Here is a 144,179-nt window from a genome sequence, read left to right on the forward strand (position 1 = left end):
GGCGGAAAAGGGGCTGGAACCTCGTCTCTGATCCTCTCATCCAGGAGCGATGCGGAGACAATAGGACTGGAGCTAGAGAAGCTTGCGAAAGTGCTAGCGGTCCGCTGAGAAATGCGAATTTACCGCTAGACCAGGTGTCAATAGCACGATAAGGTACATTTGAATGCAGACGGGGAAGATAAATTGTTATATTAAACTGCTCGGCTATGTGCTATCATCCTCACGATTTGTTATTTATCTGGCGTGACTGGGCAGACTTCAGAGCCCTCGTATGTTGGATGGATTGAATGGTGAGTAGCCTATTGCAGAATGAGAAGTAACTGATATTGAATTATCTAAACATTGTAGAATCCTCCACTGTAGCTGCGGAATGGGTGGTGCGCATTTGCCTGGCACCAAAGGAGACTTCTGCTTGCAAGGCTACTGCTGCAAGGTGTCAGTTGAAACAATGCGGTTGCATTTGTATTTCTGTGCTGATTATTTATTGCCGTCCTCCGTACTGGATGCGATGTCTTCTGATGTTTTATGGGTTTGCGTAAAAGTGTACCTGGATCATGCCAGATATGTGTAGTGCATAACATAGTCCATTATATCCGACAATTGATATGTGTTGCCTCTTCGCAATGTGGTTATCTTCATTTGTTCTAGGCTAGGCAAACACGTATGTAAATTAATTCCTTCTCTCAAGTGCTCTCTCTCGCGCGCAATGACAGTCACTTTACATCATATTGACTGTTTTCCAGTTTCTATCTCGTCGTCAGCTCTCTCCCTATTTCTCTCTCTCTCTCTCTGACGGTCACTTGTTCTCATCACTTGCAGTTGTCGAGGACAGGACAGACATAGTCATAGATATAGCATAGGCCTATGGCTGGGCCTACAGGGGACACCAGCATAGCCGCTTCTGGCCGGGTTGGTGCAGCAGGCGGCCAGGGTGCTCAGGGTCCGTCAAGCTAACTTAAGGTTAAGGGAAAGGCCTTCTTTAAAAAAAAATGTTTTTAACTTCATATTCATCATCTACAACACCACCCCAACATCAACATATGTGAAAATAGCGCATTTCTATGTTTTGTAGTAAAAAAGGAAGAAGATAAAGCGGGTGCTTAGCTTAAGCACAGTCTCTAAGCCTTTATCTGGTCCTGGGAAATGTCTATTGTGCTTCAAGGGATACTTATGGATTGTGGCAATGAGGCCCTTTATCTACTTACACAGATTCAGATGAACTCGTCGATAACATTTTTATGTCTCTGCTTGCAGTTTGAAAGAAGTTGCTAGCTAGTGCAATTGCTAATGCCAGTTAGGATTGGCACCTGAAACTATCTAACTTCCTTCATACTGGACACAAAAGGAGCACGACCATATCTACATCAACGAGACCGCAGTGGAGAAAGTGAAAAGCTTCAAGTTCCTCTGCGTACACATCACTCACAATCTGAAATGGTCCACCCACACAGACAGTGTGGTAAAGAAGGCACAACAGCGCCTCTTCAACCTCAGGAGGTTGAAGAAATTCGTCTTGGCCCCTAAGACCCTCACAAATGTTACAGATGCACAATTGAGAGCATCCTGTCGGGCTGTATCATCGCCTGGTACGGCAACTGCTCCGCCCGCAACCGCAGGGTTCTCCAGAGGGTGGTGCAGTCTGCCCAACGCATCCCCGGGGCAAACTACCTGCCCTCCAGGACACCTACACCACCCGATGTCACAGGAAGGCCAAAAAGATCATTAACGACAACAACCACCCGAGCCACTGCCTGTTCACCTCGCTATCATCCAGAAGGCGAGGTCAGTACAGATGCATCAAAACTGGGACCGAGAGAGCTTCTATCTCAAGGCCATCAGACTGTTAAATAGCCATCACTAGCCGGCTACCACCCGGTTACTCAACCCTGCACCTTAGAGGCTGCTGCCCTATATACATAGACATGGAATCACTGGTCACTTTAATAATGGAACAGTAGGCACTTTAATAATGTTTACATAATGCTTTACTCATTTCATATGTACAGTTGAAGTCAGAAGTTTACATACACCTTAGCCAAATACATTTATTTATACACAATTCCTGACATTTAATCCTAATAGAAATTCCCTGTCTTAGGTCAGTTAGCGTCACCACTTTATTTTCAGAATGTGAAATGCCAGAATAATAGTAGAGAGAATGATTTATTTCAGCTTTTATTTCTTTCATCACATTCTCAGTGGGTCAGAAGTGTACATACACTCAATTAGTATTTGGTAGCATTGCCTTTAAATTGTTTAACTTGGGTCAAACGTTTCGGGTAGCCTTCCTCAAGTTTCCCACAATAAGTTGGGTGAATTTTGGCCCATTCCTCCTGACAGAGCTGGTGTAACTGAGTCAGGTTTGTTCAAACACGCTTTTTCAGTTCATTTTGCTACAATCGCAATAACTTCTGCTAAATATGTGTATGTAGGATGGAACAGTCTGTTTAGTCATACCATTTCTCCAAGAAAAAACTGCAATAACTCTAAAACAGAGACTTTGCCTAAGGGGCTGGCACTCTTTACATTTTAATATATTTTTTCTCACCAGCTATGCCCCGAGGTCTAAAGCATCCGGGTGAGGATGGAGAATTGTTTCGTTCACATGGGTATAAAGCCTGCATGACGATAGCTGCCAGGACTGGTTGTAAGCAGGGTTGTAATGGCTGACCAGAAGCAGCTCCACTGCTCTCTGGGCCACCAGGCCTGCGGAACTAAAAGGTCGGGAGAACGGGGTCGTCAGCCCCCACCTCTTGAGTTTTCTTGAGGATTTCCGTGAGATTAATCCCATCGTCATTCTCGTCATCCCCTAACTCACCTTCGCCTGACAGTATGTCGTCAGACAGTGAGGGGAGGGAGTCGAGGCTCCATGGCCTCACCCTCAACTAGGCACGGTTGTAGGGAGCTGAGCCTCAGCTGTCGCTGTTGGCTCAGTGGCGAGGGTACTACCCAGATAGAAGCACGTTTAAGCCTCCTTTTCAGACCTGCCCTTGTCAACATTTAGCAGTTCTTACAGGATTCACGGTCCTCAAGTGCCTCTTGGACATGTTCCTTACCCAAGCAATTGATGCATTGAGGGTGGGAATCTTTCCCTGCAATGATGAAACCGCAAGTACAAGAACATGGGGGTCTGAGTGCTTGGCTAGGCTCATCCTGGGATGGGATAGCATTGGCCATTGTGAGGAACAAGGCTTGATGGGGGGACAGAGCAACGCCTGCTGTAAGAAGGAGCGCGAGAGAGTAATACTCTTTGTGCAGAAGCGATCCGAGAGTAGGTGATCCTAGCGAAACCCCACATGAGATATCAAAAAGAATAATTGAAAGAGAACTGATCAGATCTGACCTCCAAGTCAGGGCCAGAAGGGAAGGGCAGTGTGAGGACAGTGTGAGGACAGAGTCGTAGGCCTAGGCTACAGCTGCACCATGCAGAGCTCAACATGATGCAGCTCCTGAGAATGCTGTCCCAATAGAAATGATTATGCCTGACATAGAATGGGTGTCCTTTACGCAGACCTACAGTGGAGTCCAAAATGATTGGGTTATTGAGCTAAAAAGACTGTATAAAATAAATCATACAAATACTGAGCTGAGCTATTTGATAAAGATTTTAATTTACCGGCCATTGGAAAAATGTACTGGACCCATATGCATTGGGTGCATAAACCAATTAGAGCGTCAACCCACGGTGCTCAGAATAATCACATTTAAATCAAACTGGATAGATATCAGAAATATAGGAAGGCCAGGACTAAAAACAAACAAAATATAACTATTGTAAAATAGATTGTGTCCGTAAAATGTATATAGTGTGTATACGGCGTCACTACAGACCCTGGTTCGATTCCAGACTGTATCACAGAATCATCCGTCTCATGCTACCACTAGAGTGAAAGCACCGCCAGCATTCAAAAGTGACCAAAACATCAGCCAGGAAGCATAGGAACTGAGAAGTGGTCTGTGGTCACCACCTGCAGAACCATTCCTTTATTGGGGGTGTCTTGCTAATTGCCTATAATTTCTTCCTTTTGTCTATTCCATTTGCACAACAGCATGTGAAATTTATTGTCAATCAGTGTTGCTTCCTAAGTGGACAGTTTGATTTCACAGAAGTGTGATTGACTTGGAGTTACATTGTGTTGTTTAAGTGTTCTCTTTATTTTTTTGAGCAGTGTATATATATATATATGTGCATATGTATATATGTGTGTATATATATATATACTACCGTTCAAAAGTTTGGGGTCACTTAGAAATGGCCTTGTTTTTGAAAGAAAAGCACATTTTTTGTCCATTAACATCAAATTGATCAGAAATACAGTACAGACATTGTTAATGTTGTAAATGACTATTGTAGCTGGAAACTGCTGATTTTTAATGGAATGTCTACATAGGCGTAGAGGCCCATTATCAGCAACCATCACTCCTGTGTTCCAATGGCACGTTGTTAGCTAATCCAAGTTTGTCATTTTAAAAGGCTAATTGATCATTAGAAAACCCCTTTGCAATTATGTTAGCACAGCTGAAAACTGTTGTTCTGATTACAGGCTCAAAATGGCCAGAAACAAATAACTTTCTTCTGAAACTCGTCAGTCTATTCTTGTTCTGAGAAAAGAAGGCTATTCCATGCAAGAAATTGCCAAGAAACTAAAGATCTCGTACAACGCTGTGTACTACACCCTTCACAGAACAGCGCAAACTGGATCTAACCAGAATAGAAAGAGGAGTGGGAGGCCCCGGTGCACAACTGAGCAAGAGGACAAGTACATTAGTGTCTAGTTTGAGAAACAGACGCCTCACAAGTTCTCAACTGGTAGCTTCATTCAATAGTACCCGCAAAACACCAGTCTCAACGCCAACAATGAAGAGGGTACTCCAGGATGCTGGCCTTCTAGGCAGAGTTGCAAAGAAAAAGCCATATCTCAGACTGACCAATGAAAAGAAAAGATTAAGATGGGAAAAGAACACAGACATTGGACAGAGGAACTCTGCCTAGAAGGCCAGCATCCCGGAGTCGCCTCTTCACTGTTGATGTGAGACTGGTGTTTTGTGGGTGTAGACTTATTTTAATGGACAAAAAATTTGCTTTTCTTTCAAATACAAGGACATTTGTAAGTGACCCCAAACTTTTAAACGGTAGTATACATTTACCCCAAAAATGTATGGGGGATTGGAAATTATGGAGACAATTACATTGATGGAAGCTATAATCTATCCGCAATATATATTAAAAAATCACATTTAGATTATGGTAATTCATTTTAACAGAACAAGCAACTGTAATGAAGCAGACAATAAATCGTCATTTTCAAACATTTGGCAAAATGCAATTAGTAGGAAAAAAAACATTCTAAACATCACACCTGTGACAGATTAAAATATCCATTAGGAATTTAGAAAGGGGGGGAATCTAATGATGCAACAACTAGGATGGGTTGCTAATATGACTAGGATTGTGCCTTTGGCTTCTGGGCAACTGAAGAAAGTTGATATGAAAACCGATAGAACAGGAGAGAAATTGCGTAGTGGTGGGTCCTATAGGGAAGTAAATTGAAATAAATGTTCCAAAATTATATAATTAAACCATTATTAAATCATTCAAAATACCTCACCAGAAAGCATGACTTAGCCGCAGAGGAATCGAGGATCATTTGCTTCTTTTACAAAATAGCTGTGGATTGTTTCAAATCATAAGTCCACAGGCCAGTGCCTACTTACAGTACATAGGAAGCCCGCAATTTGGTCAGTGGGAGTGGCAATAGGCCTAGCTGACTATTAAGTTGCAGGTAGGTGCCCGTGAAAAGCATCTAAAATATGTGTAAAGATAATGTTTTTTTAGTGTAATTTAAAATGTTGAGACAAGAAGAAGGGGAGGGGTGAGTTGTGAAGATATAGGCGAGTCTCCCTCCGGAATGGCTCAGCTGTCTCCCGCCAATTCTTGCGCATTCAATGTTCAATTGTGTGAATTGTTTGCCTTATGATAGTTTATTTAGATCAATTCCCCATTACAGCAGACAGGCTGAATAGAGAAATGAATGCGATTGAATTAAACTGCATTTTAATCATATTTCCTGTTTTAATTTGATCGGCTTTACGTAGGCAATTTTTACTTAGTTGACAATGGCCTACTGCTGCATTGACTTCATATATTAAGTCACCAATGGATCACAGTGGATCAATGTGATTATGTGTTGGTATGGCAGTGGTTGGTCCTCTAGCGTTAATTTAATTTAAACTTTTAGATTTGATCATTTTACAAGTGACTATGATTTTGAGAAACTGAAATGTTATTATTGAAATTAAACTCTTCCACGAAAATGTGCATCTGAAAATGCTAACTGGCACGCAGATCGGTAGAAATGGTAGGGAGGATACATTGTCAGCTTCCCCAAACTTGAACCTCACCTGCCGCCTATAAAGTCTATCAAATAATTGCCTCCGTGTTTCCATGGTCGGATTTTGACTGTACGCTACTTTGAAGCAAGGTAACACAATTGAATTCCACTAAATTATGCAAATTAATTTATAGACGGTAAGCATGACGGTCGAATGTATTTCCATTGACTGGTATTTCCATCAATGAATAAAAAGTATTATTTTGCAATGGGATTTTTTTTCTCCCGGTCATTTTGGCCAGCAACAGTTTTATTTATCAACTTTGTTTTTTTTTTGGGGGGGGGGGGCGGCACGGAAACCCTGATCTCTGTGTAACCTTTATTTAACTAGGCATCTGCCTGTGTGTGCATGCGATTGTCTGTGCACGTGTGTCCGTTGTGTGTGGCCCGCATGCAGAGCTAGGCCTAGCCCAGCTGATCAAAAGGGGTTTATGATGACACACACACACACAGATCCATGATGAGTCACAGTATCAGTCAGACAGAAGCCCCGTTGACATGAGCACAGCTCACCTTTACTTTACAATTCAACACCAGCAGTAGCTCAACATAGTCCAGTGAAAGTGTTCCTCTGTCTGTATCTAACTAGAGCTAGTTGAAACAATCACTGCTTGGCTGCTGTTGCTAAGGAGTTATTGGACTTGTTGGACAGGGAAGTATGTGTGTTCTATAGAAGGCATTTCTACCTAAATGTTGGGTAGCATTATGTCCTCCTGAATGAGACCCTGCTTTAGGACTGGGGTGAATTTGCCCTGTCAGACTAGACTAGGGTTTGACATAGAGCTATGTGTGTGTGTGTGTGTGTGTGTGTGTGTGTGTGTGTGTGTGTGTGTGCGTGTGCGTGTGCGTGTGCGTGTGCGTGTGTGTGTGTGTGTGTGTGTGTGAGTGAGAGAGAAATGAGCTAGCGTGGTACAGTACCTGTTGTACCTGAAGCTCTTCACACCCCTGTGGTCAAAGCAGGGGGTGGAAACCATTATCTGCGTTCTCTCTCTCGCTCTTTCTCTCGGTTCCAGCTGTGTGTTGCTGAAAAGCTGCCAGCCTCGTAAGGCAAGGAAAGGATCAGGTGATTAGAGAGCGAGAGAGATGCAAATAATGCTAATATATTTTGTTGTTAGATTACATGCTGTAGAAAATAATCAGTGTGGTTCCACCAAACAATCCAGAAGGGTTGTACACTACAGACTATGTGTGTTTATCTCCAGTGCTCTCTTTTGAATACAGGAAGGTCATCTTTCATCTTCAATTCTGATTGATTTCCTTTATTCGAGTGGACCGGCAAAAAGGTTGCCTCTTAACAATACAGTAAAAAAACATCTTTAATGTATTTTGTAACAGCTGCTTCCATAATGGTCCAGCATTAGGCAAATTACAATCTATTGAAAGGCTTAAGAAGAGAGCTATTGGCTTAACAGCAGCAGAGCAGAGCAGTACTTTTGTTGAGGTTGTCATAACGTTGGAGGAATAACATTGTGATTCTGGTGTGTTTGCCTCAGCTAACTTAGGCCTGTCAGCTTTGGCTTGACTGTTGCATAACAGCAATCTGGAAATTGGCAGAGTGCTGTCGGCTTCTAACTAACCTCTGAAAGAGAGATGGTTAGAAAAAAAGAGGGAGAGTGACAGAAGGGGGGAGGGGAGGGTAAAGTCAATTTCCGCCACCTTGGTGCAGTGGATATACAAAAAATGAATAACATGCCATTGCCATAGAAACAAAAACCGCCAGTAATCATTTTACTGATGGCACAGACAGACAGATGGCTATTGCAGACTTCCTCTCATCCAAAACTTCCTGGGTGCTCAGCCATTCACAGCCAGAGCTGCCAAGTGCCACCCAATCCAGTGCCAGAGTTGCTGTCCAACTGAATGTTGAGCTTGCTGGTCTCTGTGCTAATGTAACACTGTTGGTGCACCGAGACATTTAGAAATATATATATTTTTAAATCACCTTTATTTAACCAGGTAGGACAGTTAAGAACAAGTTGTCATTTACAACTGCGACTTGGCCAAGATAAAGCAAAGCAGTGCGACACAAACAACAACACAGAGTTACACATTGAATAAACAAACGTACAGTCAATAACACAATAGAAAAGTCTATATACAGTGTGTGCAAATGAAGTAAGATTAGGGAGGTAAGGCAATCAATAGGCCGTAGTGGCAAAATAATTAAAATTGAGCAAATAAACACTGGAGTGATAGATGTTCACAAGATGAAAGTAGAGATACTGGGGTGCAAAGGAGCAAAAAATATATATAAATAACAATATGGGGATGAGGTAGTTGGGTGGGCTATTTACAGATGGGCTATGTACAGGTTCAATGATCTGTAAGCTGCTCTGATAGCTGATGCTTAAAGTTAGTGAGGGAGACATGAGTCTCCAGCTTCAGTGATTTTTGCAATTTGTTCCAGTCATTGGCAGCAGAGAATTAGAAGGAAATGCGGCCAAAGAGGAATTGGCTTTGGGGATGACCAGTGAAATATACCTGCTGGAGCGCGTGCTACGGGTAGGTGCTGCTATGGTGACCAGTGAGATGAGATAAGGCGGGGCTTTACCTAGCAAAGACTTGATTGGGTTTGGCAACGAATATGAAGCGAGGGCCAGCCAACGAGAGCATACAGGTCGCAGTGGTGGGTAGTGTATGGGGCTTTGGTGACAAAACAGATGGCACTGTGATAGACTACATCCAATTTGCTGGGGTTGCAACAATTCCGGCGGATAGTTTTAGAAAGAGAGGGTCCAGATTGTCTAGCCCAGCTGATTTTAGGGGTCCAGATTTTGCAGCTCTTTCAGAACATCAGCTATCTGGATTTGAAGGAGAAATGGGGAAGGCTTGGGCAAGTTGCTGTGGGGGGTGCAGAGCTGTTGACTGGGGTAGCCAGGTGGAAAGCATGGCCAGCCGTAGAAAAATGCTTATTGAAATTCTCGATTATCGTAGATTTATCGGTGGTGACAGTGTTTCCTAGCCTCAGTGCAGTGGGCAGCTGGGAGGAGGTGCTCTTATTCTCCATGGACTTTACAGTGTCCAAAAACTTTTTGGAGCATCCTTTCCTCTTTGTCCAATCCAGTACAGGTGGCATCACATCTGCCCACTAGGTGGTTTTAGTAGTGTAATTGTCCCAGAATATTTAAATTGGTGGATCCTGGCATCCTTGTCGTGCTTTTAGTGTGGGCATCAAATAGCTGACATTGTCTCTAAGCTGATGACTCATCCAGCTATGAGGCTGACACTTGTGCTGCTGCTTCTATAAAAATACATCAGGGCAGAGATAGACACACACATACATGCACACGTGTACCTGTAAACATTTGTCCTAGCCGCCAATGCAGTGCTAGGACAAGTTGAGTGGAGAGTACTGTTCCATAAACCCTCCTCCAGGCTTAAAGAGATGGTGTGTGTTTTTATTTTATTTGTTTTTTAATTTCACCTTTATTTAACCAGGTAGGCTAGTTGAGAACAGGTTCTCATTCGCAACTGCGACCTGGCCAAGATAAAGCAAAGCAGTGTGACACAGACAACAACACAGAGTTACACATGGAGTAAACAATAAACAAGCCAATAACACAATAAACAAATCAATGACACAGTAGAAAACGAAAGTCTATATACAGTGTGTGCAAAAGGCATGAGGAGGTAGGCAATAAATAGGCCATAGGAGCGAATAATTACAATTTAGCAGATTAACACTGGAGTGATAAATGAGCAGATGATGATGTGCAAGTAGAGATACTGGTGTGCAAAAGAGCAGAAAGGTAAATAAAATAAAAACAGTATGGGGATGAGGTAGGTAGATTGGGTGGGCTATTTACAGATGGACTATGTACAGCTGCAGCGATCGGTTAGCTGCTCAGATAGTTGATGTTTAAAGTTGGTGAGGGAAATAAAAGTCTCCAACTTAAGCGATTTTTGCAATTCGTTCCAGTCACTGGCAGCAGAGAACTGGAAGGAAAGGCGGCCAAATGAGGTGTTGGCTTTGGGGATGATCAGTGAGATATACCTGCTGGAGCGCGTGCTACGGGTGGGTGTTGTTATCGTGACCAGTGAGCTGAGATAAGGCGGAGCTTTACCTAGCATGGACTTATAGATGACCTGGAGCCAGTGGGTCTGGCGACGAATATGTAGCGAGGGCCAGCCGACTAGTGCAAACCGGTCGCAGTGGTGGGTGGTATAAGGTGATTTGGTAACAAAACGGATGGCACTGTGATAGACTGCATCCAGTTTGCTGAGTAGAGTGTTGGAAGCTATTTTGTAGATGACATCGCCGAAGTCGACGATCGGTAGGATAGTCAGTTTTTTGGTAAGTTTGGCGGCGTGAGTGAAGGAGGCTTTGTTGCGAAATAAAAAGCCGATTCTAGATTTGATTTTGGATTGGAGATGTTTAATATGAGTCTGGAAGGAGAGTTTACAGTCTAGCCAGACACCTGTGTGAGAGCGACGTAGTGATTCTGATTCAACACTGACAGTAATTGAGCTTATGTCCGAGAGATGACAGTATTGTGATAGTCCAAATACTTATGGCACCTTCATATTGGAGTATAGCGCCGAATGAAACATTTTAGCTTCACTGTCCAAATAAAGGGAGGGTATGTTCCATAGTGTTTTATGTTAACCAGAGGAATTAAACATAAAGCCTGAAGTTTCCATAAACAGAGCCAACTTGTTTCATGTCATTCAGAGTGTGTGTGTGTGTGTGTGTGTGTGTGTGTGCGTGCGTGTTCTGCGTCTGGATGGTGAACACTGTTCAGAAAATAGGTTATTCTGAGAGAATAATCACACTGCAGTAGGATGGAGTTAGGCTGCTGTGTGCTTGTGTGCATCAGCACGTTTTCTATATCTTGTTCGATATTTGCTTATTGGACATACAAAAGAAACAAAAACAAAATGTCATTTTTTTTTGTATAAGCTGTTAATGTCTTTGCATGTTTGATGTATTTTCCACTAACAAAATGTTTTCCTGTTTCTATATCTCTCTCCTCTTCAGTGATACAAGCCGTTAGCCACCTCTCCAGTCCTGCCCGTGTGTCAGTCCCCTAAACCTGTCACCTGTTCCTGTCCGTCCCTTAATATCCCCCTGACCTGGTCCCCAGTATGAGTTCTTCTCCGCTGGGTTCCCGTGGCAACATGGACATTCTGGAGGAACTGCAGCTGATCGCAGCCCAGAACCTGGAGATGCTAGAGACCAACAAGTACTATGATGTCATCAGGGAGCTGGGCAAGGGCACCTACGGCAAGGTAGACCTGGTCATACACAAGATCAGAGGTGAGGAGGACACACACACACCACACACCACACACACACCACACACACACACACACACACACACACACACACACACACACACACACACACACACACACACACACACACACACACACACACACACACACATACACCACACACACACACACACACACACACACACACACACACTAGATTTGATCTTGAGGATACACACATTTAACAGGATCATTCACTTGTCCATTAATCTACAGTTCATAAATATCCAGGATTACATGTAGCATGATCAACTATTACAATCATTCATCTCTCACATGTTGTTATCCCCTCAGGCACCAAGATGGCCCTGAAGTTCCTGAGGAAGAAGACGACCAAGCTGAAGTCGTTCCTGAGGGAGTACAGCATCTCTCTCTACCTCTCCCCCTGTCCCTTCATCATTAACATGTTTGGGATCGCCTTCGAGACTGACGACTACTACGTGTTTGCCCAGGAGTATGCCCTGTCCGGGGATCTCTTCGACATCATCCCTCCACAGGTACACAGAGACAGAAATACAGGGATGCATATTTGGGATGTTCTGTTATAATGGCTATGTAGGGTTTGTTGTAAACATGAATTGGCTCTTAATAATGTTCAATGACAGTTTATAATAGCTTTTGTCACATTGCCCGTAAGGTTCCAGGTTCCAGTGCTTCATAACATGTTTATAGCGGTTGTCATTACAAACATCTTTGCGGTTTATATTGTTTTCTAACCTCCTCCCCTCTCCATCCAGGTTGGTCTCCCGGAGACAGTTGCTAAGCGCTGTGTGCACCAGGTTGCCATCGCCCTGGACTATCTTCACTGTAAGAAGTTGGTGCACCGAGACATCAAGCCTGAGAACATCCTCATCTTCGACCGCGAGTGCCGCAAGGTCAAATTGTCCGACTTCGGCATGACACGCCGCGCTGGGTCGCCGGTCAAACGTGTGAGTGGGTCAAATCACATGAACTTTATTTAAAAAGACAAAAGTAGCAAACTGTATAGGTAATAGGGTGTCGTTTGAGATGCAGAAACCACCAAGTATATCATAAAAGAGACCAGACCTCATGGGAGCCAAATTAAATGAAGAATGAAATCTTCCTCATCAATAAACAAATACTATTTCTTCCTCTCCTCCTAGGTGAGCGGTACCATCCCGTACACGGCTCCGGAGCTGTGCGACGCGTCTCGCCACGAGGGTTTCTGCGTGGACTACAGCACTGATGTGTGGGCCTTTGGCGTCCTCCTCTTCTGCATGCTGACCGGTAACTTCCCCTGGGAGAAGGCCCTGCCCTCCGACTCCTTCTACCAGGAGTTCACACGCTGGCAGAGGCGCCGCACGGGCGCCGTACCCTCGCAGTGGCGCCGCTTCACAGAGCAGGCCCTCCGCATGTTCCGCAGGCTCCTCTCTGTGGAGCAGGACCGACGCTGCTCTGTTAAAGAGGTGTTTGGCTACTTTAGCCACAGCTGGATGCTGGATGGAGACAGCAACGGGAATGGAGGAAGGGGTGGAGAGAGAGAGAGGGAGAGAGGAGGAGGGGTGAGGGTGGAGGGGGAAGGGAGCAGTACGTCGTCCTCGTCTGGGGAGGACGATGAAGACATGCTGGTGGAGAGGATGAAACAGCAGACTCTGTCTCCTCTCTCTCCTCTGTCTCCTGTGTCTGTGGAGAGGGGGATTGGGGGGACGAAGGCAGGGATGATGGAATCAGGTGGAGGACACCATTTTGTGTCTGTTTCCACCACCAGCTCCGTATCCTCTACTAACAGCTATGAACGCATGCCCAGAGACAGCATCAGCAACAACAACCAGCCCCCAGGACGCATGCTGGTGGCTACACCTATAGAGATCTGTGTCTGAGAGATGTATGTGCGAGACGGGCCTGAGAAGGACTGAAATACTGCGTACAGTACACACACACGTACAGACACCTACACTCATATACACACACATATCCATACATACATACATTCGGAAAGTATTCAGACCCCTTTACTTTTTCCACATTTTGTTACGTTACAGCCTAATTCTAAAATTGATTCAATTGTTTTCCCCCTCATCAATCTACGCACAATACCCCATAATGACATCACAATACCCCATAATGACATCACAATACCCCATAATGACATCACAATACCCCATAATGACATCACAATACCCCATAATGACAAAGCAAAAAAATGGTTTTGGAAATTTTGGGGAAATGTATTAAAAATGAAAAGCTGAAATATCACATTTACATAATTAGTTAGACCCTTTACTCAGTACTTTGTTCCAGCCTCGAGTCTTCTTGGGTATGATGCTACAAGCTTGGCACACCTGTATTTGGAGAGTTTCTCCCATTCTTCTCTGCAGATCCTCTCAAGCTCTGTCAGGTTGGATGGGGAGCATCGCTGCACAGCTATTTTCAGGTCTCTCCAGAGATGTTCGATCGGGTTCAAGTCCTGCATTGTCTTAGCTGTGTGCATAGGGTCGTTGTCCTTTTGGAAGGTGAACCGTCACCCCAGTCTGAGGTTCTAAGGGCACTGGAGCAGGTTTTCATCAAGGATCTTTGTACTTTGCTTCGTTCATCTTTCCCTTGATCCTGACTAGTCTCTCAGTCCCTGCCGCTGAAAAACATCCCCACAGCATGATGCTGCCACCATGATGCTTCACAGTAGGGATGGTGTCAGGTTTCCTCCAGACGTGACGCTTGGCATTCAGGCCAAAGAGTTCAATCTTGCTTTCATCAGATCAGAGAATCTTGTTTTTCATGGTCAGAGTCCTTTAGGTGCCTCTTGGCAAACTGGCTGTCATGTGCCTTTTACTGAGGAGTGGTTTCCGTCTGGCCACTCTACCATAAAGGCCTGACTGTGCTGCAGAGATGGTTGTCCTTCTGGAAGATTCTCCCATCTCCACAGAGGAACTCTGGAGCTCTGTCAGAGTGACCATCGGGTTTTTGGTCACCTCCCTGATCAAGGCCCTTCTCCCCCGATTGCTCAGTTTGGCCGGGCGGCCAGCTCTAGGAAGAGTCTTGGTGATTCCAAACTTCTTCCATTTAAGAATGATGGAGGCCACTGTGTTCTTGGGAAACTTTCCCAGATCTGTGCCTCGACACAATCCTGTCGCGGAGCTCTACGGACAATTCCTTCGACCTCATGGCTTTGTTTTTGCTCTGACATGCACTGTCATCTGTGGGACCTTATATAGACAGGTGTGTGTCATTCCAAATCATGTCCAATCAATTGAATTTACCATAGGTGGACTCCAATCAGGTTGTAGAAACATCTCAAGGATGATCAATGGAAACAGGATGCATCTGAGCTCAATTTCGAGTCTCATAGCAAAGGTCTGAATACTTATGTAAACAGGTAAAAACCTGTTTTCGCTTTGTCGTTAACGGGTACCGTGTGTAGATTGGTGAGGGGAATTTAAAAAAAAATCCATTTTAGAATAAGGTTGTAACGTAACAAAATGTTGAAAAAGTCAAGGGGTCTGAATCTTTTCTGAATGCACTACATACAAATATTCACACACTTTCATACATACTATGTATACTCATACACAGACACATACTATACTATAACTATACGTTATTATCGTCACACACAAAAAAATTGAGAACAGGGTCAAATGCAAGGACATTTAATGAATGAATGAATGAACATTTTGCCAAATAAAAAGGGATCAACTCAAGACATTCCTGATGATTCCGGTTGGGGTCTTAGGGTAAAATGATCCAGTCAGAGATCCAGTGATAAGTCATTTTACAGAGATGGCAAATCTTTATAGAGACTGCAAAGACTCAATGAACAACATACTGAACGATCAACCAACCAACCAAGACTGACAGACAAGACACGGAGAGGTTGAAAAACACATTGTGATCTGAAATGCTGGTATTCAGACAGTATCATTAGAAAACCAAAATGTATTTCTTAAAGCAATATATTTCCCCCAAAAAGACTGAAGTCGAAGGTGAATTGAGAAAAAAGAGCTTCAGAACTGGCATGGCGGAACCATTTATGAAAAAGCCAAAAGATGAAGAGATGTTCTTTTGATTAGAGTTTTTAGCTGATAGAAATACTTTGTAAAATGTTCCTCAATGAAAGAATATCATCAAAATGAACAGCAGTTTTGATGTTTACTGTAATGCAATGTGAACTCTGGTACAAAGTATGTATGTGTGTGTGTACAGTATGTATGTATGAATGTATGTATCACTGTATGTTCCATGTGTATGGATTGGAAATATGATTAGGTGGATTTTTATTTTGCCTTAAGATTTACTTTATTTATTTAAATTCTAAATAACCAGATTAGCTTTAGGTGTTTTGTGTTTGACTCATTTTAGTAAAGGTTTTTGGACGCTCTAGTGCCAAATCTCTACATGGTCTTCTGCAACACATTTTGAACAGGAAAATGAATACTGTTGCGACAACTGGATCTTGAAAATTACTGTGTTTAATAGTACTTGTTGCATGGCGTATTCTCTCTCCAGTTTATGATTTAGATTTAGTCCGATGATGTCCTACACATTAATATTGGATCATTCAAAGCCACCAGATGGAGAAGTGTAAGGCATTAAGTTAGTAACACTTTATATGGATAGTCCCAAGTAGGTGGTTTGTAGATGTAGACAATACATTTCAACTAACTATCCATCAGGGTTGGGGTCAATTCCATTTCAATTCCAATCAATTCAGGAAGTACACTGAAATTCCAATTCCAATTCTCTTCACTGCTTTTCATTTGGAATTGTAATTTGGTTTACTTTCTGAATTGCCTGGAATTCAAATAGATTGACCCCAACCTTGCTATCCACTAACCCTAGCCTTAACCTTAACCCTTATCCTAACCCTTATTCTAAACCTAACCCTAAGCGCAAACTTAGCAAGCAGTTGATTATCAACATAGAGTTTGTTGATAGTATGACCATCTGTAGATAATCTATATGGGACTATCCAAATAGTGTGACCATTTAGATTAATGTATTTTACAGATAACTTTATTCTGCCGCAGCAAGCCAAGATGACAGATAACTCTAAATGATTTCCAACACTTTATCCCTGCACCTTAACACACACATATCTACTTCATTTTTACACATTTTAATCAATTTATTTGATTCTTTTTTTATGTCTTAATGCTGATGAATAGAGTATTGTTTGGATTTTGATCATTATTTAGCATTTTAAATTCAAGCTGAAAATATAGTGAAGTACACAATCACATCTTAAAACAATTGCATGATGAGTAACTAAAACATATCTTTATGAATCATTTTAACTGGCTTTACAAAAAGTTATGTCAAGATTGTTGTAATGTGGAATTTAGCTGTAGCACAATTTCTTGCATTATGCCCTGAAGCAAATATTGGTTTTATGACCTCTTGAGACATCTTAGGGCTCAATACCAGACAAAACAATAATAGTTCATTTTTATTCAATGTGTTGTGTTTGTATGCTGTTGATGTTGTGTTTCCATCTCACCAATAAGAACTAGGATCTAGAGCTAAGTTACTGAGCCTGGGAATCCTAGATTTTCTAGAATAGTTTAGATACTGTAGTTCTCAAAATAATGCATTTTTGATGAAGTGTGTAGCTTCTAAATGGCCAAGTCTTGAGAAGTTGCAAGGGACATCTGGAGAGGATTTCTCACTTCCTTGCCAAGCAAAACATCACAAGAGTGATGAATTAGTCATTTTAAAGTCAGAAATAAGATAAAAAATTAAATGTGTGTTGTGATTTCCAGACATATTTGCATAAATCTGTATGTGCTGGAAAACAATTGTATAAAAAAAAAATGTTTTGCTGTCACAAGCTGTAGTATTCTGTTCTTCATAATTGGGTGTATGAATGTCGTGTAACAGTCAGTAAAGTTATTTTCCCTCTGAGGTTTGAGATCTTCCAACAATGAACTGTTCAATAAAGGTTGTAGCTAGTTGAAGTATTGTTCAATCACCCTCCTGGTAGAAGTTGGCTTCAGGCAGAGATTTAGGATCAGCTTACCCTCCCCAAATCCTCACCTTATCCATAAGGGTGAAAAACTCCACTGACCTTTCGTCAGTGTCTTGGGTAGTGAGATTACTACACCTTGTGACAACCTATGACCTTATTGTGTTCTGACAAAACAACTTCCAGTCCCGATGCACAGGGCTGGGGACTCGCTAGGTGTGCAGGCTTTTATTCTATCCCAACACACCTGATTCAACTAATCATTAAGGCTAAATCCTGGGTTGCAGACCATCGTTGTAGCCAATAGATGAGTTGGACAAATAGGTTTCTGCAAAGCTATCATGATGTAATGTGTTGCAACTTGTGTATTGGAGTTCCTGTCTGTCTGTACAGTGACATATTGATGCGGCATCATGACTTGTGGTGTTTTAGTGAGTAGGGCAACACAGCGCAAGAACTCGTGTCTGAGTATGTCTTTGCAATACAACCGTCTTCCCTGTAAGCTCTGATTTAGTCGACAATAAAATTAAAACTGTGGTTGGAATGAATGCCGGTGTGAGTTTGTTCCCTGGACTCAGATGTCCCAGTATTCTGCAGGAGATACGGACATGCTCTTCTTACATTTCTAGCTATTTCATCACAACACAGGCCATTTAGCAACTGCAACAGCACACAGTACCGTGTTGCACCAGCAGTGTGTTTGCAATAATATGAAGATTCATGTTCTATGGTAAGTATAAGAAAATGTAAAGTTTGAACAGTTGGTTGTCTATACTCTATAACTCTTAAAATCATGAGGCCATCACACACACAAAAAAAAGGGTGCAACAAAATATTTATTTTACAGTTACATCTAGCTCTGTTAGCCAGGGGTAAACCCACACGGTACAAAATAACACCTGTAAAGTCACCTTAAAATAAAGATGGAAAGAAGTGACATTGGCAGCCTTGTCAAACGTTACCCATAACACAACTGACTGACAACTGTATCAAGAACAGGTTTAACCAGTAGACTGTAAAGAAAAGGTTATAGTAGCCAACACATAGCCTCTGCTGTGATGATCAATATCCTGCTACTGTTAGCATTGCTCCAGTCAATGTGTGATAACATTTCATAGGTCAGAACAAAAACACAAATCATTTGAATAATTGAGACCCAGCCCTGAGATTTAGACATGAAAACAATATTACAAACCAAACCCATTTTACAACCATGAAAATAACAATCCAAATGCCCCATCTGGTACAATGCATCAGTTTGATTAAATAAAGCAGCTATGACAATAAGGAACAGCAGAGCGTTTGGCGCTCATTTTGCTAAGTATTTGACTAAATCTGTTTCACTGCAGTACATACATAAACGACAGATGGCACAATATAACCAGATATGGAGGTAAGAAGAGGTTTTTATGTGTAGCTAGCTACATTCCAATAGTCATACCACTTAGAATTCATGCCCAATACATTGCTTCATTCTAGGTGCTATACTAATGTGGATATTGGTAGACACACACGTGTATCTCCTGCTGTGTGAGGAATCCTCTCCCGGGGAGCGGCCTACTGTAACATTCACCGTCACTGCTGTTCGGTCTCCCTGTAGACTTCACTGGTCTCAGATAGAACAGCACTGCCCCTGCTTTCACTATGGAAAAGTACACATAGAAACTAACCGCCAGGCAGCGCAACCTACATTAACCAACCACAGTGACATCTCTAAATGTACAGTCTATCAGACCTGCTTGGTTTACATCTGCAGCAGCAGGAGCATTCGAGCTGCCCTGGTTAGCTGTGTGGATGTCCAACAGAAGGCAATGTACTGGACACCCACTGATTTGTCTTTGCAACAAAGCTGGTGAAGATGAGTAGGACAATCTAGAGGTCTAGTAGCAGTGCTAAGGCTTTAGGAGAGTTCAGCCGAGGGTTCGACTTCAGACAGGTTAATGGAGAAGGTTGAAGATGACCATGCTGACCAAATCAACAGCTACCTGGTAAAGGTTGATGTAAAGCCCAAAATGTGGTCGATGGTTAGAAACTAGACTGACTGTAGCGCTTCGGCCTATACTTGTTGGAATTCTACAGACAACAGAGGTCATCTAAAATCAAGTCAGTTTACATCATGTGATGGTTGAATGGTCCTAGCATGTGCCCCTGTTCAAACAAATAATGCATGTGTAAGCTATTGGCAGTATTGGCTTGCATTATCGTTGTAAATGTAATTCTAGAAGAAAAATAATTTCTTCAGTAAAAAAACAGAAGAGGAAAGCCAAGAGCAGATGACCGGTAATGAAGGTGTGGACCAATCACTTCAGTCTCAGACAGCTGTGTCAGTGAGATAAATACAGGAATGGTGTCAATGGAATGAAAACAGATGAACAAGTTCTCTCTACTGAAGATACCAACAACTATGTGGGGCAGTGCCTGAATTAGATGCTACAGGCCAAGGTGAGTCCGCTTTGGAGATAATACTGCAGCCACGGCAAGTGCCTCTCCAAAGTGCTTTCAGCAACTTCCATCCTCTTTAGAGGAAGTAGTCACAGGATGAATGAACAATACACACAAGCTACAGTTCCCTCAATTCTTCATATCCACTATACAAATGTGCTTACAAAACATAGTGCAAGTAAAATCAGTTGAAATGCACACCTTGCCTACTGTAAATCAGAACTAAAATCAGATGAATCCGGTATTATTTTCATCACAAGAATAAACCTGTCAACTGAGTCTTGTAGCAAAGTATGGTCTTTATGAATAGATATTATCAAGTACCTGTATTGTAATCAGAAATGGTTCTGTAGAGAAACTTGGGGTTGATCTAAAAACTAGACCATTCAGTACTGTCTCCACACCACCCCTATCCGACCATCACTTCCTCTACCAAGTCGAATATTTAGCATTGGTTCTTACTAATAACTTAAGACACACACAAACTATGGAAGTCTGCTCGGGTCGTTGCGTGTCAAAAACATACAGGTTAAATAACCCTATTTGACCCGTCAAATAACACGACCCAACCGGCCTTCAATAACAAACACACCTCCAGGTCAATTGCAAAGCAAAAACAAAAGCAACAAAATTCCCCAAAAATAAATAAGCAATATATAAATCACATATTTACAAATCTTTATAAAATTAAATATCTCCAATTGTATTGTCAACATTTCAAAAAAAAAGAAAAAAAAAGGGAGAATCCTTTTTCCTAATAATAAATAATTACAAAACAATAGCACATGCTTAGCATGCCACTGTAAGCGACGTGAACACATCTCTTTTCTAATGGTGACCTTGGCTTTGGGCCCCGCACCCAACTCCTCTGTTCTGTTCAGTCATTGGCCCATCTAGCAGCCTCCGTAACCTGTCCAGTCCCATGAGAAGGACAGAGGTAACAGGACATTAGGACAGCCGTGGTCTTCTGCATAGTTTGTGCAGCGCAGTGTATCACTTGTTGAAGGCAACAGGACAAGTAGCAGGAGGAGTAGAAAGCCAGCTTTCAAATCAGAGGACAGTGTTCCAGTGTCGCCATGGTTACCGGGCTCCTAGGAGAAACCCTGCGGAACACCCTGGAACGGAATAAATAAATAAATAAATGAAAGAAACACATTCATGTTTCCAAACAAAGATATTTAAACATTTAGCCCTTCATGATTTGGATATACACAGAAATGCCCCACTACCATCATTGTTATTAAAGAATGTTACAATAATGTATGATGTGTGACTCGCACACACAGGTCAGTAATGCTGTATTTTGTGGGGACAAAGACCAGAAGAGAGGTGGTGCTGTTGTGTATAACGTAACAGAACCACTGACCATGTGTAGTCTGTGTCCTGGTTGTGTCACCTGTCATCTCTTCTGTTCCCAGGAGGGCCTTTGAATGACTTGTTCTGGGGACACACAAAATCCCAGTGAAAGTAAAAATGTAACATTGAAAGTAGATCAGTGTACTGTACAATACTCGCAGTGGCTAAGGGCTGGAGAAATCCAATCCCAATGTTCATTCCCTTCTGGTTTTTCTAGGACTGTGTACAGTGTTCATTCCCTTCTGGTTTTTCTAGGACTGTGTACAGTGTTCATTCCCTTCTAGTTTTTCTAGGACTGTGTACAGTGTTCATCCCTTCTAGTTTTTCTAGGACTGTGTACAGTGTTCATTCCCTTCTAGTTTTTCTAGGACTGTGTACAGTGTTCATTCCTTCTGGTTTTTCTAGGACTGTGTACAGTGTTCATTCCCTTCTAGTTTTTCTAGGACTGTGTACAGTGTTCATTCCTTCTGGTTTTTCTAGGACTGTGTACAGTGTTCATTCCTTCTGGTTTTTCTAGGACTGTGTACAGTGTTCATTCCTTCTGGTTTTTCTAGGACTGTGTACAGTGTTCATTCTCTTCTGGTTTTTCTAGGACTGTGTACAGTGTTCATTCCTTCTGGTTTTTCTAGGACTGTGTACAGTGTTCATTCCTTCTGGTTTTTCTAGGACTGTGTACAGTGTTCATCCCTTCTGGTTTTTCTAGGACTGTGTACAGTGTTCATCCCTTCTGGTTTTTCTAGGACTGTGTACAGTGTTCATTCCCTTCTGGTTTTTCTAGGACTGTGTACAGTGTTCATTCCCTTCTAGTTTTTCTAGGACTGTGTACAGTGTTCATCCCTTCTGGTTTTTCTAGGACTGTGTACAGTGTTCATTCTCTTCTGGTTTTTCTAGGACTGTGTACAGTGTTCATTCCTTCTGGTTTTTCTAGGACTGTGTACAGTGTTCATTCCTTCTGGTTTTTCTAGGACTGTGTACAGTGTTCATTCCTTCTGGTTTTTCTAGGACTGTGTACAGTGTTCATCCCTTCTGGTTTTTCTAGGACTGTGTACAGTGTTCATCCCTTCTGGTTTTTCTAGGACTGTGTACAGTGTTCATTCCCTTCTGGTTTTTCTAGGACTGTGTACAGTGTTCATTCCCTTCTAGTTTTTCTAGGACTGTGTACAGTGTTCATCCCTTCTAGTTTTTCTAGGACTGTGTACAGTGTTCATCCCTTCTAGTTTTTCTAGGACTGTGTACAGTGTTCATTCCCTTCTAGTTTTTCTAGGACTGTGTACAGTGTTCATTCCTTCTGGTTTTTCTAGGACTGTGTACAGTGTTCATTCCTTCTGGTTTTTCTAGGACTGTGTACAGTGTTCATTCTCTTCTGGTTTTTCTAGGACTGTGTACAGTGTTCATTCCTTCTGGTTTTTCTAGGACTGTGTACAGTGTTCATTCCTTCTGGTTTTTCTAGGACTGTGTACAGTGTTCATCCCTTCTGGTTTTTCTAGGACTGTGTACAGTGTTCATCCCTTCTGGTTTTTCTAGGACTGTGTACAGTGTTCATTCTCTTCTGGTTTTTCTAGGACTGTGTACAGTGTTCATCCCTTCTGGTTTTTCTAGGACTGTGTACAGTGTTCATTCTCTTCTGGTTTTTCTAGGACTGTGTACAGTGTTCATCCCTTCTGGTTTTTCTAGGACTGTGTACAGTGTTCATTCTCTTCTGGTTTTTCTAGGACTGTGTACAGTGTTCATCCCTTCTGGTTTTTCTAGGACTGTGTACAGTGTTCATCCCTTCTGGTTTTTCTAGGACTGTGTACAGTGTTCATCCCTTCTAGTTTTTCTAGGACTGTGTACAGTGTTCATTCCTTCTGGTTTTTCTAGGACTGTGTACAGTGTTCATTCCTTCTGGTTTTTCTAGGACTGTGTACAGTGTTCATTCCTTCTGGTTTTTCTAGGACTGTGTACAGTGTTCATTCCTTCTGGTTTTTCTAGGACTGTGTACAGTGTTCATTCCTTCTGGTTTTTCTAGGACTGTGTACAGTGTTCATTCTCTTCTGGTTTTTCTAGGACTGTGTACATTGTTCATTACTTCTGGTTTTTCTAGGACTGTGTACAGTGTTCATTCCTTCTGGTTTTTCTAGGACTGTGTACAGTGTTCATCCCTTCTGGTTTTTCTAGGACTGTGTACAGTGTTCATCCCTTCTGGTTTTTCTAGGACTGTGTACAGTGTTCATTCTCTTCTGGTTTTTCTAGGACTGTGTACAGTGTTCATCCCTTCTGGTTTTTCTAGGACTGTGTACAGTGTTCATTCTCTTCTGGTTTTTCTAGGACTGTGTACAGTGTTCATCCCTTCTGGTTTTTCTAGGACTGTGTACAGTGTTCATTCTCTTCTGGTTTTTCTAGGACTGTGTACAGTGTTCATTCCTTCTGGTTTTTCTAGGACTGTGTACAGTGTTCATCCCTTCTGGTTTTTCTAGGACTGTGTACAGTGTTCATCCCTTCTAGTTTTTCTAGGACTGTGTACAGTGTTCATTCCTTCTGGTTTTTCTAGGACTGTGTACAGTGTTCATTCCTTCTGGTTTTTCTAGGACTGTGTACAGTGTTCATTCCTTCTGGTTTTTCTAGGACTGTGTACAGTGTTCATTCCTTCTGGTTTTTCTAGGACTGTGTACAGTGTTCATTCCTTCTAGTTTTTCTAGGACTGTGTACAGTGTTCATTCCTTCTGGTTTTTCTAGGACTGTGTACAGTGTTCATTCCTTCTGGTTTTTCTAGGACTGTGTACAGTGTTCATCCCTTCTGGTTTTTCTAGGACTGTGTACAGTGTTCATTCTCTTCTGGTTTTTCTAGGACTGTGTACAGTGTTCATCCCTTCTGGTTTTTCTAGGACTGTGTAGTGTTCATTCTCTTCTGGTTTTTCTAGGACTGTGTACAGTGTTCATTCTCTTCTGGTTTTTCTAGGACTGTGTACAGTGTTCATTCTCTTCTGGTTTTTCTAGGACTGTGTACAGTGTTCATCCCTTCTGGTTTTTCTAGGACTGTGTACAGTGTTCATTCCTTCTGGTTTTTCTAGGACTGTGTAGTGTTCATTCCTTCTGGTTTTTCTAGGACTGTGTACAGTGTTCATTCCTTCTGGTTTTTCTAGGACTGTGTACAGTGTTCATCCCTTCTGGTTTTTCTAGAACTGTGTAGTGTTCATTCCTTCTGGTTTTTCTAGAACTGTGTACAGTGCCCCCAGAAAGTATTCACCCCTCTACTTTTTCACATCTTGTGTTAGACTGAATTTGAAATGGATTGAGATTTTATTTCACAGGTCCCATAATGTCAATGTGTATTTTTTTTTACCAATTAATTAAAAACAAATAGCTGAAATGTCTTTAATCAAAGTATTCAACCCCTTTGTTACAGCAAGCCTAAATAAGTTCAGGAGTACAAATCTGCTAAACAAGTCACATAAGTTACAATGACTACCTCATCTCTGTACCCCACACATTGGGTGACCTTATAGATAATTCTATCAAGCTGTGAATATCAAACGTAGACTCAACCACAAAGAACAGGTAGGTTTTCCAATGGCTTGAAAAGGTTACCTATTGATAGATGGGTAAAAAAATTACCTGACATTGAATATATTTTTGAGCATGGTGAAGTTTTTAATTACACTATTAATGGTGTTTCACTACACCACAAAAGATACAAGCGTCCTTCTTACTCAGTCGCCGGAGAGGAAGGAAACTGCTCAGGGATTTCACCATGAGGCCAATGGTGACTTTATAACAGTTACATAGTTTAATGGCTGTGATAGGAGAAAACTGAGGATGGATCAACAACATTGTAGTTACTCCACAATACTAACCTAAATGACAGACTGAAAAGGAGGAAGCCTGTACAGTATACACATTTATATTCCAAAACATACATCCTGTATGCAACAAGGCATTAAAAAGTTACGCTGCACAACAAATAGGCCTGAATACAGAAGTGTTATGTTTTGGCCAAATACATGAACACATTACTGAGTGCCACTCTGCATATTGATCAAGCATAGTGGTGGCTGCGTCATGTTATGGGTATGCTTGTATTCGTTAAACACTGGAAGGTTTTTCATAAAAAGAAACGTAAAATGGAGCTAAGCTCAGAAGAAGAAAAAAATAGTAGAGGAAAAGCTGGTTCAGTCTGCTTTCCACGAAACACGGAGATTAATTCACCATTCAGCAGGACAATACTTTATTTAACCAGGTAAGATGAACATTTACAGCAACGGCCTAGGGAATAGTTACAGGGGAGAGGAGGGGGGATGAATGAGCCAATTGGAAGCTGGAGATGATTAGGTGGCCATGATGGTATGAGGGCCAGACTGGGAATAACCTAAAACAAGAAGTTGCTTACCAAGAAGACAGTTAACTTTCCTGAGTGGCCGACTTACAGTTTTGACTTAAAAATCGACATAAATCTATGGCAAGAACTGACAATGATTGTCTAGTAATTATCAACAAGCAATTTGAAAGAGCTTGAAGAATTTTGAAAATAATAAATGGTCAAATGATGCACAATCCAGGTGGGGAAAGCTCTTGCAGATTTACCCAGAAAGACTCACAGCTGTAATCACTGCCAGAGGTGCTTCTACAAAGTATTTACTCATGGGTGTGAATAAATAAACATATTTCTGCATTTCATTTTCAATAAATGTGCACAATCTTCTAAAAACATGTTTTCACTATGGGTTACTGTGTATATAAGGGTGAGAAAACAAATCTATTTAATCCATTTACAATTCAGGCTGTAACAACAAAATGTGGAAGAAGTCAATGCTGAACTGAAGCCATACTTCATTCTAGCGAGTAAATCGTAAAATGGAGGATTGCGAAATTGTTGGCTTCTTGCCAGCTTCAACTCTTCCACAAAGACAATATTTGTACAATACAGTGAGACTGAAATCACTGACAACCACACACACACACACGAGCGAGAGATCGGTTTAGTAAGGATCAAACCTAGCAGTCGCTTCAATTAATCAACCATTCATACCTTGTGCTTGGTGCATTTCATGGAGAAGTTCTCTTCATTGAGGACACAGTCTGTGGGGAGAAGAATGCTTGGATCAATAAAGACAGCGATTCATCAGATGGCTCAATAGCAAACAGTAGCCGAACCACACACCAACAGGCTACAGATAGGGATAGGTTGTAACAGAGAGAGCTTGCAACAAACACCTCCGCTTAAAACAGCCATTTACAGAACATACAGGGCATGTCCGTGGAGCTGGGGTGCCCTTGCTGTTATTGAACCACAGTATTAGGCCTAACCTTCAACTGAAACACTACTCTACCAGACTGTGGCACAACATGGCATTCGGCACATAAAATAGACAATCAGGGAACAAGGCTGGATGTCTGAATAAGATACAGATATAAAGCAACATTATGATGAATCACGTCTCAGAAAGTGACTGATAATATTCGTAGTCTTGAGGTGGCTCAAACTTTTGGGCTGACTGCAACCACGTCCCATTTGAAAGCCTTGGCACGCAACAGACTGCGGGTCCTCTGTAGTCTAACGCCCTTTGGGGTTTATTTGCTACGGTGCAATCCGTAGCAAAACGTTTTGCAACGGAAAGACGAAAACAAGTGTTTCTTATTGGAGAAATTCAGGTTCCTCCTCATTTCAGCCCGTTTGCTTCCCGATGAATATACCCTTGTCTCGGCTGCTAGACTAGGCTGGGTAATGTTTACTAGAAGTACTCTGCGCCATCAGTCAGATGTTGTAGCAGCTAGTGTCTGGCTGGAGAACTAATAGGTGTCAACACAGCAGGAAGTGACTATACACACAATCCTGCATTAGAATCATGGCAGACTTATGTGAAGACCCAGTATACTCCCTAGTCCTGGATGCCTGGTTGAGATGCTTCCAAATGCCATCCTTCCCTCCTCCCTTCTTTGGCACAAGTATTGGAACTGGGCCCATTACTAAGCAGACGTAGTAGGGTCCCAAGCTAGGAATGGGGACAAGGCAGAGGGGGAGACTCACCTGACTGTAGAGAACACCTGTAGTGATACTTGTTGAGGCATCCTTTGAAGAAGCAGCCCAACGTGGCACCCGGGCTATGGCAGCGAGAACATGTCTGAAAACACAAAATATAATTAGTTGGTTGTGTTGTGTTACAGGCCAAGACCAAAATACAAGCTGCTATAATATTTTACATTGCTAAACAGAAGTCTGATACTTCTACAAAAACATGATAAAAGTCAAATTGTAAAAATATGGCTAAAACAGACATATTCCCTATGGGAGATAAAGAACACTACATACAGTGCAGTCAAAGTATTCAGACCCTTCGACTTTTTCTACATTTTGTTACGTTACAGCCTTATTCTAAAATGGATGAAATATATTTCCCCCATCAATCTACACACAATACACCATAATGACAAAAATTGAGATCAGGGGCATCCTATTTCAATTGATCATCCTTGAGATGTTTCTACAACCTGATTGTCCACCTGTGGTGAATTCAATTGATTGGACATGATTTGGGAAAGGCACACCTGTCTATATAAAAGGTCCCACAGTTTACAGTGCATGTCAGAGCAAAAACCAAGCCATGAGGTCGAAGGAATTGTCCATAGATCTAAGAGACAGAATTGTGTTGAGGCACAGATCTGGGGAAGGGTAACAAAAACATGTCTGCAGCATTGAAGGTCCCAAGAACACAATGGCCTTCATCATTCTTAAACGGAAGAAGTTTGGATCCACCAAGACTCTTCCTAGAGGTGGCCGCCCGGCCAAACTAAGCAATCAGAGAAGGGCCTTGGTCAGGGAGGTAACCAAGAACCCGATGGTCACTGTGACAGAGCTCCAGAGTTCATCTGTGGAGATGGGAGAACCTTCCAGAAAGACAACCATCTCTGCAGCACGCCACCAATCTGGGGCAGCAGGTAGCCTAGCGGTTAGAGCGTTGGGCCAGTAACCGAAAAGTTGCTGGATCAAATCCCCAAGCTGACAAGGTAAAAATCTGTCGTTCTGCCCCCGAACAAGGCAGTTAAACCACTGTTCCCCGGTAGGCCGTCATTGTAAATAAGAATTTGTTTTTAACTGACTTGCTTAGTTAAATAAAAGGTTAAGAACATTTTCTTCTTTTTAAATGGTAGAGTAGTCAGACGGAAGCCACTCTTCAGTAAAATGCACGACAGCCTGCTTGGAAATTGCCATAAGGCACCTAAAGGACTCTGACCATGAGAAACCAGACTCTCTGGTCTGATGAAACCAAGATTGAACTCTTTGGCCTGAATACCAAGCGTCATATCTGGAAGAAACCTGGCACCATCCCTACAGTTAAGCATGGTGGTGGCAGCATCATGCAGTGGGGATGATTTTCAGCAGCAGGGACAGGGAGACTAGTCAGGGAAAGATTAATGGAGCAAAGTACAGAGAGATCCTTGATGAAAACCTGCCAAGACAACGCAGGAGTGGCTTCGGAACAAGTCTCAATGTCCTTGAGTGGCCCAGCCAAAGCCTGGACATGAACCTGATCAAACATCTCTAGAGACCTGAAAATAGCTGTGCAGCGACACGCCCCATCCAACCTGACAGAGCTTGAAATGATCTGCAGAGTAGAATGTGTGAAAAGCCACAAATACAGGTGTGCCAAGCTTGTAGCGTCATACCCAAGATGACTCGAGGCTGTAATCGCTGCCAAAGGTGCTTCAACAAAGTACTGAGTAAAAGGTCTGAATACGTATGTATAGTGATATTTCCATTTTTAATAAATGTCTAAAAAACTGTTTTTGCTTTGTCATTATTTGGTATTGCGTGTAGATTGAGGGAAAAAACTATGTAATCCATTTTAGAATAAGGCTGTAATGTAACAAAATGTGGAAAAAGTCTAGGGGTCTGAATACTTTCCGAACACAACGTAAACACCCCAATCATAAATCAATAGAGACTCAATTAAACAGACACATCTATTCCTGGGCTGCAGGATTTAAACTTACCGTCTCCTGACCCACCTTGACCGCCTCTTCCAGACCGTAGACCCTCCCCTTCACCAGGAACACACCTGCAGACCAGATGCTACAGTCCTCGTGGAGCCAGTACTCAAACTGGTCTAGAGGCACCACAGGGGGGCTGTACCAGTCCTCTACTGCAGCCTCAGATGTAACCCCAGCCCCGTTCTCAATCCTGGCCCTCTTTGCTGCAGGGCTGCCTGAAGGGTCGCTGTCGCTAGTCCACCTCCCCAGCAGGCCATCCTGGTTCAGCCGTGGACCTGGTTTGTGGGGCCAGGGTACCCCCGGGGGCCGAGCACACTTTCTGCCCCGGCCTCTTATGCTGCAGGACGAGTCAGAGTCACTGAAATCCTCCTCTTCTTTGAGGCCTGGGGTCCTAGCAGGGGGTTTAGCGCTGGGTCTGTATCCCTCAGGGTAGTAGGGTCCGTGGAGGTCCCCCAGGTCCATGGCGTTAGCCGAGCCTCTACAGAGGCAGCAGACCAGGGAGCTGTGGTATTGGCTATGGGTGGAGATGCGGCCCAGCTGGAGGCAGGAGGTGGAGGGTACAGCCCCAGGGATGAAACCCCCAGACCCTGAGCCTCCAGCCTGCTGCTGCCCCTGACCCTTTTTCTGCCTGGGCTTCTCCTCCTCAGGGTAGTTAATGACAGTACAGTTGGCAGGGGAGGTGGAGGAGGGTTTAAGGCCCATGTGGATGAAAGGAGAGAATGTGTCCCTCCTCATATCCCTCTTCTCCTCCTTGTAGTTGACATATTTCAGTTTTATCTCAGGCTCCTGAGGGGAGAAAATAGAGGAAAACTTGCCCAGTCTGGGTTTCTTCCGTTTCTTCTTGGGAGCGGGGGTCGCCTTCGCTGTTTTGGCTGTGGGAGAAGATGCTTCCCTGCATGCAGTCTTCGCTTTATGCTTCCCAGGGCTTTTTGGAGATGTTTTAAGTGGCGGTGATACAGTCACTACATCCACCTCAGAGCGCTCGGGATCTGACTCTCTGTGTGCCGACTCCTTCTCCGAATCTTTGACTGGAGCAAAGGGTGGGCTGGAGGTTTTTGGAGATGTGCTGTGGTTGTGTGGATATTTGGAAAAACAGGTGTGTTCAGAATCTGATGTAGACTCTTTACAACTGTCTGTGTTCCTGTTAATGCTATCCATCCGGCCTTTCGTTGCGGCTGCCTTTACTTTAGTCTCTCCCTCTGAGCTAGATGCTGCTTTATTCTGGACTTTCTTCTTCCCTACAGATGAGGTCTGTTTGTTAGGACTAACATCGGCTTTAGATGGACTGCTCTGAGTCTGGGGATTTGTCGGAGGCTGGGTTTGGGTCTTTGAGGCCTTGGGCTTCTTAGTGGATACTTTATACCAGTTAGGGTTTATGTTCATCACTATGGCCTCTAACCTAGTTCCCCTGCCAGAGCGAGGGGGGAGTTGTTTCCTCTCAAAAGTCCTCTGCTCTGCCTTTGCATTACCATTCAAGTGAGAAGCAGTCGTCTCCTTTGGTTTATTTTCTAAAACCTCTGGCAGAGTGCTCTTGTCTTCTGTCAAGTCAACAATAGGCTCTGAATCTGCCTTGGGTTTATGTCCTGGCTGCTGGTAGTCCTTGCTGGTATCTAACATTGATGCATTATCACCATCATTTTCAAAGCTGGGTGAGCAGGAGGCCTGCGGCAGAATGAACACATTCTCTACGTCATCCAGTGAGGTAGCAGAGGGAGAGACCGTGTCCTCCAGAGGACTGATATACTCCCTACTATGAGAACACAGGTCCCTGGGACTCATGCTGTCCTGGATGAGGACAGGCTCCTCCGTTCTAGATGAGATGAGAAAGAGAACCTCTGAGTCAGCCCTCTGTCCTTCCTCCTCCATGTCTGTAATGAGAGGCTCTGGAGAGGAATCAATACATATTGCAGAATGAGACCAGCTGCTGCTGCTACTACTCCTCCCATTCTGCAGTCCTGCATTGTTGTCTGCGTCCTGAGAAAGACTGTGTTCCATTGAACTCGCTCTCTGATGAGGATTGTATTTCTCCACTCTTCCATTACTGGCAACTCGACTGCTGTTGATTTCATGACACTGCTGCATCAGACACACCCCTGCCACATTCTCAGCCATCACCTGGGCTGGAGGCATAGAGTCAAACATTTCAGACTGAGGCGCTAAGCTTAGAGGCCTGTCCATCTGCTGCAGGTAGCCATCCATTGTTGAGAACTTGCTGATTGATGGTACGCCGTAGAGAGAGGAATGGTGAGAGAGAGAGTCATGAGTGGAAAAGATATGAGACCTGCTTACATAGGAGAGCGTGACTGTAGTGTTGGAGAAGGCATCATTCGGCTGGATCTGGTCTCCTGGTTGAAGCCTGTGGTTGGGGTCAGTTTCTGGGAAGGAGAGTCCCTTGCTGCTCCCAGAGCCTGGGTACCAGCTTGGAGGCTTGACCACCTGTAGGCCCTTCATGGAGTTGACTTTCACGAGGCAATCCTCACCTTTTCTGGTCAGGTCTATAGCAGCAGGGAGGCTACGGGTGGAAGAGAGGTCTTGGGGCTGTAAATCTGAGTCCCCATGTGGTTGCTCCATAGCAACTGAAATTGAGCAGAAATACAGAAAAGTTGACAATGAAATCATTTTTGCTGACATCAGTGGGAACATGACTGGATATAGGTCAAGATTGGGTTCCATCTAGCCTGGAAACCTGACAATGAATTTCTTTGAATTCTACGTCAGGCATAAATGAGCGTTTGGATCAAAAGTTTCCTCTTACGGGTGGAAGACAAGCCAGAATGTTAAATACAATTATATTTTAACTTACTTTACTGGTTGTGCATGCGGTTGGTCCTTTTGCAGGTAGGAATAGGAGACAAAATATCCACAGTAAAGTGTCAACTTTTCAAAGCACATGCATACTTGCTGAGCTCATGCACATGTTTATATGGTTCAGGTGATAAATCTGAATGAACTACCAGCACTTGAAAAGTTGATGTAATTACACTTTCTTGTGGATATATTGATTCACATTCCTACCCCCAAAAGGACCAATCGCACAGACAACCGGTAAAGTAAGTTAACATATCATGTTAATCAAGGTTCTGGCTTGTAGAGGTAACGTTAATGAGAGGAAACTTTCCTGATCCAAACCCTCATTTATGCCCGACGTTGAATACTATGCAATTCAACGTCAGGTCTCCAGGATAGGTTCCATCATCCAGAAACACATTCGCCAGCAGTGGATTTTAACTTTCTATGGCTTTATCTTTCTAGCTAGCTAACGTTACGTTAGATACATAGTAATTTATCAACTAGCTATATCAAAAAGATTAGATAATTTGCTAACTAGAAAGTTAAATGTGCCCATCTTCAGTAAAATCTCCGAAGTGCAAACTTTCAGTGTTCAAAATTACAAGTCAGACCTAAAACCTAAAAGGTTCGCTAACGTTTCCGTTGGCTGTCAAAGTTCACTCAGTTTTCCGTACTGTTGAAGATTAGTGTAAATTAGTGTCGCGCGAGTTATGCAAATGAGTCAATACTGAACAACCAAATTGCACTAGCGTGTAGTGACCAAGCTGAGTTGGGAAAAGTGGTCAAATCAGAAAAGTGTTTGCTGGAAATACACCAAAATAGTGTTAAGAGAAAATAACAAGTTGACAGATGGCTTCGAAACCCTCTGCCTTCTTACAAACGAATAGAACGTACATTTATGTTTAGCTAGTTAACGTAAATGAGCTAAACTCACCGGAGCTGGAATGACAGCTGACAGGCGCGACCCATTAGTCCTGTATTACCTACATTTGTGTGTCTTCACTCAGTCAAATGTGAAGGATGATCCGTGCCACTACAAGAACAGCTAGCTAGCTACTTCGCTAGTTATTACATTAACCATACATGATACCTTCACATAGTAAACAGGATAAGTGCTGTTCTGGTTATCAAATGTAGCCAGTTCGCGATGTGCTACGCCAAAGTTAGGTAGTTAGCCGCGTACCACAAACTGCACTTATCCAGCTAGCTAATGCTCTGCGCTGGATCTGACATGACAAGTTCATTTGTAGCTGATATGGCAACGTTAGCTTATTGTGAAACAATGGGTGGATGGCTGGTGTCTATCATAATACAATACAATACTTGACAATTTGCTGGATATAGTGCCACTCAGCTTTGGGGATCGATCTCCCCGCACATAACGGCGGAGTGATGCATCTAGCGAATATAGCTAGCTAACTACCCTCGTTGACTTATTCGTGGTTAGCTAACTTGCTAAGCTAACTTGCTAGGCCCTTCATATGAAACAAAAGAGCGAGCATACAGCGCTGCCGGAGACTGAAACTTACCCAAACGGGAAGGAGTGGGGGGGCTTTAGAAACGTCCAATTCAACAGTGAGTCCCACCCAACATCTCGTTCAAGACCCCATCTGCTAGTACCATAAAACGCCAAACTATATCTTTAAAAAATGTCACATTTGTAAACGGGATAAAAAATAAAAATAAAAAAAATCCCTGGCTGAAGCTACTTTGCTACTCTCCGCGCGTGAGCTGCACTTCAAGAACAGCATTTGTCAGCTGGCGAACACAGTGAAGCATTGTGGGAAGGTAGGAAAGCGGGCAGCGTTCAAGACATGAATGTTGTGTGGAGTTTGACTGGAGTGATTACTGAGCACTTCAGTAAGGCCAGTCTACTACCAATGTGTGACTATGGAGATTGCATGCCTGTGTGCTCGATTGTATACACCTGTCGGCGACGGGTGTGGCTGAAATAGCCGAATACACTAATTTGAAGGGGTGTCCACATATATACAGTGCTTTCGGAAAATATTCAGACCCCTTGACTTTTTCCACATTTTGTTACAGCCTTATTCTAAAATGGATTAACATGTTTCCCCCCCCCCATCAATATACACACAATACTCCATAAAGACAAAGCTAAAACATGTTTAGAAATGTATTACAAATAAAAACTGAAATATCATATTACATGTATTCAGACCCTTTACTCAGTACTTTGTTGAAGCACCTTTGGCAGCGATTACAGCCTTGAGTCTGCTTGGGTATGACGCTAGAAGCTCGGCACACCTGTATTTGGTGAGTTTCTCCCATTCTTCTCTTCAGGCTCTGTCAGGTTCGATCGTGACCGTCGCTGAACAGCTATTTTCAGGTCTCTCCAGAGATGTTCGATCGTGTTCAAGTCCGGGCTCTGGCTGGGCCATTCAAGGACATTCAAGACTTGTCCCGAAGCCACTCCTGTGTTGTCTTCGCTTTGTGCTTATGTAACAGTATAGCTTCCGTCCCTCTCCTCGCCCCTACCTGGGCTCGAACCAGGAACACATCGACAACAGCCACCCTCGAAGCATCGTTACCCATCGCTCCACAAAAGCTGCGGCCCTTGCAGAGCAAGGGGAACAACTACTCAAGGTCTCAGAGCGAGTGACGTCACCGATTGAAACGCTATTAGTGCGCACCTCACTAACTAGCTAGCCATTTCACATCGGTTACACTTAGGGTCGTTGTCCTGTTAGAAGGTGAACCTTCGCCCAAGTCAGGGGTCCTGAGCGCTCTGGAGCAGGTTTTTAATCAAGGATCTCTGTACTTTGCTCCGTTCATCTTTCCCTCGATCCTAACTAGTCTCCCAGTCTCTGCCTCTGAAAAACATCCCCACAGCATGATGCTGCCACTACCACCATGCTTCACCATAGGGATGGTGCCAAGTTTCCTCCAGACGTGACGTTTGGCATTTAGCCCAGAGTTCAATCTTGGTTTCATCAGACCAGAGAATCTTGTTTCTTGGGTCAGAGTCTTTAGGTGCCTTTTGGCAAACTCCAAGCGGGCTGTCATGTGCCTTTTACTGAGGAATGGCTTCCGTCTGGCCACTCTACCATAAAGGCCTGATTTGTGGAGTGCTGCAGAGATGGTTGTCCCTCTGGAAGGTTCTCCCATCTTCACAGAGGAACTCTGGAGCTCTGTCAGAGTGACCATTGGGTTCTTAGTCACCTCCCTGACCAAGGCCTTTCTCCTCAAATTGCTCAGTTTGGTTGGGCAGCCAGCCCTAGGAAGAGTCTTGGTGATTCCAAACGTCTTCCATTTAAGAATGATGGAGGCCACTGTGTTCTTGGGGACCTTCAATGCTGCAGAACATTTTTGGTACACTTCCCCAGATCTGTGCCTCGACACAATCCTGTCCCAGAGCTCTACTGACATTTCCTTCGACCTCATGGCTTGGTTTTTGCTCTGACATACACTGTCACCTATGGGACCTTATATAGACAGGTGTGTGCCTTTCCAAATCATGTCCAATCAATTGAATTTACCCCAGGTGGACTCCAATCAAGTTGTAGAAACATCAAGGATGATCAATGGAAACAGGATGCACCTCAGCTCAATATCGAGTCTCCTAGCAAAGGGTCTGAATTCTTATGTAACTAAGGTATTTGTTTTACATCTTTTTATAATTTTGCGAATATTTCAAAAAACCTGTTTTCGCTTTGTCATTATGAGGTATTGTGCATAGAATGTTAAGGTAAAAAATACATGTAATCCATTTTAGAATAAGGCTGTAACATAACAAAATGTGGAAAAAGTCAATGTCTGAATACTTTCCGAATGCACTGTATAGCGTAAGTTATTGATAGGAAACCTACAGTATATGACTGCAGTCCTCTCACATCTGAACTTTGCAAAGAAGTCTAGATGATCAATGTAATTTAACTACATAATAATGCTGGTTAGTTTAATCAGTTTGGAAAATGATTAATACAGTATAGTAGATGAAAACAACGAAAGACAGGGTGCAAAAATATTTATTGCTAATAAACCTGTTGTCAGTTGGTGTACATTGGCTGTATATTTACAATAGTAGAGTACAGAGGGAATGGCATGTGAGACAATAATCCAAAAACACTTAAATAAATACAAAGAGATTGCCACTGAACAAGACTACATACAAACCGACTCCAACAACTCATCCTCCCATACAGCTGGACCAATAAGATTACAGAGAAGGAAAACAATTATATAAATGTATATATTTATAGTATAATCAGCAAATCCCATCCATAATGTATTTATTCAGCAGTCACCTTCCAGGGGTAATTTAAAAATGGTCCTATGTTTCAGAAAACATTCTATGATGTTAATATTAATCATATACAAGCCAACAACTCAGACAATGGAGGAGCAACATCCAATGTAGCAGATAGTTTACTTGTACAATGATGCAGGCAAACATTTTCTTTCCATAGCTTGTTTACTGAGCCAGACAGTAATCTATGCTGAAATGATAAGGGGGTGGAAAGAAGAATTAACATGTGCATACTGACCTCACCTAGCATAATACGCAGGCCTGAAGGCAAGATTGTTCCTACGGTTTGCTTATGTAAGTAGTTATTCCATCAATATGTAAGTAATTATTCTCTCATTATGTAGTTGTGTTTAGCCATTACAACATTACACTTATTCCTTCGGCTATTTACACAGACTAAGGAGTTAAAACAGTAGCTTACACAGCCATCTTTTTTTAGTGTTTGCATGATAGATGCTTCATTAAAAACAGTACAGAGTATTTACAGTAAGACATGGCGCTGAAAACAAAAAACAAACAATGTCACAGTAACTGAAGTGCATGGAATGTTGAGTCTAGACATAAAATTCAATCTTCATACCATGTTTTTTTAATATACGATGTGTGTGGTGATCAGTGTGTTTCTAAATAAGTAACTCCCTAGCTAAAATATAGTGGGCTTTCTAAACATGCAGCAATGTGGGTGGAGCGGTTCGACGCAGGCGACGATGTCAGAACTCCTTAGTGTCTTTATCAAACAGATGGAGTCGCTGCTCGGCAGTCAGCCCTTCCTTAAGACTCTGGAGACAGAGAGAGAAACAGAGACAAAAAAACAACTGTTAATGACCATGGCCAGGTTTAATTGTGACTAATGTGGACAGGACTGAATCATTGAGGAAGCAGATTGATGCAAACAGAGAGGAATATCATCAATGATCCACACAGAGACGTGCACTCATTTCTCTCTCTGGTTAAAGTGATATTTCTCTGTAAGGTCCCAATGGCAGCAAATTTTAAAAAAGGTGCTCCCATTCAAACCCACTAACGATGTGTGATTTTGGCATCCTGTTCGTTGTAGTCTGGTTGGGTAAATTACCTAAAGGAGAAGGGTAGGCCTATAGGTCCTCAGGCAGCCCTAGCTGTCCCAGGGCATGTCACGAGCCACAGACTGAGGACAGAAGGGGGAAACACACCGGCATGTGAGAGTAAGAGGTGAAACACACCTCACCACACTTACCAGGTTTCCTGACTTGCTACACTTTTTTTCTACATCTGATAGAACCATTCTAACCCACACTGAAATAGATGCACAAAGGGATTGTTTCAAGGTTTTAAGAGTAATACACTGCTCAAAAAAATAAAGGGAACACTTAAACAACACAATGTAACTCCAAGTCAATCACACTTCTGTGAAATCAAACTGTCCACTTAGGAAGCAACACTGATTGACAATAAATTTCACATGCTGTTGTGCAAATGGAATAGCCAAAAGGTGGAAATTATAGGCAATTAGTAAGACACCCCCAATAAAGGAATGGTTCTGCAGGTGGTGACCACAGACCACTTCTCAGTTCCTATGCTTCCTGGCTGATGTTTTGTTCACTTTTGAATGCTGGCGGTGCTTTCACTCTAGTGGTAGCATGAGACGGAGTCTACAACACACACAAGTGGCTCAGGTAGTGCAGTTCATCCAGGATGGCACATCAATGTGAGCTGTGGCAAAAAGGTTTGCTGTGTCTGTCAGCGTAGTGTCCAGAGCATGGAGGCGCTACCAGGAGACAGGCCAGTACATCAGGAGACGTGGAGGAGGCCGTAGGAGGGCAACAACCCAGCAGCAGGACCGCTACCTCCGCCTTTGTGCAAGGAGGTGCACTGCCAGAGCCCTGCAAAATGACCTCCAGCGGGCCACAAATGTGCATGTGTCAGCATATGGTCTCACAAGGGGTCTGAGGATCTCATCTCGGTACCTAATGGCAGTCAGGCTACCTCTGGCGAGCACATGGAGGGCTGTGCTGCCCCACAAAGAAATGCCACCCCACACCATGACTGACCCACCGCCAAACCGGTCATGCTGGAGGATGTTGCAGGCAGCAGAACGTTCTCCACGGCGTCTCCAGACTCTGTCACGTCTGTCACATGTGCTCATGTGCTCAGTGTGAACCTGCTTTCATCTGTGAAGAGCACAGGGCGCCAGTGGCGAATTTGCCAATCTTGGTGTTCTCTGGCAAAAGCCAAACGTCCTGCACGGTGTTGGGCTGTAAGCACAACCCCCACCTGTGGAAGTCGGGCCCTCATACCACCCTCATGGAGTCTGTTTCTGACCGTTTGAGCAGACACATGCACATTTGTGGCCTGCTGGAGGTCATTTTGCAGGGCTCTGGCAGTGCACCTCCTTGCACAAAGGCGGAGGTAGCGGTCCTGCTGCTGGGTTGTTGCCCTCCTACGGCCTCCTCCACGTCTCCTGATGTACTGGTCTGTCTCCTGGTAGCGCCTCCATGCTCTGGACACTACGCTGACAGACACAGCAAACCTTTTTGCCACAGCTCGCATTGATGTGCCATCCTGGATGAACTGCACTACCTGAGCCACTTGTGTGGGTTGTAGACTCCGTCTCATGCTACCACTAGAGTGAAAGCACCGCCAGCATTCAAAAGTGAACAAAACATCAGCCAGGAAGCATAGGAACTGAGAAGTGGTCTGTGGTCACCACCTGCAGAACCATTCCTTTATTAGGGGTGTCTTGCTAATTGCCTATAATTTCCACCTTTTGTCTATTCCATTTGCACAACAGCATGTGAAATTTATTGTCAATCAGTGTTGCTTCCTAAGTGGACAGTTTGATTTCACAGAAGTGTGATTGACTTGGAGTTACATTGTGTTGTTTAAGTGTTCCCTTTATTTTTTTGAGCAGTGTATAACAAAACTGATGCATCCTTATAGGCCCAATAACCCACCCAATAAAGTACATTCACATGCTGGGGAAGTAAAAAGTTGCAGTGCAATTCAGTAGTTAACCAGAAGGTGGCAGTGTGTCACAGGTCAATGGCACTTGGTTCCTATTGAACAGTTTCCATACACAACCTTCAGCTGCGGGGAAACTTCTCCTCTACTGTGTAAATCACTTTCAGATGTCTTACTCAGGTGTTTAGAAGACGTACCTTTGACCTCATGGTGCGCTCTGAGCGTTTTGCGGCAGCAGCCGCCATCTTGAGAATGTCAGGGTTGCTTTTGGACTTCATGATATCTGATGAGATAACAGACAGCTTCTTCAACAACAAGTCATTTGGAAAAAGGGGCTAGTTGCAGCTTCTGAACTTGTACCCTATTCCCTATATAGTGCACTACTTTTAACCAGGACCCATAGGGCTCAGGTCAAAAGTAGCACACTATGTAGGGAATAGGGTGCCATTTGTAGCACACTATGTAGGGAATAGGGTGCCATTTGTAGCACACTATGTAGGGAATAGGGTGTCATTTGTAGCACACAATGTAGGGAATAGGGTGCCATTTGTAGCATACTATGTAGGGAATAGGGTGCCATTTGTAGCACACAATGTAGGGAATAGGGTGCCATTTGTAGCACAGTATGTAGGGAATAGGGTGTCATTTATAGCACACATATGGAGTAGAAGGATAGAAAGTCTTCTATATTCCTACCGTATCCTCCTGCCCTCTCCACCTCCTCCAGTGAGGGTTCCCCCAGTGCCTCGTGGGCCAGCTGCAGCTGTTCTCTGAGCCTCCCCAGGTCTCTCTCTGCTTTGGCCTTCACGATGCTCAGCTCTGTGTAGATGTCCTTGTACTTGTCCGTTGCATACTTCTTATCCTGGCGGGACGAAGGATACATAGTTTAGGATGGTTGGGTGAGGAATACAACCTCAGCATTGAACATTTTTGAAAATAGTATAAAATACATTGAAAAACTATAAAAAGCAGTTGCAGGTAACTTGCGTCTTGGGACTTACTCTTTGGGCGACCTGGAGTTCATCCTTCAGAGAGTTGATCTCCTGTTTCAGATACTGGACCTCCGACTCCTTCACCCTCAACATCACCTGGCAAGGAAGAGGAAAACTAAGATTCAGTGGCAAATTTCAGCTGTGCATAAAGAAATGTACCCTTTTGACAAACAGGAAGAGTTCAGCTAATTTCAAATCAAATCCAATCTTGGGTTCACCTCGAGAAGAGCTTACCTCTAGCTCATACAGTTCCTTCCCATGTGTGACGTTGCAGGTGTCTCCACCCCCGTCTTCAGTCGCCATAGAGCGCATCTTAGTGATCTCTGCAGCTAGACGGTTGTTCAGCTCCTACAGACACAAGGCACATTAGGTGTCATGGTAAGTGTGAGGACTATTATCAGTGTGTGTGTGTGCCTGGGTGTGTGTGTGTGTGTGCACCTGGTTGTGTGCGTTGAGCTCCTGGTTCTCCCTCTGACACTGTCTGAGGGCCTGTCTCTCAGCCTCCAAGGCTTGGGCCAGGTGGGCGTTCTCCAGGCACTTCTGAGAATACTGTTCCGACAGCACCTCGATCTCCCTTTGGAATGAACACAGTTCCTCTCTGTAACACAGAGAGGGGGGCGGAGAGAGAGAGAGAGAAATAGAAAGTGAGAGGGAAAGCGAGTGAGTGGGAACACAGGAAAACACTCGGTAAGTCAGACCATACAAGGCAAAACACTCACCCAATCAATACCATACCTTTATATTTTTAACACTCAGGAAACTCAACCAAAGACCATGCTAAGCTCTCTTTTCCCTCATAATAGCTGACCAAAGGAAATAGTAGCACAGAGCATAGAAAACTCCTTCATTTTGTAGGGTGAGTAGGAAAACGCCTTGTAAGGAGCCAGACTCCGATACGGAAGGAGGAAATTACAAAAACTCCTTCCTTCATATTTTAGTTCTGGCCAGACACTGGAGTGGTGCTTCAATGTATCTAGAGTCTAGACAGACCGAGCCAGACTGCTGCTAATCAGTTCCTTAATAAACACCAGACAGACTGATGAAACGCCCTTGGCCTGACAGAACTGGAACTGTGTCTGTCTGTAATTCCAGCCTTGGCAAGATCACTAGCTGCCACCGCAGTTCCAGGTTGCCCTAGTTACAGCTGGCAAGGCACAGCCATTCACATTCACATACTGGCTTTGCCCAACCTTTCATTCCCATGGCTCTGGGTTGGGTTTGAACTTGAATGAAAAAGACAGCATTGCAAAATTAAGTTATTTATCTTGAATATCCCCATTTTGACAGATGGACAACTTTCCCCCAACGCTGTTTTGCTGCTCAAACTGACAGGTAATAAAAAATGTTCATAATATGCAATGACAGGACATCTGCAGTTACACCTGTGACTGAGGTGAACTATGTGTCATATGATATCATGCACTTTGCAGATTGGGCAGGTGAGGAGAAATACCTTCACACGTCATCGCAACTAATTATCAGCCCACCCCGTATAAACTCAGAGACCTCTTCATAATGAACAGAGCCTATTTTCATTGACGAAAATTGGAAATTGTCGAAAGGTATCGAAAGAAATCCAAAGAATATACTTATTACTGTAATGTAAAGCTGCCAATTTCTCATGTCTCGACCGCTACGTCTGGAAGTAGCGCCAGACAGTTTCCCTCCCTCCAAGCAGGGCAGTATAAACAGAATTGTCTTGTTGAGCCCAACACTCCTACAGTAACAATCATAACAGCAGATCAATGTTTATGAAACAGCTGAAATGTATAGACTGTTTCCTTATATTTGAGACATGTTTTATTGAGTTATCTGAAATTGCAGTAGCAAAAAACAAAACGGTCAATGGTGCTTGGCTGGCTGCACTGAGCCATGTAAAACTTCTGATCTAAACTCCACAGTGAATTACCCACGTTTTCAGTCAGAATTTGCTTTTAACCACACGTAAGGATTTGCATGATATTAATAAAAATTAAGCCTGGTTTGTTCTAATGGGTGTAAGATTTGTTCTACTGTACTTTTACATCCATGTTAGAGGGGTAACCACTCATTTTTGATGGGCTAACGTTACTTGATGAAGCATGTTGTTAGCTTTACCTAGCTAGCTAGCTAGCAGTAACTGTGCTTTTGTCTTGAAACTAAAATGTTATGAGGGTATGGACTAGAAAATAAACCCTTTAATTGTCTGCACATGCTTGTGAATTGATGCATTATTCAAGAGTATAATGTGGTGTGATTGCATTATTCAAGGGTGTAATATGATTAAGATGGAAACTTGCTTGCATAGTTGAATAGTTTGTTAAAAGCATGCGTACTGGCTAGAGGCTATAGTGGGATATTTACAGTACATTTTAACTGCAGCCCCCGAACCCTCTCTCGGCACATGACATTCCTTTGCTAATGTAAATTGAAAGTTAATGTACATTATATGTAAATTGTAATCTTGTTGCGTTGCCTATGCTACAACTCTCGTCAATCTGTATACGCTCAGAGACTCAGGCCAACTGAAATTATTGATCAGCTGATTTAACTTGAGGAGATCAGCAGTAATTTTTGCAGTCCCATTTATACCACTTTCTTGCCAGTATACCCCATATATATATATAAAATATAATATATATAAAATATAATATATATATATAAATATATATATATATATATATATATATATATATACACACACACACACACTCACTGAACAAAAATATAAATGCTTCATGCAACAATTTCAAAGATTTTCCTGAGTTACAGTTCATATAGGTAAATCAGCCAATTGAAATCAATTAATTAGGCCCTAATCTATGGATTTCACATGACTGGGAATAAAGATATGCATCTGTTGGTCACAGACACCTTAAAAAAGGTAGGAGCATGGATCAGAAAACCAGTCAGTATCTGGTGTGACCACCATTTGCATCATGCAGCCCGACATCTCCTTCGCATAGAGTTGCCATCGATAAAATGCAATTGTGTTCATTGTCAGTAGCTTATGCCTTCCCATACCATAACCCCACCACGGGGCACTCTGTTCACAATATTGACATCAGCAAACTGCTCGACCCCACACAACGCCATACACATGGTCTGCGGTAGTGAGGCCGGTTGGACGTACTGCCAAATTATCTAAAACGACGTTGGAGGTGGCTTATGGTAGAGAAATTAACATTGAATTATCTGGAAACAGCTCTGGTGGACATTCCTAGTCAGCCAATTGCACACTCCCTCAAAAGACATCTGTGGCATTGTGTTGTGACAAAACTGCACATTTTAGAGTGGCCTTTTATTGTCCCCAGCACAAAGTGCACCTGTGTAATGATCATGTTGTTTAATCAGCTTCTTGATATGCCACACCTGTCAGGTGGATGGATAATCTTGGCAAAGGAGAAATGCTCACTAACAGAGATGTAAATACATTTGTGCACAAAATTTGAGAGAAAGAAGATTTTTGTGCGTATGGAACATTTATGGGATCTTTAATTAAAGCTCATGAAACATGGGACCAACACTTAACATGTTTAGTATATTTTTGTTCAGTCTACATCTCTTGCGTAGCCGGCACTGGGGAGGGGTCGGAACAAGAGACATAAAAAGAAAATGATATTTCGACCCCGTCCTTGTCATGGTAACCTGAGTGACGTCATTGATCAAAGTTCTAATTCCTCTGACAGAACGCACCCGTTTTATTTCTTCACATCAACAACCGTATGTTAACTATTTTTAGCTTGCCATACTTGTAAATCATTTGTAAATAATTACCTTGTAATGTGTTAATTGTATGCTTATGCATCCTTATTTCTACACCAAATCCACCACTGGTGTGCGTGGCCAAAGAGCGTCATTCTCATGTCATCCAATAAATGTAAACGCCAGGAGTTTGCTAAACAGCATTGGCACTTGGATTAGAACTGGTGCTATGGTCAAATGACATGAAAATAGAGCTCTTTGGTCATGCACACCAGTGGTGGGTTTGATGCCGAAATAAGGATGCATAAGCAGAAAAGAACCCATACCTACTGTAAAATATGGCGGTGGATATTTGATGGATTTTTTAAAATTACTTTTACACATTTTCGTGATATCTAAATTGGTAGTTACAGTCTTGTCCCGTCGCTGCAACTCCTCTATGGACTCGGGAGAGGCAAAGGTTGAGAGCCATGCGTCCTCCGAAACACGACCCTGCCAAGCCGCACTGCTTCTTGACACACTGCTCCCTTAACCCGGAAGGAAGCCGCACCAATGTGTCAGCGGAAACACCGTCCAGCTGGTGACCGAAGTCAGTTTGCAGGCGCACGGCCTGCCGCAAGGAGTCGCTAAAGCGCGATGGGACAAGGAAATCCCGGCCAGCCAAACCCTGCCCTAACCTGGACGACGCTGGGCCAATTGTGTGCCACCTCATGGGTCTCCCCGTCACGGGATCGATCCCGGGTCTGTAGTGACGCCTCAAGCACTGTGATGCAGTGCCTTAGACCGCTGCGCCACTTGGGAGGCAGAGCTTTGATATTGTTGGACTAGGGCTCCCGAGTGGCGCAGCAGTCTAAGGCACTGCATCTCAGTGCAAGAGGCGTCGCTACAGTCCCTGGTTCGAATCCAGGCTGCATCACATCCGGACACATGGATTGAATTGAAAAGGGCAGTCCATAAGTGCAGAGGAAGGATATGGTCTAAAATCCCTCCCGATGTGTTCTCGAAACTCATAAAACACTTTAGAAAAAGGCTCATGCCGTTATCCTCACAAAGAGAGGTATTGAAACGGGTGCCAATAACTTTGACCAATATCTTTGAGAAAATAAATTATTACTGGTTAATAATAAAAAAATCTGAGAAATTGTATTAGTTTAAAATAATATCATTTGCCAATTTTTTGTTGTTGCATACAATAATAGCTCAGTACTTGTATTATTTATTTTATACAGTCATTTTTACCAAGGGTGGCAATCATTTTGGACCTGGCTGTATGCTAAAGGAAAATGCAGTTATTCGGGAGCGATGGGGACTTGAGACAGTAGTTTTGACCTTAGAAAAACAGTAAACATTGTAAACATTGACTCAAGTCTGGACTGGAAATTTGAGTCTTGACTCTAAATGAAGACCTGAGACCTGACCTGCTTATTGCGAGTTCAAGATTGTATGACAGAGTAAAAAGAAGGAAACCTGTACAGAGTGTATTTGCATCGTGTACTGTATATAATATGCTTGTGGTACTTAGGGGATATGATAACTTGAAGATAATATGGTCTTGGCGATGGTAATGTGCTTGTGGTACTTAGGGGATATGATAGTACCAATGAGGGGAAGAAGAAAAAAATCGATAGTTACATATCAGGATATTATTTTTGACAATATATTGTATCATTTTGACAATATTGCAATATTATTTTAGCGCTAGTTGGCTGTACCTGCACCAAAACTCCAGTATTTTTTCTTCATAGCTTGTTCTCCATCTTCTTTTAAAATAGGGCGAAAAATACGTTTTCAGCACTTTTACATCGAATCGCAATTAAATCACATAATCGAATCACAATACATAAAGAATTGTGAGAGTCGCAATACATATCGTATCGGCACCAAAGTATCGTGATAACATAGTATTGTGAGGTCCCTGTCAATTTCCAGCCCTACATGATATCTTTACTTACTCGTGCTGCCTGCATATCTCCTCTATGTCTGCGTTCTCCGTGTTGCAGTTGGACTTGCGGGCCTTGTCCAGCTCCTTCTCCAGCTCCGACCGGTGTGCGTTCTTCATCGCCTCGATCGCTGGGGCAACCAAAACAAAGAACGTTGTTATTGGGGCAGAGCTCTGGCATAGCCGGCCCATCTGCTAACTAAAAAAATGAAATGAAATCAAATTGTATTTGTCACATGCACCCAACACAACAGGTGTAGACCTTACCTCAAGAAATAGAGTTAAGAAAATATTTACTAAATAAACTAAAGTACATTTTTTAAATTAAAAGTAACAATAAATAACAATAACAAGGCTACAGCGCCTTGCAATAGTATTCATCCCCCATGGCGTTTTTCCTATTTTGTTACATTACAACCTGTAATTTAAATGGATATTTATTTGGATTTCATGTAATGGACATACACAAGAGTCCAAATTGGTGAAAAAATTAAAAAAAATCATTTTTCGAAAAAATAAAAAAACAGAAAAGTGGTGCGTGCATATGTACACTGGGGAGAACAAGTATTTGATACTGCCGATTTTGCAGGTTTTCCTACTTACAAAGCATGTAGAGGTCTGTAATTTTTTATCATAGGTACACTTCAACTGTGAGACGGAATCTAAAACAAAAATCCAGAAAATCACATTGCATGATTTTTAAGTAATTCATAATTTTTTTAATTCCGTCTCTCACAGTTGAAGTGTACCTATGATAAAAATTACAGACCTCTACATGCTTTGTAAGTAGGAAAATATAAAAAATATTTTGCATCTTCAAAGTGGTAGGCATGTTGTGTAAATCAAATGATCCAACCCCCCCCCCCAAAAAAAATCTATTTTAATTCTAGGTTGTAAGGCAATAAAATAGGAAAAATGCCAAGGGGGGGTGAATGCTTTCGCAAGCCACTGTATATACAGGGGGTACCGGTACCGAGTCAATGTGTGGGGGTACAGGTTAGTCGAGCTAATTTGTACATGTAGGTAGGGGTAAAATGACTATGCATAGATAATAAACAGCGAGTAGCAATAGTGTAAAAACAAAAAGGGGGGGGGGGGGTCAATGTAAATAGTCCGGGTGGCCAGCTGGAGCATTTTGGACCTAGACTTGGCGCTCCGGTACTGCTTGCCGTGCGGTAGCAGAGAGAACAGTCTATGCCCCCAAAAAAGTGGTAACTGTGGTTGAAAGAAAAATCCGCTATTTTAAAGCAGAGCCCAAAGACCATGGTAACTCACAATTATGGGTTTGCGAACACAATTGAACAAAATACTTAATGTTAGCCTGATGCTACTGCTAGCAAGGGACACTCGGCCTATATGATTACTAAGGTGCTAATGCTGATAGCTATCATAATTACTACTGACCGGCTATGGTAGCGGCAGTCTCCTCGGCTAGCAGCCTCTCCTTTTCCTCGTGTAGGTTTTCCAGCTCTCTCTGGTGTTTCCTCTGCAGCTCGTCGATCACCTTCTGGTGGGAATCCTCCATGGCAGTAAAGCCCCTCTCACAGGTGGCCTATTAATGGAAGGTAATGTGGGAAAAGTGAGTCCACATGCAACCATAAGCTAGGGCCAAGAGTTTTTCCTGTCAGACCATGTGCCATGACTACGAAAAACTCTATACACTATAACAAGGGTCAAGAGGGCCATAAAATGTTTTCCTGGACAAGTCAAACTCTGGATCTAATTAAAGCCAATCAACTCTGATCCAGATCTTGTCCAGTTCAGGAAAAACTCCTGGCCCTAGCATCAACCACTGCTGACCATCCATTCATTGACACTGATCACTGATGACAAACACCGAGCTAGCTACTGCACATTTAGCCATGAGCAACATAAGCATATGGTACAAAGTATTAAGAAAACAACAGAATACACAATATGTTAAAGGAATGCGTAGGCAGCGAGAACGTAATGTGATTGAGAAGGCTGTGTTCTATAGCCTAATTATCCCTGCAACAGTAAAGGTATTCAACCACTGCCAGGTTTTTAGCTAAGTAAACTCTGGGCCGCTTGCAAATAAAACACCTATTACAACTTTAGTTCATGTCTAGTGTGATATTGTTTGCTGTCTAGGGCGGCAGGTAACCTTGCGGTTAAGACCGTTGGGCCAGTAACCGAAAGGTTGCGGTTTTGAAACCCCGAGCTGACAAAGTGAAAAATCTGCTGCTGTGCCCTTAACAAGGCACTTAACCCGAATTGCTCCTGTATGTCACTCTGCTAAATTACTAAAATGTAAAAGTCTATAATTTGAAAAACCTAGAATCTGTTACCATTGAACTAATCTTTGGTATAATGTAGGAGGTTAAGATGAGACCAAACAAAACACTGGATAATAGGCTGATTCTGTGGGGACAGACAGTGGAATCTGATGTGTCATCATCGTGAGGTGGCAGGGCCAGCCTGTCTGTGGACTGCCTTTCAGTAGTATAGACCAGAGTTTCCCCAAACTTGGTCCCGGGGCCCCACCGGGTGTACGGCTGGACGATATATCGAAGTAATTTGATTAATTCTAATGTATGCTTTTGCGCGATATTCCAAATGCCTGTATCGCAGAATCAAGTTTTTTTGTATTTCTCGGGGTTTTTTGCGTTTACGTCCGCTTGTTCTCATGTTGTCGTTTTGGTCTCGTTCGCTCCTTCTGTGCTGTGCACCTTCCCATTTACACCAGAGATCTGTACATAACTATAAAATACTCATGTCTCCGCCCAAAACAATGGGAGTCGTTGTCACAAAGGCGGGAAGGCAGGCGACAAGCTTAGGTTCAAATAAGCGCATAGGTTTTTTTTTGACAGATTTTGTCGAGAGTGAAACATCCCGGTTTGCTTCTTTGTCCCAAGCCCCTCCCCTTACCACTCACAACAACAAAGATGAGAGATCACTTCTTCCTCTCTGACAAACGGTTTCAACTTGTTACACGGAGACATTATTTTACTGTAATAGAGGAGAAGATAACCTTTCAAACCATACATTGTTTGTTTCAACTCCTCAAATTTCGAGAAGACCAATGAACATTAATTCTGGAAATGTAATGCTCAGTGCCACATATCGCTAGCAGCCTTGAAATCAAATAAAGATTGTTATACTAGCTGTTTAGTCTGTGTTTTATAAATGTGCAATAAGCATAAAACAAATATATAAAGGAACTGGCAACTCGTTCTCATTCTGAGAAATAAGGTAGGCCACTTGATTTCAGCATCTGACAATATGGACAGGCTAGCATGCTGTTCAAACAGTTGGAAGGTTGTGTTAATAACAATTCAACTTTTTGGCCTTGAATTCAGAGCTTGTGAAATTATAGTTCGATCCAAGTGCTTGGGCTTGTGCTTGAGAGCTTGTTTTTGAGGTGTTCATTTTCTATAATGCCTGCTACATTATTAGTGAATGTGCATTATGCATGGTTCTGGTTAAATTTAAAGTTACAAAAAACAGGTACACCTATTTTTTATAAAATAATTTAATTATAAGTGTATCTTATGGTTGTGGAAGGCATTTATTCAGCCTAGGTTCTGGATAATATGGAGCGGGTCTTTTTCCAAATAGGGCTATCTTCTGTACACCACCCCTACAGTACCTTGTCAAAACACAACCGACTGGCTCAAACGCATTAAGAAGGAAAGAAATTCCACAAATTAACTTTTAACAAGGCACACCTGTTAATTGAAATGACAATAGTGTGCAAAGCTGTCATCAAGGCAAAGGGTGGCTATTTTGAAGAATCTCAAATATAAAATATATTTAGATTTGTTAAACACTTTTTTGGTTACGACATGATTCCATGTGTTATTTCATAGTTTCGATGTGTTCACTTCTATTCTACAAAGTAGAAAATAGTAAAAAATTAATAAAAAACTCTGAAATGAGTAGGTGTCCAAACTTTTGACTGGTACTGTATATCGTGAATCGGCCATAAATTTGAGAAAATTGAGATGAGTTTTAGACCATATCGCTCAGCCCTACCTGGGTGCATATATATAATTTTCCCCCCCCTAGCACTACACAGCGGATTCAAATAATCAAAGCTTGATGATGAGTTGAGTATTGGAATCAGTTGTGTAGTGCTAGGGTAAAAGCCAAAACGTGCACCCAGGGGAGGTCCCAGGACTGAGTTTGGGAAACCTTGATATAGAGAAAGGAGGCTGGGGAGAGAAGGAGGGGGGTAATCCTGATCAACACGGCTTTAGAAAGAGCCATTCACAATTCTATTATAATTACAGTGCATGTTTCCACAAGAGGGGATTTCAATAGCCTTCCGACCAGCTCGACCCAAAACCTACTTCCGTCCTCTATTCAGCGCTGCTAATCCGAGTACTCAGTCAACGGTGCTGTCCTATGCTCCCTCTCTAGCCAAAGTCTGTTTTCACAGGGATAAGTCCCCAGTGCTCGGGAAACTGGCCCAGATGGGAACGAACTGAGAGACTGAGAGTGAGCCAACTTCCTGGCTGGATATACAGTTGAAGTCAGAAGTTTACATACACTTAGGTTGGAGTCAATAAAACTCATTTTTCAACCACTCCAAAAATGTCTTGTTAACAAACCACAGTTTTGGCAAGTCGGCTAGAACATCTACTTTGTGCATGACATAAGTAATTTTTCCAACAATCGTTTACAGTCAGATTATTTCACTTATAATTCACTGTTTCACAATTCAAGTGGGTCAAAAGTTTACATACACTAAGTTGACTGTGCCTTTAAACAGCTTGGAAAATTCCCGAAAATTATGTCATGGCTTTAGAAGCTTCTGATAGGCTAATTGACATCATTTGAGTCAATTGGAGGTGTACCTGTGGATGTATTTCAAGGCCTACCTTCAAACTCAGTGCCTCTTTGCTTGACATCATGGGAAAATCTAAATAAAATCAGCCAGACCTCAGAAAAAAAACAAGTCTGGTGCATCCTTGGGAGCAATTTCCAAACGCCTGAAGGTACCACGTTCATCTGTACAAACAATAGTACGCAAGTATAAACACCATGGGACCACGCAGCCGTCATACCGCTCAGGAAGGAGACGCATTCTGTCTCCTCGAGATGAGATGAACGTACTTTGGTGCGAAAAGTGCAAATCAATCCCAGAACAGCAAAGGACCTTGTGAAGATGCTGGAGGAAACAGGTACAAAAGTATCTATATCCACAGTAAAACGGGTCCTATATCGACATAACCTGAAAGGCCCGCTCAGCAAGGAAGAAACTACTGCTCTAAAACCGCCATTAAAACGCCAGACTACGGTTTGCAACTGCACACGGGGACAAAGATCGTACTTTTTGTAGAAATGTCCTCTGGTCTGATGAAACAAAAATAGAACTGTTTGGCCATAATGACCATCGTTATGTTTGGAGGGAAAAGGGGGAGGCTTGCAAGCCAAAGAACACCATCCCAACCGTGAAGCACGGGGGTGGCAGCATCATGTTGTGGGGGTGCTTTGCTGCAGGAGGGACTGGTGCACTTCATAAAATTGATGGCATCATTAGGCAGGAAAATGATGTGGATATATTGAAGCAACATCTTAAGACATCAGTCAGGAAGCTGAAGCTTGGTCGCAAATGGGTCTTACAAATGGACAATGACCTCGAGCATACTTCCAAAGTTGTGGCAAAATGGCTTAAGGACAACAAAGTCAAGGTATTGGAGTGGCCGTCACAAAGCCCTGACCTCAATCCTATAGAAAATTTGTGGGCAGAACTGAAAAAGCGTGTACGAGCAAGGAGGCCTACAAACCTGATTCTGTTACATCAGCTCTGTCAGGAGGAATGGGCCAAAATTCACCCAACTTATTGTGGGAAGCTTGTGGAAGGCTACTCAAAACGTTTGACCCACGTTAAACAATTTAAAGGCAATGCTACCAAATACTAATTGAGTGTGTGTAAACTTCTGATCCACTGGGAATGTGATGGCTGAAATAAATCACTCTACTATTATTCTGCCATTTCACATTTTTTAAATAAAGTGGTGATCCTAACTAACCTAAGACAGGGAATTTTTACTTGGATTAAATGTCAGGAATTGTGAAAAACTAAGTTTAAATGTATTTGGCTAAGGTGTATGTAAACTTCCAACTTCAACTGTATGGGGACACTTCCTGTTGTGACTTCACAAGCAACACGTGCCCTTTGTTTAGTGTGTGTGTGGCCCATTTCCTGTTTAATGGGGTGGCTGGTGTATAGTATACAACTACACTATTGAGAAATTTGCAAACAAAGTGTGGGTCTAACTGAGGGAATGTGCTGTTCAAGAGATGAAACCTGTCCTGCACACACAGCAGCCATCTACGACCAGGAAGAGCACTGCTACTGCACAAATACCTGGCTACCACCTGTCCATCCCTATACACAACAACAATACAAAGATTATATCACCAGCAGCAACAAAAGACATGGAATAGCATATGTCTTGCATTTCATGTCAGCTGTGCATCCAACTGTGTCGTAAACCTGACTAGAAGATCTACAGGTAACTGCCAAAATAAAGGAAACACCAACATAGTCTCAACAAGTGTCTTAATAGGGCGTTGGGCCACCACAAGCTTACAGAACAGCTTCAGTGCGCATTGACATAGATTCTACAAGTATCTGGAACTCTATTGGAGGAATGCGATACCATTCTTTCATGAGAAATTCCATCATTTGTAGTTTTGTTGATGGTGGTGAAAAAAGCTGTCTTAGACGCCACTCCAGACTCTCCCTTAAGATTAAATTTGGTTGAGATTTGGTTACTGAGAAGCCTCTTTCAAAGTCACAGAGATCTCTTCTTACAGTCATGTTAGCCAAAATAATGGGCAACTGGGCATTTTAAACATGACCGCGAAGCATGATCGGATGTTAAATGCTTAATTAACTTAAGAACCACACCTGTGTGGAAGCACCTGCTTTCAAAATACATTGTATCTCTAATTTACTTAAGTGTTTCCTTTATTTTGGAAGTCACATGCATGTTTCTTTCCTGAGGTTTATAACCCATGCCATCTGCTTAGAAACAGTCTCCATTCAAGACTAATAAACACATGCAGAAAACAACAGCTCTTAAAACTATTCATATACAGTCGTGGCCTAAAGTTTTGAGAATGACACAAATATTAATTTTCACAAAGTCTGCTGCCTCAGTTTGTATGATGGCAATTTGCATATACTCCAGAATGTTATGAAGAGTGATCAGATGAATTGCAATTAATTACAAAGTCCCTGTTTGCCATGCAAATGAACTGAATCCCCAAAAAACATTTCCACTGCATTTCAGCCCTGCCACAAAAGGACCAGCTGACATCATGTCAGTGATTCTCTCGTTAACACAGGTGTGTGTGTTGACGAGGACAAGGCTGGAGATCACTCTGCCATGCTGATTGAGTTCGAAAAACAGACTGGAAGCTTGAAATGGAGGGTGGTGCTTGGAATCATTGTTCTTCCTCTGTCAACCATGGTTCTCTGCAAGGAACCCCGTGCCGTCATCATTGCTTTGCACAAAAAGGGCTTCACAGGCAAGGATATTGCTGCCAGTAAGATTGCACCTAAATCAACCATTTATCGGATCCTCAAGAACTTCAAGGAGAGCGGTTCAATTGTTGTGAAGGCTTCAGGGCGCCCAAGAAAGTCCAGCAAGCGCCAGGACTGTCTCCTAAAGTTGATTCAGCTGCGGGATCAGGACACCACCAGTACAGAGCTTGCTCAGGAATGGCAGCAGGCAGGTGTGAGTGCATCTGCATGCACAGTGAGGCGAAGACTTTTTGGAGGATGGCCTGGTGTCAAGAAGGGCAGCAAAGAAGCCACTTCTCTCCATGAAAAACATCAGGGACAGACTGATATTCTGCAAAAGGTACAGGGATTGGACTGCTGAGGACTGGGGTAAAGTCATTTTCTCTGATGAATCCCCTTTCCGATTGTTTGGGGCATCTGGAAAAAAGCTTGTCCGTAGAAGACAAGGTGAGCCCTACCATCAGTCCTGTGTCATGCCAACAGTAAAGCATCCTGAGACCATTCATGTGTGGGGTTGCTTCTCACCCAAGGGAGTGGGCTCACTCACAACTTTGCCTAAGAACACAGCCATTAATAAAGAATGGTACCAACACATCCTCCGAGAGCAACTTCTACCAACCATCCAGGAACAGTTTGGTGACGAACAATGCCTTTTCCAGCATGATGGAGCACCTTGCCATAAGGCAAAAGTGATAACTAAGTGGCTCGGGGAACAAAACATCGATATTTTGGGTCCATGGCCAGGAAACTCCCCAGACCTTAATACTATTGAGAACTTGTGGTCAATCCTCAAGAGGCGGGTGGACAAACAAAACCCACAAATTCTGATAAACTCCAAGCATTGATTATGCAAGAATGGGCTGCCATCAGTCAGGATGTGGCCCAGAAGTTAATTAATAGCATGCCAGGGCGGATTGCAGAGGTCTTGAAAAAGAAGGGTCAACACTGCAAATATTGACTCTTTGCATCAACTTCATGTAATTGTCAATAAAAGCCTTTGACACTTATGAAATGCTTGTAATTATACTTCAGTATTCCATAGTAACATCTGACAAAAACATCTAAAGACACTGAAGCAGCAGACTTTGTGGAAATTAATATTTGTATCATTCTCAAAACTTTTAGCTACGACTGTACAGCTGGAGCCTGATCATAAATTACGTGTGTAATTCTAATACACATCTACAACATAATGTAATGTAGAGAGACCATGACAATGGAGGAAAACATTTTTACCTGGAAATACTCTGTAGTCAAAATATATACAAACATAGGATCTACGACATATAGAAACATCTGGGTAACTCTACGTTTACATACAGTACCCAAGATTCTGGGTAGACGATCATCAGGGAATGACTTGTGGTTAGTAAACTTTTCAGTTGCGATTAGATCTTGCTTTACATTTCTTCCTTTTAAGCATTACTTTTCCAAAAAAGTAATTACGTCTAAGCTTCAAGTATTCTGCAATGTTTTGAATGCCTGTCAATTATCATGAACTGTTAATCAGCAAGTCAGGGGGGGAAAAGTTGAACGTTTAGCCAGTTAAAGCAACATCACAACATCAAAGACAAAAAGGTAAGCCCCATGCATCTTCAAATGCAGCTGATTTCATTCTCAAGAAAAAAAGCAATATATCCACCTCATTACCTAAATAATGTGTCTGTTGAGGATAACTCAATAGTTAGACAGCTTTAAAAGGGGTTCAACCATTTGTCTTCGACACTTCTAATATACAACGCCTATTGAAGAAAGGAATCTGTCATCAAGCACATCAAACTGTGCCTTCTGAGGAACTCATTTCATCAGCAACTATACTTTATGGTATGATAAGGGGCAATTTACCATTGGATGTGAAAATATGCTGATAGACACTATATAACATGACTTAAAAATAAATTCTGTCAGCCTGACTTTCATGTGACATTAGGACAGGTTCTGGTAAGTCTCTCTAGGCAGATGGGTTGCCTCCCACATTAACAATGTTCCAGTTGCCCTAGGTCTGGGAGTTCTAGTTAACTAACCTTTTCCTGTGAAACAAAATGGGTTCCTCAGCACACAACTAGTGTCAACAACCACATGCACTGAACAGTGAATTAGTCAACCATGCAACATTGGAGGATACTGTTTTACAAAGAAAAGGAAAGCAGAGTGAGCAGAGCAGGGTTAGAGGGGAAAGGGGGGTAAGGGCAGGTAGGAAGGGGTCGGGGGAGGGTGGGGGGTGCCACAAGGAGACAGAAGGCATCACGGACGGAGGAACAGCAAGTACAAGGAATGGCTTCCACCTTCAGGTTCTCCAGGTCTTTGTCGTATTTCAGCCGGAGGGTAGCTGCGTCACCCTGGTGCTCCCTCCGCTTAATCTCTTCCGTCATGGTTGAGACCTGGGCCACCAGATCCTGGATTTGCTCCTTGAGGGCAGAGGTTGTGGAGGTCTCAGGGGACATCCTCCCATCCTCTGCCCCAGTGAGATAGCTTCCTCCTGGGGTGACATCCATCTGGTGGTGGAACTTCTCCAGCAGAACACTCCTCTCCATCTCGTGTTTCTTCTTCAGGTTCTCCATACAGACAGTCAGAGAGTCGATCTCCTTCACGTTCTCTTCACGTTCTAAACGCATTATCTCGGCCACCTTTGCCACCTCCTGTCTCAGCTTTTCTGTTTCCTGTGCGTAGACGTCCTTGATCTCCCGCAGCTCCAGCTTGTGCTTGGCCACCATGTCCTGTAGCTGAATGGCCTTGTCCAGGGAGTCAATGGGCTCTCCTTCGATCTGAATGTGTGTTATTGGTCTAGTATCTTCACTCATAGGGCTTTCAAGGCTCGACAGATAATTCTGTATATCCGCCATTTTGGAATGTAGATCTTGGTTCAGTTCTCTCAGTAGAGAGCAGTTTGCACAGTCGGAGTTGCCAATCGGACGTTTTTCAAGCATTGTTTCTTTCAGCTCTTTCTCGTGTTGGAACTTCAGCCTGCTGATGAGATAGGACATGTTGGCTTCTGTGGCTGCGTCTTCAAGGTGCTCAGACCATTGTTTCTTTAGTTTGCTGGAATCAAAGCTAGCTATGACCAAGGACAGGAGCCTGTCATTAGTGGATGTCTCAATGGTGGAGGCAATTAGGTTCAATAAAAACACTTTATCTTGCAATGTCTCTGTTAAATCTTTCAAAATGAGAGTGTTGGTGTCATTATCAAGCCAGCTGGACCAATTCAAAAGGTCTGCTTCCATGGTCTGTGCAGTCACAGCCATCTCATTATCAACTTCCATCTTTGGTCGAGGACAAATCCTGTTCATCAACAGCAACATGCTCTTCTCAGCTACCATACGCTCTGCCACACGCCTTTCAAAACTACATGAACTTCCACCTTCCGTCTCGCCTGGGTTAACCTCTACAGCACTTAATAGACGACTACAGAACTCTGCCTCGAATACCAACCTTTTCATTACTCTCTGACTTACTTCATCCGACTCCTCTTCAAAGGACCCAAGGCAGTCTGTGATATGTAAAGTGCTTTTCATATCAATTAGCGTTTTGTCCACACTAATATCTACCTTCGCTAACACCTCTAGCACCTTACTAAGGGCCTCAGACTTCATCTTTACCCCACCTACTAATTGCTTTATAACACTTTCGTCTACTACCTGCTTCTCACTTGTCTGCATCAACTCTTCATTAACATTCATTTCTTGTTCCCCCCGAGCTGACTTTGCCTCTAATTTTGCTCGCATCATCCTAATCTCATTCTCTGCCTCTATAAGTTTTTGACTCTGGAGTCTCTCAGATTCCTGGTTTCTAGTTTTAAGTTCAACCGTCTGAGCTTGAAGTTCTCTACAGAGATGCTGTGTGGACTGAAGGAGCGCTTCCTTTTCTAAGAGCTTGGCCTCTGTGCCCTCCAGCTGCTCTTTGAGTTTCTCCTTAGGGGGCGTATCGTCACCTTCCTTGGCCATTTGGAATCCCAGACCTTTGAGAGTGGCCTCTTTCAGCTGCAGTCTTCTCTCTGTGTCATTCAGGCTGTTTCCTAGCACCTCCAAGGTGACCAGCGCCTCATGAAGCTTCACAGATTTCTCATTCAGCTCACGCTCATAGACCTCCCTGTCGATAGCATGGGCTTCGCTCTCCGCAAGTCTGGCCCTAACTCCGTTCAGCTCCTCTAGGATCAGTAGGTGCTGTTTCCCACCTTGCAAGTTGATTAGCTCAGCTTTAAGCCTATCTATCTCCCTATCTGCCTCAGTCAGTTGGTTCACTATCTCCTGATAGCGCTGGTGCAGCGCTCCATTTTCGCTCGTTAGAAGTTCGACCCTCTGGGACAAAGTCCTGATTGTGATCTCGTGGCTTTCAGAGTGCTCTTCATTTTGACACATAGGTCCATAAGAGCTCTTCAGGCTCTCCACCTTCTGCTCCTGAACCCTTCCCAGCATGTCTTCCATGGTCAGGAGTCGTGATTCGTAATTGCGGATGCTTTCGCCCGCCCTGGCCAAGCTCTTCCTCATAGTCTCATTCTCTACCTCCTGCTGATACTTCCAGCTCTGCAAGAGCCTCTCGCAGCTACCCTTTTCTCCTATATCCAGACTACCCTCCAGACTGAATTCACTGTGAGATCGTAGCAATCTATCCAGTCCCTTTAGAGTCAGGAGCTTTCCTGAGATCAAGTCCTCTAACTCTTGAATAATGTCTGCACTATCTTTGATCAAAAAGCTGACGGTCTTTTCGACGGGTGGCTCTGACGGAGGCAGGCTGTGCAGAGGGGCTGTTGTTTGGGGGTCGGAAAGGTAAGGTTCCTTGATGGAGAGGTGAGAAAGCGAGAGTCCAAGCTGTGCCTGCATATTGCGCTTTTTCAGTTCTTGTAGCTGCAGGAGCTCTTTGGTCTCCTGGTACTTCCTTGCTAAGCTCTGAGCTTGAGAATGAACCAGTTCTGGGCTCTTCGTCTGGGGCTCGATATCAGCCTCCAGAACCAAAGGGAGCTCCAGCTTGGAAAAGGGGACCAGACAGTTGGTTAACACACACAGCGGGGTGAAAAAGGCTAGCTAAATTGTTTTAGGTAATCCATCAATTATTTCCCTCTGGATTCATAGAAATGAAACATTATGAAATCATAATAATTATAATTTTGACTACAAAATTATGTAACTAAACATAACGATTTAAAACATTAGAGGTAGAATCCAGCTTCCATCAGTAGGCTAAATTATTAGAATTAGAGCAATGGAAAGAGATTTAATGGCCACGGTTAGTAAATCACAAAAGAGCATGCACATTAAATGGTTAAGAGTTATTTCATGGGGTAAGTAATGCAAAATGAATGCTAGCTAGGTGGTTTACTTAGAGATGAGTGGCATACCAGGTCCTAGGGATAAACAACCTTCTTGAAATCTCCTTTTTCTCAACTCTTCGTGTCTTTCACAAAAACAGAAACATTTCTCAAAGGGCACTCATCACATTGCATCACATTGCGTAATTGCAAATGTAACAATGCAGGTAAAAATGTATGGTTCCAGTAAAAACCACAACATGAACAGGAAATGTATTATTTTCCTTTCTTATGAGGATGTCAATGCCCTGTTTTGAAGGCTTTAGAAAAAAACGCAAAGGTCAGCATAAACTGCTTACATTCCCTCTCTCCCTCTCTGAACATCCTAGCCATCAACTCAAACATTTCTCCAGAGTCCCCTTTTAACTGAATCTCTTTTTGATTGTTACACAAACTATCCAAAAAAAACAAATGTCTTTGATAACCTCAACAGATTTGCACAATATGTGGTGAGGAATTCAAAAAGCATCAATTCACCCACCATACGGACAGATAATCACCTCTCTCGCTCTCTCTTTTTCCCCTCACACACACACACACACAAAATCCAATAGACAACTAATACCTGCATAATGGTATGGCTCACACATCAGTTAAAAGAAAAATGGATGGTCAGAACAGTGGTTAATAAAATATGAAAAAATATGAAATGCATGCAAACAAAATCATAATGAAACAAGCCAAAAATGTTTTTATACAGTTCTGAGCCAAACGTCATCATTTCAACAACTATGGCTCTACTGTTGAAGTCAAGTGGCCTAATGCATTCATGCCATCTACAGCATTACAGGAACGTTGATAAGGAAACGTATCCATCTAATGTTAATCATTAATTGAATGCATCATGTTCAATACACTAGCATGAGTTCATGACATCTGTCCTACATCTAAAAAACAACAGCAAGAGGGGATGAACCAGAAGAAGCTGTAAAAAGGAGTCATAAAAACAAGATCTTCATGTGTCTCCTCACATGCAATGAACGGACTCATGCAAAGGCACATTCTGGAGCTGGTTTGTAGCTTTGATGTCAGTCAGTTTGATGTTTTCTCACAATAAAAATACAACATGCAAAGGAGGTTACGAAATGGAAGAAGAACACAAAGCTCAATCTGTACTTTGAGTTGATGAAATCTTAGCTCAGGTATGAACTCAACACGACTGCCTCTAGAGAATAAAACAGCTCTGAGGATGAGGAGAAGAAGAAACAGCTAGAGCTGTGGTGCTTACCGGGGAGATGTATCCGGTGCGGACGTGCTGCTCTCTCTCCAGAGCCGTCTTCAGCTGGACCTCCAGATTGTGTTTGTGCTGGTTGGAGTCCACCAGTTGCTGGTGACAGCTCTCCAACTGCACCTTTAGCTCTTCTACCTGGGAGAGGCACCACAGAACGGACAAGGTGAAAATGAGGAAACACAGGAGAGCACTGATCTATCAAGAACCCAACCTTTTACAGTGCATTGATCTCGGTTCAAGTGAACCACATGCGCACTCACGTACACATGCACACAAAACCCATACTCACCCCTTTCTTGTAGCTCTCCAGCAGTTTCTCCAGCTCGGCCGTCTCCCTGGTCTGCAGTGTCGAGGGCAGAGGTACCCTCCTCTCATCCCTGATGGGAGTCTGCTCCACCTGCTGCCAGTGCTGCTCGATCTCCTCCTCCACCTTCTGCTGCCTCTCCAGGGAGGGGGGACCCCCACACTCACCCCCAGGGCTGCCTTCACTCCCTCCCCCACTCTCATAGTCCATTCTCCCAACCTCAGGGCCTGCTGGTTGGTCCACGGAGGAACTAGTCACAGACTCAATTCTCCTCCTTCGTTCTTCCCGCCTCTGGCTCCGATCGGGGTCGACTAGGTCAGTCTGCAGGGGCTCGGACTCCTGGGCCCGCTGCTGGGCCAGAGCCTGGGCGATGGGTCGGAACTCGGCCCAGTCGAAGGTCTTGGAACGGCCCTCTCGCCGGCGCTCGCGGGCCCGACTTTTCTTGGGGCCTGGGCCTGGGCCTGGGCCTGGCCCTGGCTCTCGCTCCATGGACGAGGCTTCGGAGGAAAGTGAGTCCTGGGTCACGTCCGGCCGAAGTAGTCCCTCCAGTGGGGAGAAGGAGCCATGGTTGCTTGCCACATCCGGAGCAGTGGAGGGTCTCACGTTTTTCATGACAGCCTGGATCCAGTTCCTCCTTATGCCTGCAGTCATGGCCGACAGGGTGTGCATGCCCTCCTGGGTCTGAGGAAGACAGTTAGGGCGTTAGATTCAAACTGTACATTAACTGCTGCACTATTGGGTGATAGTAAAGGGGTGCGTTACATCCATACATTGAAGAGCTTTTTAATAAAAAATGTAAAAAGGGAATACATAAATGTAAATCATTGTTATTACATAAAGATAATCTGAGATTGTACGCGAGTGATTGGGGCTTACATGTATCTGGAAGCCGTAGTTGCGTTGAGCCTGGTATTCAGTGACATTATAACACGTAGACAGGTCTATTTCCCCATCCAGATCTGAAGCCTGTAATACAGCAACATTACAGATGATGAAAACAAAATCAGGAAGACAGAATAGACTATTATCAGCACTGCAGGAGTTGGAGATTTTAAATGTTTTAACTGGGCACTTACGAAGATATCAATAGGAAAAACAAAACTGTATTGGCAAACATGTATTCCATTTCTTTAAAGATAACTACTGCCATTGCTACTGTTGGTCACAGTTAAACTAGGACGAATGACCAGTCTAGATGGATTGAAAAATAAGTCACCTCTTCAGCAATGGAGTCCTTGTAGTATCCGAGGCTGTGGTCTGTCAGTACGAACCAATACTTCTTCCACTGTTCAGAAAAGGAGAGAGGGAACACAGGTCACAGAGTTCACTGGGAATACAGAAACTGTTCTGTTACTGCTGTAGCCGGAGAATAAAACATCCATTTAGTGCCCGTGAGAGTTATGAGAAACTAAGAAACAATGGAGTAATGACATTCTGTGTGAAATACACACAGCAAAGAGAAAGACAAGAACAAACCCCTATGACAGCAGAGACCGAAGTGATGTTGGTAGCCCTCTGAAAAGTAATGATTTCTATGAAAGCTTAATGTTAATTTAGACTGTGTAATATAGCGTTGGACCATCAGTCTACACAATCAACACAGCTGTAAAAGAGCATAGACCTGCTGTAAAAAGAGAAGCACCACAGTACCCTTTCAACTGTCCCCCATTGAAGCTGTGCCATCAAAGACTGGCTGACGCGTGGCACTAAAAGGCCATAGAATGCTACAGACGTTCTAGAATGTTTTAGGTGAACGTTCAGATAACGTTTGAACTTCAACCGACTGCCTACTTTGATAAACTCACCAAAAAGAAAAGTACCATTTTCAAATCTCATGGCATCAATAAAATGTTATTTTTTCAAGTGATTCAATTTCCCTGAAACATTAGAAAAGCAACATCGGTTGTTCTGGTGAAGTTCCTAGGTTTTATTTATTGCTTACATGTCCTTGCTCATCCAGCTTCACCATCCAACCTTTCTTGAAGTTCAGCAAGTCGGGCTGGAATGAGAAACAAATATGCTCAGCATTATTACACAACATCCCTACAAGCATAACACAAAATGTACTCTTTAAAAATGCCAATTAAATCAACCTGTGGTCTAGTGGCAGTCTAGTGAACCCACACAGTAAGATCATGCAAGATGAACCAAGAGATGCTGAAACACACAGATACTAATCTTGCAGCCTTTTAAAAACCACATAGCCTATCTTGGTTCCACTTAGGACTCCATCATTTTAACAGGTCATACTTACAGGCACTCACAGCTGAAAGAAAAGTATGAATTAACCCGACTAAGCGACTAGAGTACATAGCTGACAGAAGCATTTTAAATCCAACATGCTACATTTTCTGCACTTTGTTACTTAGATGGTAACGTATTTAGACAATTTAGAATATTTGTAACGACTATATCGAACATTTATAAGGTCAAAAAGACCCTTCATCAGTTAACTTTGGTCAACCTTCAAAACAAAACTTGATGTCTGAGAAAGAGCAGGAAAACACCATCCACATGCTGGCTCTGCGTGAGGTAGAAGTTTCCCCTGATCACATATCTAGGATCAGATTACCTTACCACCAATCCTACCATAAACATTAGGAGGATACAATAGTAACTGACCCTGGAGCAGTGGTTAGGGGAAATATGTACGTACTCCATTCAGCATCACAGAGCCTTCTGTACAAGTCCAATAAAACATTGAATGTCTGTTGTGGTTTCACACAGTGGAAGAAAACACACAAAGTGCCCTGGGGAAGCAGTGCTGGTTTGTGGCACACACACACACACACACACACTCTTTCTCTCACAAACACACACTCCTCAAACATACACGAGACACACACACACACACAGCAGAATGGGTGGCGACACACAGAGGCCTGAGGGCCATGGCCGAACACATGAGTAGCAAGAAGATAACCTGGACAGGAGAGGAGACTGTGCTGCCCCCTGTAGCATGGAGGACTGCATTAGGACATCCAGGACACCAACCAACCAGCTCTGAAACAGTATGTCCTAACCACATCACCGATCACAGTGCCCTTGACTGTCCGTTAGTTTACAGTATCATCATCTAACATCCCAGTCATAAAAACCCTGGTCGCAAATACAGCCCAAAAGAGTAGGAACCAAAAGACCCCCCAAAATACCTAATGAATTTGTCAAAGTTCACGAGGTGCAGACTAATAGATAATCAACTTTATGAAACTATAACAATCCCTTGACGGCCTATTTTATTGAACCAACAAAGGCACTCTGTGTACCAATATGGGTTCATTCATTCATTACTACAGCCAAGCCAGGAGTATCATTTCCCAACCAAAGCTGCTGTAACGACATGATGTTCTAGCCAGAAACTCCAGTCCCCTGTGGTTAAAAGGTTTAGTGCTTTAATAGGACACAGTGGCTCATTATCATAACATTTACACTAGCTAAGGCCTGCTGGGCCCTTTCTCAACCCAAATACTCTTAACCCTGTTACCCAACCCGTATACTCCACCAACCCCACAACTCAGCCGGGCTAAAGTCCTGGTGTTGCTGATGACCTCTAACCCCGCAGCTTTAGGAGAACAGCAGAACTATTGTGGTGTTGTCTGGCCCTGGAGAGAAAGCTCCTTCAGCTTAGCCCACACATACAAGAACACGCACACACGCCTTAGGTAAACAACGCTCACTGATTACAATGTTCTCAGTTTCAAACTCTCCCTGGTGTGTGTTTGAGTAGGCACACCCTGAGAGGTAACGTAGTAAGACGGAACGACAGAAGAGAGGAGAGTAAAATGGTACTAACGGTCATGACAGACTCGGTGGTCCTGCGGTCCAGGGACTTGGCTCGTCTCAGAGGGGGCAGAGTGGAGGGGAAGTCCAGGCTCTGGCCCAGGTCATGTCTCTGCTCCTGAAACACACAACATGACGTCAATACTACAGCAGCTATGTGTGTCAAAATGGCTCATATCTGAGTGTCTACATCTGAAAGGAGTCATATCAATGTGTCATGGGCCCAATTCCGTTTCTCCCAGTTTTCCCTCACACTTTTACAGAACAGTCTACCTACCAAACATATTAAAGCCTTCATTTCTGTGGTATGCGATTTATGTTTTTATGAGAAGAACAACCCTCCCATGTGAACAGTTTAACATGTGCTAACATCTCTCTGCACTGTCACAAGAACAAGTTATTTTTAAAACCGAATCACACATATTCTAACATGGAACTGAACCCAACAGCCTTTCACTGAACCAGAGGATGGAAACAAAGACAATGCTCTGATGCAGAAGAAAACAAGCCTCATCCAGGAGCGGTGTGTCTCAGAAAGAACGAGAGAGAGAACAGTAGAGATAGGAGAGGAGAGGAGACAAACACACCCCACAGAGCCCCAGGACAGCAACACAATTAGACCCAACCAAATCATGAGAAAACAAACAAATAATTACTTAACACATTGGAAAGAATTAACAAAAAAACAGTAAACTAGAATGCTACTTGGCCCTAAACAGAGTACACGGTGGCAGAATACCTGACCACTGTGACTGACCCAAACTTAAGGAAAGCTTTGACAATGTACAGACTCAGTAGGCATAGCCTTGCTATTGAGAAAGGCCACAGTAGGCAGACCTGGCTCTCAAGAGAAGACAGGCTATGTGCACACTGCCCAAAAAATGAGGTGGAAACTGAGTTACACTTCTTAACCTCCTGCCAAATGTATGACAATATTAGAGACACATATTTCCCTCAGATTACACAGATCCACAAAGAATTCGAAAACAAACCCAATTTTGATAAACTGCCATATCTACTAGGTGAAATACCAATGTGCCATCACAGCAGCAAGATTTGTGACCGGTTGCCACAAAAGGGCAACCAGTGAAGAACAAACACCATTGTAAATACAACCCATATTTATGCTTATTAATTTTCCCTTTTGTACTTTCACTATTTGCACATCGTTACAATACTGTATATATACATGACATTTGAAATGTCTTTATTCTTTTGTCTTTATTCTTTTGTATTGTTTATTTTACTTTTGTTTATTATCTACTTCACTTGCTTTGGCAATGTTAACATACACGTTTCCCATGCCAGTAAAGCCCTTGAATTGAGAGTGTGTAAGTGCAGGTGGAATGATGTTTACTACAAGTGCCCTTATGCTTGACAAAACAGACAGGACAAACTGGTCAGAAAAACAGCTCTCTTCTGGGGGCACTTTGGCCTGGGACACTTTATTGGAGGAACATTTTGGGTACAGTCTCTCTCTTTGAGGTCTTTCTGTTGTTGGTCCTACAACAGAGGCGTTTTGTCCCGGCAAGGGCAGAGTGGGAAAGGGAAGTTAGTATCATCATGGGAATCCAGCCACATAATGGAAACTGGAAATGAATACAGCACACTCTCCAGATCCTTTGACCTCTAACCGAAACAAGGACACACACAGACACAGAGAGAATATATAAACACACACACACACACGAGACAGAAAAAGTCTGCTTCATGTGCAGCAGCTCACAGAATCTAAAGCCCTATTTTAGAGATCCAGTGCGGTGTCATTTCAAATCAAAGTTTATTTGTCACGTACACCGATTAGCATATGTTAAAGCAGCAGCAGCGAAAAGCATGTTTCTAGCCCTAGCAGTGCAATAAATGTCTAACAGTACAACACTAATACACAAATAATTAAAAAAATAACAAAAAAGAAGAAACAAGAGATTAAGAAATATCCAACAAATCACATAATAAGTTGCATGGACTCATTCAGTGTTCAATAATAGGTGTTTTGAATAACCCCACACATACAATTACGTGTAAGGTCCGTCACTCGAGAAGTGAATTTCAAGCACAGGTTCAACTACAAAGACCAGGGAGGTTTCACTGGGCGGAAAGGGTCCATATCAGTGGATATCTTTACATTACACGTTTTTTTTAAAATATTCTAGAGAATACAGACCATTCCCAATGCATATTTTGAGTTTTGTGGATTTGCACCATATCCCGACAAATTCTGAATCAAGATGTGTCATTTAGACGTACTGTATGATAATGGAATAACTCAGAATATCACACATGGACATATCCTATGGCCGGATATGGACTCGTTCAATATCCTGAGATATGTGACATCCTATTTTCTCTCTTCATGTTGACAAATACTGACTGTATACAACGCCTATCTGTGTTTTCTCAGCACATTCAAGATAATAAGCTACATTGACTCCAAATATGCTTCTTTCTGTTGGCTGAGGTCCATATCCGGATCTTGATATGCTGAAAATAAGGACGATTTCTGATGCATTTCTAAGTTTTCAGCACATGCTCAATAATTTGTCAAATATGAAATCCATATTTTTCTATATATCATACATGGTATGGCCGGATATTGACTAATTAGATATCCTGAGATAGACCTATGTGGACATCTTATTTATACTGACGGTATCAAATCAATTTTATTGGTCACATAAACGTGTTTAGCGAAATGCTTGTGCTTCTAGCTCTGACAGTGCAGTAATATCTAACAGTTTCACAACATATACCCAAAATACACGTACATCTAAGTAAGGAATGGATTAAGAATATATATATATATATATATATATATATATATATATATATACACACACGTCAGAGCGGCATTGGACTAAGATACAGTGGCGTTGAATAGAATATAATATATACACATATGAGATGAGTAATGAAAGATACGGAGACATTATTAAAGTGGCTAGAGTTTCATTTCCTTAAAGTGGCCAGTGATTCCTAATCTATCTATAGGCAGCAGCCTCTGATGTGCTGGGTGGCTGTTTAACAGTCATTGGTGTAGTATAGAATACAATACAGTACATAAACTCAGCAAAAAAAGAAACGTCCTCTCACTGTCAACTGCGTTTATCTTAACGTGTAAATATTTGTATGAACATAACAAGATTCAACAACTGAGAAATAAACTGAACAAGTTCCACAGACATGTGACGAACAGAAATGGAATAATGTGTCCCTGAACAAAGGGGGGGGGGGGGGGGGGGGGGGTCAAAATCAAAAGTAACAGTCAGTATCTGGTGCATCTCCTCCTCATGTACTGTACCAGATTTGCCAGTTCTTGCTGTGAGATGTTACCCCACACTTCCACCAAGGCACCTGCAATTTCCTGGACATTTCTGTCGGGAATGGCCCTAGCCCTCACCCTCCGATCCAACAGGTCCTAGATATGCTCAATGGGTTCGCTGGCCATGGCAGAACACTGACATTCCTGTCTTGCAGGAATCACGCACAGAACGAGCAGTATGGCTGGTGGCCTTGTCATGCTGGAGGATGAGGATGACCCTGTCAGGATGAGCCTGCAGGAAGGGTACCACATGAGGAAGGAGGATGTCTTCCCTGTAACACACAGCGTTGAGATTACCTGCAATGACAACAAGCTCAGTCCGATGATGCTGTGACACACCGCCCCAGACCATGACGGACCCTCCACCTCCAAATTGATCCCGCTCCAGAGTACAGGCCTCGGTGTAACGCTCATTCCTTCGATGATAAACGTGAATCCGAACATCACCCTTGGTGAGAAAAAAACGCGACTCGTCAGTGAAGAGCACTTTTTCCCAGTCTTGTCTGGTCCAGCGACGGTGGGTTTGTGCCCATAGGCGACGTTGTTGCCGGTGATGTCTGGTGAGGACCTGCCTTACAACAGGCTTACAAGCCCTCAGTCCAGCCTCTCAGCCTATTGCGGACAGTCTGAGCACTGATAGAGGGATTGTGCGTTCCTGGTGTAACCTTGGCAGTTTCCATCCTGTACCTGTCACGCAGGCGTGATGTTCGGATGTACCGATCCTGTGCAGGTGTTGTTAAACGTGGTCTGCCACTGCGAGGACGATCAGCTGTCCTTCCCGTCTCCCTGTAGCACTGTCTTAGGTGTCTCACAGTACGGACATTGCAATTTATTGCCCTGGCCACATCTGCAGTCCTCATGCCTCCTTGCAGCATGCCTAAGGCACGTTCACGCAGATGAGCAGGACCCTGGGCATCTTTCTTTTGGTGTTTTTCAGAGTCAGTAGAAAGGCCTCTTTAGTGTCCTAAGTTTTCATAACTGTGACCTTAATTGCCTACTGTCTGTAAGCTGTTAGTGTCTTAACGACCGTTCCACAGGTGCATGTTCATTAATTGTTTATGGTTCATTGAACAAGCATGGGAAACAGTGTTGAAACCCGTTACAATGAAGATCTGTGAAGTTATTTGGATTTTTACTAATTATCTTTGAAAGACAGTGTCCTGAAAAAGGGACATTTCTTTTTTTGCTGAGTTTACATATGAAATGGGTGATGCAATATGTAAACAATTTAAAAGTGCCTAAGATACCATAGAATAGTGTTGAGGGCAGTTTATACATATGAGATGAGTAATGGTAGATATAGAAACATTATTAAAGTGGCTAGTGATCCATTTCTAAAAGTGGCCAGTGATTCCTAATCTATGTCTATAGGCAGCCGCCTCTGATGTGCTAGTGATGGTTCTTTAGTCTCTCGGTCCCAGCTTTGATGCACCTGTACTGACCTCGCCTTCTGGATGATAGCAGGGTGAACAGGCAGTGGCTCGGGTGGTTGATATCTTTGATGATCTTTTTGGCCTTCCTATGGTATCGGGTGCTGTAGGTGTCCAGGAGGGCGGGAAGTTTGCCCCCGGTAATGCGTTGAGCAGATTGCACCACCCTCTGGAGAGCTTGTGGGCGGTGCAGTTGCCGTACCAGGCGGTGATACAGCCCGACAGGATACTCTCAATTGTGCATCTGTAAAAGTTTGTTTTAGGTGTTAAGCCAAATTTCTTTAGCCTCCTGAGGTTGAGGAGGTGCTGTTGCGCTGTTGCGCCTTCTTCACCACACTGTCTGTGTGGGTGGACCATTTCAGTTTGTCAGTGATGTGTACGCCGAGGAACTTGAAGCTTTCCACCTTCTCCACTGCGGTCCCATAGATCTGGATGGGGGGTGCTCCCTCTGCTGTTTCCTGAAGTCCACGATCATCTTCTTAGTTTTGTTGACGTTGAGTGAGAGGTTATTTTCCTGTCACCACACTCCCAGAGCCCTCACCTCCTCCCTGTAGGCTGATGATTGAGTTGGAGGCGTGCTTGGCCACGCAGTCATGGGTGAACAGGGAGTACAGGAGGAGGCTGAGCACGCACTCTTGTGGGGCCCCAGTGTTGAGGATCAGCGAAGAGGTGTTGTTTCCTACCTTCACCACCTGGGGGCAACCCGTCAGGAAGTCCAGGGCCCAGTCGCACAGGGCGGGGTTCAGACCCAGGACCTCAAGCTTGATGATGAGCTTGGAGGGTACTATGGTGCTGAATGCTGAGCTATAGTCAATGAACAGCATTCTTACCTCTTGTCCAGATGGGACAGGGCAGTGTGGTGGCGATTGCATCATCTGTGGATCTATTGTGGCGGTAAGCAAATTGAAGTGGGTCTAGGGTGACCGGTAAGGTGGCGGTGATATGATCCTTGACTAGTCTCTCAAAGCACTTCATAATGACAGAGGTGAGTACTACGGGACAATAGTAATTTAGTTCAATTACCTTTGCTTTCTTAGGTACAGGGACAATGGTGGCCATCTTGAAGCATGTGGGTACAACAGACTGGGATAGGGAGAGATTGAATATATCTGTAAAAACATCAGCCAGCTGGTCTGCACATGCTCTGAGGAGGCAGCTAAATGTCTTACTCACGTTTCTGGTTGGGGTAGGTATTAATGGGTACAACATCTCCTATGCACTTCCCGATAAACTCATTCACTGTATCGATATATGTATCGATATTATTTTCTGAAGCTACTCTGAACATATCCCAGTCCGCGTGATCAATACAATCTTGAAGTGTGGATTCCGATTGGTCAAACCATCGTTGAATAGTCCTCACCACGGGTGCTTCCTGTTTGAGTTTCTGCCTATAGGAGAGGAGGAGCAAGGTGGAATCGTGGTCCGATTTGCCGAATGGAGGGCCGGCGAGGGCCTTATTCATTCTGGAAAGTAGTAGAACAATGGTCGAGAGTTTTAGCAGCACGAGTACAACAGTCAATCTGTTGATAGAATTTGGGAGCCTTTTCCTAAAATTTGCTTTCTTAAAATCCCCAGCTACAATAAATGCAGCCACAGGATATGTGGTTTCCAGTTTGCAAAAAGTCCAGTGAAGTTCTTTGAGGGCCGTCGTGGTATCGGCTTTAGGGGTATATAGACCGCTGTGGCTATTATTGACGAAAATTCTCTTGGGAGATAGTACGGTCGACATTTGATGATATAGGAGATATTCTAGGGTGAACAGGACTTGAGTTCCTGTATGTTATCACAGTTACACCATAAGTCGTTAATCATAAAACATATACCTCCACCCTTCTGCTTCCCGGAGAGATGTTTGTTCCTGTCAGCACGATGTACTGAAAACCCAACTGGCTTTACAGAGTCAGACAGTAATATCTCGAGCGAGCCATGTTCCCGTGAAGCAGACTATGTTGCACATCAGAGGCGGCTGCCTATAGACAAATTAGGCCTACATAGTACAGTTTCTCAGCACATACAAAGTATATGCTCTTGACTGGAGGTCCATATCAGGATCTTGATATGCTTTTTGATATGCTAAGTAAGTACAACTTATGTTCAATAATTTGACAAATACTAAATCTATATAATTCTTTCAGACACTAGCTAAACATTTTGTATTCCATCTGCATAAAGGCACGGCGCAAACCGCAAGCTAAAAGCACTGTAACTGGTAGCCTAGAAACAAGAAATAAAATAGTTCCAACTGTCATTTTTCATTTGGGCATGGTGTGTGGTTGAACTGAAAACTGGATTAACAAAAAAGTGAGAAGCTGTTCAGAAAATACTTCAAAAGACGTTAACGCAAAAGTGCCAATTTGAGACGTTTTATTTATCTTAGTAACTTGAATCAAGAACTTTAGCTAATTTGGCCAGCAGCCAGTAGGGCAGGTATAGTAACTACCTTGTGTATGGTTAACTAAAGGACATTCAGAGACCTGTCCCGAAGCCACTCCTGCGTTGTCTTGGCTGTGTGCTTAGGGTCGGTGTCCTGTTGGATGGTGATTCTTAGCCCCAGTCTGAGGTCTTGAGTGCTCTGGAGCAGGTTTTCATAAAGGATCTCTGTACTTTGCTCCGTTCATCTTTCCCTCAATCCTGACTAGTCTCCCAGTCTCTGCCGCTGAAAAACATCCCCACAGCGTGATGCTGCCACTACCACCATGCTTCACCATAGAGATGGTGCCAGGTTTCCTCCAGACATGACGCTTGGCATTCAATCTTGGTTTCATCAGACCAGAAAATCTTGTTTCATGGTCTGAGAGTCCTTTAGGTACCTTTTGGCAAACTCCAAGCAGGCTGTCATGTGCCTTTTACTGAGGAGTAGCTTCTGCCTGGCCACTCTACCACAAAGACCTGATTGGTGGAGTGCTGCAGAGATGGTTGTCCTTCTGGAAGGTTTTCCCATCTCCACAGAGGAACTCTGGAGCTCTATCAGAGTGACCATCGGGTTCTTGGTCACCTCTCTGACCAAGGCCCTTCTCCCCCGATTGCTCCGTTTGGCCAGGCGGCCAGCTCTAGGAAGAGTCTTGGTGGTTCCAAACTTCTTCCATTTAGGAATGATGGAGGCCACTGTGTTCTTGAGGGACCTTCAATGCTGCAGAAATGTTTTCGTACCCTTCCACAGATCTGTGCCTCTACACAATCATGTCTCGGAGCTCTACGGACAATTCCTTCGACCTCATGGCTTGCTCTGACATGCACTGTCAACTGTGGGACCTTATATAGACAGGTGTGTGCCTTTCCAAATCATGTCCAATCAATTGAATTTACCACAGGTGGACTCCAATCAAGTTGTAGAAACATCAAGGATGCTCAATGGAAACAGGATGCACCTGAGCTCAATTTCGAGTCTCATAGCAAAAGGTCTGAATACTTATGTGAATAAGGTATGTTTTTTATTTTTTAATAAATTAGCAAAAATTCCTAAAAACCTGTTTTTGCTTTGGGGTATTGTGTGTAGACAGATTAAAATAAGTTTTTCCTCATGAATTTTAGAATAAGCTGTAACGTAACAAAATGTGGAAAAAATTAAGGGGTCTGAATACTTTCCGAATGCACTGTGTATACATTATTATCGCAACCATATAGTAGTTTTCATTGCTAGCTTTTGTAAGCTATATAGCTAGCTTGACAGTTGCATACAGGTACAGTTATAGATTGCGTCGTCCTGCAACAAGCCATTGTTTACAGATGGCTCATTGCGAGATGAAGCAACGCAAGCCAGCTACCGGAGCTGACCAGTTGCATTCTGCTGATAATGTTGATTGCTGAGGCATGCATGACGATTATCTTTTTCATGTTTGCCAGTTAGTCATGTTTAACTAGCTAGCTACCGAAAATAGCCACTGTGGGGCAAATGCTAATCGATTAGCAAGCTAATCAAACCCGTTACGTTATAGGGACACATGCTAAATTGGCTAGCTAGCTTGCTAGCCACGATAAAATTATAGCTAAATACATCAGTGGATTATAGATTTCAAGGTTGTTTTTTGGTAATGGTAATTCTGAAGCTAAATGTTTACTACATATAGCTAGCTAGTTATCTTTTATCTGCATTGCCATTGTTGGGCTGGAAGCAGGTTAAGTGTGTACAAGGCATTTTAGTACAGCTGTAGCAGTCAACAGGACATTAGTTAATTCATGTTTTAACTTATTTTTCTCAGGAATTTGTCTTTCAGCATAAACCTGCTTTCTGCCAACAGTACAAGGAGATTATCGAGGGTGAACAAGCAACCCTTCAGGTATTTTGTTTTTGTACTTTGAGTTTATGGCTTGAACTTGGGGGTCAATTAATATTATTGCAAGTATGCAAGGATGATGTCTTGTCTGCTTTCCTCCTTTACAGCTTTTATTATCGGGAGCCTGGTGTTGTTGTGGCCAAGAACCTTTCACTCAGATGGAACCAGTTTTCAGCTGCTGTGAAATGTTGACATCCTTCCTCCCAGAGATGTGAAAGCATCCCCCAGACTGGACAGAACCCGGCAAACATGTATGTTTGAGAAGATCAGGACTTTTGCAATGAAAAGGCCATGGACATTACATGTCCTGCTCCAAAGGGCAGAACAGAAATATGCTCTCAGAGTTACTGAATGGATCTTATGATCTAGGCCTAGGTTTTTACCTAAGCCTTTGTGTTTTAAGTTTTTCCTAATTGTAGACTACTATCTTTAGTACTTGAAGTTAATAAAGTATTTTATTGTTGAAATCTTTTCATTAGTTTTTTAAGCACTTCCTTACTGCTTTAGCACATGGCCACAGTTGCATGTGTTCCAATGTGAATTCTTTAACGATGCCAAATGAGTGTAAACAAAGAACAGCGCTGTTCAATGTGAAAGGTTCTTTATTAAAGACCAATGGGCAATTTAATACAGTAAATAGTTTCCCTAATGGGTTAACTTGGTGACAATGTTCAGAAAATCAATTTTGGAAATTTGGTCAAAGTATTCCCTTTCTAAATATTTGTTTCCGAAGGATTAATGTAGAGCAGGTGTTCCCAAACTGGGGGGTACGCGCAATGCTGTCGGGGGTACGCCAGATAAAAATGCGAATCACATTTTTTATTATTAACATTTTTTCTTCACATTTTCAAACAGTCCATTTATATTTTCCAACAGGGCTATACATTTGGGTGAGTTTTTTTCTCTCCCCTGAGTAGCCTCATTTCACTGCCAAAAATAAAATTCAACCATCTAGTGTTCAGCGAAATAACACAATGTCAAATACAGGTAGCCTAGTCAAATAATTAACATCCAATCACATTAACCGTTTCTCTCTCGTGGGAATTCCACTAACAGTCCGTATGTAGCAAAACGTAGCTGCTGCTCATTCTGTTTGCTCGAAAATTGATAAATGGTTAAAAAAAAAAGTAAGGCCTGCATCCATAGAGACACATACCAGCTCTACTGGTAGTACTGCTACTACCAGCAGTACTACACCTGCACCTGTCGACGACACAAGTTGTTCTGCTTCCACGAGCACATCCAATGCTAGCATCAGTAATTCTACATTTGTTGTTAGCCCACCTAGCATGGACACTGACAGTTGTGAATCTGATGCAGCCGAAGAGTTACTGCCCCCTTACCCGGGAAAGCACCGAACAACAGACAGGGACGTTGGACCATCGAAGAGGCGCAAATACGATGAGAACTACATTGATTTGGGGTTCACTTATATTGGGACTAGTGCCTTTCCTCAGCCACAGTGTGTTATATGTGCAAAAGTACTCTCACAACTCGATGAAACCTTCACTCTTGCGCAGACATTTAGAAACAAAACATGCCAATTTGAAAAATAAGCCACAGGAGTTTGAGTGAGAATTAAGACATGTATAAAAGCAACAGATACCATTAATAAGAAGGGGCTAGAAGCGTCTTATATGGTGAGCTACCGAGTGGCTAGGACAGGCAAGCCCCATACTATTGTGGAGGACTTAATTCTTCCTGCTGCCGTGGATATGGCTGTGACAATGTTGGAGGAAAAGGCCAAAAAAACTATACAGACAATGTCTTCATCAAACAACACTGTTTCACGACGCATGACATTGCAGGAGATGTTTTAAAACAATTACTGCTTTGCATACAAGCCAGTGAATTCTATGCGTTACAGCTGGATGAGTCAACAGACGAGGCGGGCCTGGCACAGCTCCTGGTATATGTCCGTTATGTTTATGGGGGGTCAATTAAGGAAGACATCCTCTTCTGCAAACCACTGGAAACCAGGACAACCGGAGAGGATATTTTTTAAGTACTGGACAGCTTTGTGACATCAAATGGACTTTGGTAGTCAAGATGTGCTGGTATCTGTACTGATGGCGCAAAAGCCATGACAGGGAGACATAGTGGAGTGGTAACGCGCATGCAAGCAGTTGCTCCCGACGCCATTTGGGTACACTGTAGCATCCACCGAGAGGCTCTTGCTGCCAAGGGAATGCCTGACAGCTTGAAAAGACGTCTTGGACACTACAGTGAAAATGGTTAGCTTTGTTAAAGCAAGGCCCCTGAACTCTCGTGTATTTTCTGCACTATACAATGATATGGGCAGCAACCATGTAAGACTTTTACAACATACAAAAGTACGCTGGTTATCAAGGGGCAAAATATTGACATGTTCTTTTTTAAATTGAGAGACAAGCTTAAAGTTTTCTTTACTGACCATAATTTGCACTTGTCTGACGACGAGTTTCTCACACGACTGGCCTATCTGGGTGATGTTTTTTCTCGCCTGAATGATCTGAATCTAGCATTACAGGGACTCTCCGCAACTATATTCAATGTGCGGGGCAAAATAGGGGCTATGATTAAGTTGGAGTTCTTCTCTGTCTGCATTAACAAGGACAACACACAGGTCTTTCCATCATGGTATGATTTTTCTGTGCAAATGAACTCAAGCTTACGGACAATGTCAAATGTGATATAGTGAAGCACCTGAGTGAGTTGCGTGCGCAATTACGCAGGTACTTTCCCGAAGCGGATGACACAAACAACTGGATTCGTTATACCTTTCATTCCCTGCCTCCAGTCCACTTACCGATATCTGAACAAGAGATCATCGAAATTGCAACAAGCGGTTCTGTGAGAATTTAATTTAATCAGAAGCCACTGCCAGCCAGATTTCTGGATTGGGCTGTGCTCAGAGTATCCTGCCTTGGCAAATCGAGATGTTAAGACACTGATGTAACTACATGAGTGGATTCTCGGCCCTCACTAGAATGTAAACTAAATACAGCCACAGACTGTGTGTGGAAAATGATTTAAGACAGACTCTCCAATACAACCCAACATTGCAGAGTTATGTGCCTCCTTTCAATCACACCCTTCTCATTAACCTGTGGTGAGTTATTCACAATTTTCGATGAACAAATAAGGTTTTATATGTAAGATGGTTAAATAAAGAACAAAATTATTGATTATTATTATATTATTATTATTTGTGCCCTGGACCTATAAAAGCTCTTTGTCACTTCCCACGAGCCGGATTGTGACAAACTCACACTCATTCTTATGTTTAATAAATGTGACATATAGTGTGTGTGGCAGGCTTACAATGATGGCAAAAAACAACATTTGAGAGTGCGCTGACCCTGGTGCTAGAGGGGGTTCGCAGCTGGAGGTTGAATGTTTGAAGGGGTACGGGACTAGAAAAAGTTTGGGAACCACTGATGTAGAGCAAGCGTGAAAAATCACAGCAAAATGTTTGAATGCCTTTTTCTCCTAAATGGGATTATAAATGTATACATTTTTTAAAATCAGGATTCTTCCCCATGTTTCCTCCAACTAGTGTATAATATGCCATTTTGAAGCTCTGATTCTGTACTTTTATCGAGTTAGGGAAACCCTGAACTACTAGACAATGTTAGCACTGGCCTGAGTCAGCTAGGACAATCAGGTGCTGCCCACGCAAAAGGCTAAGCCTGTACTCATACCCTATCACCTCTCTAAGATCAGGTTCAACTGAATGGGTTTAAAGGGGGTACAATCGTACCACACATACATCCAGTGCGGTAGTTGTACCTCTCTGTGGAAGCGTCTGTGTTCGCTGCGGCCCTGTCTGGCTCCAGTCCTCCCAGCCTCCTCCACCTCCATCCTCTCTGCATTCTCCAGCTCCAATGCCTCCAGCTTCTCTATCACCCCAGATCGACTAGAACACATATGGAACAAGGTTAAAGGTCAGCGGTGAAGGATAGAGGTCAGAGGCCTTTAGTTTAACTTTTTTTTTGTGGATTAAAAAAAATGGTACAATGGTTTTGGGTATGGCAAAAAATAGACTTCCTTCTCAGGTGGAGAGAATAGATTAACTTTATTGGATGCTGTAGTTTTTCCTGTGTGTGTGTGTGTGTGTATATATATATGTATGGGTGTGTGGTGGCGGGTAAACATAGCATAATTCACGTTTATAAGTGAACATTACAATACACTGCTACATGAAACTTGAGTAACAGACATGATGACATTGAGAAGGACAGTTTAGGCTCTTACTACTTTGACTGTCACCCCAACCTTTCTGTTTCAACTTCTGTAAACACACAGCACAGACATGCAGTGAAACTATAGATACACCGGCAGCTTTGACGTAGTCCTCCCTTACGTCTTTCTTTCTACCCTCGGTTTATGAGGAGCGAGAGTCGCTTGAAGATATTAAACTTTTTTTTTTTTACTGTGCCCTTATTAGGGGAATCCTCGGTGGTAGCTGGCTTCCTTACAAGGCAACGAGTGAGGGAGAGAAAGGACGAAATGGAGAGAAAGAGGACGAGAGGTATTTTCAGTCACATGACTGTTTGCACCCCACCAGCCAGTGAAGGAGCCGAGTGGCAGTGTGTGTGTGTGTGTGTGTGTGTGTGTGTGTGTGTGTGTGTGTGTGTGTGTGTGTGTGTGTGTGTGTGTGTGTGTGTGTATTTGTGTGCAATAATTCTGGGATAGAGTGCTAGTTGGCTGCTGGGGTCCAGAATGGCAGTGTTCCGAAATGAAACCAAATGGACCAATTGTTATCAGTCTACTGGATATTCCTGATCTCTTCCTTGCTCTCTCGTTAAGCTCTTCCTCTCAGGCCTGGTTTTGGATGAGGGGATGAGGTGGGTGGGTGGGTGTGTCCGCTTAACCTCTTGACCCTTTCCTAGAACAGAGTCAGGAGCGGATGATGGGCGAATGGAAAGTACAAAGCCTGTTTATTCAGTGCGTTTATGCAGAACCTCAGCCCTGATAAAACCACAGGGAAAGGTAATTATTACAGTTGAAGTCAGAAGTTTATATACACTAAGGTTGGAGTCATTAAAACTCGTTTTTTTCAACCACTCCACAGATTTCTTGTTAACAAACTATAGTTTTGGCAAGTCGGTTAGGACATCTACTTTGTGCATGACACAAGTAATTTTTCCAACAATTGTTTACAGACAGATTATTTCACTTATAATTCACTGTATCACAATTCCAGTGGGTCAGAAGTTTACATACACCAAGTTGACTGTGCCTTTAAACAGCTGTGCCTTTAAACAGAAAATTATGTCATGGCTTTAGAAGCTTCTGATAGGCTAATCGACATCATTTGAGTCAATTGGAGGTGTACCTGTGGACGCATTTCAAGGCTTTCTTCAAACTCAGTGCCTCTTTGCTTGATATCATGGGAAAATCAAAAGAAATCAGCCAAGACTTCAGAATTTTTTTTGTAGACGACCACAAGTCTGGTTCATCCTTGGCAGCAATTTCTCAAACGTCTGAAGGTACCACGTTCATCTGTACAAACAATAGTAAGTATAAACACCATGGGACCACACAGCCGTCATACCGCTCAGGAAGGAGACGCAATCTGTCTCCTAGAGATGAACGTACTTTGGTGCGAAAAGTGCAAATCAATCACAGAACAACAGCAAAGGACCTTGTGGAGATGCTGGAGGAAACAGGTACAAAATGATCAATGTCCACAGTAAAACAAGTCCTATATCGACATAACCTGAAAGGCTGCTCAGCACGGAAGAAGCCATTGCTCCAAAACCACCATAAAAAAAGCCAGACTACGGTTTGCAACTGCACATGGGGACAAAGATCATACTTTTGGAGAAATGTCCTCTGGTCTGATGAAACAAAAATAGAACTGCTTGGCCATAATGACCATCGTTATGTTTGGAGGAAAAAGGGGGAGGCTTGCAAGCCGAAGAACACCATGAAGCACGGGGGTGGCAGCATCATGTTGTGGGGGTGCTTTGCTGCAGGAGGGACTGGTGCACTTCACAAAATAGATGGCATCATGAGGTAGGAAAATTATGTGGATATATTGAAGCAACATCTCAAGACCTCAGTCAGGAAGTTAAAGCTTGGTCGCAAATGGGTCTTCCAAATGGACAATGACCCCAAGCATGCTTCCAAAGTTGTGGCAAAATGGCTTAAGGACAACAAAGTCAAGGTATTGGAGTGGCCATCACAAAGCCCTGACCTCAATCCTATAGAACATTTGTGGGCAGAACTGAAAAAGCAAGGAGGCCTACCAACCTGACTTCGTTATACCAGCTCTGTCAGGAGGAATGGGCCAAAATGCACCCAACTTCATGTGGGAAGCATGTGGAAGGCTACCCAAAACGTTTGACCCAAGTTAAACAATTTAAAGGCAATGCTACCAAATACGAATTGAGTGTAGGTAAACGTCTGACCCACTAGGAATGTGATGAAAGAAATAAAAGCTGAAATAAATCATATTCTCTACTATTATTCTGACATTTCAAATTCTTAAAATAAAGTGGTGATCCTTACTGACCTAAGACAGGGACTTTTACTTGGATTAAATGTCAGGAATTGTGAAAAACTGAGTTTAAATGTATTTGGCTAAGGTGTATGTAAATTTTTGACATCAACTTTACATACATAACTCCTATGAGAAGTATACGGAACTGTGGAACGCAGAGATTCAGCAATTTCACACTGTCTGGATTTCACCAAACACAGCCTTTTCCTCTTGGTCTGAGTGTTTTGACGCAGCTTCGTTGGGGGTGTGTGTGCATCACAAGGCTGTGTGTGTGTATCTGTGCAAGTGTGTTTAGAAGCAGTGACCGTGTGTGTTGCTGCATCATTGGAATCTCTACTGATGTCCTTCCAGGCCACAGTGCCTGCTGGTCTGTAACCTGGCAGTCAGACAGCAGAGTTCACTAACCTGGTTTACCAGCCTATACAAGTACCTGATTAACAGCTACGGCTTTACCTTGATAAATATATCCCAGGTAAGAAAGTGACTGAAGTCTGGAACCTTCTTTTATTCTCATTAGACTGACCTCTTAGGTCTGAACATGGGCCTTTCTTTTTTGTCTCTCTGAACTAAGACAGAACAGACATGCAAACAGATGGACAGACAAAGACAGACTTGCCTCCTTTCGGGACTGAACATGGCCTCTTTCTCCTCACCAGGACTCCTCACTCGACTCCTCTTCTCTGCCTTCCTGGCCTCGGCCTCCAGCCTCCTGGACCGTGGCGTATCATTGTGCCCGCTGTGGCCTAGCCCTAACCGCCCCACCGGGTGGCTCTCTGTGCTGGTTACCGTGCTGCCGCTGGCGTCAGAGTCCAGCGAGCTAACAGAGCCACTGATGTGGGAGCCGTTGGACAGCAGGGAGCTGCCGGAGGGGAAAGGGTCGCTGGGGACCGGGGAGAGGCAGCGGGGCACCCCGCCCAGGCTGGAGCAGGAGCCCGTGGGAGACAGGAGGTCGTGGTGGGGGAGCGGGACTGAGCCGTGGAGAGGGAGGCCGCTACGGTCCACCTCGTCACCGTTGACTGAGCCGGCGTCTGAGCCCTGACCCACGGAACCACAATCACCTGGAAGAGGGAGGGGGTGGAGGGTCAAAGATGGTGAAGGATAGATGAGAACAACAGTAGAAAAAGAAAGACTCTCTTACCATCTCTAAATTCTAATGTTATAATATTTTACAGCTGTGTAGCTTGCTAACACCATTACAATTCTGTCAGATTGCCATATATGGGTCTTAATATAAATAATGGGGCCAATGTGTGACATTGGGACAACTTCAAAATGGTTTGAAATAAAATTTTAAAAAAATATTTTTTTATGCAGTTCCACATGTGTACTTAGAGGAATATATGCAAATAGGCCCCTAAATCCACATATACATCCTTTAAGCAGGGTTCATACAGACGTTGGCAAGTCAAATTCAAGGTCTCTCAGGTACTTTTTCACCTCTACGGGATCGGTGTCCCCCGACGGTTGAGCTAACGTAGGCTAATGTGATTACCATGAGGTTGTAAGTAACAAAAACATTTCCCAGGACATAGACGATATGGGCAGAAAGCTTACATTTTAAAGTGCTCAATTAACATTTAAGGACCTCAATGTTAAACTGTATAATTTATATAATTGGACATATAGGGCTTAATATAGAACCCACCCACTAAAAAGCATTCAAAAAAATGCATTCAAAAGCATTCAAACCAACCAAAACAAACAGCAAATGCATCCAACAAATTTTCCCCAATAATTTCAGAGGGCACTCAATAAAATTCATTAGTTGATTTAAAACCTATGCTTAACCCATTATCATGGTTGGTGTCGTGACAGATTTGTCCAAAATCGGGTGACCTAAAACATTACTTTTCTGTCCTTGCATTTATGGCAGTGTAAGTTGTTGTTATATCATATAAAAGGTTACTAGTTGAATATGCATTTAAGTGAATTTATCCCAATACTTTTGGGGACTATATACAGAAAATGCTGTAATTTCTAAACAGTTCACCCGATATGGATGAAAATACCCTCAAATTAAAGCTGACATTCTGCACTTTAACATCATAGTCATTGTTTCATTTCAAATACAAACAAAAGAAGAAAAATGCTTCACTGTCCCAATAATTACAGAGGGCACTGTAGCTATGTCCCCCCTTATATCTTAATGTAATGACATGAAAAAATGTAGCAGATTATTATCAATAACTTATCAACAGTTCTAACAAGTTGTCCAGAGTAGGCCATTCTCACCGGTACCCTAGTTTATAGAAAGACCCATATACCACACTAAAGATGAGGACTATGTGGCTAGATGTGCTGTGGTTCCTCCATACCTGTAGAGGGTGGTGGTGAGCCCAGCAAGGGCAGGTCAGCAGAAGGCCATACGGCCGCCCCCTCAGCCTCTCTCTGGCTCAGCTCCTCCTGCCAGATGATGGAGCTGGAGTCTTGAACCTTCTCTGAGCCCGCCTCGGGGATACCTGAGCCCGTCACCGCCACCTTTGCTGGTCCTGGCTCCTGAGAAGTGGTGGGCTCCACCTTGCGTTTCTTCTTCTGGTTCTGCTTGTTGGTCCTGGGATACACCACCAGCTGTTCAGTCCACCTGGGAAAGAGAGAGAAGAACAGAATGATAGTGAAGGCATAGAGAACACACACACGTAAGCACACATACATACACTACACACACGCACGCATTTACCCATTGATGATCTCTTTGTTCTCCCCTCGTATAAAGTACTCCTGTTCAGGAGTGATGATACAGAGAGCGTTCTTCTGGCCCGTCTTGGGCTCTGCGTCAATGACGTCAGCACACAGGTTCATATTTACCGTGCCCTGGGGCAGCGTGCTCGGCTAGAGGGGGAATAACAGAGAAACAACATTCAGTCACAAGTAATGGCCAAACCTGACACGACACAGATCGTATACCAGGGTAAATTCAAGTGGAACAGGACAACAATCAGTAAAATGATGAAGTGATTGCCTTGTAGCAAACTGGGAAGTATAATCTACGTCTGATTAGTCTCTTTCAACAGCCACAGTTGAAACTACAGCTTTTAATAGGTGCTGAAGGGGCATGGGGTCCTAGATCTCCGTCTGAGCCTAAGGGAAACTTCTACCCGGAGCTGCTATATAACAGGTGGATAGATATCACAACGTCTGGTTTCCCTCCTCCATCCCTCCCTCCTTCCTTCACTCTTTCCCACAGGCAGAGGACGTATACAGCCCCTACTATAAGGTCACGTATCCGTTATCGATGGGTTGCCGGGACAACGGGGGAAATCCATTCAGTTCCAGTGGAGTGAATGGAGGAGGTGACAGCCCTGGGAGGCTGGACTAAATAAGTTTGTGTGTGCGCGTGTGCTACTGCTAACGCACATGGTTCTGCATATAAGCGCATGTTTGCCTTTGGAGAGGCACAATTTATCACGGTTTCTCCCACACTCCATATTGCCCCTCTACCGCCTAGAATTCCCCCTGAACCCCAGCATGGTCTCTCTAGTTCAGTGAGATTCCTGTACTGTTGTTATCAGTCCCAGACTGAACTGTACTCTGCCTGCCTGGCTGCAGATGTAAAACAGGTGCTGTTTCTCTCCTTAGCTCCATTTAAGGCCATTCACATGGATCCTGCTTTTTGCAAGCTGCCAGTAAACCATGAGGGCTTCCAAATATGGCAATTACACTGGGTCACACTCAGAGAAACTTAGAGTACCGACTGCAGCAAGCTAGTCTCTTTACTGTACGGTGAGGGGGGATTTTGCGCTGGGAGGGAGGGAGGGGGTGAGAGAGAGCGAGAGAGAGAGAGAGAAAGGGGGGTAGGAGGGGAATCTGTCTCATAAAAGATGCACCTTTCTTTCTTTCTGAAGGAGAAAGCATGAAGGTATTACACACTTTTCCCTTGTTCCCCTCAAATGGTTGTGGTTAGGACTGGGGGAAGATAGCTACAGATCTAGGATCAGGTTAAGGCCAGGGCAAGTCCAACCCACACCGAGAGAGGGCCAGTGTGTTCTTTGAGTATGTATACGTCGTCTGATCGGATACTGGCATCAACACAAAGACTCCTCCATCTGCCAACACTGCCATTCATCCTCTCTGGCTGAGTCTCAAATGCCACCCTATTCCCTATATAGTGCATTACTTTTGACCAGAACACTATGGATAAAAAGTGGCATTTGATATATAGTCCATGTGTTGTAGTGGGTTTGATTTCTCCGCTCCAGATCCAATCCCATATCCTCCTATTGTCCTCCTATGGGGCCGGCTATATTTAGCTGCACAGGGGGGTATTATTATCGCTAACAACTTTCTCACAGACTGTCTCTCTGACTCAGTCCACAGTTTCTACGAACAGGACACACAAAGAAGCAATAAAACACTACTAATAAAGCTAGAAAACGTTTTTAAATCGAGCAGGTCTTTATCTTCACAATGAACAAATTGTCAAGTAAAGTATTGAGATTTTAGGGGACAATTGGGCATTCCCACTAGTTCAATGCTGATGAAGTACAACTTCTTTCTCCATCTGCCAGTCAAAAATATTTGATGAATGGGCTTCATCATATCATTCCAAAATGGTGTCAGAGTGAGACTCGCCGAGCCAGCTTTAGAATTAGGTAGAGTACACCCGCTCCATAATTGATCAATTTTTCTAGGGAGTTTTATTGCCCGGACCGGCGGCAAGTAGCTTAAGAAACCAGCACCTGCTCTGCTCAGGGGTGAAAGGGAAGCAGCAAGCTGCTGTTTTACACGGCATATGTGCCTCGACATGCCGCTTCCCTCCGTGCTGCATCAAAACAGAACACACACTACTCCTACCCCTCTTTCCACAGGCAGGCAGACACTGTCACTATAGCTTCGACTCCCATGGGATGAATACTATGGTTAAATACCTCAGTCAGGGCAATAAAACGACATTGTGAATTCAACACCTGGCATAGACCCTGGTCCCAGGCCATAGGGAAGCTTCAGGATAGTTAGTATCTAATCTGTTCTTAGTTGTAGCATTATATCAGTCAAAGTGTGGACTGTGGAGAAAACTGAATGACCCCCTGTTTCCTGTCCCTATCCTCCCAGTCATTGACCCTCCGGCCCAGGTTCTCAGAGACTGAAGAGCTGTAGTCCTTCTTGGGAGGTCCGCTTAGATTAAAACTAGCATTTGAGAACTGCCCAACTGGTGTCAGTCAACTACCCAAGGGACTGGTCAGCGGCAACATCTCAGGGACCGGTGTCGGTCCACGACTCAGTGTTTGAGAAACACTCAAACCTTCACGTTTCTGTCTTTCTCAGGTTCCGTCTCTCTTGCCTCCTCAGTCTCTCACCTTCTCTCTCTCCTACTCTCCTTCTCAGATGATCAAATGTACAACACGTCCAATCCTGTCTAATGTAGTAAAATTACATTATGCTACATTAGATAGGGTGCTTGTAGTGGCAGGCTGTGTGTATGTGGAATGTTTGGGTCTGGGGCATATCTGGCATTTTCATGTGGTTTTGGGGTCTACTGCTCTCTCTGTTTCTCTAGCCTGTTAGTTACTGGGAGCCCGCTGCACTTCACCAAATATGGGCATATCAGAGGAATGCTGTGTAGAGCCTAGACCTCTGAGCATCTCCTTCTCAGTCCGTCTCATCATGGGCTAAAATAGTTCAGTTCTAAGAAGCCACTGCCCACTCGCATTAAACATCTTGAGTGAAATCTTCCCTTAACACTTCCCTGAAAGTTGCCTCGGCTTTATGCGAGTCACACAAAAGCTCTTATTTTCAACCTTTTTGTAATTATTTTGCTTATATCATGTGTCAGATGCAAAAAAAATACATATTTCGGGGAAATTTGGCCCTCCAATCGACGTACTATGCACGTCATGGTTCCATAGCAACAAACAACCTTCCTCAATGAATCATGACATCGGTAGATCATTAAGATCAATGTATCTAGTATCATGTGAGATAGCTTCATATTTACAAAGATTCATCAGGTTGCTCTGGTCATTGTTGATGTTTCCACCAGTGTGACTTCAAGCCATTCTACCCCTGTGGGTTTGGCTGGGTTGCCTAACTCTGGCCTCTTCAACTGGCCAAGAGCACAGGAATTACTAATAGTAACAACCACTCTGAGCAAGAGAAGGGCCACAGCAGTCCATATTGGGTATTTTATGGGGTAGAGCAGTAGACAGTCCATCAGCCCAGGGGTGAATCAGGGCTGAGCTTCATATTCTCTGGCACATTCCAACTAACCTAAAATGTGCCTTGCTAGCTAATAGCCTAATGTCAGTCAACAACTTCCTCAGAGTGTCTAAAATACACACCATCCAGGGATTCCGCACCATCCAGGGATTCCGGATTCAGAAAACGTGGCACCGGACAATGTGACCAGGAAGATTTTAATGTAACGGCCATTAGAAACATTTACTGGACCAATATGTATTACGGTGTCCACCCATGGTGCTCAGAATGACATAAAACACATTTAGATTATGGTAACAGAACAAGCAACTCATAATGATGCAGCCAATAAAAAAGTAATTTTCAAACATTTACCAAAATGCAATTAGCGGGAAAACACCAATCAAAACAGCACACCTGATTAGAACGGTTTCATATGTGACAGAGATGAAAATGTCCATTAGAAACTTAGAAAGAGGTGGGGATCTTAAGCTGCAACAACTAGGATGGGTTGCTAATATGACTAGGATTGTGAATGTTGATATGAAAACCAATAGAACAGAAGAGAAATTGCATAGCGGTGGGTCCTATAGGGAAGTAAATTGAAATAAATTTGCCAAAATTATATAATTACTATATATAAATCCTGTCTATTTTATTCCACCTTTATTTAACCAGGTAGGCTAGTTGAGAACAAGTTCTCATTTAGAACTGCGACCTGGCCAAGATACAACAGAGTTACACATGGAATAAACAAACATACAGTCAATATTACAGTAAACAAAGTCTATATACAGCATGTGCAAATGAGGTAAGATAAGGGAGGTAAGGGAATAAATAGGCCATGGTGGCGAAGTAATTACAATAAATATAGCAATTAAACACTGGAGTGATAGATGTGCAGAAGATGAATGTGCAAGTAGAGATACTGGGGTGCAAAGGAGCAAGATAAATAAATAAATAATAACAGTATGGGGATGAGGTAGTTGGATGGGCTATTTACAGATGGGCTATGTACAGGTGCAGTGATCTGTGAGCTGCTCTGTCAGCTGGTGCTTAAAGCTAGTGAGGGAGGTAAGAGTCTCCAGCTTCAGAGATTTTTGCAGTTCGTTCCAGTCATTGGCAGCAGAGAACTGGAAGGAGAGGCATCCAAAGGAAGAAATGGCTTTGGGGGTGACAAGTGAAATATACCTGCTGGAGCGCGTGCTACGGGTGGGTGTTGCTATGGTGACCAGTGAGCTGAGATAAGGCGGGGCTTTACCTAGCAAAGACTTGTAGATGACTTGGAGCCAGTGGGTTTGGTGACGAGTATGAAGCGAGAGCCAGCCAACGAGAGCGTACAGGTCGCAGTGGGTAGTATATGGGGCTTTGGTGATAAAACGGATGGCACTGTGATAGACTGCATCCAATTTGTTGAGTGTTGGAGGCTATTTTGTAAATGACACCGCCGAAGTCGAGGATCGGTAGGATAGTCAGTTTTACGAAGGAATGCCTTTCAGCATGAGTGAAGGAGTCTTTGTTGCGAAATAGGAAGCCGATTCTAAATGTAATTTTTGATTGGGGATGCTTAATATGAGTCTGGAAGGAGAGTTTACAGTCTAACCAGACACCTAGGTATTTGTAGTTGTCCACATATTCTAAGACAGAACCGTCCAGAGTAGTGATGCTGGACGGGCGGGCAGGTGCGGGCAGCGATCGGTTGAAGAGCATGCATTTAGTTTTAATTGCATTTAAGAGCAGTTGGAGGCCACGGAAGGAGAAATACAGAAATACATTTAATCATTCAAAATACACTGCTCAAAAAAATAAAGGGAACACTTAAACAACACAATGTAACTCCAAGTCAATCACACTTCTGTGAAATCAAACTGTCCACTTAGGAAGCAACACTGATTGACAATAAATTTCACATGCTGTCGTGCAAATGGAATAGACAAAAGGTGGAAATTATAGGCAATTAGCAAGACACCCCCCAATAAAGGACTGGTTCTGCAGGTGGTGACCACAGACCACTTCTCATTTCCTATGCTTCCTGGCTGATGTTTTGGTCACTTTTGAATGCTGGCGGTGCTCTCACTCTAGTGGTAGCATGAGACGGAGTCTACAACCCACACAAGTGGCTCAGGTAGTGCAGTTCATCCAGGATGGCACATCAATGCGAGCTGTGGCAAAAAGGTTTGCTGTGTCTGTCAGCGTAGTGTCCAGAGCATGGAGGCGCTACCAGGAGACAGGCCAGTACATCAGGAGACGTGGAGGAGGCCGTAGGAGGGCAACAACCCAGCAGCAGGACCGCTACCTCCGCCTTTGTGCAGGGAGGTGCACTGCCAGCGCCCTGCAAAATGACCTCCAGCAGGCCACAAATGTGCATGTGTCTGCTCAAACGGTCAGAAACAGACTCCATGAGGGTGGTATGAGGTCCCGACGTCCACAGGTGGGGGTTGTGCTTACAGCCCAACACCGTGCAGGACGTTTGGCATTTGCCAGAGAACACCAAGATTGGCAAATTCGCCACTGGCGCCCTGTGCTCTTCACAGATGAAAGCAGGTTCACACTGAGCACATGAGCACATGTGACAGACGTGACAGAGTCTGGAGACGCCGTGGAGAACGTTCTGCTGCCTGCAACATCCTCCAGCATGACCGGTTTGGCGATGGGTCAGTCATGGTGTGGGGTGGCATTTCTTTGTGGGGCCGCACAGCCCTCCATGTGCTCGCCAGAGGTAGCCTGACTGCCATTAGGTACCGAGATGAGATCCTCAGACCCCTTGTGAGACCATATGCTGACACATGCACATTTGTGGCCTGCTGGAGGTCATTTTGCAGGGCTCTGGCAGTGCTCCACCTGCTCCTCCTTGCACAAAGGCGGAGGTAGCGGTCCTGCTGCTGGGTTGTTGCCCTCCTACGGCCTCCTCCACGTCTCCTGATGTACTGGCCTGTCTCCTGGTAGCGCCTCCATGCTCTGGACACTACGCTGACAGACACAGCAAACCTTTTTGCCACAGCTCGCATTGATGTGCCATCCTGGATGAACTGCACTACCTGAGCCACTTGTGTGGGTTGTAGACTCCGTCTCATGCTACCACTAGAGTGAGAGCACCGCCAGCATTCAAAAGTGACAAAAACATCAGCCAGGAAGCATAGGAACTGAGAAGTGGTCTGTGGTCACCACCTGCAGAATCACTCCTTTTTTGGGGGTGTCTTGCTAATTGCCTATAATTTCCACCTTTTGTCTATTCCATTTGCACAACAGCATGTGAAATTTATTGTCAATCAGTGTTGCTTCCTAAGTGGACAGTTTGATTTCACAGAAGTGTGATTGACTTGGAGTTACATTGTGTTGTTTAAGTGTTCCCTTTATTTTTTTGAGCAGTGTACTTCAGAAAGCATGACTTTGCCGCAGAGGAATCGAGGATCATTAGCTTCTTTTTAAAAATAGCTGTGGATTGTTTCAAATCACAAGCTCGTAGGCCTTTTCCTACTTGGGAAGCCTGCAATTTGTGGTAGTAGAAATAAGCTCAGGGGTGAAAATAGGGTGATACGGTCTGGTACAGCATCCTGGCAAAATACATAGTGGGGGTACCTCGTACCAGTAAAACGTGAGCCTATCACAATATTTAAAACAAAATTTCAAGAAAACTGTAGGCTATTAGACCACTATTTATCATTACCGCATGTCAGAGGCATGAAAAATGAGTGAGTGGGCTTGAAAATGGTTAAGACGAAAACACTGACATTTGGCCAAGGCATAGATGATTGGCCGACACCCAGACCTCCGCAGATAGCAGTGGACGCATAAATTCTGGCCTAACGACAAACAATTTTTAGTGTTTTGTGCAACAGGTGTCTCTTTCCATTCACCACTGTTTAGAGGCTGGAGATATGTTGCGAGTGGATGAACCTGCGTGGGTCGCCTAGTAAAGTAGCCCTTTGAAGGGATTGTTGCACAATCAGATGAAAAAATGACTGGTTTGGTTTATGCCACAATAAAAGGTCATACATTTTGAAAGTTAAATGACAAATCTTTAGACTAGGCCCACAGAGATCCTATTGAATGAATAGGGATTATATGTAGTTCTATGACTAGGCCCACAGAGATCCCATTGAATGAATAGGGATTATATGTAGTTCTATGACTAGGCCCACAGAGATCCCATTGAATGAATAGGGATTATATGTAGTTCTATGACTAGGCCATAAAGAATGTTGGTGCAAGCGCCCGCCTATAGAAGGTCCAGTACCGGGAAGAAATGTATTCTACTTTCACCCCAGAATAGGCCTAGCTGATTATTGAGTTGTGCTTGTCTGTGAAAAGCATCTAAAATATGTGTGAAGATAAGTATAAGTATGTTGAGTATAATTTAAAATGTTGAGGCAAGAAGGGGACGGGTGAGTTGCGAAGATATAGGAAGCGAGTCTCTCTCCAGAACGGCTCAGCTGTCTCCCACCAATTCTTGAGCATTCATTGTGTGAATTGTTGGCCCTTTGATTGTCTATTTTGATAAACTCCCCATTAGAGCAGACAGCCTGAGTAGAGAGATGAATGCGATTGAAATAACCTGCATTTTCATCATATTTTCGACTGTTTTTATTTGTCAGCTTTATGTAGCCTATTTTTACTTAGTTGACAATGGAAGTTATAGGCTTACTGCTGCATTGGCCTATAGGCTGAGTTCCATGCGCTCTTTTCTTAAGCTGCCAATGGATCAAGGTGTTTCAATGTGTCCAAATGGCAGAGGCTGGTGCTAGCATTTGTTGAATTTTAACTTTTTCATTTGTATAATTTTTCATTCAGATTTTTATGATTAACCACGTGACAACGATTGAGAAACTAAAACGTTGTTATTGAAAAGAAACTGTTCCACAAAAATGTGCATATGAAAATCATAACTGGCACGCAGATCGACAGAGATGGAAGGATAAATTGTAAGCTTCCCCAACTTAAAACTCACGCGCCTATAAAGTCTTTATGGCCTCCCGAGTGGTGCAGTGCTAGCTGTGCCGCTAGATATTCTGGGTTATAGTCCAGGCTCTGTCAGACCCATGGGGCGGCACACAATTGGCGCAGCGTTGTCCGGGTTATTGGAGGGTTTGGCCGGCAGGGATGTCCTTGTCCCATCGCAAACTAGCGACTCCTGTGGCGGGCCGGGCGCAGTGCACGCTGACACGGTCTTTATAAAATTGACTCCATGTTTCCATTGTTGGATTTTGACTATAGGCTACTTTAAAGCAAGATATGAGATGTCTCATAACATGAAATAAAACATTCAGGTTTCAAACAATTTACGTTTTCAAATTGCATACTACCTCCAGCTTTGGGGCGGCAGGTAGCCTAGTGGTTAGAGCATTGGGCCAGTAACCTAAAGGTTGCTGGATCGAATCCCTGAGCTGACAAGTTAAAAATCTGTTGTTCTGCCCCTGAACAAGGCAGTTAACCCACTGTTCCTCGGTAGGCTGTCATTGTAAATAATGTTCTTGCCTAGTTAAATACAGGTTAAATAAAAAATAAATCCAGCTCACAATGTAATGTGGTGTGTGACACGCCGATAGCCTGTTGCCTACACTTGTAGCCTATGGTGAATGGGAGGCACGCTTCAACTACCAGTTGAGAAATAAAAAGTTGTTTTCATTGATCGTGTACCAAATCTGTTTTTAACAAGCAACTGCATTTTGAGTTGTTTCGCAATGAATGGGCTTATAAAATAACATGCTTTACTCCAGCAGCAACCAGCTGAGGAGCTTCAGGAGAAATCCTGCTCAAAATAGCTATGCTGTGCACATGTGATAAATAAGATAGGCTACAGGAGGATTAACGAATATACAGCAATTTAATTCCACAAAATTATGCAAATTAACATATAGACCAGGCATCAACAACTAGATTCAGCCACGGGACAATTTTTTTTTTTGGTATGGATGGTCGGTGGCCGGAACATAATTACAAAAAATGTGTAGACTGCAAATTGACCGCAAGAAGCCCAAACAGATATAATGTTTGACTAAAACATAATTTCTAACCTTGCTTACATTTGTATTCGATCACGTGTGTCTCTATTATGCATCGGAATACTTGGGAACAGATTTCTTTAAAAAACAAATCACTCAGAGCTGATTTCCTGTTGTTTTTACAGCAATTCCACACACAAAAAAAGGAGAGCATCCCTTCATCAAAAAAGAGATGTAAAAGAGGTATTTATGATATGCTGTATACGGCCCAGATATAGGCTATAGATGGGGCAAAGGTCAATTGAACTCGACCAAAACAATGGAATTGCCATGGAAACGCATGGGGGAAAGATTCCGAGTCTCCTCATTGCCCGCCAGCAAAATGTGCCTACATTTAGGCTATTGTTTATGTGTATTTCACACTATGAGGTAAAAATCGAAGTAAAATGCCAGTATGGATGTCAACCCCAACACATGTTCATGTCATCTTTACCAATCAAATGCATTACAGTTAAAAACAGCTGACTACCACCACTGATTACTGTACGCTAACCATCTTATTCAAATGGGAGTTAGCATTTAGCAGTCACTTCTAAACTTGAAAAGGGACAACTTCTACATGTTATGCAGCAAAAAACAAATATATCCAAATCTGACTTAAGTAACTGGGCCTGTTACAATACATAAATCATGACGGATTTGACAAATATCCACTTTGTTAGATCAGATTGTTGAATGTGGGCCAATCTGGTCATTGGAACGTCTGCGTTCCATTGACTCCTTTACTGGTATCTGAATTGTGTAAGCATACATGGCAAGCAAGGGAAAAGACAGGGTATTGTTTCTCTCTACTATATACAGTAGGCCTTTAACTTAAGGGGTTGGTGTCCGATCAGGCTGAGGATGTATACGTTGATGAAGGAAAAAAACAAATCATATCTACTTTAATTTCCACTCCTCCGCCTGGAGTTTAAACTAAGTAAACGATAATGTGCACTGAGATCAACGCTGAACTCTCAAAATGTTGTATAGGCTAAATTTTGGAAACGTTCCTATTGTGGGGGGCTGAGGCGCACAGTGACGGCAACAAAGCGGCCATTTTCCTGACCCAGTTTCCCGGTGGCGTTCCGGGGTGTTCCCTGAGCTGCAGATGAAAAGGCACAAAGACAATGAGGCCCTCCACGTCTAAATAGCACGAGCAGCTTCACAATGACTGGAAAAAAGTGCTACACCGAACTAACGGGTGTCATTCACACACAATGCACACTGGTGAAATGGACGCACGCAAGCAGTCAGCACACGCACGCACACACACACACAGCGAAACCAGGATGTTTCCTCCCTTTGTCATCACGTGGGGATCCATGACAACATGAAGACAATGATTATGATTTCAGAGATCTCATCTGCACAAAGCAACCACCTGGACACAAACACACAGCCATGGAGTGCGTAGGCCTACATCTCAGCAGTCAAAAGCAGCATCCTCTCTTCATCAATTTTGTTTGCAGAGAACTGATAACTGGGGTTTAATACATATAAAGCAGGCCCAAAGCTACAGTCAAGGTTAGAAGCAATAGGCCAGGGACTAAAGCTATGGCAGCTTTGACAGTCAGGCAGAGCAGAGTGTTAAGTGGGCCTCTGTATACACACAAGCAGCCTAATCTCCAGCCTGATCGGCCAGTGGGATTGGTCACCCGTGTCACATTCCCAGTCACACACACACACACACACACACACACACACACACACACACACACACACACACACACACACACACACACACACACACACACACACACACACACACACACACACACACACACACACACACACACACACACAAAGGGGATGTAATAAACTGTAAGGGACTCTCTAGTCTCTGTTCCTCAGTTTCTTTCCCAATCTGTATTATTCTACCTCCATCATACTATATTCTCTCTCCCTCCACCTCCATATACATGTTCATGGTTCTTCAGTGTGAGGTTTACTCTGCAGTAGGGTGGGGCAGTTTCACCATCTCGCAGCACAAGGCTAGCTAACAGAGATAAGGCTTCCCAGTCATCTCTTTCCCAGGCAGGTACCACTGAATACAGTCAGGTCATTCAACATGCCTTCCCGTCCTTCACAGACCATATCAAATACTACTCTTCCCAGTCACCTTGGCTCTGCATGAAGCCATAAGGCACGAGTGCTATAACCTGATTGTAGACACAGCTAAGGAGTGCTGTTAGGTTGTTTGGGAGGAGGTGGAAGTAGCATGGCTGATATGACAGCTCCTTACCGATTCATCCAGGGCGAAACGCAGGCAGCCATGTTCGTACAGCACAAAGAACCGCCGCTGCCATTTCTGTTGGGAGAAAGAGGAACATCGTTAACACTTAATCTGATGATCTCCTTATAAACTATTAAGAAACGGCCTATAAACTAATACTGTATACAATTTCTGCAGGGAAAGAGGAGCATTGCTATTGGGCTGAAACCAAACAAACACTTAAGCTCCATTATGTCCTGGGACTAATAGGGCGTAGTGAACATATAGCTAAGAAATGCTTAAAGATACAATAACATAAATCCGAGAACCCAGCGCCTGTAGTCTGGGTACCAGACGTTTTAGCTAACACTCCTTGCCACTACTGTTATTCTTGGTCATTTCCCATGTCTTTGGTAAATAACATGGAGAACAAGGAGTGGAATGAAATAGCCGAATAGAGACGGCAACCAGACTGGGGGCTCCCGAGTGGCGCAGCGGTCTAAAGCACTGCATCTCAGTGCTAGAGGCGTCACTACAGACACCCTGGTTTGAATCCAGGCAGTATCATAACCGGTCGTGATTGGGAGTCCCATAAGGCGGCGCACAATTAGCCCAGCATCATCCGGGTTTGGCAGGTGTAGGCCGTTCTGGTAATTAAGAACTTGTTCTTAACTGACCCCCCCATATTTATGAATGAGGTCCCAGGTGAAGTTGCCTGGTTTTAATTTAACCAGGCAACTTCACCTGGGACCTCATTCATAAATTAAGCTAAGGTGGGTTTATAGTTTACAATTACACTCATATTAGTACAAAATGTTGCATTATTTGAACTAATGATAACTAGCTACCAAGAGGCTAGACCAGTTTTCCCAAAAGTGAACGATGCCGCTATCAATCAAATCAAATGAAAATAAAATTGTATTTGTCACATGCTTAGTAAACAACCGGTGTAGACTTAGTGAAATGCTTACTTAGGGGCCTTCCCAACAATGCTGAGAGAAAGAACATAAGGAAATAATAGAAAAGTAATAACACGTAATAATAAATACACAATGAGTAACGTGGCTATATACACTTGGTACCAGTAAAGAGTCAATGTGCAGGGGTATGAGGTAATTGAGGTAGATACAGTTGATGTAGGAAGTTTACATACACCTTAGCCAAATACATTTAAACTCAGTTTGTCACAATTCCTGGCATTTAATCTGAGTAAAAATTCCCTGTCTTAGGTCAGTTAGGATCACCACTTTATTTTAAGAAGGTGAAAAGTCAGAATAATAGTAGAGAGAATGATTTATTTCAGCTTTTATTTCTTTCATCACATTCCCAGTGGGTCAGAAGTTTACATACACTGAATTAGTATTTGGTAGCATTGCCATTAAATTGTTTAACTTGGGTCAAACGTTTTGGGTAGCTTCCACAAGCTTCCCACAATAAGTTGGGTGAATTGTGGCCCAATACTCCTGACAGAGCTGGTGTAACTGAGTCAGGTTTGTAGGCCTCCTTGCACGTACACGCTTTTCAGTTCTGCCCACAAATTTTCTACAGGATTGAGGTCAGTGCTTTGTGATGGCCACTCCAATACCTTGACTTTGTTGTCCTTAAGCCATTTTGCCACAACTTTGGAAGTATGCTTGGGGTCATTGTCCATTTGGAAGACCCATTTGCGACCAAGCTAACTTCCTGACTGAGGTCTTGAGATGTTGCTTCAATATATCCACATAATTTTCCTACCTCATGATGCCATCAATTTTGTTAAGTACACCAGTCCCTCCTGCAGCAAAGCCCCCCCACAACATGATGCTGCCACCCCCATGCTTCACGGTTGGGATGGTGTTCTTCAGCTTGCAAGCCTTCCCCTTTTTCCTCCAAACATAACGATGGTCATTATGGCCAAACAATTCTATTTTTGTTTCATCAGACCAGAGGACATTTCTCCAAAAAGTACGATCTTTGGCCCCATGTGCAGTTGCAAACCGTAGTCTGGCTTTTTTAATGCCGGTTTTATAGCAGTGGCTTCTTCTAAGCTGAGCAGCCTTTCAGGTTATGTCGATTATAGGACTCGTTTTACTGTGGATATAGATACTTTTGTACCCGTTTCCTCCAACATCTTCACAAGGTCCTTTGACGTTGTTCTGGGATTGATTTGCACTTTTCACACCAAGGTACGTTCATCTCTCGGAGACAGAATGTGTCTCCTTCCTGAGCGGTATGACCCATGGTGTTCATACTTGCGTACTATTGTTTGTACAGATTGCTCCCAAGGATGAACCAGACTTGTGGAGGTCTACACATTTTTTCATGAGGTCTTGACTGATTTCTTTTGATTTTCCCATGATGTCAAGCAGAGGCACTGAGTTTGAAGGTAGGCCTTGAAATACATCCACAGGTACACCTCCAATTTACTCAAATGAAGTCAATTAGCCTATCAGCAGCTTCTAAAGCCATGACATCATTTTCTGGAATTTTCCAAGCAGTTTAAAAGACACAGTCAACTTAGTGTATGTAAACTTCTGACCCACTGGAATTGTGATACAGTGATAAGTGAAATAATCTGTCTTTAAATAATTGTTGGAAAAATGACTTGTGTAATGCACAAAGTAGATGTCCTAACCGACTTGCCAAAACTATAGTTTGTTAACAAGAAATGTGTGGAGTGGTTGAAAAAAAAGTTGATGACTCCAAACGAAGTGTATGTAAACTTCCGACTTCAACTGTATGTACATATAACTAGGCATAAAGTGACTAGGCAACAGGATAGATAAACAGTAGCAGCAACGTTTATGATGTCGAAAAAGTTTGTGCAAAAAGGTTCAATGCAGATAGTCAGCTTAGCTATTTGGTTAACTATTTAAATAACAATTTAGCAGTCTTATGGCTTGGGGGTAGAATTTGTTCAGGGTCCTGTTGGTTCCAGACTTGGTGCATCAGTACCGCTTGCCGTGCGGTAGCAGAGAGAACAGTCTATGACCTGGGTGGCTGGAGTCTGACACATTTTAGGGCCTTCCTCTGACACTGCCTGGTATACAGGCCCTGGATGTCAGGGAGCTCGGCCCCAGTGATGTACTGGGCAGTACGCACTACCCTCTGTAGCGCCTTGCGGTTGAATGCCAAGCAGTTGCCATACCAACCGGTGATGCAGCCAGTCAAGATGCTCTCAATGGTTCAGTTGTAGAACTTCACGACTATGTTGGTGTGTGGACACCGAGGAGCTTGAAGCTCTGGATACGCTCCACTACAGCCCTGTCGATGTGAATGGGGGCGCGCTCGGCCATCCATTTCCTTAAGTCCACGATCAGCTCCTTTGTCTTGCTGACGTTGAGGGAGAGGTTGTTGTCCTGGCACCACACTGCCAGGTCTCTGACCTCCATTCTACTAAGCTTACCTGAACGAAATATACGAAACTGATCATGACTTGATTAAATCTCATGTCACTGTGATTAGTTGGCAAACATGCAACAATACCTGTATACTGTCAATGACAGATTAATTATTTGCGTTGCTGGCTTCATTAAAAACTTCATCTGATGGATTTTGGATGTCCTTGGTCTCAATTATTTGTTCAAGGGCCTATACGAGGCCAACTTAACTACATTATCCTGAAGGCATACTTAAACACCCAATTTTTTTACTTTGCGTGAATGATGTCTCAACTTTAAACAATGCAAATTCTGTTTAGCTTCTTTCTATTCTGTGACTGCATGAAATAGCAACCATGACATGAATTCAGCGATTACATTTGTTTACTTCATCTTTGTGGCTCCCTGATGAAACAGTAACATCCATTACTGTACTTAGTCTTAGCCAACCTGCACCACATACCGAATCTTCTGTACTTTTTCCGATACTAGAACATAAAAAAAGGTTCGGTACTAGAATTTGTTACTTTCGGTACTCCTGTCAAAATGGGTCAAGAATCAAGCTTGTCTATCAGCGCAGCAGACCCCTTATTACAGCGCGCACTGAGAGTCTGGGCTGCATCATGTTACATCATCATGCTGCACACAACTCAACACATTTGAATAACGTGACATGGCATGTAGACATTTTTAAACATGATTATTGTTCGTAAAACAATGTCTATACATGCTAGAACACTTTACAATGCAAGAAGATACTGGTAGCGGACAGCTAAAGATAACATCCATTCACTACCCTAGTACTTTGTTTGTGATTATATGCAAACTACAACGCAAAAAAAATGCTGATTTCAAAGCGGATTGCCACCAAAAACGTTATTAATTAACTCGGTCTCTCGCTCATGTCTCTCCCAAAGATGATCAGCAAACTCTGTTAAAGAGACGGTGCACATTTGTATAAAATAAGCTACTTCTATACAAATGTTGTTGTTCAGTACAATAAAATAAATAAACCTTTATTTAACCAGGCAATTCAGTTAAGAACAAATTCTTATTTACAATGACTAAGTCTACACCGGTTGTTTACTAAGCATGTGACAAATACAATTTTATTTTCATTTGACCTGATATTCACTTTTGGGAAAACTGGTCTAGCCTCTTGGTAGGTAGTTATCATTAGTTCAAATAATGCAAAATGGTGTACTAATATGAAAGTGTAATTGTAAACTATAAACCCACCGTAGCTTAATTTATGAATGAGGTCCCAGGTGAAGTTGCCTGGTTAAATTAAAACCAGGCAACTTCACCTGGGACCTCATTCATAAATATGGGGGGGGGTCAGTTAAGAACAAATTCTTAATTACCATAACGGCCTACACCTGCCAAACCCGGACGACGCTGGGCTAATTGTGCGCCACCCTATGAGACTCCCAATCACGGCCGGTTGTTATGCAGCCTGGATTCAAACCATGGTGTCTGTAGTGACACCTCTAGCACTGAGATGCAGTGCCTTAGACCGCTGCGCCACTCGGGAGCCCTTGCAAGGGAAACAGATTGTTTGTCATCTGTAGCCCAATGAAATCAGCCAAAACAAGCTCAATAACTCAATGCATGCACACACTTATAATGCATTCACCTGTATTGTGGATAGGCCTAGGCTACATCTTGATTTACCCAGTTTATCAATAAAGATTTACCATTCAAAATAAATTATTACCATTATGTTGTTAAAGTTAGAATGGTAAAAACATACCAAAGTCAAATTGATTGTATAATTGATTCATTAATGTATACATGGCGGTCTCTGAAAAATATGGACAAAACATTTTTTTATAACGTAATGATATTGAACTCAAAAGATAACCAACGATTGAACAGAGCAGTAGCTGAGTATATCTGTCTGGATCAAGTGCCATTCTGTAACCTGGTAATATGGCTTCTTTGTTGCAGTGGTATTGTTTTGTTATTGTTTTGGTATCGAGTATTGTGATGCTAAACCTGGTATCTAAGTCAAAAATCTGGTATCATGACAACACTAGTACTCTCTATTGCTGCTTTTCAACTAACGCCAGTGTTATACTTAAGCAATAAGGCAGGAGGGGATCTGGTATACGACCAATATACCACCACTATGGGCTGTTCTTAAGCAGGACGCAACGCGGAGTGCCTGGATACAGCCTTTAGCCGTGGTATATTGGCCATATACCATAAACCCCCAAGGTGCCTTATTGCTATTATAAACTGGTTACCAACGTAATTAGAGCAGTAAAAATACATATTTAGTCATATCCGTGATATTCGATCTGATATACCACGGCTGTCAGCCAATCAGCATTCAAGGCTCTAACCACCCAGTTTATAATAGTGTATACAACCTGATGTTATAGGAAATTGTGTTTCCATAGTGTAGCAAAGGCTCTTATTTATCTTAGACTTTTTAGTTCACTGTTCCATTAAATTGCGCTTTTTGTTAACTGTCCCTTTAACTGCAGACACCTCTGAGCCATAGAGATGTATAGAGATTGCAATGTATCAGTCCTCAATGGCGCTGCCCATGTTAAACACGCTTTTTGGCACTAGTGACCCTTTGTACATCTCTATGCTCTGAGCACACCTGCAACCAATTTCACTTCTTAAATACCTGAGTTCCTTTGTCTTTTAGTTCAGTGCCAAACAATCTTAGCACTAGTACAAAACCTCTCCAACATGTATCCTTTCATTTCTGTTATCTGTGAGTCCAATACCCAAACGTAAGTAACCCGCAATATTATTTCGATTCTTCAATTGATCTGCATTTAAAGATGCACTGTTGTTTATTAGTGGTAGGATGTTGTTAGAAATATTTGCATATTGAAAGGATCTAATTTGTACCTTCAAAATGAATATTTTACTGCTTTGGAGAAATTATTATATTTATCATTTGACTACTGGCTCAGATTGTGAAAAGTAATTGTTTACGATCAAATATGCTGCTAAATGTTTTTGTTTACTGCCAGCACAAGTCAATGGAAATGAAGTTTGATTTGGAGGAAATAAAACCGGAGCACCGACTCCCTAAAACAGAACCTCAAGTCTCTCTCCTTATCCTCTAACCCGGGATCACTGCGTCACCTACCTCACTCAGTGCATTCAAAATAGGCAACCTGCCTTATCACATTGCTAGGGCTGACAGTGAGAACTTCTGAAGAGCAGAATCAACAACCTCTGCATAATCGAAACAGTTGCATTGTGAGGTGTTAACCGTAAAAGGTGTAAACCCATATTCACAGTTAGCCATTGTTATGCAGATGCAGCCTCAGTGGACTTTCCCCCAAGATAGCGCAGGTTCTTCGGCGCCATGGCCCATCTGGCTTAGCGCTGTTTGTTGAATAGATTCCATGATCCGGACATGAGCGAGTGCTCGGCTCCTTCCCACCACTGTGTGTAACCGTATGTGCGCTCTAATCATCGTGACGTATAGCACCAGGCGAATTGGCATGAAAAGGACAATACGTATGCAGATCTAGAGCCCATTTCTCTGACCATTCGATTATACGCTAGGGCTTGTGTTTCAAGCGCTTCCATTACGCCTCAAAGCTTACTTCCCAAATGGATTTTAAGTGGATTAAAACATCCCGATTGGTCAAAGTTCACCCATCCCCCTCTCACTATGAGGTTCTGCTGCCCGGGAATGGTGTTTGTCTAATGTTTATCATGCGACTACAGTGCTATGGAAGAACAGGGAACAAACATACTAACCCATCCCCCATTCCATGTGAGCGCGTGCACGCCTCATGGTTGCTCTTACCCGGGATCTCTGCATGGGGTTGTCAAAGTCTGTTCCCTCGGGGGCCAAGCACAGCCATCCGCCGTAAATAGGTTTGGCCTGTAAAACAGAGCGATTTAGACAATCATTAAAATTGGGGGGGGGGGAGCAGTCAGCAAGGAGAGGGCACATTTTGGGGTCCAGATGTTCCTATAGACCCTCCCCAATGAGGCAGTTTTCAAACCACAAAACCAGTTAGCAAGCCTGTCGGCCTAATTAGCATTGTTTGATAGACACCATTGCCTTGCATTCAAATGACTTAAATGAAGATTTGTGAATGAGAACAGCGCCTGCTTATAAACCTACATTCACTTCATGGAAGTTGTTTGAGCCAAAAACCTGCATGTTTCCAATGAAAACACAGAAGTTCAAAAGATGTGGAAATGTATAAACATTGAGCAGAGCTCCCACGGTGAGGGGGTGGCTGTTTAAAATGGCTGCTCTTTGCACTCTAAAACGTGTTTGTCTTGGTCTAACTTTTACTGTTAAACATTACCAAGAAGCAGCTGTCAGGCCTGTTTTGCAAAAAAATAAAAAAAACATCCCTCCTACCTTCTTTACCTCAAAATCCAGACTAGCGTCTTACACGCGGTAGAGTGTACGATTATTAGACTGTGTGGGTATTGGCCCTGGCTGTCACTAGCTAGCCCGTGTCCCTGCATGTCTGTCAAATCTATATGTGCCTTGTTTCCGCTTGCATAGACTGACTGCCTATAGAGACATTTAATTGGTTACTTTTAACAGGTGATGGGGTGACTGAGGAGATAAACGTGCCATGACCTACTCCTAAGAAATCTGATAAGTCTACCATTTTGGCAGCAGTGACGACTAATGATTTTACTTATTGATGATGAGCTGATTATCTGCAGCACTGAAGTCTACGCCTAGGCTACGATCCAAAATGGATGTTTCCGGTCCTCAGATCTTATGTTATCAATAAAGTAGCAAATATCACACAGGTCTTGCTATAATGCATAACCGATTTCTCCATTCTTCTCTTACAAAACATCCAAAGAGAGAGCGAGGCAGAGAGAAAGAGCTGGACAGGAAAGAATGAGCGAGACACAAGGAGAGGCAGTGTAAGCGAGCAGCTGTGGCCTGTAGCGATGTTGGTGGGCTGAGGAGCCAGGAGACCTGGAGAGGAGGGACACACCCTTACACCCTTCCTCCCTCCACACACACAAGCCTCACTTCCTCTATAGTGGTCCTCCTGTGACCTCGCCCTCCCCCCTCAGCTCTCTCCCACAGACCTACCTTCCCCCTCCATTCCAGCCCGCCTCCAACCCCACCGGCAGTGAGGTTAACCCATAGAGATAGAGGACTCTAGTGCCCAAAAGTCTGTTTTAGCATGGGCAGCGCTATTGGGGACTTTCACAATGTTGAAGTAGAAAACTGGGTGGGACTTCCTATGGGTTAAGGGAGGATCACATCATTCCATCCAGGTCATCAGGAGGGATTAACCAATGAATTATACTTGTGAGAAAACATTCCATAACTGCAGGTGGCAGTAAATCGTCAATCTTGGCTTCATACCTGTTCAAACAACACACCAAGTGGCAGTATGTACCCTTTCCGTTTGTTTACCAACTCATAGTAGTAGAAGAAAATTGACTACTTCAAAATGGAGATGCTCATACTCTCTCAGATGCCATAATCGGACAGATAGAATTGCGTCCTCTATCACGCGTTAACCTCTTATTGCCTCCCCAGTACAATCCTCCACTCATTTAGGAGTCATGCCAAAAAGGTCCATTCAAACATAAGGTACACCCATCTGAAAGTTCACCTTACTACTCCTAGCCAAGTAAAACCAATGCAGAGCCTTGGTGATTGTACACTGAACAAAAATAAACGCAACATGTAAAGTGTTGGTCCATTGTTACATGAGCTGAAATTAAAGATCCCTGAAATGTTCCATTCACACAAAGCATATCTCTCAAATGTTTTGCACAAATTTGTTGACATCCCTGCTAGTGAGCATTTCTCCTTTGCCAAGATAATCCATCCACCTGACAGGTGTGGCATATCAAGAAACTGATTAAACAGCATGATCATTACACCGGTGCACCTTGTGCTGGGGACAATAAAAGGCCACTTTAAAAAGTGCAGTTTTGTCACAACACATGCTGACTTGCAGGAATGTCCACCAGCGCTGTTGCCAGATAACTGAATGTTAATTTCTCTACCATAAGCCTCCTCCGACCGCGTTTTGGAGAATTTGGCAGTACGTCCAACTGGCCTCATAACTGCAGACCACGTGTATGGGGTCGTGTGGGTGAGCGGTTTGCTGATGTCATTGCAAACAGAGTACCCCATGGTGGGGGTATGGTATAGGCAGGCATAAGCTACAGACAATGAGCACAACTGCATTTTATCGATGGCAATTTGAATGCACAGAGACCATGACGAGATCCTGAGGCCCATTGCTGTGCCATTCATCTGCCTCCATCACCTGTTTCCAAGATGATAATGCACGGCCCCATATCGCAAGGATCTGTACACAATTCCCGGAAGCTGAAAATGTCCCAGTTCTTCCATGGCCTGCATACTCACCAGACATGTCACTCATCGAACATGTTTGGGATGATCTGGATCGACGTATAGGACAGCGTACTCCAGTTCCGTCAATATCCAGCAACTTCGCACAGCCATTGAAGAATGGGACAACATTCCACAGTCCACAATCAACAGCCTGACAAACTAGTAGTCACACCAGATACTGACTGGTTTTCTGATCCATGCCCCTACTTTTTTTTTTAGGGCATCTGTGACCAACAGATGCATATCTGTATTCCCAGTCATGTGAAATCCATAGGTTAGGGCCTAATGAATTTATTTCAATTAACTGATTTCCTTACATGAACTGTAACTCAGTAAAATATTTGAAATTGTTGCATGTTTATTATTGTTCAGTATAGATAGAACTGGAACTTATAGGTCTAAGACATCATTTTGGACCATGTGGAATTGAGATCTATGTACATTAATTTGAGAACTCGGGGCTCCACTGGTGAGTAACCTGTGAGAAACTCTGTTCCAGGTTCAATCCCAACCCCGCACTTTCACAAGCTCTTCCTCTCCTCCTTCAAATCTTTCCATACCCCTGCCTCCTCGCTCTCCCTGGGTTTTCACTCTCCTTCGCTCTCTATACTCCCATCATCCCCCACTATCACTCCCAAACCGTTCTGCCTGTATTTCCACCATTTCCTTGCCTGCCACTCTCCCTCCTCCCACCTTCTATCCTGAGTGGGTTCTCTATCTCACCGATGCCTCGGGAACTACAGAGCAGCGTAGCTCAGCAATAGCCTTGATCCAGAAAAAACACCTTTGAAACTATCGTCCTCTCCCAGCAGAATGTAAACTTTTTTAATAATATGATCTTTGAGAACTAGAAATTACTAAAATAAAAGCTAGAAAGTCAGGGATAATAGACCATTCTAAAAACTAATTTTAGTATATATTTTTTTACATGGCTGGATTACTGGTAGGGCACATGCCCGGGGGCCCCATTGGTTTTATTATGTTTGAGCATAAGAACACAGAATTAGCCATGGCAAAATGAGTGTGGATTGTAGGAAATTTGCTTTCACGCTGCAGAAAAATTTCTCAGCTCCATGGGAAAATTTAGGGAATTACAGGAAATGAGCTGAAAGACGCCACATCTCTCTACGCCGCCAATTCCGGAACGATTTAGGCCAAGCCAACGGCGTGGTTGGGCTACCACCTACACTCTGTTTTGATCTAGAACAACCTTGCCTGACTCCACCGCTGCTGGAAAAATGCTAGGGGAAACACTGCGTGACCAACTAAATATACCAGCACCAGAGTTTACAGGCATTTAGGTCTACACTTTAGGGAAATAAATTATTTTTCAGACTAAACAAATTGCAATAGAAAGAATTTGCTCTGACACCCCCCCCCCCCCCCCCGATCCCTTGGTGTGTAAAACAAAGATTGCAATATAAACACTCTTCCTTCACATTCATTTCCTTTCAGATAACTTTTCCATGTGGGCTAGGCATATCTCTTTCAATGTTGTATTTATGAGGCGTGACCGAATGACTGAAGTGTGTTAAAGTTTGAGATAAACAACCCCCATTTCCAAATTCAGAATAACTCGCTTTACATTTAGGGCTCAAATTCAGTTAGACTAATGAGCGCCTCTTGAAGCCATGCATAGTGTTCAAACTGCATTAAGAGACACTTAACCCAGCCAGGGTGCATCTACTAACCAGAGGCCGAGAGCATAGAAGTGGAACCACCCTCTGTTTCACTTATGATTGCCACTTTAGTGTGTTCATTTCGTCCACTCAGTGCTAAGGACGTCATTACAGAATATGAGAGTGCAGATAGGCTACATTCTTCAGTTGTTTACATTTTCCTGTCCAATGGCAGTCAATGTCATGACTAGTTCCTTGGATAGATTTGGGCTAAATTTATTTTAAAGGGTTGTTTTGTTTTATGAGATTAGAACTAGCTAGCTGTAGCGTATTGTTTAAATTCTCAGACTCCCCTGGTATGAGAACTCATTACTAGCCCTATATGGATAGAGCAGCGGATAGAAGCATCTCTGGTTCCACTGGTGACGTCATAAAGGCCCTGGGAGAGAGCAAGGCTGGGTCTCAGGAGGATTAAAGAAGTGATGTAATCTCTTTAAGATTCTAGTCCTGACTCAGGAGTACAGGTCTAACCCCACAGTAATCACAAGCAGGCTGTCATACACACAAGCAGAGAAACTCAAACACACTCTCACTCATACACTACACAAGCAGAGAAACACATGCACACTTTCTCAATCACACACATTTTGTGGAGGAGAGGATGCTTGCTGGCGTTGCTGTTCTTAAGCCATGTTCAAGGGCCCATCTGGACCTCATCACATGGGATCAATTATAGGATACAACAGAAACTAGCTAATGATCTCAGAGATAGAAATCCTCTCATTCACTACTTCACTGGGTGAAGGAAACCAAGGGGACTTGTAATACGACTTGAGTACACATACAGTATTTCACCGGATGTGCTACCTTGTCTCAGACCTGCTGTTTTCAACTCTCTAGAGACAGCAGGAGTGGTAGAGATACTCTAAATGATCAGCTATGAAAAGACAACTGACATTTACTCCTGAGGTGCTGACCTGTTGCACCCTCCACAACCACTGTGATGTATTATTATTTGACCCTGCTGGTCATCTATGAACATCTTGGCCATGTTCTGTTATAATCTCCACAGCTAGAAGAGGACTGGACACCCCTCATAGCCTGGTTCCACTCTAGGTTTCTTCCTAGGTCATTATTCCTAGCCCCCGTGCTTCTACACCTGCATTGCTTGCTGTTTGGGGTTTAGGCTGGGTTTCTGTACAGCACTTTGGCTTTATAAATACATTTGATTGATTGTGAGGACTTTATGTGTAGGCCTACACTTAAGTTGAATTTGGGGTCACGTTCAGGAGGACACAATCTTCTTGTTTGCGGCCACAGTTATCGGAGCGTGGCAGCACAGTCCCTTAAGTCAGCTGGTGACCTTGCCTGCCAGTCATATGGATGTTTCAGGACAATGTCTCCCAAAAATTGGACAGGATCCATGATGGGTCAGCTGATTCCTTCTTTTGGGAGGATGGTGTTATTTGCCAGTAAAAAATGTTATTCCTAACCTGAAGCTGGTCAAACCTCCCTTATAAAATTAATCTATCCAAATCGAATGTTCATTTATGGCTTTACACCAGGGTCCTATTATTACAACTGATTCCTCATATTGAACCAGTGGTTGATCGTGAGAAACACTGGTTTTCTTCCTAGCAGACCACGCCTTAGTTTGTCAGACTGAAGCAGGAGATTATACATACATACATACACACACCATTAGTTCATCTCTAAAGGAGTCAGTCTTCAACAAATGGTCACGGAATGAGGACACACTCAGAATGACACACACATGCTGAACTATAAATAAGACACTTCCAATTAATAGACTTGAGGATGGCAAAGTAGACAGTATGAAATTACATTTTCAGTTTCTAAAGGGTTTAGAATACTAACTGGAAGTTTGACTAGGTAACTGGCTAAAATATTGCCAAAATTCGACTGTTACACAACTTGACAGTAACAGCAAACTCGAGACGCCCAAATGGTCGCATAGGTGTTTGTAACATGTTTACTGCAATGTGGCTACATCATCACAATAACAATTATTTACCTGATTCAGATCTTGATCGGTCAAGAGATGCAACTCCCGAGGTTTGAAGCAGTTCTGACATTTACTTTTATTAAAAATGTTCGCCTGGAATTTTCTGCAAGGGTTCTCTTTCGCTGTAGACATTGTATATCGCCTCCGTTCACCGTAAATGCAAATTAGTTCAAAATTGACGACTGGATAATCCGTTCTCTGCGTTTCTTTCATCCAATTTGGAACAAGGGCCCAGCAATCCAACGCATGATGATCCAAATAACTATATAGGCTAACTAACGTTAGTGGTCTTGAGTTTTACACACACAAACCAAATTCAAGGTTTCTATTGTTTAGTTGTACCCAATTTATATGATCCAATATATGACTGTTAGTCATCAAGATAGTGAGACACCATTCTTGTACGTTATTCAGTCCATGGCCTGCCCTTAATTCACAAAGCCGAACGAGTAACGTTAGCTATGCGATTAACAAACAAACTAGCTTGGTTTTTGTAATCATTGACGTTATTGTGCAAATTGCAAAAACAGCAACTGCACATTATAACATGCACCCATTTAACGGAAAATCGCAAAGTGGAGGTAGCTGGCTAGCTAGAATCGTAGCTAGCAGTTGCTCTTTGCAAAGTCTACCACCACTGCTTCTTCGCTGGCTATAGCAGTAAATTAGCTAGCGAGCTAGAAATCCTCTCGCCTAGCTGTTTAGCTTGGGTTAAAACGGTCCAGAATATAAATGTTCAGCGAAATTCACTCCCCGTTGACACATAGTAAACGGACAAAGCGCCTCTTGCAGAATCATTGAAGCATCAACGACTTTTTCGGTTTTGTTTTGATAACCAGCTCCGCTAGCTGCTCCCCTGGTTTATATTCTTCCTATTTTCAGGCGAAATCTTTCCCAGTGGATAGGTCGCGAGCTCACAGATTTGTTGGGCATTGTGAACCTAGTGACATTACGGTCACGTGATCATACGGCATCATTTCAAAATAAAAGTCCTCTGTAATTGTTTTACTTTACTTTTTTTCTGATTTAAAATCACAAATATTAAAGTTTGAAGTGACTAAAATATGAATTTATTGAAAAAACGAACAATGTAATATTGAAATCAATTAAGAAAGATCGATTTACTGTCTCATAATTTTTTTTACTATAAATTATAATGATGCAACAATACCAACACTTTTGCTGGAAGTATTAATGGTTTTAAACTACTGTCAACTCTTAACAGAACATGTTTTGAAGAAAACATTTTCACATTTTCCCTGTTCAAGGGTAACTTTTTTCAGGGCAACAGCATAGTTTCTGCTTAGGTTCTTACCTTCTGGGGAGTTTTCTTAGCCACTGTGCTTCTGCATTACTTGCTTTTTGGGTTTTTTGGCTGAGTATCTGTAAAACACTGTAAACAGCTTTATAAAATATATTTGATTGATATACATATTTAAACTAAATAAGATATAGCATTATACAGCTATTTTCTACCATATTGTTAATTATATACAAGTTGTCTCCAATAAAGTGGGGTGATTTGGAATCCTCAGACTACAAATTGAATCTGGTGTCAAACCAGGAAGATCTGCGTCATTCTATAGTTCTTTGGAGGAAAACCTACTGTTACCAAAACCGTCTTTTCATTACAGCATTATACAGCTATGTGTTACTGTACTGTTGGAACTACACAAATTGTCTCCAATAAAGAGGGGGTGATTGGGAATCCTCAGACACTCTACTAATAGGATCCAGTGTCATACCATCAAGGTTTGCGTCAGTATGGTGTTTTTTTCAGCAGAAAGCTATTTCCACCACTGACAAAAATTGTGATTTTCAATGAAAGCTTCTGACATCACTATACAGCTATTTGTTCCTGTACTGTTGGAACTATACACATTTTCAAAGACTGTGCTAATAGGATCTGGTGTCATCCCAGGAAGTTTTGTGTCATTCAATAGTTATTTTGCGGAAAACCTACTGTCAAATGTTACCAAACCCTCTTTTTATTATAGCACTATACAGATATTTTCTACTGTACTGTTAATTCTATAGAAGTGGTCTCCAATAAAGAAGGTGATTTGGAATCCTCAAACACCATACTAATAGGATCTTGTGTCATGCCATGAAGATTTGTGTAATTCAATCTTTTTGGATAAAAATCTACTGTCAACTGTCACAATTTTTTTTAAATCATTATAGCAATATTAAGGCTTTTGCCAATGTACTGCTAATTTTATAGAAGTTGTCTCAAATATGGGGGGAGGGGGGATTTGGAATCCTTAGACTCTCTGCTAACAGGATCCAGTGTCATACCATTCATATTTGCGTCAAGTCTTTTTTTAAGGAGAAAGCTACAGCCACAACTGTTTTTTTTTTTTTTTTTAACGACAGTCACTATCATATTGTTCCAATAACCTACTGTCAGTCAATTCAAATCAAATTGTATTTGTCACATGCGCCGAATACAACAGGTGTAGACCTTACCGTGAAATGCTTACTTACAAGCTCTTAACCAACAATGCAGTTAAAATAAATAAACAATAATACCTAAAAAAAATAAAAAAAATAACAAGAAATAAAAGTAACAAAGAGCAGCAGTAAAATAACAATAGCGAGGCTATATACAGGGGGTACCGGTACAGAATCAATGTGCAGGGGCACTGGTTAGTCGAGATAATATGTACATGTAGGTAGAGTTATTAAAGTGACTGATTAGATAATAACAGAGAGTAGCAGCAGAGTAAAAGAGGGGGTGGGGGAGGGCAATGCAAATAGTCTGGGTAGCCCTTTGATTAGGTGTTCAGGAGTCTTGTGGCTTGGGGGTAGAAGCTGTTTAGATGCCTCTTGGACCTAGTCTTGGTGCTCCGGTACCGCTTGCCGTGCGGTAGCAGAGAGAACAGTCTATGACTAGGGTGGCTTGAGTCTTTGACAATTTTTAGGGCCTTCCTCTGACACCGCCTGGTATAGAGGTCCTGGCTGGCAGGAAGCTTGGCCCCAGTGATGTTCTAGATCGTACGCACTACCCTCTTTAGTGCCTTGCGGTCGGAGGCCGAGCAGTTGCCATAACAGTCAGTGATGCAACCAGTCAGGATGCTCTCGATGTTGCAGCTGTAGAACCTTTGAATAATAACCTGTATTATTATAACTTTACATAATACCCTGTATTATAGTAGATCACTGGTTAATACAGACAATACCCTTCCCTTATTTCAACCCACATTTCTGACCACAAATCAGGTAATAATTAAACAGATACATGTGCTGTCTGTCCAGTTGATGTGAACTTTCCACACAAATATTAATTTGAAAAAACTAAAGACCTTCACAGTAGGTCTGTTGTTTTTTAACAGTGTAATAATAATTTATAATTTTTTACGTTTCTATAACAATCAATAACTGTAATAACAGTCTATAGCACTGCAACATAACTGTTTATAACAATGTACAGCACATCCACCAACGCACGGATGCATTTCAAGAGCGTCAACTATTTTGCTTTTGAATCCTCAGACCTCTGACTGGGAACAACATGGGGAACACTGCCATCTAGTGGAAATATTATTATTTAATGAAGAATATTGAACTTTATATCATGAATTCCTTTTCAACACATTAATATTTAACATTGTTTAATACACATTTCGATGTCCCCTTATTAACATGTACTGATTGCATATTGTATTTAATCTACCCACCTTGGCAAAGTTCCTATTTACAAATAACCACCAAAACTCAACAATAAGCCTCAATACTTACCAAAATAGCATCAAAAGGAGAGGTTAGAATCAGATAAAAAAGAACGCAAATTGAAACAGGCTAAACATACTACGATTTGTGATATTGTGCTGAAGTAAAGGGAATACTTTTATTTTGAAACTTTTTGCGCGATTTAGGACTCGTTACGGGACGTCAACACCTAACTATAGCGATTTAAAAAACCGTTCCAATTCAAGTGAACAGCAGTGTTCACACTACAACGCTAACTGCAAAAAGAGTGGAGAACAATAACTAGAGCTATCATTTGGGTCACTTTCAGAGCGATTTTTCTTCCCGGTCCCTCCAACCATAGAGCATTGACACCAACCATAGAGCATTGACAATCAATCAAAAGCTCGTTCTATTGAAGCATTCTTGATTATAGGTGCTTCTTAGAGAAGCGAGAAGGCAGAGCGCACTGGTAAGCATGCCTGCATAACTGCGCATGTGTAAGCATGTTGGTGGCCACATCGGCTTCCTATTTCGCAACAAAGCATCCTTCACTCATGCTGCCAAACATACCCTCGTAAAACTGACTATCCTACCGATCCTTGACGTCGGCGATGTCATTAACAAAATAGCCTCCAACACTCTACTCAGCTAATTGGATGCAGTCTACCACAGTGTCATCCGTTTTGTCACCAAAGCACCATATACTACCCACCATTGCCACCTGTACTTTCTTGTTGGCTGGCCCTCGCTTCATATTCGTCGCCAAACCCACTGGCTCCAGGTCATCTACAAGTCTCTGCTAGGTAAAGCTCCGCCTTATCTCAGCTCACTGGTCACCATAGCAGCACCCACCAGTAGCACGCGCTCCAGCAAGTATATTTCACTGGTCACCCCCAAAGCCAATTCCTCCTTTGGCTGCCTTTCCTTCCAGTTCTCTGCTGCCAATGACTGGAACGAATTGCAAAAATCACTGAAGCTGGAGACTCGTATCTCCCTCTCTAACGTTAAGCACCTCACAGATCAGAGCAGCTCACAGATCACTGCACCTGTACATAGCCCATCTGTGAATAGCCCATCCAACTACCTCATCCCCATACTGTTATTATTTATTTTGCTCCTTTGCACCCCAGTAACTCTACTTGCACATCTATCACTCCAGTGTTTAATTGCGAAATTGTAATTATTTCACCACTATGGCCTATTTATTGCCTTACCTCCCGTATCTTACCTCATTTGCACACTGTATATAGACTTTTCTATTGTGTTTGACTGTATGTTTGTTAATTCCATGTGTAACTCTGTGTTGCTTTTGTCGCACTGCTTTGCTTTTGTCGCAGTGCTTTGCTTTATCTTGGCCAGGTCACAGTTGTAAATGAGAACTTGTTCTCAACTGGCCTACCTGGTTAAATAAAGGTGATATATATATATATATTATATGTTTTATTAATTATAGGACACTTGGGAGAATGATGATCCACGACAAACAGCTCATGAGAAGGCCATGTTTTTGATGGTAGGCCTATCTGTTAACGCCAGTACATCCTCACAAAATATTCAATATGACAGGCCTGCTAATGTGCCTCTCTGGTCCTTGTAAACTGTCGAGAAAATGCCCTTTGCTGATCTAAATGTTTTTTGGGGAATTAAGCATGCATTCAAAACCAGTGGCGGTCAGTGCCTTTTAAGATGAGGGAGGACGATTTTTACAACATATTGGATGACTGGCATTCATATTCCATTCACCCAGTTCAATGTAAAAGTGATGGGTTTAGGCTACTACATGATACTTGAATTTTCCCTATACCCATCATGAGGTTGCTACAACCTAGCTTATAAATGAAAGTTTACAATGTAGGTGCACACAAGTCGAGAAATTTGAGATGACAGAGACACATGCAATACCTGTCACGCCCTGGCCATAGAGAGGCTTTTATTCTCTATTTTGGTTAGGCCAGGGTGTGACTAGGGTGGACATTCTAGTTTCTTTATTTTCTATGTTTTCTATTTCTTTGTGTTTGGCCGGGTGTGGTTCTCAATCAGAGGCAGCTGTCTATCGTTGTCTCTGATTGAGAATCATACTTAGGTAGCTTTTTTCCCACCTGGGTTTGTGGGTAGTTGTTTTCTATTTAGTTTAGTTACAGAACTGGTCGTTTGTCTCTTTGTTATTTTTTGTTCAAAGTGTTCTGAGTTAATAAAAAAATCATGAACATGTACCACGCTGCGCTTTGGTCCACTCCTAATTCTTCATCAGACGAGCGTTACAATACCGCCTTGCACACTCTTGCCTGCATCTAGCTGATATAGGGAGTAATCACTAGTCCAACATTTGCAAACAAGAGTTTAGTTTGGACAAATTCAGGTATGTTTATCCCTGTTTTGTTCCGTTTGCTTCTGTTTCAGAAATGTTTTTCAACAGAATTGGCGGAATGAATACACCCCTGATCACGTGCAAACACAGTTCACTTTTATAGCAGCCACGTTGTATTCCTTCTCACATCTATGCGCTCTCCTCCTCTCACCTTTTCCCTTCGCTTGTGGACTTCAATGCACAACACATCAGCAGTATGTGACCAGGCGGAAAAAAAACTTTACGAGCCAAACCAAATCATAACCGCTACACACAACTTACATCATTGTCACCATATTAGCTCAAGTAACATCATAATCAACATAGCTACAGTAATAAAACTAACGCGTTTGAAAACCTGATACAATCATGCAGTAACATTAGTGTGCAGCTTTTCATAGTTCGGGCTAGGCCCCTTAGTTCCAGTGAAAATACATTTTAACGCTACAGCATACAATGATATTCTAGACAATTCTATGCTTTCAACTTTGTGGCAACATTTTGGGAAGGCCCTTTCCTGTTTCAGCATGACAATGACCCTGTGCACAAAACGAGGTCCATAAAGAAATGGTTGGTTGAGATCGGTGTGGAAGAACTTGACTGGCCTGAACAGAGCCCTGACCTCAACCCCATCAAACATCTTTGGGATGAATTGGAACGCCGACTGTGAGCCAGGGCTAATGGCCCAACATCAGTGTCTGACATAAGTAATGCTCTTGTGGCTGAATGGAAGAAAGTCCCCGCAGCAATGTTCCAACATCTAGTGGAAAGCCTTCCCAGAAGAGTGGAGGCTGTTATAGCGGCAAAGGGGGGGACCAACTCCATATTAATGCCCATGATTTTGGAATGAGATGTTCGATGAGCAAGTGTTCACATACTTTTGATCATTTAGTGTATGATTACATTGTGCATGTATACAGTAAACTGGGAATTGAGCTCACAACCTCTTGATTCACTGTACTTTAATCTTCCTGTTACGCCACCATGTCCGTGTCACGTATGAGTTAATCGGACTATTCTCATCATTGATTTTATTTATTTGTTTCAGCAATTTAAGGGCTTTCTGTATAGCTGTCTAATGTTGGTGGGCATGTTAACCTGTTTTAATGATATTCTTGAATCACTATGATCAATAAGATATTTTATTAAGTGTACTTTCAACAGAGATGAGATTAACTTCAAAGTGCACTCACCCTATTGTTTACACCAATCAAATTGTTTCAGATCCACACAAGTGCCTAGGGAGGAGGGTTTATGCTTCTGGACAGGGCCTAACTATACTGGCCCAATAAACGCATGCCTTAGAGATAGCCCTTATTGGTTCAGTGGTTAGGGTGTTCATCATTGGTGCTGGTGGCCTGGGTTTGAGACCCGCTAGGGGAGTCACCCTACTCTTACATTCTAAGCTATAAATAGGTTGTCATTGCCATTTTGATTGCATTTATCCAACATTTTGATTGTTTATATGGACATTTCATTAGAACACTTGGAAATATTGTTTATTATCACATTGTGTATAGAGTTCTCCTCTTTTACGCATTTCTGGAACTTTGGCTAAGAGCTTTGTGCCTTTGTGCATGACCTCCAGATGCTTTTTCAGAGTTTGTATTTGACTACAATTCTTTCTCCTCGATTAACTCAAAATAATGGGAGCATTTTCACAAGGAAAAGGTTAAAAGCGGGGGTAACAACGCTGCCATAGGCTTTAGGATAGCCTATCGGAAAACGGGTTAGCCTAAAGCATGAAAACCATTAGCATGAGACAAGGCTTTATATATATATATATATATATATATGTAAGGCGGTAGAAATATGCTTCTGAAAGTAATATACGGTTTATTTGAAAAATAAATGAATAATATTACAATATTTGAAGATAGTAACTCATTATATTACTCCATAAGTAATATATTAATAAGTAAATCAAATCAATGATGACAGAATGGTCAAATTAACTGTTAACAGACACAGACATGGTGGTGTAGCAGGAAGATCTGAATGCCGTGAACTGGGGTTCAGAGTTCAAATCCCAGCTGAGGACATGTTAATAATTACTGTATAAATTAACATGCACAATGTAATCATTTACAGTGCATTCGGAAAGTTTTCAGACCTGACTTTTTCCACATTTTGTTACGTTACAACTTTATTCTAAAATGGATTATTTTTTTTTTAAACGTTTCCTCATCAATCTACACACAATCGGGGGAGAAGGACCTTGGTCAGGAAGGTGACCAAGAACCCGATGGTCACTCTGACTGAGCTCCAGAGTTCCTCTGTGGAGATGGGAGAACCTTCCAGAAGGAAAACCATCTCTGCAGCACTTCACCAATCAGGCCTTTATGGTAGAGTCGCCAGATGGAAGTCACTCTTCAGTAAAATGCACATGACAACCCACTTGGAGTTTGCCTGAAAATAGCTGAACAGTGACACTCTCAATCCAACCTGACAGAGCTTGAGAGGATCTACAGAGAAGAATGGAAGAAACACCCCAAATACAGGTGTGCCAAGCTTGTAGCGTCATACCCAAGAAGACTTAAGGCTGTAATCGCTGCCAAAGGAGCTTCAACAAAGTACTGAGTAAAGGTCCTGAATAGTTATGTAAATGTCATATTTCCATTTATTTTAATCTTTTTTTTGCTAACATTTAAAAAAAAACGGGTTACTTTTGAATTATGGGGTATTGATGAGAGGGGAAAAAAGTATTTAATCCATTTTAGAATCTTTTTTGGATAACGTTTCTTTGGGACCATCAGGTGATGTACTGACAACAAATGTTCTTGCAACGTTCCCATGAAACGTGTCTGTAACATTTTAAAATGTTATATTCTGAAAACATGGCTCATTATTTTGTTGTGTTGACTCTGTTAGACAGAGTTAATACACTTACAAATATTGAACCATTTTAAGATACAAACATTAATTGTAAGCGGCATTCACTTGTAACCTTTATGTAATCTATTCCTAACCTGCTGAATGACTACATATTGCTACTGGTTGGTCAAAATTCTCCCTTCTGTTTTTTTTATATTAATCTCTAGCTTTGCCACAGCCAGTTCACCAGGGTCCTATTTTAAGTATATTGGGGACACACACACACCAATTGTCCCCATTCGTTTTGGCAACATGGTGGCATGTCTAAGATACTATGGGCACCACATAGGAGTATTAATGGCTGATTCCGCCACATGCTATTATAAGCAACCGCTCCAACACCTAAGCAGTGGGTCCGGCAGAAACACAGAGGGGGAGTTGTGTGAATGGACGGCGGGATAGAGGCATAGAGAGGGCGAGAGAAGGCATACTTCTCGGTTACCTAACTGAACCTGGAGAACAACAGAAGATTAGCTCCTTACGCACGCTGTAAGTGAACCCGAGAATAACCCAGATTAAGTGTGTGTATTTGTTTGTGTGTGCTGTAGCCGTCTATTTGTTAACCAGGTGATAACCCAGACAGATCCCTAGGTCTTGTCAACCTACCCATGCCTTGGCTGTGCTGTTGTGTGCCTGTGGTGCCTGCATACAGAGCACAAATATCCCTTTTGTTTATGAGAATTGATGTCCCGATAAGTTATATTTCTTATTGTATAAGGCGGGTAAGGTCATAGATAGCCTACTGCAGGCTATGTTTGTGTCCCCATTTGCTGGCGTATCCAGTGACTATCCTGGAGGTGACACAGTGCAAGGCATTTAGTGGTGACAGGCAGGTTGGTCTGGCCCAGACTATATTTAGCTGTCTTCCTCAGACACTCTTTATATGGCCACACTTGTCAGCAGTGCTACCAGACTCACCCTGCAAAACCCTGAATGCTCACATGCACAGGGTATAGACGGATATACATAGATTAGAAGGGGGAAATGTTCTGTGTATTGACTTTTGTCTACAGCTACTTGACATGATTATGGCTACTGGTGTGGCTATACTTTAGTTATATTGTCAGTGTGAGGAGTAAAGTAGAAGTGTTTGCTCTCTAGGGGGTTAAGTGGTGTCTTCACCATGTGCTTGCACCGATCCAATCCTTGTAGATCTATACCAAGAGCCTAGGTTTGGAAGTGGGCACAGCTATCCTCGGGAAGGGTTCAGCGTCAAACCCATTTGACTGCCTCTACATGCTGAAACGTGACACTAACATTTCTCTGTCATCCTCATTCACATCTTTACGTTTTTATAGGAAGAGGTGTTTAATGTTGTCCCGTGGTAGACAGCTGATCTGGGCAACAGCAGCATTCTTCCATAACCCCAGGTTCATTCCTCAAATGTATAAATCTTTTTACACTGCGTTTACTACAGTTGAAATATTTTGTTATTTGATAACATTACGTTGAGATATGATTTCTGTTTGTCAATGATACAGACACATGATTGGAACTTAAAATATTGTACATCACAAACCACAGACTGAAATACACAATTTACTGATGGCCTCTCTATCTCTCTCCTTCTCCCCCCTCTCTCTCTCTCCTGCAGAAGATGGCGCTCCCCACTGTGATGGTGCTGCCCATGCTGATCGTAGTGGCTGCTGGGATCTACTACATCTACAACGAGATCATCCAGTACATGTCCAAGTCCATGGTCAAGAACAAAGTGGTGGTCATCACTGATGCTGTGTCAGGAGTGGGAAGTGGTGAGGATTTGATATTCTTATTTGTAATTCAATCTCATTTCAAATGGGGATTCAAAAATAGCCTGCGAAGAATAAGTCTTAATGTTCTGACCGTATAGCCAACAATGTAATTGAGGACTGGGTAAATGCCACCGTTGACTAAATCCATCCCTCTCTCTATCTTTCTCTCCCGCTCCTCTCTCCCTCTCCAGAGTGTGCTCATCACTTCCATAAGGGTGGTGCCAGGCTGATTCTGTGTGGGGCCAGCTGGGACAAGATGGAGTCTCTGTACGACACATTGACCAGCGGGGCTGACCCCAGAGTGGTGAGTAACACTAATAGGTGCCCTCCTTGGTGGCTTTGAGCAAAAGGAAAGTTCCAGTTAGTTATTATCATAGTTTTGTGCTCGCCGATTGTCTCGGCAGTCACCGCTGCTGGTTCCTCTTCTGGTGGCAGACAATGGCAGGATATCCCCTCTGACAGTGCACTGTCCTCTGGGTATCTCTCCTGCACAGGGCAGAGCAGTGGTGTGTTCATGGAAAAATAACAGATGTCACCAACATGAACACTAGAAAAGGGCGATATGATGATGAGCAAAGACATACGCTATTTGGAGTGTTAGTGAAAAAGGTAAATGTGTAAGAGGTTAAAGTTCGAGTTAGCGGTTAAATCATCCTTTCTTTCAAGCACAACCACATACTTTAGTGCTGGCTGTCTTCAGACCCTCACACCCATGTTGCTATTGTATTGCTTACTGTAAAAGTCTGCGTAACAGTATAAAATCCCTCTCCTGTCCTTCCTTCTCTCATACATATGTCCTTTTCTTTTGCATCCCTCTCTCCTCTGCTCAGACGTTCCCTCCCAAGCTGGTGCTGCTGGACTTCAGTGACATGGACAGTATGCCTGAGGTGGTGAATGAGGTGGTGGAGTGCTACGGCTGTGTGGACATCCTGGTGTGTAACAGCAGCATGAAGCTGAAGGCCCCCGTACATACTGTCTCACTGGAAATGGACAGGAACATCATGGACATCAACTACTTTGGACCCAGCACCTTGGCCAAAGGTATGAAGGACTTTTCCCTGGAGGAAAAAACATGTTGTGTTGCAACTGATTGATTCAGTTATTGATTGATTGATGTTGCAGGTGTCCTTCCAGCTATGATGTCTAGGAGGTCTGGTCACATTCTATTGGTCAACAGCATCCAGGGCAGACTGGCTATCCCCTTCAGAACCTCCTGTATGGATGCATTACATATTCCCCTGTTGCATTCCAAACACCTCGTATGAGATGAAAAACCTGTTGCACTTTCAAAGAAGAATTTGTAGTTCTCACAGTCTGATGCACAGGATTCCTGAACAGTACAGTTCAAGATAATGATTAGACACAGTATCTCTTCTGCAACGTATGGAATGAGCCTCAGCAATGGGTGAGTCGCGTCCTGTTTATGTGTGTGTGTGTGTGCATGTGTTATTTCAGACTCGGCCTCAAAGCATGCGGTGCAGGCGTTCTTTGACTGCCTGCGAGCGGAGGTGGAGGAGTATGGGATAATAGTAAGCACTATCAGCCACACCTTCATCAACGCAGCTCTACCCTCCACCCCTCCTGCTAAACCTCAGGGCCTGTCCACATGTGAGTACATACAGCTCTCTCTGTCTAGTGTCTGCAAACATATGCATGTACACCTAATGACTTCCAAACAAAATGAGGGCGGGCAGTATATGAGAACAGACTTACACATTCATAGACTTGAGTCTATAATGATTTTCAGACTAAATCATTAGGCAATATAGCATATATTGAGCGAGTAACAAAAAATGCATATTCATTGTGATTATTCTGAGGTCTTCAGTTGTCATTATGTTTTAATATTTTGAGCACGTTCATTTTTGATCAAACCCTGTTATGTTATGCTAACTCGTGTCTTGCTCCTTCTCTCCTCAGTTGGCGTGCGCCCGGCCGATCTGGCCAATGAGATAATGCGAACGGTGAGCAGGAAGAAGAAAGAGGTTTTGCTGGCCCACCCCATCCCCTGGGTCGCTCTCTACCTCCGCTCCTTCTTTCCCTCTTTCTTCTTTGCCGTGGTTGCTGCTGGAGTGAAGGACTCCGCCATGGCAGAACAGATGCAGTAGAAGGAAGAGAAAAGAGAAGAAGAGAAAATTAAAGAAGGACAATAGAATGTATTATGGCATAATGCAATGAAATCTAACCCATCGGGGCAATTTAGAAGCCTATGCCACATGGACATGGCCTCTGATGTTATTGCAGTTTGCCTTGGGTCCTGTAGATGGCAGCAGTTCACTGTTGTATTCTTAAGTTTGCCTTGGGTCCTGTAGATGGCAGCAGTTCACTGTTGTATTCTTATGTCATGCCTGTGCAGAAAGGATGCCAAAGTTGCACCACCCACCACTATCAAAATTAACTTTTGCTCGAACTTTAAAGATTGTTTCTATTGGATATTTCAATGTTTAACCTAAACATAATTAGAATATATGGCCTCATATGTTGTTTTGTGGGTGATCGTTAATGTTGTCTTTTCATTTGACCAATACACTTGTCCATGTGAATTACATTATTTGTCTGTGATTTTTATAGAAAACATTGATATAAATATTTATATTTCATTGACATTGTATATGACATGAATGTCTAGCAGTAATACATATTTGGTATTGATATGCGTCGCACATTCACTCACTTCACACAGTCATGTGACAACTATCTCTGTAATGAGCCCTCCGTGATATTGTCATGTAAATGGAGTCGGAGAGAAAGGTGCTCACCTCCAAGTCTGCATGTGTGTGTATTTGTTTAATTGTATGGCCGTCTGAGGTCCAGCTGGCCTGCATGTGTGTTAATCCTGCGGGTCAATTGCTCTATAGGGATTTAAGTATGGGATTATAATGACAGACCTACGTGAGTTTGTATTTGGAATTTCGCAAATGTGTAATTTAATTTCGCAAGCTTGTATCATGATGTGTGAATGATTTAACACCGGCCGAAAACTTGTTACTTGACATTTGAACACATTCAAGATCTGCAAGCATAATTTATTTTCAGAATTATTGCAAATCCGTTTACGACTATGAATATTATGCTGTGAATCAAAAATACACTTGAAGATTTTGAATCTGCGCGCGCTACGAGTTCGTTCACTGTTATTATGTAGAAAGTTTTGTAAATTTGTAGGAATAGATTTGTAAGTAAAACCATGATTGGGCTCTGGGGGCAGGACCTTTTACTCCTGACTAATCGGTTCCCTCTGCCAAAACCACAGTTGCCTAACCATTGGCTAGATTGTTCCATCAAAATATCAGGAAGTAAGCAAGAGAGGATGAGGTAAAGAAAACTAAAACAATCTACTTAAAGGTAACGTTAACCGTCTGTGTATATCTGTGTACGTCGATTTATTGGGTGAAAAGACATGACCGTAGTTTGCTTATCATGTGAAATATAATCAGTGGTGTAAGTACTTAAGTAGTACTTCAAGTATTTTTACTTAAGTAGTTTTTTTTAGGATATCTGTACTTTATAATTTTGAGAACTTTTATTTCACTACATTCCTAAACAAAATGATATACTTTTTACTCCATACATTTTCCCTGACACCCAAAAGTACTCGTTACATTTTGAATCCTTAACAGGACAAGAAAGGGTCTAATTCACACTTATCAAAAAACATCCCATGTCATCCTTACTGCCTCTGATTTGGCAGACTCGCTAAACACATGCTTAGTTTGTAAATTATGTGTGAGTGTTGGAGCGTGCCCCTGGATATCCGCAAAAAAAACAAAAAAACAAGACATTTGTGCCGTCTGGTTTGCTTAATATTTGACTTTGAAGTTATTTATACTTTTACTTTTGATAGTTAAGTATATTTAAAACCACATACTTTTACTCAAAGTAGTATTTTACAGGACAACTTTCACTTTTAGTTGAGTCATTTTCAATGAAGGTATCTTTACTTTTACTCAAGTATGACAATTGGGTACTTTTTTCACCACTGAATATAATGGTACATTTCAGACAAACTCCAGGCCAGCCATTGCATTTACAGCCGCTGTTGAGTTAGCTATCTGGCCTCTGACGTTCAACCTGACTTTACCATCAACTGGCTAGCTTTATCAGGCAGCTTTAGATATGAGGGGAAAATCAATATATTGGCTAGTTAATAACCGTCTATCTTATTGATAGTTCATACAAATGGCATTAACGTTAGCTAGATTGCTAGCTAAATTGAAACTGCTGGGAGAATGGTAGCGAGTTTACTCCCACCATCACCACTGCAGAGTAGATAACAAAAACTATAGCTATATTTTAAAGACTTGTTACTGACTACTGAACACTTTTTTTGTCAAACTACTTCATTCTACTGCCTGTTTACTGATTTAATTTGTGACTGAAAAAGTTGTCAAGAAAAATTCCCCTCTCAATTTCATTGCAAATAGACTAGCTAGCTAAAAATAAACTGCTGACAACTTGATCAAACTTATAAATATGTAAAACAGCACATTTAAGGTAGTTGTGGTTCTCAGCAACACGAAGCAGCACTGAAATTTGAGCAGGGAGGTTAATTTCTTCCCCCTTTCAGGTTGAAACATCCCTAACACCCAGAGAGATCTAAATAACTTGGGAACCTCCCAGCCATCAGGAAAATCATATTGTTCTTGGAGTTGATTGACAAGGTTAAGTAGAGAATAACACGTGTGGATCTAGTTCTATCATGCAGAATTGTAGCTCATTCAATAATACATACATGGGTGATTTCTGTCCCAGGGGATTAAACTGTGCACGTTTTTGTTCAATTTAGACCACAATTAGTTACATTTGGTGTTAGTGAAGTACTGGAACAAAAACCTGTACACTCCTTTGCAGAGAACCTATGGTTGTCATGACTTCAATTGAATAAATACTGTTACCATTTTCATTTGTTAATCTATGCAGGTTTGTCATATGATTTCCAGGCGCTTGGTCAAGATGAATACAACAATACTCCAAGGCAGGACATTTCCCTGCATCCAGGTTGAGGCCTGCTACCAGCAGAAACATTGAACACTCCATGTCATTAAGTCATGCATATTTAAAAAAAACAAACAAACATGTATAGCTAATACTCCAATCATATGAGTGGATAAGCGCTATGCACCATAAACCTGTCTAATCCTGGAGTAACTCCCTTTCAGAGATACTTTAATTAGAGGGTTTTCCAGGAGGCCCTGGGCCAATGGGAGGTCAGGGGAGGGCTTAGGGGTCAGAGGGAGTGAGAGCAAAGTTAGAGACATGAAGATACAACTTGAACCACAGAGTAAGGCTACCTTCAAACCAAAATGCATGAAATGCGTGTCCAACGAGGCTGTTTGTTCAGGAAAAACACTGTTTTACCTTTGTAATTGTTTGATTGATAGTCTTTGCAACTTTTCTGATGGACAGCACAACACTACCCTAGTCCCCCCCCCTATTGAACACCATTGAGTTGCTGCGTCTTTTAAGCATCCATTTGTCTTATTGGACCCTTATAGTTTCAGGTAAGACCCAGATGCCGACATTGTCGAAGTAACAAAAGTTTATTACTAGTACAGGGGCAGGGACAAGGGCAGGCAGAGGTCAGTAATCCAGATAGGGTGCAAAAGGTCCAGAACAGCAGGCATTCTCAGGGTCAGAGCAGGCAGGGGTCAATAATCCAGTGTGGTGTGGCAAGGTATAGACCGGCAGGCAGCCTCAGGGTAGGCAGAATGGTCAAACCCGGGAAGAACTAGACCAGACAGGAGCACGGGAAAAACCACTGGAAGGCTTGACGAAACAAAATGAACTGGCAACAGACAAACAGACCACAGGTATAAGTACACTGGGGATAATGGGCGACACCTGGAAGGGGGTGGAGACAAGTACAAAGACAGGTGAAACAGATCTGGGTGTGATACTTATACAATGGGTTACCAACATATTCAAATAATAATTGACATATTTTCATAGACTTTATTTTGATTAATTTATTCATACAATTTCATCCTTCCACAAGATATAGTTCCGACACACATCTAGGGTCGCTACCCAAGCCAGCTGGTACTTCGTTCTATCGGTTCGGTTGCCAGAGACCCATTCGCAAAGTCTTTTTGTTCTGTATCTATGGACGTGACCCAGTTGTTCGTTCTAAATGTTCTATTGTCATACTGGCTGGCAACGTTCTTATCCCTTGCTTGCTAGCTAGCCAACTACAGCTAACTTACAGTCAGGTCAAACAGTGCAGCCCGAATAACAACAAAGTAGCTGCATTTGCATTTGATTAAGCTGTTTTCTAGTGACATATATTTGGACACATCCATAACAATGCGCGATTTCACCTGGCATAGAAAATGTGCTCTCTAGTCAGGGCACAGTTGTTCATAGGAGCTAGCCAACAACACAGCTAACACAACCACTTCAAACTGAAGCTGGAAAGACTGCAAACTAGCTGCACTTCATTTCGTTTTACCTGTTTTCTATTGATAGTTATTTGTATACGTCCATAGAAATTATGCTGATTCATGATTTCAACTGGCTGAGAATAGCTGCCTGTCACGACACGTTCAATACTATGCGACAGCTGGTGTTATGTGTGCTCCCTCTCTGGCCTCTAGGTCACCAGGCTGCTCGTTATGGCACACACCTGTCACCATCGTTACGCGCTCCTGTGCGTCATCAGACTTACCTGGACTCCATCACTTCCCTGATTACCTTTCCTATATATGTCACTCCCTTTGGTTCTTTCCCCAGGCGTTATTATTTCTGTTTCTTGTCTGTGTGCTGTTAGTGTTTATTGTTTTGTATTATGTTGCGTTTACTTATTAAATCATGCACTCCCTGAACTTGCTTCCCAACTCTCAGCGCACATTGTTACAGAATAACGCCTCATTTAAGGGAAGAATCAGGGAGTTAGAATAGGGCTGTATTCTAACAAAATGTGGAAAAAGTCACGGGGTCTGAATACTGTATGTAAATTATGTATTTTTGTATTTCATTGTCAATAAATGTGCAAACATTTCAAAAACATGTTTTCATGTTCATGCTGTAACAACTAAATGTGGAATAAGTCAAGGGGTATGAATACTTTCTGAAGGCACTATATTTTAATTGCTCATAGTTAACTATATACAGTTGAAGTCGGAAGTTTACATACACCTCAGCCAAATACATTTAAACTCAGTTTCACAATATTTAATCCTAGTAAAAATTCCCTGTCTTAGGTCAGTTAGGATCACCACTTTATTTTAAGAATATGAAATGTCAGAATAATAGTGAGAATGATTTATTTCAGCTTTTATTTCTTTCATGACATTCCTAGTGGGTCAGAAGTTTACATACACTCAATTAGTATTTGGTAGCATTGCCTTTAAATTGTTTAACTTGGGTAAAACATTTTGGGTAGCCTTCCACAACCTTCCCACAATAAGTTGGGTGAATTTTGGCCCATTCCTCTTGACAGAGCTGGTGTAACTGAGTCAGGTTTGTAGGCCTCCTTGCTCGCACACACTTTTTCAGTTCTTCCCACATTTTCCATAAGATTGAGGTCAGGGGCTTTGTGATGGCCACTCCAATACCTTGACTTTGTTATCCTTAAGCCATTTTGCCACAACTTTGGAAGTATGCTTGGGGTCATTGTCCATTTGGAAGACCCATTTGCGACCAAGCTTTAACTTTCTGACTGATGTCTTGAGATGTTGCTTCAATATATCCACATAATTTTCCATCCTCATTATTCCATCTATTTTCTGAAGTGCACCAGTCCCTCCTGCAGCAAAGCACCTCCACAACATGATGCTGCCACCCCCGTGCTTCATGGTTGGGATGGTGTTCTTCGGCTTGCAAGCGTCCCCCTTTTTCCTCCAAACATAACAATGGTCAGTATGGCCAAGCAGTTTATTTGTGTTTCATCAGACCAGAGGACATTTCTCCAAAAAGTACGATCTTTGTCCCCATCTTTTTTTATTGCGGTTTTGGAGCAGTGGCTTCTTCCTTGCTGAGCGGCCTTTCAGGTTACGTTGATATAAAACTTATTTTACTGTGGATATAGATACTTTTGTACCGGTTTCCTCCAGCATCTTCACAAGGTCCTTTGCTGTTGTTCTGGGATTGATTTGCACTTTTCGCACTAAAGTACGTTCATCTCTAGGAGACAGAACGCGTCTCCTTCCTGAGCGGTATGACGGCTGCGTGGTCCCATGGTGTTTATACTTGCATACTATAGTTTGTGCAGATGAACGTGGTACCTTCAGGCGTTTGGAAATTGCTCCCAAGGATGAACCAGACTTGTGGAGTTTTACTATTTTTTTTCTGAGGTCTTGGCTGATTTCTTTTGATTTTTCCATGATGTCAAGCAAAGAGGCACTGAGTTTGAAGGTAGGCCTTGAAATACATCCACAGATACACCTCCAATTGACTGAAATGTCAATTAGCCTATCAGAAGCTTCTAAAGCCATTATATCATTTTCTGGAATTTTCCAAGCTGTAAAGGCACAGTCAACTTAGTGTATGTAAACTTCTGACCCACTGGAATTGTGATACAGTGAATTATAAGTGAAATAATATGTCTGTAAACAATTGTTGGAAAAATTACTTGTGTCATGCACAAAGTAGATGTCCTAACCGACTTGCCAAAACTATAGTTTGTTAACAATAAATTTGTGGAGTGGTTGAAAAATGAACCTAAGTGTATGTAACCTTCCGACTTCAACTGTATGTAGGTAACGTACTTTGTAGGCAACCAATAATTACAAGTAAATACTCCTCAAGATACACTTCATTTTAACTAGCTAAATCATGTGTAACACCTGGTAAATACATTGTACATAGGCAAATATTACATGTATTCTGTGGATTACTAGTGTGTTTATCCTCCCACTTGGATGCGTTACGCCCTGACCTTAGAGATCCTTTATGTCTCTATTTGGTTTGGTCAGGGTGTGATTTGGGGTGGGTATTCTATGTTCTTTAGTTCTATTATTTGTATTTCTATGTTTTGGCCAGGTAGGGTTCTCAAATCAGGGACAGCTGTCTATCGTTGTCTCTGATTGAGAACCATACTTAGGTAGCCTTTTTCCCACCTGTCTTTGTTGGAGGTTAACTTTGTTTGTGGCACTTAACACCTTTAGCTTCACAGTTGTTGTGGATTGTTTATTGTTTTTGTCGGCGTCATATAAATAAAGGAATATGTATGCTCACCACGCTGCGCTTTGGTCTACTTCTGTTGACGGCCGTGACAGGATGGTACTTTTGGAAGCCTCAAAAAGAGGGCTAGAGTGCTGCTGAGGATACTGTAAACCTTAATTGGAAAACAGTAGGTTTAAATCAATTATTTGGTGACATTAATATATTTTGTATAGTTTTATCTAAAATGGATACCTTTTAATGTTTCACTATTTTTTTTAGTAATTCACTGAGGAGGATGGTCCTCCCCTTCCTCATCCGAGGAGCCTCCACTGCCCTCAAGATACCCTTCATTTTAACTAGCTAAATCCTGTGTAACACCTAGTATATACATTTTACTTCGGCATATATTACATGTATTCTGTGGTGTACTAGTATGTTTATCCTCCCACTTGGATGGTGCTTCCAGAAGCTTTAAAATGAGGCCCTATATCTGATCTGTTTTTGTAAACTCAACCAAGTTAACCCTGCAAACTATTACAGACCACAAAGGGAAGCACAGCCGCGAGCTGCCCAGTGACACGAGCCTACCAGAAGTGCTAAATCACTTCTATGCTCGCTTCGAGGAAGCAACACTGAGGCATGCATGAGAGCATCAGCTGTTCCGGACGACTGTGTGATCACACTCTCCGTAGCCAACGTGAGTAAGACCTTTAAACAGGTCAACATACACAAGGCTGCGGGGCCAGACGGATTACCAGGGCGTGTGCTCCGGGCATGTGCTGACCAACTGGCAGGTGTCTTCACTGACATTTTCAACATGTCCCTGATTGAGTCTGTAATACCAACATGCTTCAAGCAGACCACCATAGTCCCTGTGCCCAAGAACACAAAGGCAACCTGCCGAAATGACTACAGACCCGTAGCACTCACGTCCGTAGCCATGAAGTGCTTTGAAAGGCTGGTAATGGCTCACATCAACACCATTATCCCAGAACCCCTAGACCCACTCCAATTTGCATACCGTCCAAACAGATCCACAGATGATGCAATCTCTATTGCATTCCACACTGCCCTTTCCCACCTGGACAAAAGGAACACCTATGTGAGAATGCTATTCATTGACTACAGCTCAGCATTCAACACCATAGTACCCTCAAAGTTCATCACTAAGCTAAGGAACCTGGGACTAAACACCTCCCTCTACAACTGGATCCTGGACTTCCTGACGGGCCGCCCCCAGGTGGTGAGGGTAGGTAGCAACACATCTGCCACGCTGATCCTCAACACTGGAGCTCCCCAGGGGTGCGTGCTCAGCCCCCTCCTGTACTCCCTGTTCACCCACGACTGCATGGCCAGGCACGTCTCCAACACCATCATTAAGTTCGCAGACGACACAACAGTGGTAGGCCTGATCACTGACAACGACGAGACAGCCTATAGGGAGGAGGTCAGAGACCTGGCCAGGTGGTGCCAGAATAACAACCTCTCCCTCAACGTAACCAAGACTAAGGAGATGATTGTAGACTACAGGAAAAGGAGCACCGAGCACTTCCCCATTCTCATCGGCTTCAAATTCCTTGGTGTCCACATTAACAACAAACTAGAATGGTCCAAACACACCAAGACAGTCATGAAGAGGGCACGACAAAGCCTCTTCTCCCTCAGGAAACTAAAAAGATTTGGCATGGGTCCTGAGATCCTCAAGGTTCTACAGCTGCAACATCGAGAGCATCCTGACTGGTTGCAGCACTGCCTGGTACGGCAATTGCTCGGCCTCCGACCGCAAGGCACTTCAGAGGGTAGTGCATATGACCCAGTACATCACTGGGGCAAAGCTGCCTGCCATCCAGGACCTCTACACCAGGCGGTGTCAGAGGAAGGCCAATGGTCAAAGACCCCAGCCACCCCAGTCATAGACTGTTCTCTCTACTACCGCATGGCAAGCGGTACCGGAGTGCCAAGTCTACGACAAAAAGGTTTCTCAACAGTTTTTACCCCCAAGCCATAAGACTCCTGAACAGGTAACCAAATGGTTACCAGGACTATTTGCATTGTGTGCCCCCCCAACCCCTCTTTTATTCTGCTGCTACTCTCTGTTTATCTTATATGCATAGTCACTTTAACTATACATTCATGTACATACTACCTCAATTGGCCCAACCAACCAGTGCTCCCGCACATTGGCTAACCGGGCTATCTGCATTGTGTCCCACCACCCGCCAACCCCTCTTTTTACGCTACTGCTACTCTCTCGTCATCATATATGCATAGTCACTTTAACCATACCTACATGTACACATCACACATGCTTAAATTCACACACTTTTGATAGACTTAAACACCTGCAAATGATCAAGATGTCAAAGTGTCGTCAACAAAAACTTAAACAATAGGCATATAGCAAGTGCAGCATATGGCATACATTTTTCACATGCAAATTGCACCTTTCGGTTGTGCTCAAAGCATGTCCTTCCGAAAGCAGCTTTTATTTCTCAACTGATAGCAATGAACCCAATCAGTCCTCCACGACAACAAAATCAACAGAGTAGGCTAATAAATTCTTCGTTTTTGGATTATGCTCAGGTAAAACAGTTTGGCTAATCTATATTTCCAAATCCTATTCTTGAAGATCAAGGGATATTAAGTTAATTGGAATGAATGGAAAGCTGACAGTTTTGTTTTCTGTAAAAGTATAGCTTAATCATATTTCTATCTGTAGTAGAAGCCTATATAACCAACCCAACAAGTAAAATGCATCATCCATTTATGGCCAGCTATGTAAACTCTAACAGGATTTATCCTGCAATGGATGTCCTTCAATTGGTAATATTCATTTTTGTCTCCTTCTAATGCCTTTTGAGCAGATTTACTTTTATTGGGATGGGTCTTATCCTTGAGGCAGAACTGAGCGATTTACGCTAGATGGGCCAGCTGCAAAGTAAAAATTGGCTATTGTAAAAATGCATGAAAACAAAAACTTGCTTTAATTTAAGGTTAGGCATTAGGGTTAGCAGTGTGGTTAAGGTTAGGTTAAAAATAATCCGATTTTATGACTTTGTGGCTGTGCCAGCTAGTGACCACTCTGCAGAGCTGCCTCCAGAACAAGATTCATGATGCAAAATGCTAACCTGTGCCTCTTAAGGGGAAAGTAATCAGATTCCGTTACTGAGTTTGGGTAATCCAGAAGTTACGTTACTGATTACAATTTTGGACAGGTAACTAGTAACCGTAACGGATTACATTTAGAAAGTAACCTACTCAACCCTGGTAACGATAACTTGGCTATATACACGGGGTTCTAGTACCGAGTCGATGTGCAGGGCTACGAGGTAATTGACGTAGATATGTACATATGTAGATAGAACAGTAGCCCTTTTCTGCAGTCAATGACCAACACGCCCTATTTGGCCTCATGGGTGGAATGTTAATTTTTTTAAACAACGAAAATCGGGTGTTTCTAGGTCTAACAGTTTTGTTATATTTCAGTCTTCTGTGATGTTTGGGATCCAAACTGAAAATGTAATACATTTCAACTCTATATCTGACATGGTACAGGTGTATTCTTTTTATTTAAGACCATAACCATGTGTGTGAAGTGTATACTTTTGTTTCAAAGTAGATTTGTTTAAGACTGCCCACTGCAGTGAAAGGTTAATATCTTACATTCTGGCAACATGGCAACCATGTTCTGTATAAATACATATGTACAAATTAATGTCTTACATTCTGAGAATATGGCACCATGTTCTGTGTATGTTCTGTATATTATGGTGTACAGCAGGTCAGCCACCAGGGGGAGACTCGTCGAGGCCTGGTAACAGATGGAGTATACATCACGAGGCGGGGGCTCCATCTGCTGGACGTGCCAGGTCCCGACGGGCTCGCAGGACAGGGCTAATTGGGGCTGATTGGGAGCTGGTGAGTAATCAAGGGCGGATTGCTCACCAGCTGTGCGAGGCCCATAAAGCTGCCAGAGGGGCAGCACACAGGGAGAGGACGAGGGGAAGTGAGGTGACTTCCATATGGTTGGATACGGTTACTCGAGGGAGTTGAGTTTGTGTGCCTGACAGGAAGACCTGGAGCCCAGGAGAAGGTATCCCGGAGAGGGTCTCATGGGGGAGACCTGTTCTTTTCTTTTGATTTATTATTTAATAAACACCCTTGAAACCGAGCTAATCATACTCTGTCTGTGTCTGATCACTGTAAACGTCTTAACCAAACCCCCTGGTCTGCCACAATATGTTTGGGGGGATGTTGATGGAATATTCTCCTAACCCTCAGAAAACTGGACACAGGAATGTTCTTGCAACATCCCATAAAACACATCTAGAACATTAATATTGTATATTCTGAGAACATTGTAACCACGTTCTAGATAAGCTCTGCTTGACATTATTAAAGGAATGTTCTAACTAACACCAAAACATACTAAAATGGTTCTCAGAAAGTATTTGCTGGGGCAGCTGGTAGCCTAGTGGTTAAGAGTGTTGGGCCAGTAACCAAAAGGTTGCTGGCTCGAATCCTTGGGCCGACTTAGTGAAAAATCTGTCTGTGCCCTGAGCAAGTCACATAACCCTAATTGCTCCTGTAAGTCGCTCTGGATAAGATCTGCGAAATGAATAAGCATTTTTAAATTTAACAGACTTCACATAAACTAACAGAAAACTGGACACTCAAATGTGAGGGGGAAATTATGGGTAACATTACAAAAATGTTCTGTCTCATTAAAATTGTTAGCTGGTGTGGTATTGGTAGATATGTATAGCGGTAAGGTGACTAGGCATCAGAATATACAGTATTATAGAGTAGCAGCACATATAATGAGTGTATGTGTAGAGTCCTGTGATAAAAGGGTCAATGCAGATAGTCTGTGTAGCTATTTAGCAGTCTTATGGCTTGGGGATAGAAGCTGTTCCAGGAGCTTGTTGGTGTCAGACTTATTGCTCCTGTACCTCTTGCTGTGCGGAAGCAGAGAGAACAGTCTATAGTTTGGATGGCAGGAGTCTAACAATTTTCCAGGCCTTCCTTTCACACCGTCCTGGATGGCATGGATGAGCCCCGATGAGCTCGAGGGCATTTCAGTTGCCATACCAAGCAGTGACGCAGCCAGTCAAGATGCTCTCAATAGTCCAGAACTTTTTGAGGCCCATTCCAAATGTTTCTATCCTCCTGAGGGGGAAGAGGCGCTGTCTCGCCTTTTTCATGACTGTGTGCATGTGTGTGGACCATTTTAAGTCCTTAGTGATTTGGACACAGAGGAACGAAGCTCTCGACCCGCTCCACTACCGCCCCGTCGATGTGGATGGGGTCATGCTCACCCCCATTTCCTGTGGTCCACAATCAGCTCCTCGGTCTTACCACACTGCCAGGTCACTGACCTCCTCCTTGTAGGCTGTCTCATCGTCGCCGGGTGATCTGGCCACCATCGTGTCATCAGAAAACTTGATGATGATGTTGGAGTCGTGCTTGGCCACTCAGTCGTGGGTCAACATGAATAGCTGCACAGCTCAAGTCGTCTTGGGGGTCCAAGATGGCGCCACTTTCAGTGGGTGTATTTGAACGTACGTCCCGATAAGCCAGGAAGATTATGATCAATACTTGAGGATTTAATATTTTTGGGAGGGTAAACTGACCCTTGCCAATATGAAGTAACAGAAGGGGATTGGAAAACACGGTGATCACACGACTACATGGCAGAAGAAACTGAAAAGGGCAAGGCATGACTGAACAGATGTCCTCCCGGGTGGCGCAGTGGTCTAGGGCACTGCATCGCAGTGCTAGCTGCGCCACCAGTCTCTGGGTTCGCGCCCAGGCTCTGTCGCAGCCGGCCGCAACCGGGAGGTCCGTGGGGCGACGCACAATTGGCATAGCGTCATCCGGGTTAGGGAGGGTTTGGCCGGTAGGGATATCCTTGTCTCATTATGTAAAAAAAAAAAAAAAAAAATGTAATAAAATGTATGCACTCTACTGTAAGTCGCTCTGGATAAGAGCGTCTGCTAAATTACTAAAATGTAAAAAATGTAAAATGTAAACAGATGCTAATCACCTCTGATGCTAGCAGCGAGACAGAAGCATGTGTAACGGATGTGAAATGGCTAGCTAGTTAGCGGGTACGCGCTACTAGCGTTTCAATCAGTTACGTCACTTGCTCTGAAACCTAGAAGTAGTGTTGCACCTTGCTCTGCAAGAGCCGCGGCTTTTGTGGAGCGATGGGTAACGATGCTTCGTGGGCGACCGTTGTTGATGTGTGCAGAGGGTCCCTGGTTCGCGCCCGTGTCGGGGCGAGGGGACGGTTTAAAGTTATACTGTTACACATGCAGCCCACGCGAAGACTTTCCAGAACTCAAGGCAAACGACTCATTATTCTCACCACTGCCACCTACGCCGAGTAAGAGCCTTCCTACAAAATACAGAGCAGTCGAAAATTGTTCTACCAACCCTGACATTCTCAAAGCCATTGAAAAAACAACAGAGACTACCTCCAAATCAATAGTCTCTCTCAGGCACTGTGCAGCAACTTCTCAAACAGGTGTCAACCCACAGCGAAAAAATATTGACCGTGGAAGCTGAAATACAGAAACTGCAACAGGTGACTCACCAAATGCGACAGAATATCATGGAAGTCCTGCGCCACAGCCGGAGATGGAACATGAAACTGCATGGGGTGCGAGAAGAGGACGGGGAGAAAATACGGAGCGTTACCATTGACATCCTCGGGAAAGTAGCACCCAGGATTCGAGACAAGCTCCCGGATGTCAACGTGGTGCACCGCCTGGGAAAGCGAATGGATGACGGATCTCTGCGGACAACCATCATGCGGTTCACAATGAGAATCTACAGAGATGTCGTATGGAAAGAAGCCAAGGAGTCCAGGTTTCTTGTGGAGAATAAACTACAGATCAAAGAGGCTCTCACTCCAGAAGATGCAGCTGCAAGGGAAAACTTTGGCCAATGGTTAAAAAGGCTAGAAAAGAAGGGAGGAGAGCATCTTTCAGTGGCCTTTTTGCATTTATAGATGGAAAGAAAATCGATTGTCAGGACGTCAAGTGAAGGTCATGAGAGTACTGAATGTTTTGAAAGCACTGTGTGCTCAGGGATATACAGTTGAATTCGGAAGTTTACATACACTTATGTTTTAGTCATTAAAACTTGTTTTTTCAACCAGTCCACAAATTTCTTGTTAACAAACTATAGTTTTGGCAAGTCGGTTAGAACATCTACTTTGTGTATGACAAGTAATTTTTCCAACAATTGCTTACAGACAGATTATTTCACTTACAATTCACTGTATCACAATTCCAGTGGGTCAGAAGTTTACATACACTAAGTTGACTGTGCCTTTAAACAGCTTGGAATATTCCAGAAAATGATATAATGGCTTTAGAAGCTTCTGATAGGCTAATTGACATCATTTGAGTCAATTGGAGGTGTATATGTATTTCAAGGCCTACCTTCAAACTCAGTGCCTCTTTGCTTGACATCATGGGAAAATCAAAAGAAATCAGCCAAGACTTCAGAAAAAAAATTGTAGACCTCCACAAGTCTGGTTCATCCCTGGGAGCAATTTCCAAACGCCTGAAGGTACCATGTTCATCTGTACAAACAATAGTATGCAAGTATAAACACCATGGGACCACGCAGCCGTCATACCGCTCAGGAAGGAGACGCGTTCTGTCTCCTAGAGATGAACGTACTTTCGTGCAAAAAGTGCAAATCAATCCCAGAACAACAGCAAAGGACCTTGTGAAGATGCTGGAGGAAACAGGTACAAAAGTATCTATATCCACAGTAAAATGAGTCCTATATCGACATAACCTGAAAGGCCGCTCAGCAAGGAAGAAGCCACTGCTCAAAAACCGCCATAAAAAAGCCAGACTACGGTTTGCAACTGCACATGGGGACAAAGCGCGTAATTTTTGGAGAAATGCCTTCTGGTCTGATGAAACAAAAATAGAACTGTTTGGCCAAAGTGACCATCGTTATGTTTGGAGGAAAAAGGGGGATGCTTGCAAGCCGAAGAACAGCATCCCAACCGTGAAACACGGGGGTGGCAGCATCATGTTGTGGAGGTGCTTTACTGCAGGAGGGACTGGTGCACTTCACAAAATAGATGGTATCATGAGGAAAGAAAAGTATGTGGATATATTGAAGCAACATCTCAAGACAGTCAGGAAGTTAAAGCTTGGTCGCAAATGGGTCTTCCAAAAGGACAATGACCCCACGCATACTTCCAAAGTTGTGGAAAAATGGCTTAAAGACATCAAAGTCAAAGTATTGGAGTGGCCATCACGAAGCCCTGACCTCAATCCTATAGAAAATGTGTGGGCAGAACAGAAAAAGCGTGTGCGAGCAAGGAAGCCTACAAACCTGACTTCGTTATACCAGCTCTGTCAGGAGGAATGGGCCAAAATTCATCCAACTTATTGTGGGAAGCTTGTGGAAGGCTACCTGACATGTTTTACCCAAGTTAAACAATTTAAAGGCAATGCTACCAAATACTAATTGAGTGTGTAAACTTCTGACCCACTGGGAATGTGATGAAAGAAATAAAAGCTGAAATAAATCATTCTCTCCACTATTATTCTGACATTTCACATTCTTAAAATAAAAGTGGTGATCCTAACTGACCTAAAACTGAGAATTTTTACTAGGATTAAATGTCAGGAATTGTGAAAAACTGAGTTTAAATGTATTTGGCTAAGGTGTATGTAAACTTCCGACTTCTACTGTAGCTACACTAACTTAAAATTGATATCCTATTCTTTCTAAGTCAAATGAAAACGTTAAGAGTTAGCTAAATGACTTGAGTTTATTAATCGATTGCCATTTTTACATTCACCCCGTTTTATATCACCAGGTTCGTAAATCTGAATACGGGTTCATCATATTGATCATAACTACCTCGGTTTAGGGTAGTCCAGTTCTTTCTCTAAGCTCAAGTTTCCTTATTGTCTACCTAGCTTACTAGTTCAACTAGTTAGCCAGTTATTAATGTCACTACACTGTATTTGTCTTATTTTAATTTGATTTTTGTCAGGTTATGCAACGTTTTGAATTCAGTGCACTAAATATTGTATCTCTAAATGCCAGGTGTTTACGAAACATAAATAAAAGAAAAGCACTTTTTTATTTTGTTAACATTCTAATGCAGATTCAATTTTACTCCAGGAGACTCACTCTTGCGATTCAAATGCTAGTTTTTGGAAATCACCATGGGGAAATAATGTTTATTATAGTCACTGGACTAACCACTCAGCTGGTACTATGATACTGCTTCATAAGTTTAGAGGTGATATTTCAGAGTCTTGTATGTCCAAAGATGGTAGACGGGTTATAATGATCTCAAAACTAGATAAAGCTTGTTTTATTATATGCAATGTATATGGGTACAACTCTTACACCTCAATTAAGACTTTATTTTCTGATCTTGCTGATAAGCTTACTGAGCTGCAAAACAAGTATACAAATGCATGGCTTATAATAGCTGGAGACTTTAATGAAACACCTGATAACTCTTTGCATAGATTTCCACCTAGAATAGCTCAAAGATCTCAGAATAGTGACATCATCACCTCATTTTGCAGTAAACTGACAGTGATCGATACATGGCGCTTCTTTAATATGAACTTAAACGAATACTCCTGGTGTAATAAGTCAATGACGGTCAGATCCAGAATTTATCTGTTTCTCATTTCTCCCCCACTTTTACAGTATGTACAAGAAGTAAATAATAAACATCCTCCTTTGACTGATCATAAAATTATATTATTGAAGTTCGAATGTTCTGAAAAATCCAGTGGTATTCGAGGTTACTGGAAACTTAATTCACTCCTAAATGATCCAGTCTTTTACAAGAACATAAAGAGCTTGATCATAGACTCGTTTAACTTATATAATATAATATAATTTCATGAAATCACAAGTCCAACACAGCAAATGAAAGATAAACATCTTGTGAATCCAGCCAACATGTCAGATTTTTAAAATGTTTTACAGCGAAAACACAACATATATTTATGTTAGCTCACCACAATATCCAAAAACACACCGCCATTTTTTCACAGAAAAGATAGCTTTCACAAAACCCACAAATAGAGATAAAATTAATCACTAACCTTTGAACAACTTCATCAGATGACAGTCATATGACATCATGTTATACAATACATTTATGTTTTGTTCGATTATGTGCATATTTATAGCCACAAATCGTGGTTTTACATTGGCGCCATGTTCAGAAATGGCTCCAAAATAGCTAAAGTAATTACAGATAGCAACGTGAAATACAGAAATACTCATCATAAACTTTGATGAAAGATACATGTTTAACATATAATTAAAGATACACTGGTTCTTAATGCAACCGCTGTGTTAGATTTAAAAAATAACTTTAGTAAAAAGCACAGCATGCAATAATCTGAGACAGCGCTCAGCCATTCTCCGCCATGTTGGAGTCAACAGAAATACGAAATTACATCATAAATATTCCCTTACCTTTGATGATCTTTCATCAGAATGCAGTGCCAGGAATCCTAGTTCCACAATAAATCGTTTTTTTTGTTTTATAATGTCCATTTCTTCTGTCGAATTAGCAACTTTGGCTAGCATGTGTAGTTCACGTGTTCATCAAACTTTACGCTAATGAACGAAAACTTCAAAAAGTGATATTACAAATCGAATAAACTGGTCAAACTCAGTTGAGAATCAATCTTCAGGATGTTTTTCTCATATATATCCAATAACGTCCCAGACGGAGCATTTCGTCATGTCTATCTAACGCATTGCAGACAAGGACACTTGTGGTCAAGTGTGTGTGGCCAAGAACTGGCAATATGCCTGACCAGTCACTCCATTGGCTCTCATCCGGTCCCACATCAAGCTATACGGTTCATTCCACATTCTACTGCCTGTTGACATCTAGTGGAAGGCGTATGAAGTGCATACAGATCCATAAATATAAGGCAATTGAATAGGCGATGCCTTTCACAGCGACCCATTTCAGAATTTTCACTTCCGGTTTGGAAGTTTGCCTGTCATATGAGTTCTGTTTTACTCACAGATATAATTCAAACAGTTTTAGAAACTTCATAGTGAAAGTGTTAGTCATAGTGTTTTCTATCCAATAGTAATAATAATATGCATATCATATGATCTAGGACAGAGTACGAGGCCGTTTAATTTGGGCACCAATTCATCCAAAAGTGAAAATGTCACCCCCTATCCCTAAGAAGTTTTAAATGACTTAGAACCAAAGCATGAAAGTAACAGAGAAATATTTAACTTCAAGGTTAGATCTATCATCATTATACGCAGTAAGGAACTAAAGAAGCAAAAATGTTTGAAAGAAGATGAGCTTATGAATAATTTATATGTTCTCCTAGAAAAGGATACCCTTTCAGCAAAGGTTGAAACAGATTTGAATACATCTTGAATAGAACCAGATCAAATGTACATTGATTTAGCTAAAGGAGCCTTTATTACATCTAGAGCAAAATGGGTTGAGGAGGGTGAGAAAAACACAAGCTATTTTTTCCTCTTGATTAAAGAATAAAGAACTATAAGAGAAAATCTCTTTCTGCCTTAAATATTGACAATACCTTGTGTAAAGACCCAAAGATCATCTCTAACTTTGTCTATTCTTTCTATGAAAATCTGTTAAATCTAATTTTAATGGGATTGAATGTGAACATTTTATAAAACATATCAATGGTCATGTTCCAATGAAAAAAATAAAATAATAATAGGTTGTGGGTCAACAGGGAATACAGGAGAGAACTAAGCACATACCCCTGTGGGGCCCCCGTGTTGAGGGTCAGTGTGGCAGAGGTGATGTTGCCTACTCTCACCACCTGGGTTCGGCCCGTCAGGAAGTCCAGGCTCCAGTTGCAGAGGGAGGTGTTCAGTCCCAGGGTCCAAAGCTTGGTGACTAGCCTGGCGGGGACTATGGTGTTGAACGCTGAGCTCTAGTCAATGAACAGCATTCTCACATAGCTATTCCTCTTATCTAGGTGGGTGAGGCCAGTGTGGAGTGCAATTGAGATTGCGTTGTCTATGGATCTGTTGGGGTGGTATGCAAATTGGAGTGGGTCTGGGGTGTCTAGGATGATGGAGTTGATGTGTGCCATAACCAGCCTTTCAAAGCACTTCATGATTACAGATGAGGGCTACAGGGCGGTAGTCATTGTGGCATGTAGCCTTAGAGTTCTTGGAAACAGGAAGGATGGTGGTCATCTTGAGACATGTGGGGATTACAGGTCAAGGAGAGGTTATAAATGACAATGCATATGCCTGCCAGCTGTTCTGCGCATGCTCTGAGATCAGGCCCTTGAATACCTCTGGCCCTGCAGCCTGGTGAGTGTTGACTTGATTAAAAACCTTACTGATGTCTTTACAGCCTAAACATATTAATCTGACTGAAGGAGTTTTTGTTTTTTGTTTGTTTTTCTTTTTCTTTTGAATATTATAAATATATTTTATTCCTTTTTTTCAAGGTGTATTTTATTATTCTCTTCTCCCTAATATGTTGTTAAGGTTGATCAGTTTTCACCCCATCCAGTAGCTGGCGGCTTGCACCTTTAACGTTGTTGCGGACCGCCATTATTCCATAGAATAAGAAAAAATCCGTGACCCGGAAGTTCTAAAATATTAAGGCTGGCTTGGCTTCAGAAAGGCGCTAACAACCATGTCGAGCAACGAGGTTTTTCAGACACAATTATGTACAATTATGGATATATTCGTTGAATCAGCAGTAAGGGAGGTGTCGAGACTCCTAGACGAGTGCTTTGTTGCTGTTATGGAAAATGAAGAGAATAGTTTGCTAAAGAGAGAAATGACACGCGTGAATAAAACCAACACGGTGAGTGCATCAATTAACTGTATTTTATTCAAAGCTTCAGGCAGTGAGTGTGTTTTGAATTTTCAGTAACGGTATCACTAAGTTCAATTACTCTTAATCTTTCAGAGAAAGTTTGCATCATTCATGGAGGTGTTGAGTAAAACCTCGACAGAGAAAATAGCACTGCTAACGTACGTGGTCGAATCGGAAGTGAGAGTAGTGGAGAAAACAGCTGAAAACAGGCCTCTCCGTCGGGCAGGAGCGAGGACGGAAGAAAAACCACAAAGGGGTGAGCATGTAACTATTTTGCTAATGTTGGTTATGTCCATAGTACCATAGAAGGAGTACACAGTGACAGTTAAATCAACATTTCCGTTTCATGTGTAACGGGGGATAGCCCCCTTTTTAAAATCTTCGCCTAAAATTACATACCTAAACTAACTGCCTGTAACTCAGGCCCTGAAGCAAGGATATGCATATTCTTGGTACCATTTGAAAGGAAACACTGAGGTTTGTGGAAATGAGAATTGAATGTAGGATAATATACAATAGATCTAATAGAAAATGCAATGGAAAAAGTTTTTTTTTTCTACAATCATCTTTGAAATGCAAGAGAAAGGTCCCAGTTCTAGCCATCACTGTAGTTGTAATTCCGATGGTGTCCACAAGATGGCAGCAGTGTGTGCAAATAACTTGAATTATGAGCAAACTACATGACATTTAGTGTGAAGTCACACGGGTACATTTGGGGAAATCGTGGAGACATTTACATTCAAATAATTTTTCTGCAAGAATATCGTCAAATCTGTATACTTGGACTTTGATTTTCCAGGATTAGTAGCCATATTATAAGTTCAACATTTACAAAACAACCAGTTTTCATAACTCTGAATATTATAATTTTGGTCCAAAAGGAAAAGGCATGCTGTCGCAAAAGGTTAGCACCTACATTTTGCGATATATATAGGGTTTCCGGATACTCCCATAAAGCCCAGCTCATTGGCTATCTAGCTAGCTTTGTTTGACCCCGATTGGTGCTTATTTGACAAAGATAGTCGATCAAATGAAGACCGGCCGCGTAATCGGCGTGCCATGAAGGCGCTCTAACCAAATTTGGTGTCCTATAGGATATACTACACCCCTAATGATATAGTGAAGTTTGGTTACGTTCTAGGATCTCTGAGGAATACATACAAATGTGATTTGACTGGTTGAAACAACATTTAGGGTTAGGTTTTCAGATTCCTTTCTTTGCAAATTGAACGAGTGGAAATACAAAATCGACCGTGCATGCTATGGACCTTTTTAGGATACGAAAGAAAAAAATAATTTGACACATCATGTTATCTCTGGGACCCTTTGGATGATAAATCAGAGCAATATTTCAGAATGTAAGTACACATTTCACCTTCAGAGGGGAATTTATCAAACCTATTGCGGTGAAAAAAGTGTTTTGTTGTTAGGGGCTCCTCAAACAATAGCATGGCATTTTTCCTGCAGTAATAGGTACTGTAAATTGGACAGTGCAGTTATATTAACAAGAATTTAAGCTTTCAGCCAAAATAAGACACTTATCTATACTGACATTTGTTGTTTCTCTAAAATCTGCGATCGTGACCCAAAGCGCTGCTTGATTTACAACGGTCCCGTCAGCGGGACGCCCATCCATAAGATTAATGTATTAATATGTGCAACATCAATATATCGATCCTCGCTATTTGAGTCATGTTAGAATTCCCACCAAGTGGGTTAACGCATATAAACCTTGGATTACTGATGCTGTTGAGGCTTTGAAGCCGCAGGTCGGCCATATTGGCACTTCCCAGTAAGAGTCCTCCATAGGAATTAATGGAATTCTACAGTATTTCAATTAAATGTTTTAAGGGCAAAATTACATGTATTTTTGTTGTTTCTGTAGTGGGGACAGTAACATTAGTAATTTAAAAAATACAGTACCAGTCAAAAGTTTGGACACCCACTCATTCAAGGGGTTTTCTTTATTTGGACTATTTTCTACATTGTAGAATAGTGAAGACAAACTATGAAATAACACATATAGAATCATGTAATAACCAGAAAGTGTTAAAAAAATCCAAATATTTTATGATTCTTCAAAGTAGTCACCCTTTGCCTTGTTGACAGCTTTGCACACTCTTGGTATTCACTCAACCAGCTTCATGGGTGTTGTTATGTCTATGTGAATAACTCACGTCGCAGAGTTTGGTAAAATTCAAGCATAATCCTTTACTCAGGTATTACGTGTTACAGGTCACGACATCCTAATCAGACACTCATAATGCACCTCTTTATATATCCTAGATATGGCGCTAGTGGGGCACCTCTCTGGGTTGGCATTGTGCCCATTATCTTAAAATCTTCCTTTTCATATAGAATTAGCTCAAGCACTTAATACCATTTTAAAACCAGTGAAAATACCTATTTACATTATCAACAAAATTGTTAATCTCTTAAGGAACATAGTGTGTCGCACTGGTAGCATGTTGGGCACCTCTGGCATCCTCAGGTCCTCTCCTGGCACTTCTGGGATCCTCAGGTCCTCTCCTGGCACTTCTGGGATGTTGGGCACCTCTGGGATCCTCATGGTCTCTCCTGGCACCTCTGGGATCCTCATGGTCTCTCCTGGCACTTCTGGGATGTTGGGCACCTGGGATCCTCATGGTCTCTCCTGGCACTTCTGGGATGTTGGGCACCTCTGGGATCCTCATGTTTTCTCCTGGCACCTCTGGGATGTTGGGCACTTTTGGGAGTCTCGGGGCCTCTCCTTCCTCAGCCTCCTGAAATTGTGTAGGCACGGTCGGCAGAGAACTGCCCTGGTGGGGTCTTCCCCGTCTCATTATGTGTCCTGCCCACACCATCCAGAGGATATTCAGTCTTCCCATGTGGTCCTCCTGTGCCCTATGCTCTCCTGAACTGGGCGTATGTCCTTCCGGTTCATTCCATACTTTCGGCCCTTCCACTTCATATGACCTTGCGCTGATGTGCCCTATGCATGTGCCAAGACCCCATATGGCATCCCTGGTGTGAGGTGACAGGAGCACTCTGACAGCTTGACCTTGTTTTATTACAGGCAGATTTTTTTGCATGCTGGTTATAGTAATGTTTTGAGTTGTTCTGACGTGCACGTTTGTTGCCTGAACATCCCTAATGACCTATGGTGCGAGGAGCTTGGGAGCTGTTGGCAACAGAGAGCGAGTGCGTCTAGACATTAAGCGCTGTACAGGACTGCTGCCGTAGCCCTCTGTGGGAGTCCTGCACTGCTTCTTCCATTGTAGCACAACAGCTGTATACCAGGATGTCATCAGCTATGACACCTATTCCTGTCAGTCCCTGAAGTGCATCATGTTGCCTTTGGTGATATTTCTCTGCAGCTGGTTTCACTCAAAGGCTCTAACCTTGTTCACTGGTATCTACCATTGGGGGTCCAAAATGTGGTGAGGTAACTACTCTCTTCATCCAAACGTACCTGCCAGTAACCATTTTTTGCATCCATAACTGAAAAGATTTGCGCTTTTGCCAGGCTTGGCAATATCTATTCAATGGTAGGCATTTAGTACGGTGCCCTACATAAGGCTTTGTTTGGGGCACTTGGATTGAGGTAGACTCTTATTTTGCCAGGCTTTTCCACCACAACCATGTTGCTTATTGACTTAGTAGGTCTGGTGACCTTTGTAATGACACCCTGTTCATCCTTTGAATCAACAGCCTTTAGTATCTTTTCCTTAAGTGGAATGGGAATTCGGTGGGGAAGCTGTTGAACTGGTCTAACAGACTCATGCACCACCAAGTGGAGCTCACCCGCCAGAGCCCCCACTTCTGAGACCATGTTATTATGTGAATAACTCACGTCGGAGAGTTTGGTAAAATTCAAACAATCCTTTACTCAGGTATTACATGTTACAGGTCACGACATCCTAATAATGCACTTGTTTATATATCCTAGATAGGTACCCACTAGCGCCATCTTTGGGTTGGCGTTATGCCCATTATCTTAACAATGAGGTAGTCACCTGGAATGCCTTTCAATTAACAGGTGTGCCTTGGTAAGTTAATTTGTGGAATTTATTTCCTTCCTAATGCATTTGAGCCAATCACTTGTGTTGTGACAAAGTAGGGGTGGTATACAGAAGGTAACCCTATTTGATAAAAGACCAAGTCCATATTATGGCAAGAACAGCTCAAATAAGAAAAGAGAAACGACAGTCCATTACTTTAAGACATGAAGGTCAGTCAATATGGAACATTTCAAGAATCTTGAAAGTTTCTTCAAGTGCAATTAAAAC

The 144,179-nt window shown here is 42.6% G+C and overlaps 5 protein-coding genes across 9 annotated transcripts in view; 3 read left to right on the forward strand and 2 right to left on the reverse strand.

Moving 5' to 3' along the window:
* The first annotated feature begins 11,477 nt into the window (after window positions 1-11,477).
* bsk146 (brain specific kinase 146) lies at window positions 11,478-13,507 on the forward strand. The gene is made up of 5 exons (XM_038974813.1): window positions 11,478-11,649; window positions 11,961-12,163; window positions 12,404-12,595; window positions 12,791-13,157; window positions 13,209-13,507. The coding sequence occupies exons 1-5, from the start codon at window positions 11,478-11,480 to the stop codon at window positions 13,505-13,507; spliced, it is 1,233 nt and encodes a 410-aa protein (XP_038830741.1).
* A 4,897-nt stretch (window positions 13,508-18,404) lies between these two features.
* On the reverse strand, window positions 18,405-33,885 carry si:dkey-94l16.4 (transcription factor 20). 2 transcript variants are annotated; one of them, XM_038974698.1, is made up of 6 exons: window positions 33,669-33,885; window positions 29,368-31,925; window positions 27,389-27,482; window positions 26,390-26,439; window positions 21,395-21,468; window positions 18,405-21,143 (listed from the first exon to the last, which is right to left on the reverse strand). In XM_038974698.1, the coding sequence occupies exons 2-5, from the start codon at window positions 31,918-31,920 to the stop codon at window positions 21,421-21,423; spliced, it is 2,745 nt and encodes a 914-aa protein (XP_038830626.1). In that variant the 5' UTR covers window positions 31,921-31,925; window positions 33,669-33,885; the 3' UTR covers window positions 18,405-21,143; window positions 21,395-21,420. The 2 variants fall into 2 exon arrangements, with proteins under 2 accessions (XP_038830626.1, XP_038830625.1); XM_038974697.1 differs by having other exon boundaries at window positions 29,353-31,925.
* A 2,225-nt stretch (window positions 33,886-36,110) lies between these two features.
* On the reverse strand, window positions 36,111-108,197 carry LOC120029525 (myosin phosphatase Rho interacting protein). Of its 4 annotated transcripts, XM_038974786.1 has the most exons (22): window positions 107,286-108,197; window positions 101,073-101,150; window positions 93,957-94,022; window positions 82,276-82,427; window positions 81,914-82,179; window positions 80,215-80,656; window positions 76,880-77,006; window positions 64,096-64,200; window positions 62,245-62,301; window positions 61,519-61,587; window positions 61,179-61,268; window positions 60,288-60,983; window positions 59,996-60,133; window positions 47,369-47,516; window positions 45,978-46,095; window positions 40,780-40,939; window positions 40,576-40,689; window positions 40,351-40,437; window positions 40,046-40,211; window positions 39,547-39,632; window positions 37,485-37,556; window positions 36,111-37,188 (listed from the first exon to the last, which is right to left on the reverse strand). In XM_038974786.1, exons 1-21 carry the CDS (start codon window positions 107,487-107,489, stop codon window positions 37,524-37,526), a joined length of 3,402 nt encoding a protein of 1,133 aa, XP_038830714.1. In that variant the 5' UTR covers window positions 107,490-108,197; the 3' UTR covers window positions 36,111-37,188; window positions 37,485-37,523. The 4 variants fall into 4 exon arrangements, with proteins under 4 accessions (XP_038830714.1, XP_038830712.1, XP_038830716.1 ...); XM_038974784.1 differs by lacking the exon at window positions 37,485-37,556; XM_038974788.1 differs by lacking the exons at window positions 37,485-37,556; window positions 107,286-108,197 and adding an exon at window positions 102,345-102,390 and having other exon boundaries at window positions 37,120-37,188.
* An 8,379-nt stretch (window positions 108,198-116,576) lies between these two features.
* dhrs7cb (dehydrogenase/reductase (SDR family) member 7Cb) lies at window positions 116,577-120,487 on the forward strand. Its single transcript, XM_038975327.1, has 7 exons — window positions 116,577-116,679; window positions 117,785-117,941; window positions 118,133-118,245; window positions 118,772-118,982; window positions 119,064-119,156; window positions 119,397-119,549; window positions 119,862-120,487. The coding sequence occupies exons 2-7, from the start codon at window positions 117,788-117,790 to the stop codon at window positions 120,047-120,049; spliced, it is 912 nt and encodes a 303-aa protein (XP_038831255.1). The 5' UTR covers window positions 116,577-116,679; window positions 117,785-117,787; the 3' UTR covers window positions 120,050-120,487.
* A 19,209-nt stretch (window positions 120,488-139,696) lies between these two features.
* LOC120029985 (gastrula zinc finger protein XlCGF57.1-like) overlaps window positions 139,697-144,179 on the forward strand; it is a 13,824-nt gene continuing 9,341 nt past the window's right edge. Inside the window, exons 1-2 of the mRNA XM_038975298.1 lie at window positions 139,697-139,899; window positions 140,005-140,167. Of these exons, the coding sequence (XP_038831226.1) occupies window positions 139,726-139,899; window positions 140,005-140,167 (337 nt within the window). The 5' untranslated portion in view covers window positions 139,697-139,725. The remainder of the gene's footprint in view (window positions 139,900-140,004; window positions 140,168-144,179) is intronic.

Source organism: Salvelinus namaycush, chromosome 35 (assembly GCF_016432855.1).
Source record: "Salvelinus namaycush isolate Seneca chromosome 35, SaNama_1.0, whole genome shotgun sequence".
NCBI classification, from domain to species: Eukaryota; Metazoa; Chordata; class Actinopteri; order Salmoniformes; family Salmonidae; genus Salvelinus; species Salvelinus namaycush.

Bases quoted from the DNA above. Each gene is read 5' to 3' on its own strand.
- bsk146 (XM_038974813.1), top strand. From the start codon at position 11,478: ATGAGTTCTTCTCCGCTGGGTTCCCGTGGCAACATGGACATTCTGGAG. The intron at 12,164-12,403 runs GTACACAGAGAC...CTCTCCATCCAG, and splicing joins TCGACATCATCCCTCCACAG to GTTGGTCTCCCGGAGACAGT. The intron at 13,158-13,208 runs GTGGAGAGAGAG...TGGAGGGGGAAG, and splicing joins CAACGGGAATGGAGGAAGGG to GGAGCAGTACGTCGTCCTCG.
- si:dkey-94l16.4 (XM_038974697.1), bottom strand. From the start codon at position 31,920: ATGGAGCAACCACATGGGGACTCAGATTTACAGCCCCAAGACCTCTCT. The intron at 27,483-29,352 runs GTAAGTTTAAAT...TTGTGTTTTCAG, and splicing joins TCAAGGTGGGTCAGGAGACG to ACATGTTCTCGCTGCCATAG. The intron at 26,440-27,388 runs GTGAGTCTCCCC...TTCTCCCCACAG, and splicing joins CAGGTGTTCTCTACAGTCAG to ACTGTGTCCTCAATGAAGAG.
- LOC120029525 (XM_038974784.1), bottom strand. From the start codon at position 107,489: ATGAAAGAAACGCAGAGAACGGATTATCCAGTCGTCAATTTTGAACTA. The intron at 101,151-107,285 runs GTAAATAATTGT...TCTGTTTTACAG, and splicing joins CCGATCAAGATCTGAATCAG to GCCAAACCTATTTACGGCGG. The intron at 60,134-60,287 runs GTGAGTATGGGT...TGCCTCTCCCAG, and splicing joins TGGAGAGCTACAAGAAAGGG to GTAGAAGAGCTAAAGGTGCA.
- dhrs7cb (XM_038975327.1), top strand. From the start codon at position 117,788: ATGGCGCTCCCCACTGTGATGGTGCTGCCCATGCTGATCGTAGTGGCT. The intron at 117,942-118,132 runs GTGAGGATTTGA...CTCCCTCTCCAG, and splicing joins TGTGTCAGGAGTGGGAAGTG to AGTGTGCTCATCACTTCCAT. The intron at 119,550-119,861 runs GTGAGTACATAC...TTCTCTCCTCAG, and splicing joins ACCTCAGGGCCTGTCCACAT to TTGGCGTGCGCCCGGCCGAT.